General features: G+C 34.5%; 13 protein-coding genes and 1 long non-coding RNA gene across 30 annotated transcripts; 6 read left to right on the top strand and 8 right to left on the bottom strand.

The window, feature by feature from the left end:
• Window positions 1–22048: 22048 nt before the first annotated feature.
• LOC132067889 (uncharacterized) lies at window positions 22049–23138 on the bottom strand. The gene is made up of 2 exons (XR_009417256.1): window positions 23088–23138; window positions 22049–22330 (listed from the first exon to the last, which is right to left on the bottom strand). It is a non-coding gene; the product is annotated as an uncharacterized LOC132067889 (long non-coding RNA).
• Window positions 23139–29944: 6806 nt separating this feature from the next.
• LOC132066813 (xylan glycosyltransferase MUCI21-like) lies at window positions 29945–33248 on the top strand. Its single transcript, XM_059460017.1, has 2 exons — window positions 29945–30238; window positions 31929–33248. Exons 1-2 carry the CDS (start codon window positions 30058–30060, stop codon window positions 33161–33163), a joined length of 1416 nt encoding a protein of 471 aa, XP_059316000.1. The 5' UTR covers window positions 29945–30057; the 3' UTR covers window positions 33164–33248.
• A 9661-nt stretch (window positions 33249–42909) lies between these two features.
• Window positions 42910–43448, top strand: LOC132067888 (uncharacterized). Its single transcript, XM_059461287.1, has one exon. The coding sequence runs from the start codon at window positions 43000–43002 to the stop codon at window positions 43378–43380; it is 381 nt and encodes a 126-aa protein (XP_059317270.1). The 5' UTR covers window positions 42910–42999; the 3' UTR covers window positions 43381–43448.
• A 37-nt stretch (window positions 43449–43485) lies between these two features.
• Window positions 43486–44275, top strand: LOC132067887 (uncharacterized). Its single transcript, XM_059461286.1, has 2 exons — window positions 43486–43710; window positions 43897–44275. Exons 1-2 carry the CDS (start codon window positions 43540–43542, stop codon window positions 44152–44154), a joined length of 429 nt encoding a protein of 142 aa, XP_059317269.1. The 5' UTR covers window positions 43486–43539; the 3' UTR covers window positions 44155–44275.
• A 720-nt stretch (window positions 44276–44995) lies between these two features.
• LOC132067885 (putative late blight resistance protein homolog R1B-12) lies at window positions 44996–48511 on the top strand. The gene is made up of 3 exons (XM_059461284.1): window positions 44996–46683; window positions 46766–47890; window positions 48290–48511. Exons 1-2 carry the CDS (start codon window positions 45548–45550, stop codon window positions 47853–47855), a joined length of 2226 nt encoding a protein of 741 aa, XP_059317267.1. The 5' UTR covers window positions 44996–45547; the 3' UTR covers window positions 47856–47890; window positions 48290–48511.
• On the top strand, window positions 45020–45481 carry LOC132067886 (putative late blight resistance protein homolog R1C-3). The gene has a single exon (XM_059461285.1). The coding sequence runs from the start codon at window positions 45020–45022 to the stop codon at window positions 45479–45481; it is 462 nt and encodes a 153-aa protein (XP_059317268.1).
• Window positions 48512–48747: 236 nt separating the features above from the next.
• Window positions 48748–50795, bottom strand: LOC132066812 (probable beta-1,4-xylosyltransferase IRX10L). Its single transcript, XM_059460016.1, has one exon. The coding sequence runs from the start codon at window positions 50189–50191 to the stop codon at window positions 48944–48946; it is 1248 nt and encodes a 415-aa protein (XP_059315999.1). The 5' UTR covers window positions 50192–50795; the 3' UTR covers window positions 48748–48943.
• Window positions 50796–51862: 1067 nt separating this feature from the next.
• Window positions 51863–58826, bottom strand: LOC132067883 (mitotic checkpoint protein BUB3.3). 7 transcript variants are annotated; one of them, XM_059461277.1, is made up of 10 exons: window positions 58584–58823; window positions 56844–56974; window positions 56451–56533; window positions 55863–56102; window positions 55124–55193; window positions 53175–53255; window positions 53016–53097; window positions 52596–52696; window positions 52355–52489; window positions 51863–52268 (listed from the first exon to the last, which is right to left on the bottom strand). In XM_059461277.1, exons 1-9 carry the CDS (start codon window positions 58686–58688, stop codon window positions 52402–52404), a joined length of 981 nt encoding a protein of 326 aa, XP_059317260.1. In that variant the 5' UTR covers window positions 58689–58823; the 3' UTR covers window positions 51863–52268; window positions 52355–52401. The 7 variants fall into 7 exon arrangements, with proteins under 7 accessions (XP_059317260.1, XP_059317261.1, XP_059317259.1 ...); XM_059461278.1 differs by having other exon boundaries at window positions 51863–52240; XM_059461276.1 differs by having other exon boundaries at window positions 51863–52261; window positions 58584–58822.
• A 4420-nt stretch (window positions 58827–63246) lies between these two features.
• Window positions 63247–66773, bottom strand: LOC132067882 (cell division topological specificity factor homolog, chloroplastic). Its single transcript, XM_059461275.1, has 2 exons — window positions 66617–66773; window positions 63247–64061 (listed from the first exon to the last, which is right to left on the bottom strand). Exons 1-2 carry the CDS (start codon window positions 66701–66703, stop codon window positions 63450–63452), a joined length of 699 nt encoding a protein of 232 aa, XP_059317258.1. The 5' UTR covers window positions 66704–66773; the 3' UTR covers window positions 63247–63449.
• A 4282-nt stretch (window positions 66774–71055) lies between these two features.
• On the bottom strand, window positions 71056–71877 carry LOC132066811 (uncharacterized). The gene is made up of 2 exons (XM_059460014.1): window positions 71756–71877; window positions 71056–71517 (listed from the first exon to the last, which is right to left on the bottom strand). Exons 1-2 carry the CDS (start codon window positions 71811–71813, stop codon window positions 71207–71209), a joined length of 369 nt encoding a protein of 122 aa, XP_059315997.1. The 5' UTR covers window positions 71814–71877; the 3' UTR covers window positions 71056–71206.
• A 1484-nt stretch (window positions 71878–73361) lies between these two features.
• On the bottom strand, window positions 73362–78641 carry LOC132067881 (F-box protein At5g03100-like). 10 transcript variants are annotated; one of them, XR_009417249.1, is made up of 5 exons: window positions 76991–78641; window positions 75410–75858; window positions 75156–75226; window positions 74788–75043; window positions 73362–73668 (listed from the first exon to the last, which is right to left on the bottom strand). XR_009417249.1 is itself a non-coding variant. In XM_059461272.1 (2 exons), the coding sequence occupies exons 1-2, from the start codon at window positions 78481–78483 to the stop codon at window positions 73500–73502; spliced, it is 1662 nt and encodes a 553-aa protein (XP_059317255.1). In that variant the 5' UTR covers window positions 78484–78641; the 3' UTR covers window positions 73364–73499. The 10 variants fall into 10 exon arrangements, 3 of the variants coding, with proteins under 3 accessions (XP_059317255.1, XP_059317257.1, XP_059317256.1); XR_009417250.1 differs by having other exon boundaries at window positions 75451–75858; XR_009417251.1 differs by lacking the exon at window positions 74788–75043 and having other exon boundaries at window positions 73363–73668.
• A 3087-nt stretch (window positions 78642–81728) lies between these two features.
• On the top strand, window positions 81729–88238 carry LOC132067880 (protein RETARDED ROOT GROWTH, mitochondrial). Of its 2 annotated transcripts, none has more exons than XM_059461269.1 (7): window positions 81729–82093; window positions 84674–84785; window positions 85762–85921; window positions 86487–86635; window positions 86781–86932; window positions 87527–87641; window positions 87886–88238. In XM_059461269.1, the coding sequence occupies exons 1-7, from the start codon at window positions 81807–81809 to the stop codon at window positions 88018–88020; spliced, it is 1110 nt and encodes a 369-aa protein (XP_059317252.1). In that variant the 5' UTR covers window positions 81729–81806; the 3' UTR covers window positions 88021–88238. The 2 variants fall into 2 exon arrangements, with proteins under 2 accessions (XP_059317252.1, XP_059317253.1); XM_059461270.1 differs by having other exon boundaries at window positions 81958–82093; window positions 84657–84785.
• A 601-nt stretch (window positions 88239–88839) lies between these two features.
• Window positions 88840–90955, bottom strand: LOC132067879 (uncharacterized protein At5g01610). The gene is made up of 3 exons (XM_059461268.1): window positions 90711–90955; window positions 89828–89882; window positions 88840–89710 (listed from the first exon to the last, which is right to left on the bottom strand). The coding sequence occupies exons 1-3, from the start codon at window positions 90810–90812 to the stop codon at window positions 89331–89333; spliced, it is 537 nt and encodes a 178-aa protein (XP_059317251.1). The 5' UTR covers window positions 90813–90955; the 3' UTR covers window positions 88840–89330.
• Window positions 90956–99448: 8493 nt separating this feature from the next.
• Window positions 99449–103599, bottom strand: LOC132066810 (xylan glycosyltransferase MUCI21). The gene is made up of 2 exons (XM_059460013.1): window positions 103314–103599; window positions 99449–100780 (listed from the first exon to the last, which is right to left on the bottom strand). Exons 1-2 carry the CDS (start codon window positions 103492–103494, stop codon window positions 99546–99548), a joined length of 1416 nt encoding a protein of 471 aa, XP_059315996.1. The 5' UTR covers window positions 103495–103599; the 3' UTR covers window positions 99449–99545.
• Between the last annotated feature and the right edge of the window lie 21153 nt (window positions 103600–124752).

Genomic DNA, 124752 nt, shown 5'->3' with positions numbered 1-124752 from the left:
GGGTTAAATTGCTTATCGAATAGGGGCCCATGATATCTGGGAGAAGTCTTTCATTTTTAATTATATTTCATCAAAAAAATTTTTAAGATCTATAGATTGCCATTTTTGAAAATTTAAAAAAATGTTGGTTAAAATTTCCCTACATTAGAAAGGAAAACATCATAATTTAACAAATGGAAAGCGTAATATTTTTAAGATGGGACATCAATAATTTCCCCGGAAATGGGCAAATTTTAGTAAAAGAACCCAAAGTCCAAAAAGCCCTAAAAATAAGAATCCCAAAAAAAGGCCCGATTTATTGCCATTTGAGGGGATGGGGGCCCCCCCCCCCCCCCTCAAAAGGGCCCACAGAGCCGGAAACCACCTACCGGGGCCCGCCTCCCCGGTGTCTCCCCCGTGTCTTCAGATAGCGTTTTTGGAACCCCGGGAAACCTGCCCGGCGGTGGAAATCGTCCACACCCCAAAGATTCCCCCACCGGCCATCCCCCCCAAACGTAAAGCAGATAATCAACTCCGTGAGGCTCCACTACACCCAATGTATGATGCATCTCATGGCAGCTAACAATAAACTCATACGCATCCTCCCCGAGAGTACCATAGAACCAACGAAGGGAAATCTTGGTGAACCCCTCGAATAATTTTCGCTCCTCATTGGTCAACACTGGCCCATCCATAGGCCGAAGAGAAAAATTGGGCGCCGGGAGTAACATCAATACGGGGAGCCAATACTGCTGCCGGTAATATCCTCAGTGTCTGGAATCCTGGAGCAACCCTAGCATCGGGAGTCTGACCTCCCACTCTAGTATGTGAGCCATATGTAGTAACTGGAATCATACCCGCCTAGGCCAAACTAATCAAAGTACCCCAACACTCGAAACACAACCTCCTGAAAATCAGGAGTAGTAGCGACCCCAGGTTGTGCCTCGGCAGCCCCAATATCCTCCTCCAGAATGTCCTCAAGCTCCGGAGTTAACTCTCTGTCGGGGTCCTGAGCAGGTGTTGGTGCTAGGCCCCTAGCTGTCACAGCTCCTCTTCCCCTGCCACGTCCCTTGTCTCGCCCACGGTGACGCCTACTTCCAGCACCCAGGACAAGGTGTGCCCGGCCTCCAATAGCTACTCTGATACCAATTTGTCACGATCCAATTTCTGGATCACGGTGGCACCTTCTCTATCCCTCTGGTTTAGGCGAACCACTTTCCCAATCTGTAGAAACAAGCTCAATAAGCTAAAAATTAACTAGAAATATCCAACATCCCCAAAATCTTGTCAAAGGGTATAAGAGCGCTAAATGCAATCTGGAAAACAAGTCAGAAAGTGCCTGAAAGCTACATATTGTCTGTCGCATTCAAATACAGAAGTAAAATAAAAGAGGATTCTTCAGGGGCCACGAATGACCAAGTAGAGCTTACCCTAAATGACCGAAGGAAGTCACCCTCGCGTATATATCACGTGGCCTGGAACTGGAGCCTAGATCGTACTCTGCACTCAATAAAAAGTGCAGCAAGAGTAGTATCAGTACAACACTAGTACCGGTAAGTATCATAGGTCGACAATGATTAGATAACTCATGAAGAAGTGGAACCTAACAAGTAGCACATAGAGCAAACATGTATGGTGACGTATCATATATAAGTAAAGTTTAAAGGTATCATGAAATCAACTAAGACAGATATAGTTCACCCAACGATTAGTCAAATATATGAGTGGATGAATATAATGCAATGCAATAGTCACCTCTCTCACTCCACTCTCAAAAACACATGCTAAGGGCAGTGCCTCAAAGCCATGACTCATGAGGGACCTGCAAAGTCCATGTACCACTCGTGCTCTCTGGTAGAAACCTCGGAGGCTATCAATCACTCTCAATCTCCGGCAAAGACCTCAGAGTCTCTATGTCACTCTCAATCTCCGGCAAAGACCTTAGACTCTCTCGATGACTCACCTCACCATTAGGACAACATAAGAGTAATATGGAAAGCATGACATGCATGATGTCAGTCTCAACAATATCACCCATATAAAATCAACAAGTACAAGTCATGTTACTATTCACCTCTTTAATTATCAATATTACACTTCCCTTTCATGCGATGAGTGAGCTAGTATATGACAGAGATACAAGTAGATGATAATCACAGAAAACAACACAAATGGCGGCATGCCCACATAACAGTTGACGAAACCAACCTGATTGGAATTTACCTCCACTTCATGCCCGAAGTTCTATCATGCTATCTCACTTTCTACAACTACATACGATTATCTAATCAGAGTCTAACTAAAGTAAGTCATAACCTACCTTAACGTCGAGCAGGTGCCACGAACGATCAAACCAATGCCTTTCTTTTGAGTAGAGCCTCTGAATGATCGAAGTCTATCAAATATGCGATTACGTCAGAATACGAATCTAAGAACACCCATATTGCTGTACTTATATTCGTAACCAAAAGCAACCCAAAAAGTGACATCGGGCCCACAAAGGCAAAACTAAAATTTTATAGAAAAATCATTTCAACCATAACCTAAGGGTCATATATCCAGAAAATTAGTCAATTTCATCCATAAATTGACTCTCAAATCATTAATTCACATTTCTTAAGACTAGGGCTCGAAACCTTTATTTACCTCGAAATCTTAACTTAAGATTACAATCCCATTTTTCATATCTCAAATACCACGAAGTTAAGACCACAAATATATCTCAAAGAGAAAACATCACAAATTAATTTTAGCAGCTCGTTATTTCCATCCATTATTCCCGAAAGAACCCAACAATAGAACTTGACATTACAACAATTGCTTTTCACGTATGCCGCTGATTCCTTTAAAAATGAATAGTCATGGCTGCCAATTTTCTTGGTTTAAATGCATCTCACTATTAACCATTTTACCGTCATTACTTAATGATCACATCCACAAATTATTGTCTCCTAATTCTAAAAGATTTAAGCACCAACAGATCATTGTAATGCACGTAGAAGTTGACTTCTTTTCCCAACAAACAAGCTATTATAATACTCAAAGCCAAGAGGAACCTCTCAAAGCACCAAATCTAAATCCAAAATTAGATGTTTTACTAAACTTCTTACGTGAAGCAGTGATTGACCCTCTCTCCGTGGATTTTGATGTCCGACGCCGGCACTTTGTTTCAAGGCGCTCTCTCTCTTGATTATAAATTTTGCTATGACCCCCAAATGTCAAACACTACCATTTTAATTTATTCTTACACATGGGCCATATAACATAATGTATTGAATGAATTGTGGTCTTGGCTCATTAACTCATCACAATAGTTCCCACAATTTACTTATTCACTTAACCATTTGAATACTTTAAAATATAGTCATTACGTCAAATACTTTGTTACCAACCAGGCCTAATATGTGTGAAACTCATATTCCTATGAATAAATTATTCACACATTAAATAAATATATTTCAAAAAGTATCCGGCAATTAAATTACTATGCCACCAATTCCTACAAGTCAAGAATAACATTTAAAGCCACTACAAGGGTATTTTAACGAAAAAGAGTCCAAAAGTGCTAGACGATCAAACGGGTCATTACAATTTGTCGATTGAATTTGGATTTAAGTATCAAATATTTTTTTTCCAAGTATTAGCTTGACTTCAATTGTCAATAAAATCATAATAACTTTAGCCTTTAGCTCACTAGCATCTAGATCATCTTGATGTTGAAGCTACATTATATCATATCATTATTTAGAGGGCAAGCAAACAGGTCAACACAAAGAGCAAACTGGAAGCACTATGTGAAGATTGAATTTCTACTTTACATCCTCCTCTATTTTACATAGAGCTAACTTGGTCTATTGGTATTCTGGAAGTATTGCAAATCCTTTTCGTAAAATTGTTCTTTCAATATGAAAATAAAGATGAATAAATCTATTTATGGCACTCTTCTAAATTTCAATTTTTTTTAATTGATCGATGGTTACTTGCTTTTTATAGGTGCTCCAAGACTTCTCCTTAATGTTGTGAATTTAGCAATGGTAATGGTTGGCTGCTAGACTGGTCAAAACAGCTCCTGTTAGGTGTTTGATAAGCCATGCTACCTTGTGTTTTGGTGTTTTGATGATTTGACAAACCTACTCGAGGAATCAGTTACGATGATAGAGAGATCAGGTCTCCTAAAATGTCGTACAGTCAACTCTAGCTGTAAAACTGCTGTCACTATATCAATTGGTATCAGAGAAAATTCTTTCTCAAAAAGGTTAACACCTAGAAAGGATCGTTCACAAGGCTGCTCTACCAAAAAAAGAAGAGAAGAGAAAGAATCTGAATGCTAAGGGAAAAAGTAAGTCAAATGATGATGACGAATTAGAAATCGCATATCTCACTCATAGATTTCAGAAAATCGTTCGGAAAGGTGCTGAATCCCTGAAGAAAAGGAATCACAGTGAAAACCTCAAGGAAAACTTCAACAGAACAGCTACAAGAAATATGGAGCTTGACAAAAGGCTCAAAAGAAAAGAGGCAACTGAAGACTTAATGAGGCAAGCCTTGAATGCATGGAAGGACTCTATGAGGGAATTTGAAGAGGAAACCGACTCAAGTGATACATCCAAGTATAGAGTTAACAATGACTCCTCAACGAGTGTCTCGAATCTCAGAGTTGCAAAAAATTCTAGCTCTAATGATGAAACCTAAGAAAATGAGGTAGATCCCCTTGACGATCAAGCAAGATTCGAAGGTCACTCTTACAAAAGATTAATCTCCCTAGTAAAAAATTGATAAATGAGCTTCATGAACTCATTAAAGAGAAGAAAGAGATAGCCGAGAAACTTGACAGTACAGAACAAGAAAGGAATGACATGGTCGTATGCATCGTAGATCTAAAAGAACAAGTTGAGAAAGTTACTAAAGAAAACATTCTTCTAAGCAACAACGCCAAAGAGCTAATGAATACACCATTTGGAGAGGAGGAGATATCAGACAAAGCTCAGGGTGAGCACGAGAGCAAACTTGAGCAAATCAAAATAATCCCTAAAGCTGAAAAGCATAAGTATAAGAAGCCTCAGGAGAACCTGCGCGACGTGAACATCAAGCTGAAAAAATCTTCGCAGAAGACCTGGTCCTCAACCCCTTCCATAGATATGACTAATATAAAGGACAGACAAGAATGTGGATCTCAAAAGACCATTACCTCTTATCTCATCCCCTTGGAAAAAGCAATCTTAGAGTAGAAGGATCAAAGTGCTCTCATTGCAAACAAGTCAGTTCCCTGGAAGAGAATCATCCTACCAACACAAATGCATCAAGGAGAAATAAAGACACTGTTAAACAAGACAAAAATTGAGGAACCTGATCACCTTCAGAAAAGAGAAGATCTACCTAAATGGAGAAAATGAAGCTTAATTCACCACTCCAAGGAACTCAATTCAGGGAGTATTCCCAAATAGTTAGTAATCCAGCTAGAAGACTTAAGTGAAACAAAGGACAGTCAAAAGATAACATTCAATGCATCGATGCTCAAAATATCTTTTGTAAATTGAAGAATTCCCTCTTACTCAAGGGAGTCTAAGGAAAGCGTGTGCTTTTGGAAGGATGATACGCTAAAATTATACCTTTAATTAGCGTAAAGTGGACGATGTCAAATATAGAAACCCAACAAGGTTGGGGTCGAATTCCACAGAGAATATGGTGTAAAAAGGTTACTAAAATCGTAGAATGCTTAATTTAGGTCTGATGTCTTAATCCGATGATTTTTGTAAAAGTTGATTGTTTATGACTAATAGCTAACTAATTGCTTTGGATTGTAATTTATGATAAAAGAAACTAAGGTTATGTCACCGTTAGATAAAGTGTATGATCATGAATATTGATCTTGATATACTTCTAATGGATCGTTATATGAATGCACTTAACCTCTATATGAATCTCTACTATTTTCAATAAATAAAGATTATTTCTTTCTATGATTTCCCCAAATATAAGAAAGTTGATATGAAAAACGGTTAATTATGCTAAGTAAATTTCTCTTATTCCTAAGTGAATTTATTAAACAAAGTTTAAAACTTTGAGTTCTTGCTACTAGTTCTTACCAAGCCCTAATTATTTTTCCAAATAAATTAAGGTTTATGGCGTTAGTTAATGTTTGCAACCACTAACTATTGATGAATAATGAAGAACAAGTAAACCCTAACAATCCATTATGCATATATCAATCATAATTCCTAATCACAAAACACTCATCTTTGGGTTCACAACCTTAGTAAAGAAATTAGCTACTCATAGAAGAAGAAGAAGAAGAAGAAGAAGAAGAAGAAGAACAATAAAAAGATATAGAAATCATAATGCTTACTTTTGATTGATGGAAATTGGAAAAAAAAATAATTGCAATTGTTTGTAATCCCAAAAGACTTCCAAAACTATAAGTATTCAATGCTAAGGAAACAAAAACTGAAAATCTGGTGAATTGTGTCTTACAAGAAACTTATATCAAGTATTTATATGGGTCCAAGCCGTGAGAAGTAAAAAGACAAAAATGCCCGTCGGGTTCGTTACGCGGACGTAAAAAAACAACACACTCCGTCAAATTCGCCTTCAATCGTCTCTCTTGCACTTTTCTACGCTACCTTTTTGACGGACTGTCAAATATTGTACGGTCCGTATAATTGGTCTGTAGGATTGCTCTTCTGTGAACTGCTTACTATGACAGCTCTGCGATACGTTTGACGTTCCGCAAAAATTTTTGCGGTCCGTCTAATTGCTCCGTCAAGCTGCCTTTTTCAGTGACTTGTTATTTTCTCCATTTCTTTCTGCATTTTCACAAACTTCTCCAACTTTTTCCATCAAAATATATTTAATACCTGAAATACAATAAAAAACACATAAAAACGATACGAACTTGCTTGAAAACAAGTAAAACTCTTCGCCAAAAGCGTCACATGTGCCGAAACTACGCGGCACATCAAGGACACCTTCCCACGACTTTGTAAATGGCTACGTCTGAAGGAGATACAGCAAAGGTGCAGAAGGCTCAGAGTAAAGATGTGGAATCAAAGATGTCGGGTCAGAGCAAACATGAAGAGACCTAATCCCTCCTATTTCTCAAAAGAGAGCGTGATGTTTCTAATTCTGGTTCAAAAGTGTTCCTCTACAATATCTAACATGCACATCTATTGTTACAGGTCTACACGCATAGATGTCTCAGAACAACGCAAGCTTAAAGGGACATGGCATAAGCTAGAATGATTGCCTAGATTTTTTTTTTAAATGACATCAACAAACGGAGTCAAGAAACCTTGTCTCTGCAACTCAGGTTAGTAGTCTCTTCAGCACCTGCATAAAATTGAAACTGTCATTTAAGTGCCATGTCATCAAAACTGCTTCGCTGAAATGCTTAAAACCTTCCTTCGAAGGTTACACCTTTTCTAACCCGACCCAATTGTCACTTTACCCTCTTCAAGTACCCATAATCGCTTCTCTATTTTCTCACTTGAAATCAGAAATTCAAATCACTCTCACTTCTCCTGTCATCACACAAACCTGCTCTCTCTCTCTCTCTCTCTCTCTCTCTCTCTCTCTCTCTCAGAACCTTCTTCATTCTTCTCTAAATTAAAATCTCATAATGGCTAATAAAGATTCACCTTTCAAGCCTCTTCTGAGACAAACCTCACCTCTTCTCCATACAAATCAAAAAATTCACCCTAATTAAATCAGCCTTTGTCTTCCCCAAAACACCAAACTCGCTCAGATCAGAATCCCGTTGTCACTGCACCAGAATCTCCAGTCACTAGTCACTCCCCTAAAGAGTCAGCATTTCCACCAAAAGAGTCAGCATTTCCACCAAAAGCGTCGGACGAGTTGATTCCCTCGACTCGTCGATGAGCCGAACACACCGCAACTGTCTCAAAATATTTTTGAGATACTAATGAGATAGGGGGACAAGAAAATGAAATAGAAGTTACTAGTCAATCCATCGAGAGAACAGAGAAATCTAGTCACAAGAACGAAAACCTGGTCTCTCAAAACATGCATAAGGAAGAAATTGTGTGGAATAAGGATGAGCAAACTGGAGAAATCAACAAGGGAATTGAGGAAGATAATAATATGCAAAAAGGTAACTCTCTTACTTCTGGGTGTCATAGAGAAGTAGATGATTTAATAGAAGAGTCAGTAGAGGAATCGCCTATAAAGGTAGATGGGACCATTTTTGGGATTGGTCAAAATTGATCCAATAAGTTGGATAGTGATGCCGTTCTTATGGCAGGTTTTGTAAAAACCTTAAGTGAAATGGGGAATGTTAGACTTTCAGAAGAAGAAAAGGAGAGACTCGTTCCTTCAATACAAAAAAATATCTAAATATGAGCACAAGACAATTCATATGCGGGATGAGACACCAGGTTCTCCCAACATGAATCAAGACTTGATGTTAAATTCTGAACCCGTATCCCATAATGTTATACCCTTGGCTGAGATTGCACCTGAGGAAGATCATGGTCAAAATGATCATGCAAATGAATCTGATGGAGAGGAAATACCACTTGTCTTCAATTTAAGAAAAGGATCTAGGAGTAAACCTGCATCCAGAGTAAGAACTACTTTTGCTCGAACAACACTCAACTCCTAAGGCCAACAAAGCAAAAGGTACTAAGAAGACCAAAAGCACTCCGGTGAAGAGTCGATTGACTGATGAAATTGAAGTGGTGGATGTGGAAACTGCAACCACAAATGATGGTGATGTAGAAATAGTGGAAGAGAGGAAGCATGTTTCATTTGAGGAGGAAAATTCTGAGAAAAGAAAAGGAGCAGAAAACAAAGAGTCACACCAGTTGGGGAGACAAATCTAAATCTTCAAAGAAAAGGAAAAGTTTAAGCAATGAGGAATCTGGTTCCTCAAACAAACAAAGAGTGGGAAAATCTGTTGCTCAGAGTGAAAATGAAAGAAGGAAAAATCTAAAGAAGTAAAAGGTACTTCTTGGTAGGGTGGTCTACCCAGAAATTGCTGACAAATTTGGAATGAGGGGATTGCTTGAAATTATTGATTTTTAGAAATTGAGCCATCTATTTGCTCCACCAATTCCAAATATTCACGAGGTACATGTAGTTGAGTTCTTTGCAAATCTCTACTACTTTGATGACCATGGCACCCTTATGTTATCAGTCATTGGAACAGATTTTGAGTTAACACAAGAGGTGCTAGGAAAAATTCTGAAGGTTCCTACTGAAGGAATAAGGACCACTATTGGGACTGATTTAAGAAACTTCAAGGTCATGATTACCCAAAATATGGTTGAGAATCCAGGTGCGAGGGAAAGACTTATGAAGAAGGAAATGAAAGCAGAGTATTAATTCAGGTTTGAGTTGGTCAACAAAGCACTACTTCCAAGGGCTGAGGGTCACACCATTAATTCGTCGGAGACCTGGTGCTTATAGAAGCATTAGCCAACTTTCAACCCATCAACCTTCCTGTAATCGTGATTGAGCACATAATCAAGGTGGTGAATGCACCAGAAGGAAAACATGGACTTGACCAAAGTATTTGAGCATTTCAAGGTTAAAACTGACAAAGCTACCAAGGGATTCAAGAAATACATGTTCTCCATGGCAACTCTAGAAGAGTATGATTGTATTCCAAGGAAAGGCAGCGTTGGAAGCACCTCCATAATCTCGACTCTGCTTGAGGAACAGGAAAGGATGACTGCTGAATTACAAAGGGCCAAGGCTGAGAATATGTTTTTTCAGGTTCGATTAACTGAAAGAGTGAAAGAAGTTGGGTCCCAAAATGTCTTGAAGGCTGCAAGAACTGAGATCGAGAGGCTCAAAACAGAAGATGAGAAATTAACTCTGAAAGTTAATGAGCTCAAGAATCAGATGCTTCAGGACCAACGTGTCAACAGTGAACGCATGAACAAAATTCTGAACGCTCTGACCTCCCAAAATCCTTAATCTTCCCATGATTAAAATCCCTCCTTCTATGTTTTCCCATTCTGATCACACGTGTTCGATTGATACTTGGCACCTATGACTTTTTTTTTTGTAATGCACTTTCTGATCTGACTACTATGTTTTGATAATACATTGACTGATTTGGAAATTCATTCTGTTTTGTGTCTGATAAATTGCTTGTCTAACTTCTCTCATGTTGTGTTGACCTTGTGGCTTTGAGTTAGCGATGCTGAACTTCGCTTTACTTACTTTTCGATGATGTCAAAAGGGGGAATAATTGGTAAAATGGGATTGGATATATTTAGTAAAGAGGTGTCACGCCCCGAACCATGGCCTGGGCGTAACACGGCACTCGGTGCCATTTGCGTGTGATTTCGAGCGAACCACATGGCTTGTTGAATCATCATGAGGCATACATGAGCGTGAATATAACGTGAAGTGCATGATAAGCTTTTTATAAAACATAGTAAGTCATAATATTAAACATAAGTACTTGTTTAAGTCATGAATACGGACAATATCATAAATGAGCCAAATGGCTAACCAACTCGGAAGTCTACACATGACACTTGTCCGTCTATGAAACCTCTAACATGAGTACGAAACACGTAACATACTTTGTGGGATAAGGCCCCCAAAGATACCTTTAGATGCAAAAATAAATAAAGAAAGACAATGTGGGATGGGGGGGGGGGGCCGGGTACGTGCGGCATCCTAATGAGCAGAGGCATCGTCGTAAATCCGTGCCCGCATCGTGAAATACAGGGCTCGAGAAATAAAAGGGGACGTCGGACATTGAATGTCTTGGTTTGTAAAGCAAGCGAAAGAAATAACATGGGACATGGAATAATATGATAAGAACTAAAGCGAAACCGGACCTATATATATATATATATATATATATATATATATATATATATATATATATATATATATATAACATAAGTAAAACATGATAAGTAGGGATAGCATTTCATAAACCGATAACATGATATCACCACACAGATACGTGGAGTTTGGTACCTCGCTGGACCAGTAGATCCCCCATACCTTGTCAGGGTATAAGGTGGTAACGTTCCTGATGGATCCATTCAGTGTGAAATTAAGGAATCGTCCTAACTGGGCGGAACGATCCTTGTCCTACGGTGGCTACGTAGTTTCAGGCTACCTGAGCCTTTTCGGTAATTCGTGCAACTCCCAAAAAATAAGAACATGACATAATTGGCTAAGAAGCCTATGATTTTCGTGTATTAACTTGTACTTGTCTTGTAATCATGATTTCACAAAATAACTTGTAAACATGGTTTCATGAAATAACTTGTATTTAGCATGTATGTATCTTGAGTCATGGCATGAAGATAGTTATATAATAAAATTACATGAAAACTTGTAGACATGTAAGATATTTATGAAATAAGCATTTTTATCTAAAAACATGCATATAAGAACCCATGGAATACAAGATATGGGTTTTCATGGATTACGGACGGATTCTCAATAATCATAAAGAAATATTAAGAACTCAATGATGGAATTATAACAATTCATACATAATATAATCATGGACATGGACCTAGGGTTATCATGAGCATGGTATAAAAACCCTAGTTTTAGTAGAGAATCATAATTTATGGATTATAAGGCGTGGGGAAAGAACAATGATGTTCCCACACGTAGATAGTAACTCTACATACCTGGTAATGCCCCAAACTTGAATTAAAGACTCCAACTTTGAAGAGGATTTCCAAAATCATGAATTCTTGAACCTTGAGATGGATTTTCTTGAAAAGCCTAGTTTAGAAATGATGATTTCTTGTTTAGATTACAAGGATATGTATTAGAATTGACTTGGAATAATTAGAGTAGGCTTACCTTAGTGTTCCTGATGATGGAGGAGGGTAGTAGGTCGTGCTAGGGCTTGAAGGAATGAAAAATAATGATTTGAACTGATATGGACGAATATATACTGTTCTGAAAAATTTAATTTTACTCCCAGTTAAATACTGGCCGTATTTTGAAAGACGGGCTGTATTTTGAAATACGGTCCGTATTCCGTATGGACTGCACTGCGTCTCTTCAGTAAAATAGCCATAACTCTTTGCACAAATGTCCGTTTGAACCCCATAATATACCATTGGAAATGTATTTCAAAGCTCTACAACTTTTGTCAAGGAAGTTTTCTCAAATTCCAAATAAGTTTTGAAATACGGGTTGTATTTTAAAATACAGTCCGTATTTAACAATGTAACATCCAAATGCCAAATTCAGAATGCTCGAAATCCTTGTCTTCCGTACCGGTTTACGACTTGAATTACGGCCCGTATATCTTTGAAATACGGTCACTGTTCATGGGCGTAAACCCCCATCTTACAACTGAACAGGGAAATTCCAATTCTCACATCTTTAATCTGATTTTCTAAGTCTAGGATCATGGTCAAAACTTAGGTTAAAGGTACGAGGTGTTACAAGAGGGATTGGATTGATCATTTGTTCGATCATTGCTCTGTGAATCTTCTTTGGTTGCTACTATATCCTGGTTCTCAGGGGGAACAAGTGGGAATCTGGTCTTGAGGGGGAATAAAACTTATGTGTTTGTCATCATCAAAAAGGGAAAATTGATAAGCCATGCTACCTTGTGTTTTGGTGTTTTGATGATTTGACAAACCTACTCCAGGAACCAGTTACGATGATAGAGAAATCAGGTCTCCTGAAGTGTCGTACAATTAACTCTAGCTGTAAAGCTGCTGTCACTGTAGCAATACAACATACAGCAGCAGAGTTTCTTTATAGGTTGTCACTCTCACCCTCCCTCTACATATTCAAACATCATACTAAAGTAAAGATTTAATTCTTGCGAAATCCAGAAATTGTTCAGATTTAAAAATGCAAGTCTCCACCTATCAAGGTGTGTTCAAGGAGTGTTAAGTTTTTGTTCTTTTGTTCTCAAACCTATAAACCTACTCTTCTCAAAAGGAAGTTGTTGTAGGTACTCTGAATTCTCAGTAGTTATGCATAGGTAATTTACCTTCATTCTGTTGAGTGGTACCATTGGCTAGAGTTAGTCAAAGTGTATTAGTGTGCTTGGCTGGAGGTAGTCAAATAGTGTTGAACTCTCAAAGGCTGCTTGTAGGAAGTGCATCTTCACAAGCGTTTAAGTGGTACATTAGGCTAGAGTTAGTCTAGGTGTATTAGTTGGCTTGGCTATAAGTAGTCCAGAGTTCCTTGCAGTAGGGGTACTGTAAGGACGGAGGGATTATGTGAGTTAATTCCTAGATTGCAAGAGTTGTAATTTGAAGTTGCTCGGTGTAGTGGAGTTGAAATGCTACGTGGTAGGTGGTGGTTTTTAATCCCTTGAGCAAGGAGTTTTCTACAGTAATATCCTATGTTATTTACTTACTACACCGCATCAGGGAACTGGTAAATAACCAGGTCCCTCATATAGTGTTTGGTGGGCGCACAACTTATATCAGTGTTAAAAAATGAAATCAAATGTGCATGTTATGTACAGGCAGATGCATACACTTTTTATATTTATTCTTTTTGGATAATGTGTATATATGTTGTAGAAACGTAGGTAAGGTTGCGTATGATAGACCTGGTCTATGTGATTCGATCCTTTTCCAAACCCAGCAGATTCCAGGAGCTTAGTGAACTTGGTTGTCCTTATTGTGTTTATAATATTAGAATGGTTCTTTTAGAAATGTAGTAAGCTCTTCTACACATATACTATAGATAAGACTTAAGAGTATGCTATTAAGTGCTTTGATTAAGCTTTACATGTTTGGCATATGAACAAAAAATTGTCATGTTATTTCATCTTTCTACAAATGTAACAATAAATAGTCAATTGTACTTTCACAATTTTGGATCCGTGCTGGCACGGGCCATTCCCCCCTAGTATAGCTTAGAAATGTGAAATATAAATGCATTTTTCATAGTTTGTTCCCTGTCTGTCACAATCCAAATACATGTGTATGCGACAATCTCTACCCTTTTTTTTTTCAAAGTTCAAGAACACCAAGATGATTCTAATGAAAATGAACCCACGTGGGCAGGGGCGGAGCTACCCTTGCCTGAGGGGTGTCAAGTGACACCCCTTCACCGGAAAATTATATCGTATAGAAAGGTGAGATTTTAATTTTATAGGTATGTATACTAGTATTGACACCTCTTGACACAAGCAAAAGGATTGGTGCAGTGGTTATGGGCTTACAAACTTCCCCTAAGGTCACATGGTTGATCCTGGATAACCACATTTTTTTTATACCCCTTAATATAAATTCTGGCTCCACCACTGCATGTGGGCATCCTTTTAATGAAGACACAAAGGATCAGTAAACCACACCAAATGCCAACAGAGGCCCCTTTAACATAATTGATCTTAGAATTCCGTTGGGCTATAGTTCATTGATTTGAGTTTCAAATGATGGGTCCACTTTTTTAAGTTTAAGATGTCATCTTATTTTCGGATTCAAATTTGTGTCACATGTCAAATAAAAGATCATATCACGTGTTAGATGAATGATATGCCTGGTCAAATTAAAGGCCAAAAAAAAATGTAACACGTGTACATATGGCATGTTCTGATCAATCAAATGCGGTCTTGTCACTGTTTCAATCTAATTTGTCGGTGATTCAAGTCAACCAATCAAATCAAAGGAAAATAGTCTGTCCTTATCACTTCTCTTATCTCCCGGAACTATAAATAGCGGTCTTGGTCCTCCTAACCAATAAAGGGACCAGAATTCATAAAAGAAGTAAGAGAGAGTTGTGGATCAAACACAATAAATTTCTCTACGACCAACAAGTATTCAAGCACTTAAACAATCGAGTTCAAGATCAAGATCAAATATTCAAGTTTAAGATCAAGAATGAAATACAAATCGATGTTCAAACTATTTATTCGTGCTAGTTGAATTTATGACCATCGTTCGTGGTAATAATATAAATTCAAGATCAAGCTCAAACGGCTCTTGAATTTATTTATGAACAAAAATCAGAGAAATTATAGAGATTTGTAATATTAATTGTGTTGAAATAAAATACTACATTTATCACAATATTTTTTATTTCTTGGTGGAAAAGGAAGACCTATTATATTTGAAAATGGTTACTTTTGGGAAATACAGTCAAACCTCTCTATAACAACATCGTTGGGTTCGAATTTTTTTTTATGTTATAGAGAATTGTTGTTATACACCTATAACAACATTTGCCATTTAAATAATAGATGGCTGTTATAGGTAAAAAGATGCATAAAATCAATTTTTTTTATTTTTTAATGTTATAAAAATAACAAAATTATTAAAATTTTAAATCTCAAAGACTTGTATACTTCACTAACTATACATTAAAGAAAGTTGATACAATTTCAATAAATTAAAACTAAATGTATAACGTTTTAAGCTCCAAGGCGCACATTTTGAATCTACTTAAATATTAAATTCTTTCATGATTGATGAAAGAAATTTATAATTGTATCTTGATTCGTAGATTCCAATCTCTTAGTGGTGAATTAAAGCTTGTTTTCCATTTTGAAAAGCATTTATAAATAAAAATTGAAGACAATGATATTTTTAGATTACAAATATGTATTCATATGTAATATTTTGTCATAAATATAGTATATTAAAGTATCAGATGAAACATTTGGTCGAAATCTCTACACTTATTATTGTTATTCATAGATATTCAATTGTTATAAATATAATTAATTATTACATTACCAAAAAAAGAAGAGAGTTGTTATATGGGGTAATTTTACAAAGAGTTTACTGTTATAAAGTTGTTTGTTGCTGTTATAAATAAATATTGTTATAAAAAAATAAAATATAACATAAAAAATTAATTCTAAAAAAACTTAATTGTTATAAAAAGGTGTTGTTATATGCTACTACTATTATAAAAAGGTTCGACTGTTCGAAACCGTTATGGTTGGGAAACAGGTTTAACTCCTAAAACCCTTGTCTATACAAAAAGGGTCTCTTTTCCCTCTGATAGATAGACAATTTTTTTTTAAAAAAAAAAAAACTTGGCCACACGTATTACCCATATTGACCACTTAAACCAATTAGGTATTAATTTTTTTCTTTTCTCTCTTTCAACTTTTTCTAACTTTGTGGGGAATGGGTGCAGTAGCCGCCAACAGGGCCCTTTAACATAATTGATCTTAGAATTCTGGTAGGAGTACCTTTGCCTTTGAGGATTTAAAATTCGGCGTTCACATTATATTTTGATGTACTGATTTCTTAACTCATGGTAGGGTCATCTACGAGTCATTACTAAGTAGTGCTATGATTCAATGAAATGTCTAAGTTTGGTCTCTTAAAGTATATAGTGGATCGTATTAATTAAAGGACGGCTTGGAAACCATCAATTCCTCAAAATTTAAAAACGGTAGAGAAATCCAGACCATTGTTCTGAGAATACTCCTCCGTTTACTTTTCATTTTCTACTATCAACTTTGCACAACCCTTGAAAATAATAAATGAAATGCATAATTTATCTTAATATTCATATTAATTAGTGCATATTTTTAATAAACTTGAAAAATGATTTGAAATGAGTAATTAATACTATGGGTAAAACATAAAAAAAAAAAAAAAAAGTGCTTTTAATATACTAAAAGTCACAAGTAAAAATGTATTTTTAGAATACCAGACGAATAAAAGTCCAAGTTCTGCAAATATGAGAAGAAAGAAAACTCTAAGTACAGTTGTTGTTATCACAAGATTCGAAGAAAGAAGATATATACCGTAGTATATGTCTTCAAACACAAACCGATCCTGAACTATCGCAAGATGTTGAAAAAGAGATTGGTGCCTAGTCGTGCCATCGTAACTCGCGGGAAATTGAAAATGAATACGATTCGTTATATGTGCTTGCAGACAAATATCGTCAAGGATATATTGTTACCTAGACACTGCAGAGGATTGAAGAGGAATATGGTTCATTCCGTGTGTTCTCGAACAACTCTCATCTCGTTGAAACTGCTGAGCGGATTCATCAGGAAGGCATTAGTTCATCCCATGCCAACGATTATCCTTTTTTAGAGGGACCTCCTGATGTTGCTAACACTATGGAGCAGATTATACGTAAATGTCGTTCATCCTATGAGGTTTTAAACGAATGTTATTTTTCAGAGGAATATTATCGCTCTGGCACTCGGTGTCGGATTCGAGAGTATCGGTCAAAGTTATATGATCTGCTCCAAATTCTTCCAGAGGAATTCTATTCATTGATGCAATTCTTATATAGATCAGAAGATGATCTCCTTGGATTTCTGCTGGATATTGAAGAGGAAGAGGTATGATGTTCATGTTAAAAATTACTTCCCTTCTATTTTATGATTTAGTCTAATAATATTCTAGAATATTTATTTATCTACATTCTTTTAGTTTAGCATCTATGAGATAAACTAGCATATTTCCTTTTATGTTATTTCATTTAGTTCTCTATAAATAGTGATGTCGTCTTTTATTTTTCAATGCGTAGATCATTCCGGAAGTATTCGAGAGAATACGATCAAATATATCCAATTTCCTTGAGATCTCGAGCATTGGAGAGGAACGGGATCTATACGTGGGATATATAGACCTAATGGATCGATTGGAGTTCCTTAAAAGGGAATTCAAGCTCCTGTGTATCATTCTCAACTTCCTTAGCTCCAACGATGAACCACATGTCGTAAAAGGAGCCCGAGATCTGTTTCAAGTTGCTGCAAATGATCTCTTTCGCATCTGAGAATATTTTCGTATCTGAAAAATCGTTAAAAAAAAATAATTCCAAATTTAAAAAAACTCCACATGTTTTAATGAAAATCCAATTCTATCTTTTTTTATATATAAAAGGCTTACTACATTTGTTTTTTAAATAAACGGGTGTTGAAAAATTATTTTTCCTTATTCTACAAATAACGGTTTTTCAGATTCCTTTTTAAAAAAAATAAATCAATTTTTCAGTAATAAAATGTCATGTGCAATTTAAATATTTTTTAAAAAAAAATTAGTGTTGTCCGTTAGTCAAGGGGAATAAATGAGCCAAAAAGTTGAATTGAGAGGTAGTTTTAGCAAAATAGATGAATAAAAGGTATTTTTATACCCTTTCTAAAAGTTCAGGGGCATTTTTGTTCTGTCCCGTTAAATTTCTAAAAAATATTTGGGAGTTTGACTAAAAGTGCACCACTTATGCAAACATAATGTACTATTAGTGCTCCATGTGAAAGAATATGTATGATTTTAATCCAAACCCAAACATAATGTATGATTTTGGTCCTTTTCTCGGTAATTTACCTTCATTCTGTTGAGTGGTACCATTGGCTAGAGTTAGTCAAAGTGTATTAATGTGTTTGGCTGGAGGTAGTCAAATAGTGTTGAACTCTCAAAGGCTGCTTGTAGGAAGTGCATCTTCACAAGCGTTTAAGTGGTACATTAGGCTAGAGTTAGTCTAGGTGTATTAGTTGGCTTGGCTATAAGTAGTCAAGAGTTCTTTGCAGTAGGGGTACTGTAAGGACGGAGGGATTATGTGAGTTAATTCCTAGATTGCAAGAGTTGTAATTTGAAGTTGCTCGGTGTAGTGGAGTTGAAATGCTACGTGATAGGTCATGGTTTTTATACCTTGAGCAAGGAGTTTTTCACGGTAATATCATGTGTTATTTACTTACTACACCGCATCAGGGAACTGGTAAATAACCAGGTCCCTCATATAGTGTTTGGTGGACGCACAACTTATATCAGTGTTAAAATATGAAATCAAATGTGCATGTTATGTACAGGCAGATGCATACATTTTTGATATTTATTCTTTTTGGATAATGTGTCTATATGTTGCACAAACGTAGGTAAGGTTGCGTATGATAGACCTGGTCTATGTGATCTGATCCTTTTTCGAACCCAGCAGATTTTGAGAGCTTAGTGAACTTGGTTGTCCTTATTGTGTTTATAATATTAGAATGGTTCTTTTAGAAATGTAGTAAGCTCTTCTACACATATACTATAGATAAGACTTAAGAGTATGCTATTAAGTGCTTTGATTAAGCTTTACATGTTTGGCATATGAACAAAAAATTGTCATGTTATTTCATCTTTCTACAAATGTAACAATAAATAGTCAATTGTACTTTCACAATTTTGGATCCGTCTTTGGCATGGGCCATTCCCCGCTAGTGTAGCTTAGAAATGTGAAATATAAATGCATTTTACATATTTTGTTCCCTGTCTGTCACAATCCAAATACATGCGTATGCGACAATCTCTACCCTCTTTTTTTTTTCAAAGTTCAAGAACACAAGGATGATTCTAATGAAAATGAACCCATGTGGGCAGGGATGGAGGTACCCTTGCCTGAGGGGTGTCAAGCGACACCCCTTCGCCGGAAAATTATATTGTATAGAAAGGTGAAATTTTAATTTTATAGGTATGTATACTGGTATTGACACCTCTTGATACAAGCAAAAGGATTGGTGCAGTGGTTATAGGCTTACAAACTTCCCCTAAGGTCGCGTGATTGATCCTGGATAACCACATTTTTTTTACATTCCTTAATATAAATTCTGGCTCCACCACTGCATGTGGGCATCCTTTTAATGAAGACACAAAGGATCAGTAAACTACACCAAACGCCAACAGGGGCCCCTTTAACATAATTGATCTTAGAATTCCGTTGGGCTATAGTTCATTGATTTTAGTTTCAAATGATAGGTCCACTTTGTTAAGTTTAAGATGTCATCTTATTTTCGGATTCAATAATGGGTCCCTTGTCAAGCAAATCCTTCAACTATACCTTTAGCTCTTTCAATTCTATCGGAGCCATTCGATAAGGGGGAATAGAAATAGGCTCGGTGTCCGGCAATACATCAATAGCGAAATCAATTTCCCTTTCTGGAGGAAGACCTGGAAGTTCATCTGGAAATACATCGAGGAATTCATTCACTACCGGAACAGATTGGAAAGTTGGCGATGTGGCTTCGGTATCATGAACCCGAACTAGATGATAAATATAGCCTTTAGCTATCATCTTTCTTGCCTTAAGGTAGGAAATAAACCTACCTTTTGGGGATACCGTGTTACCCTTCCATTCAAGTACGGGCTCTCCCGGAAATTGAAATCGAACTACTTTTGCTCGGCAATCAACATTAGCATAGCACGAGGCTAACCAATCCATGCCCATAATTACGTCAAAATCTATCATTTCCAGCTCAATTAAGTCAGCTTTAGTTTGGCGATCACATATCACAATGACACAATTTTTATATACTTGCTTCGCTATCACGGAATCATCAACCGGAGTGAATACCTCAAAAGGTTTAATTGGCTCGGGTCTCACCCCAATACAACCGATAACATATGGCGTAATATAAGAGAATGTAGATCCGGGATCAATCAAAGCATATACATCACGGGACAATATAGACAAAGTACCTGTAACGACATTTGGGGAGGACTCAAGATCCTATCGTCCCGCTAAAGCATATACTCGGGGCTGGGTGGCACCTGAAGTAGATCGCCCTCTGCCTCTACCTCGGCCTGCTGTCATCTGGGGAGTCTGTGTTGTCGGGTGTGCTGATAAAGAACCAGCTGCTGAACCTGTGGGCTGAGTCCCAACTCTGCCTCTCATCGAAGGTCAATCTCTCATCATATGGCCAACTTGACCGCAGACATAGCAAGCATCTAAACGCTGACGACATCGTCCGGAATGTAATCTAACGCACTGGCTGCACTGCGGTACCGGGGGTCTTCTCTGACTGTAATCTTCCCTGAATTGGGAGTCTGGGGACCTCAAACTTTGACCCTGTCCTGACCGGAAAGAACGATCGAACCTCCTATCTGGAAATATGGGGGGCGCACTAGTCACTGACTGGCCTGAATATAGGGAGTAGGTCTGCTTCGGTCCCCCTCTATACTCACTGCTTGCTCTCATAGATCTAGCCCTCTTACCTTGCCTTCTATCAATATCACGCTCACTTCTTTGCGGCTGTTGTCATCCCTCAAGATTTTGAGCATGGGCCTGTATACAGGAAATGTCCATCCCGTCTTGCAATGAGGCTGTCAAGCAATCTCTGAATAAATGTGGTCCCAAGCCACTCACAAACCTATGCACCCGATCCCCCATGTCGGCCACCATAGTCGGGGCATACCTGGCCAAAGAATTAAATTGCATACTATACTCCCGAGCACTCATACTTCCTTGCTTCAAATTCAAGAACCTGTCCGCTCTAGCTCGGCGGACCTTGAGTAGCAAATAATGGCGGATAAAAGCATCCACAAACTCTTGCCAAACGGCAGGAGGCGCATTCTCTCTTCTCAACGCTATCCAATTATCATACCACAATACCGCCACATCTCGGAGTCTATACGATGCCAACTCCACTGACTCAGTCTCGTAGGCATGGACAACCCTCAATGTTCTCAGCATCTCATCAACAAAACCTTGCGGGTCTTCATCCGGCTTTGACCCGAAAAATTCCGGAGGCTTCAGACTCATAAAATCACGACCTCTGGTACTAGCTGACTGATCACTTGAAATCACATTCTGCCGCTGTGCCTGGGCGACAACCAACTGTGTCAGTAAATGGATGGCCTCGGTCACTTGTTGACCCGAAGCAACCGGTGGAGGGACCGGATGCCCGGAGCTGGTGGAGACCTCTTCATGCTCTTCACGCCATCGGGAGCAATAGAGGTAGCATGCGAGGAGTAACGTTCTCGAGACTCACTATGTCCTAGCTCAACCGGGGGTTCTCGGCTGGTGCCTTCTCCCGCAGCGCCTAGTATTGTGCTGACTTTCATCTTCTTTCTCAAAGGCATTGCTGAAAATTAAACAGAAAAGATTAGATAGTTGCATCCTTAACTTGGCTCTATCGCACGATCTCTTAAGATGAAAGACGGTCATTTTTCCTAAATGCCCTGTAGCCTCTTGTTTATTAGCGTGGCGCGCTACACACCATAAACAAGACTCTACTAGACACGGCTCGTAGACACTTCCTAGGACCGAATCGGCTTCCGATACCACGGCCAAGACCCGACTAGGGTCGCGACGGGTACCCGGGGCTAACCATCGAGCACCGCTCATTTCCTCACTCGTCATAACCATTTTATATTTCTTTATCATTCATAATCTCATAATCATAAGACAACCATTTTTATTTGACAACACAAATGATTTTATATACATGTGCCCCTTAGGCCATCAAAATAACATATACAAATATAACATAGTAATCTTGTGAGACCATCTAACCCACACTGCGCGTCTACGAGACTCTACTGGCATATTATACATATAGACGGAACAAGACTCCGTCGTGCGCAAAATACATAAAGGAACCAAAAGAATAAACATAAGCACCTCCGAACAATGGAGTTCTCTCAATCAGCTGACAGCTACTAAGAATTTGGATCAAGCTCACCTCCCTATCTACCTGTGGGCATGAACACAGCGTCCAAAGAAAACGGACGTCAGTACGAATATTATACTGAGTATGAGAGAAATAAACAGTAACAATATATCAATAAAATATGAAGGCATCAATAAGATAAGGAGGCATCAAGAAAGAGCAATCTGTATAGGCTATCAAATATAACTGAAATAATGCATGCTGACTTACTCATAATCATTATCACGTCATGTATGTATACATATATAAGCTGCCCGTCCATATAGGTACGGTGAGATAATGTATAAACTGCCCATCCATGTAGAAGCGGTGTAATAATCATAGCCTGCGTCCAAGCCTCCCGCCTCCGGGGTATAAGCTACCCACTATAGTGGTGTGCACACCTATGTGCCTGCCCGGCCGACTATAGCGCGGCGCGGTGTGAGAAAATACATACATATATATATATATAAAGCATGCATAAGAGCCAATCAAAAATCATAACTATATCAGAGTGACGTAAGGTCGGTGGCTTCCGACGTCATTATGGAACATTCATTGACATCCTGCCTCACCTTGAAGGAATTAGCATATAAGGTGAGTGTAAGCAATAAATAGCATCATTAACATCATAGGATCATCACAACATGAGTATTGGGATTTTTATACTTTACTCATTACCTTATGTGGCTAATTATGGACATAGACTCATATTTTCCGGAACTTAAGGGAACTCATGGATAAGAAAGAGAGTCAAGCTATAAGATTCATGCCATAGAAAGAAAGGACTAGCCTCACATACCTTGAACTCTATCTAATGTCCAACGTCTACTTCTCGAGCTCGCAGGTGTCACACCCCGACTTTACCAGGGTGTGATGGGCACCCGACCCTTACCTAGGGCCGAGCGAACCCTCCGACTCTTATTTCATATATATTTTTTTTTGAACCTCTAAACCGAATAAACACGAAATACATAATAAAGCTTTCAAATGTAATACAAGCTGTAACTATGTGGAACTTATATCATGCTACAACTTGGCACATCGGCTGATGGAGCCGCTGACAGACTGACTCCCAATAACCACGACTCTGTCTGCAAAGTCTCTAACATCAATCCAGAAATTCTAGCATACGAGCTCTGACTCGGCAACACTCCAGGACAAGTGGGGCTTGCCAACTCCGCTGGAACATCGTCTATAATAGCTTCAACTCGTCTAGGTGTACTTGCGCGGCATGAAACGCAGCCCCCAAAGAAAAGGGGTCAGTACGAGTAATGTACTGAGTATGTAAGGCATAACTGATAATATAATAAGATAGGCAGAACATGAACAACATTATAGTATGGAACATATGGAAGATGTAAGAAAAGGTACAACTGTAACTGCCTGCCTCTTAAGGCGGAATTATGCATGCTTACCTTTACTTTCCTGTATACATATCCATATAACCTGTCTGAATCACATAACATCATTAGCCCGCGTCCGGGCCTCCCGCGTCCGGGGTAATCATCTCGTGCCGCCCACCAGTGGTGATCATGCCCGCCCTCTGGGCTCGGTGTAAACATAGCGACCGCCTTAGCGGTGACATGCCCGGCCATATAGGCACGGTGTAATCATCCAATAGCTGCCCGCCTTAGCGGTGACATGCCCGGCCATCTAGGCACGGTGTAACTATCACAACTTAAGCATGCATAAGAGCCCAATCAAAAGTTATAACTTTATCGGAGTGACGTAAGGTCGAAAACCTCTGATTACATTATGGAATAATCATGGTCGTCATGTCTCACCTTGAAGGAACTAGTATTATAAGGAGAGACTAACACGAAGAATAGCATTAAGAGAAGACATAGCATAAGATCGTAAACCTCATAATACATCAATTCATGTACTTTGGAGTTTTTAGAAAATAAAGTCATAACAAAGGAATAGAGTTGAAATCAAGAACTAACTCCATATTCTTATATTCATATTAAATCCATAACTTGAGACTTTCAAACATGAAACCATTCTCGTCATATTCATCGTAGTCATATTCTCATTCTTGACAACACCGTGTTAAAACATGTCCGTCGTCGTAGTCATAAAAGTTTACAAAACCATGAACCTTTGTTTTGGAAAAGTATAGACATTTTGAAAAATATTTACGGGTTTTCAAGAATAAGATCATGCTTTAGAATCATAGACTTCTAATTTTAGAAAAAAGGAAAATATGGAAACACTAATGGAATCATAACGTCAAGATCATGCCTTTGAAAGAGAAGGACGAGCCTTAACATACCTGCGCCGCGCCTTACTAGCTACGCTTACTAGCCCGAACTCGCTAATCTACATGCAAGAGAATTGACACAACCATTAGATTCATTATCATTCACTTATCTTAACTTCTCAATAAATTCACTTATATTCGCCGAAATTTCGGCGCGATCATCTCCCCGTAAATACACCACCCCCGAGATCCTTACTCGGCCAATATTTACAACAACAACCCGAGAATGGAACTCGGCCACATTATTAACAACAATACCAACTATCATACTTACAACTTCAATAATCAATACAAAATATATTCTAACCTTAACAATTCTTGTCACACAATTCAACGGCATCTCGTTTATACTCAATTCAATCACATGTAATCAAGCCAATACCAATGATCTTACATTCGAATACTTGCTCAAAACCTTACAAGAAAAATTCAAGCATACTTCAAGCAATTCACATAACATTTCAAACGGTCCACCCAACACATACACTACCCGAATTTTTCCAAATTCAATAAGAACAATTACAACAAATTTTCTTTCTTCGATACTCATGAAATATAACACCACACATTAACAATATCATTCATGCAAATATAAGAAATCATACTAACATCACCTTAACTTCTTCAATAATCCCCAAACAATTTCCACTTTAATTTAAACCATTAAATCTTCATTTAACATCATAGAATCCACAACACAACAACCAAAATACTAAATAAAATTATCTCATCATACCCACCAAAACAGCCCCTATACGGCTACCACATCAACACCAACAAACGAATTTATATCGCTATTTCTTCCGTTCTAATCCGTTAAATCTTTAAATAAACTTGTTAACAATGAAAAAGAACCTTCATATTACCTTAAGTAGGCAGCCACCACGTTATCACTCTCCTCCTTGGTTGATTTTTAGCTCAAATTGAAGACAACGCGACGTACGACACTTTTCTCTTCATGGGCTTCGGAATTCGGGGCTCAGATTTTGGTCAAAAATTGATTTTTTTTCTCTCTAGGATCTCTTCTCTCTTTTCCTCCAGAAATTTCTGGGTGTTTTGGTGTGAAAAATGAGGGGGAAAGGCTGAAATTTTACTTAAATAACCGTGGGTCATGGGCCTAACCGGTTGGGCCGGATTGGGCCTAACCCACGACCCTTACGTCTTAAAACGTCCATAACTCCTTATCCCGACGTCATCTATGGACCCACGACCTATGGTTGGAAAGATAATTCAATTATCTACAACTTATATCTCTTGATATGTTACCAAATTCCAAACTTATAATACCGTTTTTGCCCCTCGAAGTCAGATCATCCGAAAACGTTATTTAAAAATATTTCTTTGGAGGACTTCCACTTTGATTTGGCTCGAGAGTCCTTCCCGAGTTGTGTTTAACTTCACATATGTGCTTCATATAACTTGTCACATGTCCCAAAAAAATTTCGATGTGTGGGCCCCACCTCAGCTTGCAAATAATCCGACGTACGAAAATACGAGATACAACACTATCAACGTGAGTTTAAACTATGTAGCAACAACATGATTGTCAATTTTTCTTGAGGAAGCACGTGTCACGCTCATGCTCTAAAAATGCGGGGTATAACATCAGGTCTAAAATTAAGATAACATAGGCCACAGTTAGATTATCCACATCACTTACTAACCAATTCAAGTACGAATGAAACTTAACAAAATTCGGGCATCATTTCCCCTGTAAACTTAACAAGAGAGAGAAATTCCAACTTAGCCAAACATCAATAAAAATACCAACAACAACAATACCAACAATTTCATATCAAACTAGAATTAAATCCATTCTTAAATTACTCCCAAAAAAACGACCCAATATACATTCGGATGCCAATGCTTGTATACACTTCTTTATTTCCGTGTATCCATAATATAACAGCAACAACTACAGCCAATCCCCCGATATTCCAGCCCACAAAACAGTCCATAACGACCATAAAACAGTCCCCAAAATATCATCGCAAAACAACCAGAAATATTATACCAAACAGCTCCAAAATATAGTCACAAAATAGCCATGAAAATTACATAAAACAGCCCCAAAATATTGTCACAAAACAGCCACGAAAATTACATAAAACAACTCCAAAATATTGTCACAAAACAGCCACGAAAATTACATAAAACAGCCCTAAATATCGGCACAAAACAGCCCGGTATACGCTTTGTATATAATATCTTTATACACTTTATTCTCCCAAATTCAAGAACAACAACTTATCAACAACATCAACAATTATTATACATCATAACTCAGCTAATTCCATCCATTTAATCCACCTAAAACAGCCCCTTAATCCATAAATCCCAACAAAATAATAAACGAGTTTATAATGCTATTTTCTCCGTTCTAATCCGTTAAAACTCTAAATAAACTTGTTAACAATGAAAAATGGACCTCAATCTTAACTTAAGTATGCAGCAACCACCTCCACCCTCTCCTTCTTGGCTGACTTTTAGCTCAAATTGAAGGCAACGCGACATACAACACTTTTCTCTTCATGAGTTTCGCGATTCGGGGCTTAGATTGTGGTCAAAATTTGATTTCTCTCTCTACCTCTCCTCTCTCTCTCTCTCTCTATCTCTGAAAATTCTGGAAATTTTGGTCTGAAAAATGAAGGAGAAAGCTGAAAATTTTCATTAAATATCATGGGTAATGGGCCTGACCCGAGTTGGAATCGGGTTGGGCCGAATTCACTGTTCAGCTCGACCTTTCTGCCTTAAAATGTTCATATCTCCTTATCCCGATGTCACATGCAAACCCACGACCTATGGTTGGAAATCTATTTCAATTATATACAACTTTCGTTCTCGGAGTTTTCCCAAATTCCCAAATGCTGATAGGGTTACGACCTCCCGAAGTCAAATCACCCGAAAACGTATCTTAAAAATATTGTTTTGGAGGGCTTTCACTTTGATTTGGCTCAAGGGTCCTTCTTGGGTTGTGTTTAACTTCGCATATATTATTCATATAACTTGTCATATGTCCTAAAAAAAAATCTCGACATGTGGACCCCACCTCAGCTTATGAATAATCCAACGTACGAAAATACGGGATATAACAGCTGATCCCCTTGAACTACTGCCACAAAAAGTCCTTTTTTTTAAGCGTCTGGGTTGTTGGGCCGGTCAGCCTTGGCATTATTTTTGGCAACCGACCATTTTTTGGCATTATTTTGGGTCGAACGGACACCTAGTGGAATTAAGCCCAAACAGTAATTAAATGTGGATTATTTTGGTTGAGTGGACACACAGTGTCTTTTTCCCTTATTTGTTTGCAGTACGTAAATTTGCATTTCAGCTATAATGGGGTAATAGTAATCAAGAATCTTCAACTCGCGACCCATATTGAAAAAGATATGCATAATTTGCATATAATTTATGTAATGTTTTTGGAAAATAATAATATAAGATGGGACAAACAAAAAAAGTATAAAAGCGTTAAGCGTGGTAGCCATGTCCACTTGTTCCTAGTATATTCTGTATTCTTAAAAAGGAAATTGACCTCCTACAAGAAAAGAGAGGAGACAATAATATTCTGCCTATTCTTTAACATAATGACACATAATGACTTTAGAGTTTACAGTATTTTAAAGTGTGAATAATCATTTAAGAAAAAATTAAAAAAATGGTGCCTATTTACTTTGGGTCATTTGCACTTTTGTCCCTATTTTGTGCCGGTCTTTAATTTTTGTCCCTCGTAATAAATAACTTTTCCACCGTTATAAGATTAAATTTCCGCATCATAGCATCCCACAAGTTTGGCGACTCACGCCCTTAAGAATTTAAAGATGGTGGTCGGCATTGTGACAGCCATAGAAAGGAAAATTAATGTGAAGTTGGTCAGGACTGAAACTCAGGTTCATAGTTATGGTCCTTATGCCATGCCTGGTTCTAATTGGGCCTGAGAAAATAATTAGATTTACATTTCCAAGCCCAAATGTTGTCTTCTTGGGTCATTCACACTTTTGTTCCTCAAATGGGCTGGTCTTTAATTTTTGTCCTTCAAATGGGCTGATCTTTAAGTTTTGTCCTTCAGAGTCGAATTTATGCCAAGAGGGACATAACTTACACATCATAATATCCACAAGTTATGTTGGCGGCCTTAAAAAACTTATGCCCCGCTAGGCATAAGTTCGATTTGAAGGCCATAGATTAAATATCAGTCTTCATGTCAACTTAGGCCATCCAAGCGGATTATTTGGATCGTATGGCCTTTTTTTGAAGTCACTCTTTTGATGACACCAGTCACTATTATGTTAAATCATTAACTCAAAATACTTTTACAATAGTATTATTTGGCTTATTCTTGTCTAGTTATTCCACAAATCGCAATATTGACTTCTATTATTTCCTTCTGGTTATTCTTAAATATGAAAATCTTTTATGATCTATTGTGTCTATTAATAGAATACCACACAAGAGAGACAATTACTATGTGTAAGTTTTAAATAAGGTGTAGTCGACTATCTAAATTCTCACTGATTATTTTTCTTCATTTAAATTCATCTCAAACAACACTATATAAAATAAAAATAAAAATAAAAAGTATTGTTTCTCAATATTTGGTATTTATAGGTCTTTACCTACTCGGAAAATAATTTCATGATTATAAAAAAGACAGTTAAGGGAAAAAAGAAAAAGAAGCATATTTTCTCTTTGGAGTTTAAACTGGGGTAATTAATCCGAAACAGAAATGATTTAAATAATTATGACTTATCTATACTCAAGTGCCATGAGATAATAAGGATGACTTATCTATACTCAAGTGCCATGAGATAATAAGGAAGATGAACATATTATGAAGTAGAGAAATTTCTCTGCTTCATAGTATGTTCATCTTCCGTATTTCCTCCATTAATTTCTCTTCCACACTAGTAGCCAAAAATATATGAAAAAAGGTCTCATTTTCTTTCTACGCACCTTGTAGTGCCAAGTGGATCGGACAAGTTATAACCTATTCAAGGTTTGACTATATTTTTTTTCCCAGCTTAAGTTTTATGCACTTCGTGTAAGAATTTACATAACCTGGTCACTTAAAAAGTAATAATGAATAACTTCATTTATTAATATTCATCGAAATAATACATGGCTACGACTTATTATCTTCTATGACAGATTAAATTACACAATAATATAAAAATTCTTTATAGTACGTATAGCTTAGTCCTTTCTTTTGACATGTGTGACAAAAGGGTTTAACCAAGAAAACAAGAAAAATATTAAACAAATGAAGGAACCCGATTCACTCTAATTTTGGCATATACGAGACAAAAGGGTTTTACGAAGAAAAAAGAAAAGCAAGGAACACACGATTCACTAAATTAATCTTATAAATTCAAAAGGTGTAAAGCACAAGTTAGAAGAAACTTCTCACCTTGTCTCTCCTCTTCTTCAAAAAAATAAACCCCTCCATTTTTCTTCCTCTTGCTAAGCTAAGTATCTTTTTTCTTTTTCAAAACTGAAAGAGCTAATAATGATGAAGATTAATGTGGCGAAGAAAAAAGCTTCAAATCCAACAATGGCGTTGATGGGGCTCACACTCTTCGTCTTGATGATTATAGTGTTGGGGCAAAATCAATATTTCTTCCTCGCAAGTCTTCAATCTTTTATTACCTCAACCTCTCATACAATCAGTCATCATAGTGACCATGGAGGTATATGCTTCTCTTTCTCATTTTTCAAAGAATTCTTTTACCTGAAATTTGACATGTTACATGTGCAAACTTCCTCTCAAGACTTCATTATTCGTACACTGACAATGTCAATAATATTTATTTATACAATTAGATCACCTATGATATTAACTACCATCACAAGAAACTGCATACTGATATATGGTATAAAAGAATTTACACTTCAGGTGTATATATAACAAGTTTAAATTCTTTTTGAAATCATTCATATTTGTTGGAAAATCTAAGAGGATTGTGCAGCTAACCCCAATTTACATTATTATTCATGAGTTCCTCAGGTTTAATGTTTATTTGCAGTTTTTACGCTCGAGGTATTTTCTTGAAATTTTTTTCTTTTTAAATTTGAACTTACATGTTAAAGACTTAAAGTGGTGCATGGTTTGCTGGAAATAATATGTTTGAATATATAGTCTTACTTATATATAAAGAGAGTAAACGTGTCTAGTTGCTCACATCCCAACTAGTCTTACTTTCCGCGATTGCTGCAATTTCCCACCGACTTTCCTTCATGAGTCGTACATCCGTTATAGAAAATTAAAATAGTCTAGTCTTGTTATCTTTTTTGTGTTTATTTTCTAAAAGGTTTTTTTGGGAGGACACTTGTTTCTAACGATTAAGAGGAAATATTGGAGGAAGTGTACATATAGCTGGTTTTGAGACCCAAATTTAAACATTATAAATTTTTGTAAATTTAGCTGGTTCAAAATCAACTTTCAACTAAGGGTGGACATAGTACGGTAGTTGAAACTTCAGTACGGTAATTTCGGTTTCTAAAAATACTATACCATTACCGTACCAAATTAATTCGGTATGGTTTGGTATTTTAAAGTTTGGTTTTGATATTTTACTGTACGGTAAATCGGTACCATCGTTTGTTCGGTTTCGACATATATATGCTCATATCGTGGAGAATTATGACTTCCGCTACTTAAGAAATGTCTCAATTATTATGTACTAAACACCTTACACGTGTAAAAATATTTAAAAGAAAATACAAGCAATCCCCTTCGTAAATCAGTTACACAATAAAGACATTCAAGATAGAGTAGTCAAAGTTTTAAGTTCTAACGTTTAAACAATTAGTTTTCAAATATTACTACTTTATATATTTGTTAATATTATAATACTAAGATATATGAATTATATATGTAATTATATACTTCGGTATGGTATTCGGTATTTCGGTATTTTCTTTATGAATACCGAATACCAAACTTTTTAAAAATACATATCAAATACCGTACCAAATACCATAATACTGAAACCGCGGTATAAAAAAATTCGATTTCGATATGATAATTGGTATCTATCATGCCATGCCCACCCTACTTCTAATATACACGATCAAAGTTGCAAAAAAAAGGTAAAGATGGGATCTCACTCATCTTAATATCCCACTACATGAATTTACTTATGAGTAGATTAATGGAAAGAGCAAGTAGAAGTAGTACTTAATTTGGTACTGTTATACTAGTTTTTCTTGTCCTATTTTATTATGTGATGAACTTAAAAGCTGTTGATGAAATTAAACAAGATACACTTCTCAAAGTTTAAATAAATTTCTCTCTCTCTCTCTCTTCTTTTGTTAAAAAATGTCTAGCCAACACGTTAAAGTTTTTAACAGTGTTTCATTTCTTTTGTTTTTTCAAAGACACTTCAAAACAAAAATCTTTGAGAGCACAGGATCAACCCCTTGAACCATTTTCTAGTGCACCCAAGTCAATAATCAGATGCGACAGGTCTCATTATTTCTATGATATTTGCTCAATCAACGGGCCAACAATTTTTGACCCATTTGAGTCAACATTCTATGACATGGATTCAATCAACAAGAACGAGACAAACATCATAGTTGAAAAGATCAAGCCCTACCCAAGAAAATGGGAGAATTTTACAATGGGCCAAATCAAAGAATTCACTCTTACTACAGGCCCATTAAGCCCACCATGCTTGATCCACCACAAAGCCCAAGCACTGGTGTTTTGTTTGGGTGGGTACACAGGAAATTTTTTCCATGATATCAATGATGGATTCATTCCCCTCTTCATCACTGTTAATTCTTTGTTTCCTAATCAAGATTTCATCTTGGTAATCTCCAAATTGGAAGATTGGTGGGTCCAAAAGTACAAGGATTTATTACAAAGCTTTAGCAACTACCCAATCATAAATATTGACAAGGAAAATGTCACACATTGTTTTCCTAGTGCAACCCTTGGCCTAATGTCACACAGTTTCATGAACATAGACCCAAAATTAACGCCTAGCTCAAAAACCCTAATAGATTTTCATAAATTTCTAGCTACCACATATGGCACCGGTCAGTCTCAGCTTCAGCCTCAGTCTCGGCCTCGACTCATCCTGGCAAGTCTCGATGGCAATGTCGGACATCTGATCTTAAATCAGGACGAATTAAGAGTGGTCACGGAACAAATTGGTTTTGAGGTGATTTTATTAAAGCCAAGAAAAAACACATCATTGCATGAATCATTTGGATTGATACACTCAAGCCATGCAATGATTGGAGTGCATGGAGCAGCACTAACACATGCATTATTCCTACGTCCTAGTTCAATATTTATACAAATTATTCCAATTGGAGCTGAAGGAGTATCAGATCTTTGTTTTGGGAGATTAGCAAGGGGCATGAAGTTGGTTTATGAGGAATACAAAATTGGAGTCGAAGAAAGCAGCTTAATGGAGAAATTTGGAAAAGAAAATAGTTTAGTGCTAAAACATCCAAAGGCTCTTCAAAAAAATGGTTGGTCTAAGGAAATTATGGATATTTACCTTAGAGAACAAAATATAAAGTTGGACTTAAATCGCTTCAGAATATATTTGGCGAAAGCATTTAAAAAAGCACAAGTATATATGGCTATCAAGGGTTAGTAAATAGAGGGCTGGTAAATTTTGTGTTATACTATATATAATATTTTATCTTTGGATCGTATATTATTGAAATTATCCCTACTTTTATTTGGTTATCATTTCTTCCCCTTTAATTTTTTTAGTATGTAATGTTTTATCTCTTTCCACATTTAAAATGATATATTTACCACATATTTTGTCATAATTCACCATATAACATTTGTTTTAGTGCTTACAAAGATCTGAAATTGAGGTAATCTTAGGAGATTAAACAAATTTGAGAGGAACAAATTAATAAACATCAACTTCTAATAGTTTTCCCACATGTCACGTGTACGTGGATAAACAGAAAAGGTCCAAAAAGGCAAATTTGGCTGTTTTCTGCTTAATATATACTCGTGCAGATGAATTGAGATTGAAAATTAATTCTCGTTATAAGGAATAGTGATTCATTTTTAGAGGAGGGAGTTTTATTAAACAGATACCTTTAGATCGTTTGGCTTGTGAGATCGTATATTGGGGTTAAATAATACTATAATTGACGTAGCTGTTTAACTAGGCGTTAGTCGTAGAACATGAATTTGGATCGTGACATTCAAATAATTTAACTAATATATATCTTTTTTAGTAATTTATATTCTTAAATTTTTATAGGGGATCAGGTTATTAGTTTAGCTTGTCCAGAAATAGAAATTGATGAGCTATTCTTGCTGTATATACGTCCGATGTAGTTAACATTTTGGGGATCCACTTGCACCAATTTGCTTTGAAAAAACTGATAGAATACATATATAGTAGGAATTAATAAATCATAGCAAGCCTAATGTGTATTGATGGGCTAGTCATGCTCTGGATTCAAGTGTAATTCAACTCTTCTACATCAACTCGAGGATGAAGACTTTGTTTAAGTTACGTTGGGGAATTGTGGGAGTTCGTTGATGTAGAAGAGTTGAATCCAGAGCAAGAGAGGAGATTTGAAAGATTTAAACTCGGACATTTATGCGTAATAATACATACCTTCTTCTCTATGATCGACGTGTGCTACTACCATTAATTACCGAACGGTTTCTTACAAGATCACTAGTAGAATCTTGTAAATTGTCCACAACTACACCCTAACCTTTAAAGGATTTTTTTCAGCTCAAAATGTTGTGTTTTGAATGAACCTCGAAAACTCCCTTTTATAGTAGTAGTATGTGACTTATAACTCCCACTTTATTTATGAGTTCTATAACTCTTCTCTTAATTAGAGAGTTACAAAAGAGAAGTAACTTCTTCTCTTAATTGGAGAGTTACACAATATTACATTAAACTAAGAGTAAGTTATAGATCTCACTCATCATGGATGTACGTTCCATATTCTAACAAGATTTAAAGAAGTCAGAAAGAAGGATGACAGCGCTTTATTCGCAAGTCACTCATGAGACAATTTTCTCAAGATAATTGCAACAACAACTACCTCAAGAGACGCGCGCTTGGTTAATTTTAAAAATGAAGTTTCAAGGTTCTTCAAAGGCAATCTATATATAATATAAAGTTAGGCATAAACAAGGTGACGTGACACTTCTCTATGGCCTCCATTCTTATTTATCTTTTTTCTCCTTTTTTTGGCTTTTTTCTTATTTTTTATCATTATAATTCAATTAAACTTATTCTATTAATTATAGGCCATAAAGTTCCTCTACTAAAGTGGGGTTAATGTGTGTAGTCGTGGGTTTCATGGTTGTAATCGTGGGATTAATGCAGCCTGTATGCCTTCTCCATTGTCTTCCCTAAATTATAATGTTTGATTTATACACATGTGCAGGTTAAGAATGACTCTTTATCTTCTCTTATTTATTCCATTTAAGTAGGTTACTTAGGTGAAGAAACTAATCATTTAACCTTCTTTATTACATGGAGTACTTATCATACATTAATTTTGGATTTTAAGACTACCCGGAACTCAATAGTATGAATGTATAAAGGCTCCATCTTGCCTATTTCGTATCATGGAACGTTGGGGAGACCTTTGAGTCTCCAGATTTTTGGATACCTCTTTGCTATCATTCCTCTCTTTCCTACGTTTCTTTTTTCCTTCTTTGTTAATTGATTGGTTGTGCTAAGTACTGCTCTTGCACAAGTTTTTGTTGTCCTTTATTAAGAGTTGTTCTTCAATATAAAAAATGAGTTGTGTCAAATTATCACCTTGTGCACTCTCTCTCTCTCTCTCTGATCTTAGAAATGTCTCTTGAATTTTTAAGGTATTGAAGGTTAAAATTTTGGAGCAAACTGCTATTTTAATGGCGATCATTTGTTCATGGAATAGCTATTACTTTCAAGATACACATGATAAGTATTCTTTCCTTTTGATACTCTTCTTTTTGTAATTTATATTTTCTTTACCCGCTTGGAGATAAATTCTGCTGTGGTTATAATATTCACATTAGTAGCATTTTATTTATCTATGTATATATGGTGATTTTTATATGTTTTTTGAATATTCATTATGGTAACATGTTGTGCTATGTTTTTGTTAGTAGTAGTACTGCGACAACAGTATACCCCTTTTAGTATGACATGTTGAATTTATCGTGGCCTTTATTATAGATCGGAGAAATTTTGCAAAGAACTGTTTTCCTATTTATGTTTCAAATCTATTGGAGACAATTTGATGTTCAATTTGTAGGAATATCGAAAGTTGAGCACAAACAAGGTGATGTGGGCATCTCTCTTTGGCTAGAATTCATATTTATCTTCTTCTTTTTTCTCAATTTTTTTGCTCATTTTAGAGACAAATCAACCTAATGAATCCTTCAACCCCTTTAATTTTATAATTTTATATTGCCTTAATTCTTTTCTAAATAAGTCTCATTAATTTCAATTCTTTATTAGTCTCATTAATTTCCTTTTTAATTATTTTAATAATGGTGACATTTTGAAAAAGAAGTGTAACGCAGGAAGGGTAGAGGACCATTCATCTTCCCCTACTGGAGTATATTTCTTTTAATAGAATAACTACAAATATTTAACAACAGACCTCCACCTTCTGACATCTTCTCAAACATGTTCTTCTACTTCTTTTCCTCTTTTATGAACTATCCATAAAGACAACAATCAATAGCAATGATAAAGGATATTTAAGGTAAGTTTTTGTATATATGATTATGATCACATCATTGAGGAGATTCATTAACTTTTGTTCTTCATTTTCAATAAGATGTTCCATGATCTAAAATATAATGCAAAGTGAATTTCATTTCATAGTTTGCATGCCCTTTTATAAGGTGATTTTTTCCATTCTTTATTTAACAGGTTTTTAGAGTAATGTGCTATATTCGTAACGCTCCAAGAATAGTGGTCAAGGGTAAACGACAAGACTCCACGACTGAAAAGAGACGACATTATTGCACTGCTACTTTAATTTCACTTAATTACCAGATAATACCATATATTCGTAATAATTTTCCCCAAAAAATTGCACTGATCATAGAGCTATATAATAGTTGGAAACATTTCCTTCCAATTATATATATATATATATATATATATATATATATATATATATATATAAGTCTCCAGTAAAGGCATTCAACTGATCACCCTTCTTCGGATATAATTTCACCCTTGAATAGTAATATAAGTCTAGCTAGCTTATTGATATGTTTGAGGTAAGTTCATCTCCTTCTATTAAAAATATCTCCAGTCTTCGATTTTCACTGATCCCGTGTCTTAAACCTTGAGATCTTAAAGCCAATAGGAAAATACTTCTTTTTTTTTTTTTATGAAAGTCGGTGCGTGGAAAAAGTAACCTTATCCATTGACATAGGGGATTAAGGTTTCACCATGGTTTCAGTTTGTTCATTTCATTCTGAGATGGCTATGAAACAACTTGGTGGCTGTGTGTCTCAACACTTATTTTGATTGATGGACTTACGAATAATATAGCATTTTACTAGATGTTCTTTCACTTATTTCATGATAATAGTATTTTTGCTTGGGAAAAGGGGGCGACACAAATGTGATCCTTTATTTTCTACAGAGTATTTTGAAACCTATTCCTTCTGAAACAAAATATATAGTATAGATGCATATGAATGTTGGAATATCCAATATTTGGTGACAACAGTCCAAGAAAAGAGGCTTACTACTTTATGTTGTTGTGGTTTTCGTTCACCACTTTATTTTTAAAAATTCAGGAGTCTCTTAAACTACTCAACTTTTCTCATTCTTCTTTTGTTGTTGTTTTCACCACCTTATTTTTAAAAACCCAGGAGTCTCTTAAACTACTCTCAACTTTTCTCATTCTTATGTAATTAGTTATTTATTACTTAATTGAACATCCATTTATGTGCTTTTTTTTTTCGACATCTCACCTTTTGGCTGTCCCTATAGTTATTTATTTATTCTAAATAATTTAACATTTATGTATATGCTCTGTTAAAAAAAATATGGTCTTAAAGAGGTGACATGACACTTCTCTTAAATAAGAAATTGCATTTATTATTATTTTTTAAAATCTACATGCTGTTAAAAATTATTCATGACCGCGCGAAGCGCGATTTAGTTTACTAGTTACTATGAAACTACGATCTCTTCTTCGTGACAATGAAACGATGTTCATGAAAAAAAAATGATTGAAATTATGCAAGACTTTTTATTAAGAGCAACTGGATTGCAAGTCAAATGAAATCATACAATGCACATTAATCAAAATAATTAATGTGCTTTCATTTGATGAACTAATAGACTCTTGGTAATCTCATGAGTAGAGTTGTCAATACGGGCTTGGCCCGCGAGGCCGGTCCAACCCAACCCTTTATTTAAGTAGGGTTGGATTAGGATTTTTTTAGCCCATATAGAAGTGAGGATCAAAAGCCCAGCCTTTCTTGTCCTGCCGGCCTCAAGGATTGGAGGTCGACCACTCGCCCCGGTAAAAGAATGATAAATTAATTTTAAAATATAAGTAAATTAAACAAAACGATAAAAAGTAAATAAGAAAAAAAGAATGTACTTACTACTAAGTAGTAAATTAGAAACTAGAGTAATACTTTTTCGTTTTAAAATTTATATTATGTTTAATTTCTTTTGAACGTGATCTGAATTAGTGATCAAAAATAATAATTTATATTTGTTCTCTTAATTTTTTTCCTCTATGATATGAATTTGCGCAAGAATGGGTTGTAGAGGCTTTATTTCATATTGCAAAAGTTTCATGTTCAAATTGTACCAAAAATCACTCAGAAAATATTATTTCGGAAGATGAAAAAACTTAAAGAAATGCCCGTCTGGCCCTAAATTACTTAGGAAATTTAGGCCGTCGGCCGCCATTTTTAAAGCGTTCTTCAAAGGGCCGTACGTCCTAGCCCATTTGATTCTTTCGTACTTGGTGGGCTGTGTTATTGACACCTCTACTCATGAGTAACAGAGATCAACAAGCCGATAGAGATATGTTACAACTATCATAAGTTTGTATTCATTGTTCTTAAAATTATATTGTATGGTGTTATAAACCCATTGTAATTCCGTGGTTAGGAAAAAGTTCAATTTTTGTAACTACAGATTTGGTGGTTTTTGCGTGGTTACGTATTTCATTTCTCCATTATACCTCCACCATCCACCCGCACGCCCACCCTACCCCTACCCACACCCCAACTACCCCACCCCTTTACCACCCACCTCCCCAACCACCACCCCACGCCACAACCACTCACCCCCACCCTCATCCCACAACCACCTACCTCACACCACCCCCATTCACTACTCCTCATCACCACCTAACCTCACCCCATAACCACTCACCCCCACCCTACCACCCGCTACCCCCAACCTCATCCCGCAACCACCCACTTCACACCACCCACCCCTCCACCACCCCCATCCACTACGCTTCACCACCACCCAACCCCCACCCCCACAACCACTCACCCCCACCTTCATCCCACAATCACCCACCTCACACCACCCACCCCTTCACCACCTCCACCCGCCACCTACTTATTTTTTAAAGTTCTTATTTTATCAATGAGTTTTATTAATATATATATATAAACTAATTTCTAATTAAGAGTTAAAGATATTTTTGTAAACTTACAAGTTATTATATAGTACCTTACAGTCAAATCAAACAATACAAATGTTATTAAATCACAACAAATGATACAGTCTATCCAAACATTGTGTTCATTAATGTAATATAATATAATGCAATACTATACTATAGCATACCATACTATACATTAATGAACTACGGAAACAACCATCCAAACAGAGTGAAAAACTTTTACTACACTTTTAACCGATATAAGTACTTTATATCAATATTCTATTCTTAGAACACAAGATTTGACTTTTGAACCATGTTGTCCGTTGATCTGCGTTTTCAATAGAGCAAAGGACAATTTGGGCCTTGTAGGTCAGTGTCTGTTTTTAAAAAGTTGGAATTAATGTAGTAGATTGGGATACTTTTGTCTAAAAGTGAACCAAGTAATTGCATACTACCATTAAATATGAAGTTATATTAATAGCTGTTCCCATGTGCGTGAACAGACGAGGCAAAAGGCAAGAAGATTCAGCTCCTTTCCACATTCTCCGGATAAAAAAAAGTGTTCACTTAGCTTTTTTTTCTTGAGTAAAAAAAAGTATTCACTTATTAAATCAAGAAAAAATTAACCTTATATTTCCAAATTCACCCCCATTAAGTGTTATATGATCAAATCTCAATGCCTATTTAATTAGGGATAGTTTAGTCAATTTACATATTTTTTTTGGGGATGAGTAGTTTCTTAAGGGGTGTACAAATAGCTAAGTGAACTCTTTTTTTGATCCAGAGGGAGTAGTTTTTTTTCTTTTTAATTAAAGTTCTATCAGCTGTTTGTCATTTAATATTACTCCATCCATTTAAAAAAAAGTGTCTATTTAGCCATTTGAATACCTCTTAAGAACATTTAACTTTTAGGTAAAAATATGTAATTTGCCTAAACTTTATAATTAAATAGACATTGAGATTTGGTCACTTAACACTTAATAAGAACAAATCTAGAAAATAAGGTTAATTCTTTATTGATTTGGTATATGAACACTCTTTTTTAACCAAAAAATAAAGGTCAAGTGGACACTCTTTTTGAACAGGAGAGAGTAGCAAATATATTCAAATTACTATGATTAATATTTTTTTTTATTGATATAGAAAGAATTATAGTACTTTTCGACATAGAACATTGAGTTGATATTATGTAATTCAACTTCGAAATTAGTTAATTGACTTTTCGAAAAGAGAAAAATGAAACTTATTCTGGGACGGTGGAAGTAGTATCCGGGGGGATCTTTGATTCATTCATAGCATAAGCAGAAGCGATTCCATAATTTCAAACCTGTAACATTAATGCAGTAATTCATATTGTTAACCATAATTATGAACTCAAGCTAAACATATAATTTTTAATTATGCTATCTTTATACAATAAAATAAAAAGACAATGAATATGATTGCATTCACTGTCACAACTTGCATTAGTCCATTTCTATATGTAAGAAAATTATTTGAAAGATGCCTGAAGCACAGATGCCTTTGATAGTGCGTTGCACTTTTTTTGCGGTAACTACATAATATTCCAACGTGCATCTACTCTTCTCACAATAGAAATTGAAAGGCAAATTCTTTTTTCTCTTACGTTTTATCTTAAAGTTAACATCATTCTCGTTCTTTAGAGTTGGTTTTTTGGGATTTTGCTGCCTTCAAACCATAAAGATAAAGAAGAAGGAGAAAATAGAAAGAAAACAATTTTTATTATTGTCATACTTATAGTAGGTGAGTTCTTTTTATCTGTTCAAGTATCGGTGAATTAAGTTATTCAGTATCTATATCGATGAAATGCCGCATATATTCCGTGAAATTAATTAGTTGAGGTGAATATAAACTAGCCCGAACACTATAATTATATTTTCCACGGGCATTCTCAAACTTTCTTGATCTCTTCTTTATTTTATTGTTTTGCCCTTGTTTTATTTTTCATTTAGATGTGAAAATCTTATTCTAGAGCTACCTCTTTATTAGAATACTCTATCTGTCTCAAAATAAGTGTCATGTGAAGAAAATAATTATTAAGAAATCAATGAATACAATATGAAATTTACTAAATTACCCCTATTTATTAGATGTTTTTCGAGAATTGAACAATTTTTTAAAACACTTGCCAATTTTTATCTTGAATTTCTAAAGTAATACTCATTTTGAGATAAAAAAATTTTTTAACAAAAATGACACTTATTTTAGAAAAAAAAAATGAGCAGCGCAACATTCAATAATGTTTACACATCTTAAATTTTTAAAGGACCACACACACACAAGGACTACCTCCTCAAGATAGAATAAGAAAGGGTTAAAGTGCTAAATATTCAAACTTCAAGGGCGTTAATATGCCAAATTTAATTTATACTCTGTGTACTTTATTGGTTAAAGTGAAGAGCCATTTTTCAAGTACAGCTGCAACGCACCAACATTATATTTGTCTCATTGACACACACACTCTTTACTAAGCTTAGCTAGTTCTGTTGGAGTGAGCAAAAAGAACAAGAAGAGGGTTTTGTACACAAGAAATAACAATAATGGAGAAAGCATTAACTAAAGTTGGGAGCATTAAAGTTGGAAGCTTTTGGTTAACCAAGAAAGCTAAAGCAGAATTCAATAACATCTCTGAAGACATTAATGTATGTTATGTTACCCCAATTTCTCATTTTCTTGATGCTCATTTGCGGAAGGAAAGATTTCTCTTTTTCTTCATTTGGGGTATTGTTAATTTAGTTTTTGGCTTTTTAAATTGTATCCAGTGTACCCCTTATGCTCATTTTTCTAATTGGACATCAATTCTTGCTCCAAGATGCATAAAGTGTATTTATTAGTTGAAGAAAAATGAGACTTTGCTTGTTATTTCTTCATTTGGGGTTGTTGTTAATTTAGTTCTTGGATTTTTGTACTGTATCCAGTGAACCCCTTATTCTCATTTTCTGGTTGGACATTTAATGCTTCAACTCCTGGTTTCTTTTTCATGATGGGTAGAAATTAAGATGCATAAACAGCATAAGAATTTATTTTCTTCTTTTCCAAATTCTTTTTGTATTGGACAGTCTAGGAATCTCTACTTAGAAGTTGTTTTGTTAGCATTTGTTTGGTTCTTCAGTGCTGGTTTCCTACTTGCTAAATTGGAAATTTGAGTGCATTAAGTTAGGAGCTTTGATGAGTTATCTTCTTTCTAAGATGAGATGCTTTCATCTTAGTTGATCTTATAATTCTGGTAGGAGTAGTGAAGTACCTTTGCCTTTGAGGATTTAAAATTCGGCGTTCACATTATATTTTGATGTACTGATTTCTTAACGCATGGTAGGGTCATCTACGAGTCATTACTAAGTAGTGCTATGATTCAATGAAATGTTTAAGTTTGGTCTCCTAAAGTATATAGTGGATCGTATTAATTAAAGGACAGTTGGAAACCATCAATTCCTCAAAATTTAAAACAAAGAGAAATCCAGGACCATTGTTACAGAATACTCCCTCCGTTTACTTTTCATTTTCTACTATCAACTTTGCACAGCCCTTAAAAATAATAAATGAAATGCATAATTTATCTTAATATTCATATTAATTAGTGCATATTTTTAATACACTTGAAAAATGATTTGAAATGAGTAATTAATACTATGGGTAAAACATAAAAAAAGAAATTGTGCTGTTAATAATACTAAAAGTCACAAGTAAAAATGTATTTTTAGAATACCAGACGAATAAAAGTCCAAGTTCTGCAAACATGAGAAGAAAGAGAACTCGAAGTACAGTTGTTGTTATCACAGTATCTGAAGAAAGAAGATATATACTGTAGTATATGTCTTCAAACACAGCTGATCCCCTTGAACTACTGCAGTATGTTGAAAAGAGCTTGGTGGCTAGTCGTGCCATCGTAACTCCGCGGGAAATTGAAAATGAATACAGTTCGTTATATGTGCTTGCAGACAAAGATCTGTCAAGGATATATCGTTACCTAGACACTCTGCAGAGGATTGAAGAGGAATATGGTTCATTCCGTGTGTTCTCAGACAACTCTCATCTCGTTGAAACTGCTGAGCGGATTCATCAGGAAGGCATTAGTTCATCCCATGCCAACGATTATCCTTTTTTAGAGGGACCTCCTGATGTTGCTAACACTATGGAGCAACAACAACAACAACCCAGTGAAATCCCACATCGTGGGATCTGGGGAGGGTAGAGTGTACGCAGACCTTACTCCTACCAAGGTAGGACGGCTGTTTCCGAAAGACCCTCGGCTCAATAAAAGCATAAAAGTATAAAAAGAAGTCAGATAAGGTTTTAACACTATGGAGCAGATTATACGTAAATGTCGTTCATCCTATGAGGTTTTAAACGAATGTTATTTTTCAGAGGAATATTATCGCTCTGGCACTCGGTGTCGGATTCGAGAGTATCGTTATATGATCTGCTCCAAATTCTTCCAGAGGAATTCTATTCATTGATGCAATTCTTATATAGATCAGAAGATGATCTCCTTGGATTTCTGCTGGATATTGAAGAGGAAGAGGTATGATGTTCATGTTAAAAATTACTTCCCTTCTATTTTATGATTTAGTCTAATAACATTCTAGAATATTTATTTATCTACATTCTTTTAGTTTAGCATCTATGAGATAAACTAGCATATTTCCTTTTATGTTATTTCATTTAGTTCTCTATAAATAGTGATGTCGTCTTTTATTTTTCAATGCAGAGATCATTCCGGAAGTATTCAGAGAGAATACGATCAAATATATCCAATTTCCTTGAGACTGTGCCAAGCATTGGAGAGGAATGGGGATCTATAGACATGGGATATATAGACCTAATGGATCGATTGGAGTTCCTTAAAAGGGAATTCAAGCTCCTGTGTATCATTCTCAACTTCCGTAGCTCCAAAGATGAACCACATGTCGTAAAAGGAGCCCGAGATCTGTTTCAAGTTGCTGCAAATGATCTCTTTCGCATATGAGAATATTTTCGTATCCGTACCTTTGAGTTCATCCAAGAAAGACAAGAATGTCATCGTAGCCGTAAGTTATTGTCCGACTTGCAATATAAGTTTTGGAATACGAAATCAAAAATCAGAAGAACAAGATATTCCTTTGGCGAAGTATCTTTTCGACTTTTAGCCAACAAGGATGGTATTGTTATTCTCAATTTGGTAATGAAATTCATTGATCCAGTGTCAGAGAACCTCAGTGATTTGCTGAAAGTTAAGGATCCAAGATCACCACTTTGTGTTGAGGAACCCTTGAAGGGTCAAATAAAGAAGGCTTTAGAGGAGTTGAATTTCCTTAAAAGCTTTGTCTACTTTGTTTCAGACAGATGGATAGAGCCTCAGAGCCAACTTAATTCTTTCAATCACATTTTAGAGGTGGCATGGCATAAAACAATGCTTGCTTGGTTGTATTTGCCAAGCTTCAAAGAATGTGGTGACTCGCTTGGTGAAGAAATTAACTCTTTGTTTTCAGAACTCCAACGTGAGAGGATTCAGACCGAGCGAAGCGTCTGTAAGATCTATATTGGAGTTCTGCAAGCTGTAAAGTTAGTACAGTTGCAATGGTATCCCGTTTTCCAAATAAAGCATATAGTTGATTGTGATGTTGGATTTGTGGACGCTCTTCTGCACAATTTGGAAGAGCTAACAATTTCTAGTAATTTCATAGAAATTGAGCCGAGGGTCTTTCGGAAACAGCCGTCCTACCTTGGTAGGAGTAAGGTCTGCGTACACTCTACAAGTGTACCCTCCTCAGACCCCACGATGTGGGGATTTCACTGGGTTGTTGTTGTTGTTGTTGTTTTTGTTCATAGCAAGAAAGGAACCCCTTCAGGAGATGCTCAACATCTTGAGAGCCAATCTCATCAATCTACCACTAAAGGTCTTTTTATTTCATCTTCAACATATCAACTCTGCGATTGTTGATGCAGGGATTCTGGTTTGCTCATTAACAGATGTGGGTGAGACATACCAAGCACTAGCTCTTGATTTCTCTGGCAATATTCAGAGTATCCAAGCAGTGATCTACCTCATCACTCGAAAGTCATTTTTCCTACAGACCAACTTAACTAGGACTGATGGATTGGACACTACGGATTTCAGTTTTGACAACCTAAAGGGGCTTCTGAGCTTCTATTCAGATTCAATTGTTTCAGTCCAGAGCCAAATTCGGACAATTCAGAATGAACTCAAGTGCTTCCAAGCTGATGTAGAAAAGCAAGACGAACTTCAACATTTTGCCGCAGATGTAATTGGTTTGGCATATGAGGTAGAACATATATATGATGCTTGTAAATAAAAAAATATTCCAGACTGCTGTCTTTTTGTCTGGATTTTGCACATTGAAGAAGATATTAGATTGCTTATGGCAGAAGTAGCAGAAATTCAAGACGAGAATGTATTGCCAAATACCAAAGATGATCCCCCTGCACATACTTCTTCACAATTTGCTAAGAATCCTGACATGAACGAAGGAACGGTGGGCCTTATGGATGTGATGAATGAACTAAGAGGCAAACTCACTGGAGGATCTTCAAACCTTGATGTGATCTCAATTTTTGGGATGCCTGGAGTGAGAAAGACTACTCTGGCAAACAAACTATACCTTGATCAGTCAGTTGTATCTCATTTTGATATCCGCGCCCAAGTGTGTGTTTCACAAGAATATACACGAAAGGACATGTTATTAACCATTCTAGGTGATCTTATTGGTAAGAATGCTAAACTTGATGAAGAGGCTGAAAATGCATTAGCAGATAAGCTTAAGCAAAAATTGTTACGCAGGAGATACCTTATCTTCATTGATGATATCTGGCATACTAGTGCATGGAAGGATTTATGGTCATGCTTCCAACATGACAACGGCGGTAGTAGAATTATCCTGACATCTCGGCAACGTGATGTTGCATCTGACGCTAAAATTTATAGTGATCCCTTTGAGCTACTACCGTTGTCCAGTGAAAAAAGTTGGACCTTATTAAAGAATAAGGTGTTCAATGAAGAAAGATGCCCCCCTGACTTACAAAATGTTGGCAAAAAAATAGCACAAAAGTGTTGTGGGCTACCTCTTTCAATCATTCTTGTTGCAGGTATTCTTACAAGAATGGAGAAAGAAGAACAGTGTTGGGAGCAAGTGATGACAAATTTAGCTCAACATATTGGGACTCTGTCGGATTACACTATAGATCTTAGTTATCAGAATTTACCAGATCATTTGAAACCATGTTTCCTATATTTTGGATTATTTTCAGAGGACAAAGAGATACAAGTCTCAAAGTTAACATGGTTGTGGATATCCGAAGGTTTTGTTACAACTCGTACGGAAAAGCTTTTGGAGGTTGTGGCAAAAGATTACCTGGAGAATCTTGTTGGGAGAAACCTGGTGATAGTGGCTAAAAAGAGTTTTGATGGTACGATTAAGACATGCCGCGTTGATGATCTGTTGTTTGAATTTTGCACGAAGAAAGCCAAGTTGAACAACTTCTCAGAAAGGATAAAATGGTAATTAAAACCTTTAATATTTTTCTTGCATCGATTCATCTTTTTAAACTTACTCTCATTGTACCAATTTCTCCACTGACAGGGACAAAGGAGTTGATATGTCTCATGTGTTCCCTTCAAAGTACAGGACTCCACGATTATCCCTTCATTCTCAGTGCGATAATCTTCAGAAATGGTGTTCTTCTTTCTCACATGTGAAATCGTTTCAATTCAGGGAGGCTAGAAATTTTGCATTCTCTTCAATGGACCATGCATCATACACTTTTAGAAGGTTCAAGTTTCTGAGGGTGTTAGATATTGAACTCACAATAATTGATTCTTTCCCTCAAGAATTAACTCTTTTAAAGTATCTTGCTTTTCGGACTGCTGAAGATGCAATATCTCTCCCAGCCCATCTTTGGAACCTTGAAATTTTGATAGTTCAAGGAATTAGAGGACGAGTATCATTACCAAATACAATTTGGAAGATGGTTAAATTGCGGCATTTGCACATATATGATCAAGTATTCTTCACTTTGGATAGTGGACAAGAACTCTCAGAAAGCCCCTCGACAATGAATGCTCTGCAAACTATTTCCTCTCCATGTTTTTCTTGTGTGGACAATGCCGACAAGATCTCAGCAAAGACACCAAATCTTCAGAAACTGAGATGTAAAGTTTTGAAATTTGATGGATCGTTCCCTGCATTTGGCAATCTTACAGAGCTTGAAATGCTCAAGATTTCTTCCGGTACTAGATTGACCTTGACCAATCAGTTGAAGTTCCCTTCAAAATTGAAGCAGTTGACAGTGTCCAATTTTCACATAGATCTTACTAAAGTTGCAACTCTTCTAGAACTTGAGGTACTAAAGCTGCTAGGAGTTACTATTAGTTCTAACATATGGAAAGTGAATGATGAGCACTTCCTTCAACTCAAATTCTTGAAACTAGAAGATCCTTCTTTTTCAGAATGGCATGCCTCCGGTGATGCCTTTCCATCCCTTGAACACTTGGTACTTGAAAGATGTCGATATCTTAAGGTGATCCCTTCACGTTTTGTGGATCCCTCCTACTTAAAATCAGTTGAGATAATATCATGCGATAAAGCACTTGCTGTGTCAGCCGAGGCTGTCAAGGGAACATTAATTGATATGTCAGGAACTTCTGGTTTCGAGATCTTTATCCGCAAGTAGAACAATAACATCTCAACCCTCAAATTGATTATCAGGTACACCATTGATTCAGTGCAACTGAAATTAACATGCTTCTTTATACACTAGCTGAAAACTTCTTTTCACTCATTTACTCTTCACTATTAACTTGATGATGCGTGCAGCTTTACTAATCAGATACATTGTTAATAATTTTTAATGTCGACATTCCAAATTAATTAGCTTCATATATTCAATTCAAGGCAAGGCATTGATGGTTGAAAGCTGAAATGCTGATGTTCCATCTTTATAGTCCACTCCTTCAAGAAATCTGAATATACCTTATGATAAAGAATAAGCAACATTATTTCAAACCGAATTGTGATAGTGTCAGTTGTGCCGTGAAGTTAAGCTAAATGATCATATTTTTGTTTTAACTGTTAGTTACAAGACTAATTTATTTATTTCCTTCACAGATATTAAGGAGCTTATCAGCTGAAGCAATTGGGACGACCAAGAAGACTTTAAGTTTTATGATGTATTAGTTGAATAACTGGTGGTATCACTTATGGTTATTCTGCAACTGGTTTTAGTGCTTTCTATACTTTTATGGATTGAGATTGTGTATGGTAATGGATATTGAAAATGCAAGGTGTTTCCATCTGTCAATATCAAGGTCTTTGACATGATTTTGATTATTGTCCATTGTTAACTTTGTTACGTGCTTGATTTCCTCTTTATCATGATGTGACTAGTTTTTGAGTTTCTTCTACCTCGGCTGCTCACTGGTAAAACCAAATCCATATCAAATTAGTATTCTTCCTTTATTGCTCTTAGCTGGCCCTAATAGAGATGGATTAATCTATGAAAACTTAACCCTTGATGAGTAAAACGGTTAGGTCTCAAAATGTGATATGAAAACTGGATAGGAGCCTTGCCTCAAATCTCTTTTTCACATTTCTGTGCCATTGTTTTTCAAATTATCATGTATGTCATAATATCATTTAATGCCCAAAACTATATCTTCATTGTATAAATTTACATAGAATAAATAAATAAACATTATTAGCAGAAAAGGAAGTCAACAAATCAAGGGGAAAAATGAGTAAATCTGGAGGTGCAGCTCGATCCTACCAAGGTTTTAGATCACCAACTGGACCAACAGTCCAGTTTAAAACGTTGTTGTTTCCGTATATGGTCTTATGACGATGGGGTAATTTACGAGCAAGTCCATTCAAGATTTGGTGGAAAGCATCACCTGGTTGAGCAGGTTGTAGAAATAACATTGCCTGTTTCATTGAAGGATTTGCAAGTAATCTCTGCTTCCTCAATATTTCTTGTGGTGGAACAGAAGTAAGAATGTTATCCAAATATGGAACATCCTTCTCCGCTATGAACAATCCAATATCTTCCCATGGAATCGCATCAGCAAATGGCAAGACAATGTCATCTGCTATTATTACGGGGATGCATCCGAATACAACAGCTTCAACCAATCTCGGACTCCATGGAGCCCATCCAAGAGGGCACAAACAAAAGATAGCTCGCTGCATGTCTTCGTAGTAAGTAGTTGGATGATCAGTAGAAATGTCAAAGAGAGGATTGTCCTTAAAGTTCTCCCAAACTGCTGCTCGAGCACCTCTTGCATAGTACCCACCTTCAGGATCATTTCTACTGTCATAAAACAAGCCTCGGAAATAAACAAAGATGGATCTTGGAGTATCAGGAGGGATCAAGTGGGATTGCATTTTCTGTGGAGGAGCATACGGAGGAATAGTTATTGAGCCGTCCTTCAAACAAACATGATTCCGTTGGCCAAAAGTTTGAACCAAGGTAGCACGCTCGAGCAACGGGAGAATTCCTCTTTTAATAGCTTTCTCTTCTTGAAAGTGGAAACATGCACCAAAATCATGTGGTACAATGAAGAAGTGATCAGCGCCTTGTGTCCGGTTCCAGTATGGCCAGCTAGAAGCAATAAGATGAATCGCGCTTCTCATCATACGCGGTGAATTGAAAGGTAAAGGATGACCATGTGGTGTCAAGTACTCACAAGTTGTGTAAACTGGAGTGTAAAACCAATCCGCCTCCTCTGGATTAAGGGTTCGAACAAGGCTGGATAACAGAAAATGATGCATATATATCTCGGCAGCAAACATGTGATTGAGGCATCGCGGGTCTCTCTGCACGGTTTTTTTGTTATATTTGCTGGGAAGCTCATATACAAAAACTTTTAACCTTCCTATAGGGTCATCCTCCAGCACATCACCAGCACTTCCTGATAGTCTTTCAGGGTGTTGATCAGTACTATAAAATTTTGTGGCTTCAATTCTCAAAATGAAAGCAAAGTAAAGAAACCAAAGAAAGTTCCAATTTCTCATCTTCTACTATAGCAAAAAATATTGAATCTGAAAGGACATAAGATGAGTAACTTTGAAAGATGTGTGGTTTATTCATGAACTACAAAAAAAATGTTGAGGAGTCATTATATAGTTGAAATGTGAATAGAAAAGTTAGGAGGAATCAATCAGTTGGAGTGTCAGTAGACAAAGTTAGTAGGAATCAATAGTTGAAGTGTCACTAGACAAGGTAGTTATCCTTATTTTATGAGCCAGCTGTGATTTTTTTTTAAGTGTAAAATCTTTAGCCTTGGGCCTACAAATAGAGAACAAACGAAAAACAAAGATTACAACTCAGGTCAACACATGTAATGCTTGACAATAAATATTGTCCGAAAAGCTATTTTTGGGACAAGTTTAGGTGGCAACTTATGTAATTTTCCCTTAATTTTTTGGTTTCTATCATTCATTAATTTTGTGTTCCAATTTCCTCCATTGTGCTGTGAGAGATTGTAATTTATTTGTTGTCTTTCACTACACTTTTTGAGCTAGCTTTAGTACCCTATGTCCCAAAAGTTTCTTTCACTCTCTTATTATTGATGTTCTTGTTTCCCGTTTCTTCGTAAAAAAGTGCTTCTCAATTTCTTATTATTGTTTATTTTACAAAAAAAAAAAAAAAAGGATAATGGGCCCGCCCCTCTACCCTTCTCCACTTAAACACCAAACTTTTGTCTAGGGTAGGATTCGAACTCATGACGTGCGCCTAACCCACACATCACGTATTGTGCTCTTACCACTAGACCAAAGCCCTGGGGGCAACCTTTCTTGGTAGTATTATTTTTGTGATTGCTTTCTCAGATTTTTCTTCAAAAGTTTTTGGTGATTAATCAGAATTCCTTACAATGTTGTTGTGGTTGGCTTGTACTTAGTACAACAATTAGCTTATCGAAAATCCATTAGCTGTAGAATATGTCTACAAATACCAAACATCGTTACAATTTTACAATCCTCAATGCTGAATTTTCAGGATTACCGATGTCTTCTTACATGTTTCAAAGAATACTCAAAACTGGTTGCTTAATTTTTCTTTTGCTTTGCATTTTCCCACCATAATAAATGTCAAATATAAGATTAATCTTGTCTTCACAATGTTGCTTGACTTCATTGACCTCCAGCTAAAACTGTGATTTTTACCTCTTATTATTAATTCTCTACCAGGTAGTTATGCCTCGAAAGGAAAATTTTGACAAAAAAGCTCCACGATTTACTCCGCAAGGGTGCTGAGTAAAAGTACTAGTATCCAGTGTTTACATCAAACTACATTAGTTTACCATGATTAGTCATGAAAATGGGGCTGGAATGTGCATAATTAACTATGGTTGGTTGATAAAAAAATTCCGTGCAGGTATCCTAGTATTAGGAGTGTCAATATCCAAGTGAAAGAACAAAGGCAAAAAACACCAAATTAAAAACTATGAAGTCAAAAATGTGTCGCATTTTGCGAGATCAGATAACCAACACTCCTATTTCCTCCCTATTTCGTAGGTGATATACTTTTTTTTCTTTTGATTGGTACGCAGGTGAAATAATCTTAAAAAATAATCAAATCACAATACTGACAATTTTGAAGAAAAATAAAAGGAAAAAAAGGCCTCTAATTTAAGAAATATGTCAATCAATCTCTTCAAGGTTTTCCTTTGGATGCATACCTCAAAGAAGGAACCCAACATATGATTCTTGAAGAAAGGAAAATATGGGTTACTCTACCTAGCTAATTTATAAGATCAAAATTTGTATGAGCTAAAACCTATAAAGATCCATCTCAAGTCAATCAATTTGACAGAAGATTTTGGCATGAGCACTTACTTTCTCGGCTGATCAACAATTAAATTCAGAAATACATTCCACTAAGCAAACAATATACTAGACAACGATACATCAGCTGCAGATGACATTACAGAAGTGTGAAGATTCTACATTCTCGCGTCCAATTTTCTGTTGAGTCCTTGCCTTATCTCCGTAAGGGTCACCTAGCCATCAGTGAAGGTGAGAGCAGAAAGCCTCCTTGTGCACAGGTACCAGCGAAATTTGCTGGTTAAGAGTCAGCTTGAACTAGAAACTAATGAGGGAAAGCGAATTTTTTTATCAGCAACCAAATGTTACAAAGGGTTGGTAACTACAACTCTAGTAAACAAGATGACTTACAAAAGGAAAGACGAGCAACAACCAAAACCTGAGTTGTGTATTAGCAGTCATTTTTTGTTTGAGGCTCCAGAAGAAGAAGGTGATGTGAGATCACAGTTCCCCATTTCATGTATAAATATCTGCGATGGCTCTTCTCTGTCAAAGGCAATCGAACATATTAAAGGGGTTATACAAGGGAGGATGAGGAAAAACATACCCAATTTTCACAAAATAAGAAAATGATTAAACAAGTTTTCCTTACATTTCATTAGCTTCTTGGTATGAATAACTGGATGCGACTGCTAAAAGTAATCCATCATGGCTATATGATAGAGAGACGACACTGTTGGGATATCTTGACATCTAAAGAAAGAAACACCGTACAAATTGACTGAGATCCATGAATTTGTTGAAACAAGCAAACAGTGATACAGCAACAGAAGTAGTAGCTAAAGTGGAATGTGTGATAAAAATGGATTTAGGCATCAACTGACAAGTTTTACTTTGCAATGTTACTCATGTAAGGACAAAATATTTGTTCAGAGAACTTCAAAAGCACAAGATTTCTTTCAACACTATGACGTCAACCAAGTGATATCAAATCTGCAATTTTAAGTTCATAAATATATTATCACTTTTGCGGAACTTATGCAATATCTGATTGACAAACAAACAAGAGTACCTCAAATATCCGTTTCCTTCCCCGAGCATCCCACAAGGTGGCATTTCCATCATTGTCACCAGTAACAAATGAACCAATAACGCTGGGAAAGGAAAAGTTACTATGAATATAACTACTATTATAACAATAACAGAAGACTGAAACTGGAAAATCACATACGATGGGTTAAACGCAATGTCGTTAACTGTTACAAGATGACGCCTCCCGTCTTTAACCTTTGGATGACATCTAAATGCATACCTGCAAAAGTAGAACAAATTATTTAAGAGATCTATAAAAGGGAGAGTTTTTAAAATGAGAGGTCCATAGTAACCATGTACTGAGAAATCAGTTGCTCAACATTTTCATTCTTTTATAGAATGTCTGAATTTGTCACTCAAAGAAAAGTCAATAGTTTCACCAACGTACAACCCTACCATAAACCAAAATGGACGAGTGTAAAATAATTCTGGAAATATGAAGGTTTAAACCAAAAGATACAAGGCTCGAGGAAAGACAATTCCTGCTGTTTCTATTAGATTCTATAATTTGCCTTGATTAGTTGTTGATCTTTCTTTTGTTTTTATCAGATTTGATTTTCAACAAGTGCTTCTTTTGATCTAAATTAAAGATAAGAAGCCAGAATCATCTTCCGTTGGCCTGCTGTTCACTAATACAAGGAACTAAAATGAGGCGCTTTCAGACTTTTCCATGTCTTCTAAGTTCTCTACTAATATTCATAATCGCCATCCTTCCTGTACCACTTGTCTTTTCTAGAATGCTAAACAATTTTCCATGGTGGAACTTGGAAGATTAGAAACAGTCGCTCAAACTTAAAAAAGGGCTAAACAATAATGATTTGCTTGGTATAAGCAGCAACATCGAACTTCTACTTACGTCTCTTACATAGTGAATTGCACTTCGGATGAGATCATTCTTAAGCTATGAGGAAATTATTCCTCCCTCCGTCCCAACTTATGTGACACTCTTTCCCTTTTAGTCAGTCCCAAAAAGAATGATACCTTTCTATTTTAGTCAATTTAACTTTAAACTACAGATTTACCCTTAATGAGATAATTTAGAATTTCGATTTATCACAATTCTAATACCAACTCTAATCTCCCTCCGTCCCAACTTATGTGACATTCTTTCCCTTTTAGTCAGTCCCAAAAAGAATGATACCTTTCTATTTTAGTCAATTTAACTTTAAACTACAAATTTACCCTTAATGAGATAATTTATAGCCGCAAAAATATATATGGTTTGTTTTAGAACACAAGCTTCAAAAGTTTTCCTTTCATTCCTAACCTCCGTGCCCAATCGAGCACCATCACATAAATTGTTACGGAGGGAGCAGTTGTTTTACATGCTTAAAGGATATGCTAATCTCAAGAATTCACCAACATTTATTCTGAAAGTGGATGCTATGACAGGGAGATGGAGCAGAGCAAGTCCCTTGCAGGTTCAAGAGGTACCAGTTCATATATACAGGAAAAAAGGTGTTTCCGTGGCATTTGGTGAAACTAAAGCTTTTGTGCTTTTTATGGAAATGTATTGAGCCATTGACAGGTTAAAATGGATTACAACCGTATCTTCTAGCTAGCTGTTACCTTTCTCCAAAAAAAAAAAAAAAAAAAAAAAAGCAGCATCTTATAGTTAGTGCTTTGTCATGTAGTTCTGTTTGTTAATTGAGTATGTGATAGATCCTATATTATGTCCAAAAGATAGATCTTTTACCAGCATTATACCAGCTAGAGACAATTCCCACAGCAAGTGAAAGCACAATATGGAGAATTTGACGGTTTTCTTACAATCATACAAACAAAATAAGCAGAAGTAAATTTGTGATGCTAGGTGAATGCCAGGAATTCTTTGCTCTTTTGCACAGTTTCTTTTACAATAAAGTCAAGGAATCTGTTGTCGTGGCATTTGAAAGCCAACTAGACACCATCTCCTGAAAAATTATCAGCTCACACTAACCTGATACATGAACTCGACTGCTTACGTTTGAACCTAAAATGTGCCTAGAATGGTTTGATTAATCTGGACGGAATCACCATACAGTAGTCTGATATACTACAAACTTCCATCTTTTCAAACAAAAAAACAGTATACAAACTTTTACTGACCCCTCGTTTGAGCTGGATCTGCAGATGTACTCCAGAAGAACTCGCCCATCAATTGATCCAACAACAAATCCTGCACAAAGAGGTTATCCAGAAGGAAGTTTATGAATTAATTGGAATAATGGTAAGATAAAATATAAGCAGGAGATAGAAACATGCTATGGAAAAATATTTTTGCCTGTTTTCTAGCCAATATAAGATGGATAATGCAAAAGACTGAAAACTCAACATAATTATACCCTTCCGGAAACAGCCTCTCTACCCCACGGAGGTAGGGGTAAGGTCTGCGTACATCCTACCCAACCCATACACCACTTGTGGGATTACACTGGATATGTTGTTGTTGTTGCTGCAGTCTTTTATTTTGTTGATGGGTCCCTTCTGCAGTCATGCTTTATTAGCACTTCGAGCTTAAATCCCCAATAGACTTCGGCTTTAATGGAGAAAGGTGCAATTGGAGGGGAAGATAAACATACATACTACACTGGACCGCCGCTTAAGTGGGGTAAAGCGAACAGCCTAGTTTCAAGCTTAACTGCTCCTCAAGCAAGTCATTGACTACTCCATCCATAGTGAAGTACTTACATTACATGCATGATAGAGATATTCAAATAGAACTGGTCTTCAACTTTCAAGAAGAGACTTAAACATTTTGTATTCTTTTCCTTTTTCTTTCAATGGGATGAAGGGGTGTGATGGGGGCCTTGGAAGCACAACATAGTTGATATTAGAAATTTGGTACCTTTAGGATTAAAAATTGGTCGTATACATTTTACTTTGACGCCTTTCGTGTGAACTGATGTCTTAAAACTTCGTAGGTCATATATATTAACTGAGGACCCAGCAGCAACCATCAAATTTAATCCAGATAGTGACATTGACTCCACCTCTGATACTAAGCTGTTCAAGCATCCATGAGGTTGTGCTGAACGAGCATCCCAGAAATTTATCTTTTTATCCCAACCAGCAGTAATTATTTGACCTACAAATAAAGAAAAGAAACTTAAAGAGAGAAACTTGAGCCAATAACTACCGCTTTAGAGCATTAAACTTGTGAGCAAATCAGTGACGTTTTGGTCCTCTCCATTTTGCCACATTATGTTGAACATATATCCAAATAAACCAAATTGTCCAACTAAGAAACTGATTAATAGATCCTCTGCTTTAGGAATATGTATTAATAGAATTCTTGTGCTTGTACGTCAATTAGCTTATGGAAAATCCATTAGCTTTGAATAATAACATGAGTTACGTCTTTCTCCAAGGCAATATTTAATGAACAAGTTAAGAAAGTCACTGTATTGAATTAACAGAGGTATCAATATCTTACATGTTTCGGTAGAATACTCAACACAGGTTGCTAAATCATCATGATTTCCCACAGACACTTTAATACCTGAATCCAAATCATACCTAGGAAGAACAACAAACCAAAAAAAAACCTTCAAGTTGAGATGATAAGACATTCAATGCAACCCCCAGAGAGTGTACCAGGAAACATGAGAAAAAATGTTTGTAACTCTAAGCTCAGCACATAAGCCTCTTCTTTTCCTTTTTCTTTTTCGCTTTCTTTTGTCACACGAAATGTTTTCTGTTTTAGTTCATGCAGTACACAATGCAAGGGCTTAAGCCGTGCACTATGAGCTCTTAGTGCAGGGGGCAGTTGATAAAATAACATTTGCCAAGAGAAAAAACTACCCAAATAGAAACCAGGACCAGAAACCTGTTAACTGAACCATCAGAAGCAGCACTAAAGCACACTCTTTCGTTCTCGAAACAGCAATCAAGGAGTGCAGCTTCCCCGGGAGCTTCCATTCGAAGCTTAGAGCTATCAACATCATATAATCGTAGACTCTGTAGAGAAAATTTTGCATAACATACAAATGAACTTTAATTTAGTAATTTTTCCAACCCCGGGAAATTTTCAAAAATATATAGCCCAACATAAAATACCGCGCCATGTAGCCATATTTTCAATTTATACAACATAACACAATAGTATACAACACTATACCTGGGGGAAAGCATTATACATAATGTATCAACCTTGTATAAAAGGTGTTTATATACAAATATGGGCTAAACCGGTAACAAACTCAAAATATGATCTTGACGTAAATATTTTCTCCCCGTAAGACATAGAGCATAATTTTCCCTACTCCTAAACTCCTAATTTATCTTAATAACAAATTACTGAGTGGTAAACTGAAAAGGTCCAAATTGGAGGAAGAGGAATTGAGGATTATATAGCCGAACACCAACTAGTTTAAGATTGAGGTGAATTTTCTACAGTATCCAAACGAACTTGAATCGATACATACAAAAAATAAACTTTTGCATTACATGTAAATGAGCTAGAATTTAAAGATACCAGAAAATGTAGAAACCCCTAAACTCCTAATTTATCTTAAAAAACAAATAACTGAGTATTAAAATGAAAGGTGCCCAAATTGAACTCAGCAGAGGCGGATTCAGGATTTAAACTTTATAGGTTCAACATTTTAATATTCTTAGCGTTTGAACCTATTGTATTTAAAAGTTATGGGTTCATGTCCATTATTTATTGAAATTTTAATAAATTTTTACACATAAATTTATGCTCTACTTTCAATTGAACCCCCAACTATAATACTACATACACTAGTTTAAAATGAGGTGAATTTACTACTGTATACAAATGAACATTTAACAAAGAGTACACAAAGAAAAGGGTTCTTTTATACTTACAGAAGCCCAAGAAGAAATAAGTAGATTGTTCGAATTGGGGGCGAATCGAATTCTTGAAATTGCGTCTCAAATTTTCAATATTATACGACATTATACAACACTATACCTGGGGGAAAGCATTATACATAATGTATCAACCTTATTATACACAAATATGAGCTAAACCCAGTGGTGGATCCAAGATTTTCACTTAGGGGGTTCGAAAAAAACAACAAATGCTAAATAAAAAAAATAGTGTTGTTGATGGGATCGAACCTAAAATGCTAGAGACAATTTTGAACACCCTGGACCGCTTGAGCTAACTTTTTGCATATGTTCAGAGTGTTCAAAAGTTAATATATGTACATAAACACAGAAAATCTACCCTATATATACACTGTAATTTTTTGCCGAGGGTGTTCGGGTTAACACCCTCACCTCCACTTAAATCCGTCCCTGGCTAAACCGGGTAACAAACTCAAAATGTGAGCTCCGTGGGGTAAATATTTTCTCCCAGTAGACTTAGAGCCTAAATTTTCCCAACCCTAAACTCCTAATTTATCTTAATAACAAATTACTGAGTAGTAAAATGAAAAGATCCAAATATGGGAAATGGGGTTGAGGTTTATACAACCAAAAACCAAACACCAACTAGTTTAAACATTGAGGTGAATTTACTACTATATCCAAATGAACATACAAAAAAGAATACATAGAGAAAGTTTTTGTTGTTGTTTTTTTTTTTTTTAATACTTACAGAATCCCAAGAAGAAACAAGTAGATTGTTTGAACTTGGAGCAAAACGGATTCTTGAAATTGCGTCTTGAATTGGGTTCTCCAAGTTCAGAGAAAAGGTATTCATTTGTGAAGTGAAAACAATGAAACAGCAACTATTTTTGTGTAGTGTAAAATGTGAACCAAATTTGATTTGAAGGAAAAGTAAACGCAGAGTAGAGTGAAATTTTTTTACCGCCTATTTGCTACCAAAATTTCGTTCGGTTTTTTGTTCCCTTTTTTTTTAACTCCTTCAGTCCCAATTTATGTGGCACTTTTCGCTTCCCGAGATTCAAACTGTATGAGTTTTGACTGACATTTTAAGATGTATTTTTTTTTTTCAAATTGATAGGAGAAAAGTTGCAACTTATAGTAGTTCTTATGTAGTTTTCGAATATATAAATTTTAATGTTAAAATATTGAGTAAATCTTATCCAATTTAGCTTCAAAGGTTTAGTCAAATTGACTCTCAAAAAGCGAAAAGTGCCACATAAATTGGGATGGAGGGAGTATTTTTCGCTTTATTTGGAATTTTGAAGTTGGAGTTGAAGATGGAGTTGTGTTTGGTTGTAGTTTTTGCAAAGAATATTTAGTTGTTTGAATGTACTGAAAGTGAAAACAGGTTTTTAGGTGTTTTCCAAATTCTAAAGTTGTATTTGAAATTTTCATGGTCAGACGTTGATTTCCAAATAAAGTGAAAAAGTTTTCCGGAAAAAAGTAAATTCTCATGGCCAAAAGCAGTGGCGTATGCAGGATTTTCATAAGCAGTGTCGATATTTAAGGAAGTAAAAAATAAATTACTATAATGACATCATATCTTAGAAAAAATAAATTAAGTTGCATTACAAATTGAAACATCAATTTAGATAAAACCTCAGATAATGAGTAAGAGCCCGTTTGGATTGGCTTATAGCTTAAAGCTGTTTGCAGCTTATAAGCTGAAAAAAATAAGTTGGGGTAGTTCAACTTATTTTTTTTTTAAGCTGCTTTCAAATTTTATAAATGTTCGCTTTAGATAAACTAAGTTAAATGGGTCAAATTATTTTTTTGAGCTTATTTTAAGCACAAAATGACTTTAAGTTGGCCAGCCAAACACTCAAAAAAGCTGAAAACAGCTTATAAGCCAACTTATAAGCCAATCCAAACGGGCTCTAAGTTGCTTGAGTAATCCAATTTCACAATATTACTAAATTATTCATTGGCAGCTACGATCATTATACTCCTTCTTAGGTAAAGAGTCGCAGGTTCTAACTCGGTTTAGATATTATTTAGGTAAAGAGTCGAAGTTAAGTTAAATATAAGATTGGTAATATTTTACAAAGAATGAAATTGTTCAATCGGATGAGTTACTCTCTTCTATGCAAGTGTTGAGGGTTCAAATCTGTTTGGCTTCTTTTGAGCAAGCCTAAAAAACTTTCAAAAAATGTGGCTACAAAACGGGATCGAACACATGACGTATAGGGTACTATTGAAGCGCCACATCAGCGAGCTACCAAAGTTGTAATGCTAAGCGGTGTCATCTCTTTAGTACTTACCGATACTTCCTTCTGCATAGTATTATTCATATATAAAATTCCCGACCATGACATCCCTTGGATACACGTGGGTCCGCCCACTCAAACTGGTCCTTAGCATTTTCGTCGTAAAGTATTGACCACCTGACATTAATGTACTCCCCCCATTGCAAAATGGTGGCCACATTTCGTTTTTCAAGAGTTAATGACTTATAAGTTAGGAATTCTAATTTATGCTTTTGGTTTTTTATTTTGTTATTTGGCTTAAATACAAATACTTAAAAGTACTTTTTTATGTCACTCAAACAGTATAAAAGTACTTAAAAACTATTTTGGCTTAAAAGCACATAAAATAATTCAATCCAAACAGGCCCTAAATTAGATTACTGTACTATTTTAAATTTAAATATACAAAAACTATACGTAAAATATTAGTATAAGTTATAATTCTTCTCATATTAATATGGTAAAAAATATACTACTTCTTAAAATATCGGTCAAAATTTATGTAATTTTACTTTGAAACACGAAACTTGACAACTATTTTGGGACGGAGAGTACTGATCAATTCGTTAAATAAAATTTAGTTGTGATTAAATTTTTGCTAATAATTATTACTAGTAATACATTTTACACTGTCACTACACAAAAACTTAAACTCGTAATGATAATTAGAACTGTTTTGGGTGCAATTGAGCTATAGACAGTTGTCTTTGACTTGGTTTATACGACTCTATATGCACTCCTCATTGTAAAGATAAAGGAAATGTGTCAAATATGGTACACTTGATATACTTTATGCTACAAAGTACAAAGAGAAAGACAGAAGATTATACTATTTATTTGGTTAGGGGTCGTTTGGTTCAAAACTCATCAAAGGCAAGCTATTCGAGATCAGTACTAAGTGAATTGCTATAGAATGATTGCAATGATGGAATTATTTCTTGTTTAAATTTTTTGTTTTTGTATTGGCGGCTTCTTCCTTCAACAAATGCTTATTCTTCTCTTTCCTTATTTGTCGGTTTGGTTCAATTTTGTGAATTACGATTCGGTTTACCAATTTTCAGTTTGTAAATATGCAACCGATAAGATATTCGTTATCAATTTTTGGTCCTTAACTGTTCAGTTTTCGATTTAACCAATAAGAAAATGCTCCTCTATTTTTTTTTCCCGCTTTGTCTTGTTTACATTTGTTTATATATGCACTACCTTTGATGCATAAAATCTACACAAATTACAAGACAAAAACTATAAAATGTACTGTAACAATCTTTAAACAACAAAACAAGACCAGTTCATATGTTCATAAACAAAGCCAGTTTCTCTATAAAGAAAACACTAGAAGCAAGACAAAAACTATGAAATGCAAAAGAAAGCAGTAAGCAGCAACAGAGAATAAGAGGCATTGCAATCCCTAGTTTCGTATGATTGAAAGAATAAGCTTGTCTCATAGATGTATTTTAGAAGTAAGTTTGTATTTAAAAATAAAAACCACTAATATATAATTAGCGATAAAAATGTAATTTTAATATCAGCTTATTGAGTTATCAGTTTAACTATTAACTAAATCCTTAAAATTGAAAACCGAACCGATAACCCAATTAAAAAAAATTACAAAACCGTTTACAAACTGTTAACACAATAACCAAATATCGATAAACTAATAGCGTTTCTATTGGTTTGATTTATCAATTAAACCAATTTTTCCACACCCTTAACTTCCTTCCCTAAGTTCTGAATAAAATTAGTATACAATGAAACAAAATAACAGGCTAAACAAATAGGAGTATTATTTTGTCATTTTAGTTGTTTTAATCCATGAGTTACCAATATACATATTTTATTCTATATAGTGACCCGCATGAAACACATTGATTTCTCGAATAATCAGGGGCGGAGCTACAGTGTTATAGGGGGGTTCGGCCGAACCCAATAGCTTTTTTGTAGACCCTGTATTTATCCTAGAAAAATTAGTAAATATACATAATATTTACTTGCGAACCCCCATACGTAAATAAGCAGACGATTCAGTGGCTAGGCAGAGCCTAGCGCAGTGCTTTCCCACCAGATATGCGGGTTCAAATCCCACCAACGCCACTGCTTTCTTTTTTGTTTTATTTGGTATAAAGCAAGATTTCTTTTTATAATTCTTTTTTAAAATTAGAAGAAATTAAAACAACTGAACCGTGCATTTTTTTCCATTGGGATTTGGGGCTATGTTTTCCCTTGTAGTTATCTACAGAATATTATACTCCCTTTTTAACACTTTATTTTGTAAAAACAACGCAGTACGCTACCATTCTTTATCATCTTTCTCTTTCACAAAGCCAAATCAAAAATCAATATTCAAAAAAGCAAGGGTTTTTGAACATACTCCGTCCGTTTCAATTTATATGAATCCATTTGACTGGGCACGACATTTAAGAAAGAAGGAAGACTTTTGAAACTTGTGGTTCAGAATAAGCCTTAAAAATTTGTGTGGCAAGAATCATTCATGGTTGAATTTGTTTCCAAATTAGGAAAGAGGTCATTCATTTTGGCACGGACTGAAAAAAAATAGGTTCAAACAAATTGAAACAGAGGGAGTATTAAATACTGATACTTGCTGTTACTTTAACGGTTGTTATACATTAGCTTGAGGTCGTTGTCCTACCTTATGATTCGAACCCGCAGACTTTAAATCCTGACTTCGCCTCTGCGAATAACATATGCAAGTACTATAATTTAGGGGTGGAAAAATAGTGCCAAAAAACGAGCGTTAACAGTGTTTCTCAATTAAATACAGTATCACTGTCTAGCTTCTTTTTTTTTCCCTATATGGTAACCAGGTGAGAAAACCTTGAATACTTTTGCCATTCTCTTATCTCTATTACTTTCTCCAATATGCATTTCTTGCAAACAGAACGACTCCTTTACTAAAATGCATTGAGGAATCACTCTTGCCTGAAAACAATGATACATGGAAGGATAGATTACAAAAGCACTTAGATGGTAACCATTTTTTTTTTTTCTTTTTTTTTTTCCCACCCATTTAGGAGGATTTATAGTGTTTCGTGGCTTTCCTCCAGGTGACTCGAACCCAGGACCTACCGGTCGTGGGTGGAGGTGCTTTACCACTGAGCCATCCCTCACTTGTCTTAGATGGTAACCATATCTAGCAAATTCATCAAACACTTCCAAATGGGATTTTCAGATATTTACAACACTCTTAAGTTGATTGACAGGATATTTGGAGGGCCGCCTACCAGTATGTTTAAAAAAGGAAAAAATTATTAAATGCCAGACAAACACGACATTTCCACCCTCTTCCAGTTAGGCAAAGGCATGACCAGGTTTCACAAACCATATTCATTGAGATTCTCGTTTGGAATATAGAAGTCGAACTTGACATCAACTGAACTATCTCCAGTGTCTCTGTACTCGACATTAGTTATTGTTCCAGTTGGATCCTCTTCCTGGTATTCTGATTTCACCCGTCTGACTGGCACTGTGACAGAGTAAATTGTCCCTAGGTCTGGATCGGTTGAGACGCTCAGCTGTACTTTATCCTGTGATTCTATTTCCACAAAAGTAGAGAGAGCGCTCACGACGTTGCTTACGATCTTCTGTTTGGCCTCATCGCTGACAGCACATCTATCAGAGAAGAGAATCATCTTCAGGCGTTGCTTAGCAACATTAGCAGCAGAATTACTTGCCGAAGGGGATGGTGGAAACATTATCTTCCAAGCTAAGTTTAGGCGCTCGAAAAAACTCATGTTGATAGCATTGAGGAGTAAATTATCAAATTCCTGGCTGATGGAACTTGCTGATACTTTATAATCTCCAAGGATCCCAAAAGGCTTTCTTGAATGGCATCGCAAGCTATGGCTATCAGATGCTACACGAGACCATTTGGGTAACACCTCAGTCGAACTAGATCCACCATTAAGGAAGGCACTAAAATCTACCTGCGACGTGCAAGAAATTATCTTTAAGGGGTCATTTGATAGGAGGTATTAGAGAAAATAATATTGGTATTATCTTTAGTATTATTTAATCCCTTGTATTAGTTATACTCCCTATTCAGTACTATTCTTATACATAGTAAACCATGCCATTAACAATATCATCCTATTCTAAAACAATTCAGTACTATTTAGAAATTATGCAAAACATCCTATTCAGTACTATTTAGAAATTATGCAATCCATGTTACTTTTTTATCAACAAAAAGATTTGAAGTAAAACAAACCAGCATTACTTTTTTTTTTTTTTTTTGATGAAGTAAGATGTTGTCATTGATATAGGGCAACTGGAAGGTGCCACAATACAGAAGCAAAAGCCTGAGGGATTTTGAAGCAAAAAACATGTTAGTCTCCATTACATTAAAGCTATACTAGTACCATGGAGTAAAAACAAACCAGCACTACTGATACACCCTATTCAGTACTATTCTGATACACCCTACCAAACGACCCCTAATTGTGGTCATGATACAAATAATGGGAGAACACACCACAAAAATTTAGGTACATTTTATGAAATTGTTTATAAGATGCTTAGGACGCATACGCTTTCCTACATGTTGCACTTCACAGCTTGTAAGAACCATTATTTCCCAATGCTTACAAATTTTCTGGACAAAATTGAAGTAAAAACAGAAGTAGAGATGCAGAAGTTAAATTACACAACATGCATAGTTTACCTATAAGCCAATTTTTGAAAGAGGTACCATTCAAAATATAAAGATATAGAGAATGCACTTAAAAGGATATCATAAGATTTTAGTTGGAGAAATAAGTAAACATAACCATCTTCTTCTCTCATCTATCAAGAAAATAAGGTTCTACCTTCGAAGCAAACATTAAATTCAGGTAAATCAATGAATAAGCATATCCAATAACGAGATGGTGTTCAAAGCACTTTGTAAACGCACATGTGGACGCAATTGGTACAAACATAGGAACATGTTAATTTTTAAGGGATGCAACAACTAAACAAAATTGCTAATAGCGCAAGCTCAAATGAATCAATTCATTGAGGTAATTTTGAAACTTTCCTGCGTCCTAATAGAAAAGTCATCATCTCAAGAAACCAGCCTGACTATATGTATCAATTTCACCTCTACTAAACAACTAGTGCAAGGAGATAGATTCAAAGCAAGAGAACACATAAACAATAGAAGGTTAGCTCAAACAGATGTGTTCTTCCAACTCTGCCAAGAAAATTTTTTGAAGGAGCATTTTTTATTCTTCCAAGTACTAAGAATGACAATAGTACACAAAATAAGAAGGAAATTAAGTGTAGCGGATGTCCAGGCAATTTTAGTGGAAAGCACGCTCTGCCTCATGAATTAACTTTTCATGTTGGGTTAAGCCCAAGGTTCATTTTCTTACATGGTCTCCAGAGCCAAACTCATCTCCATTCTTGGCTTACCCAATAGACCCCCATGTTATGTTGTCCGCACGCCAAATATCCGGCTCGGAGTGTGTGTACTGTGTCCCATATTGGTTGAGGGAATGGGTTGTTATCTCTGTATACGGTCTGGGACGATCCTCATCTCATGAGCTAGCTTTTGAGGTCGTTTAGGCCCAGGGTCATTTTCTTAACATGATGTATGAAGTAAAATAGAAGAAAATGGGTGATAAAGCTAATGTTTATCAACTCTATTTTGAAATGGGAAAAACAAAATAAAATAATTTAGTCATCAATAACCATACTGGAACTATTACTTTCCTAATACTCACACACCAATAACATGGGACCAGCAGAACCAGGATTATTAGCCAGTGGTGTGGACTACCTCTAAGAGCCCGTTGGGCTTAGATTAAAAAAAGTGGCTTATAAGCTGGTTTGACCAAAAACAACTTATGGGCCACCCCAACTTATTTTTTTGGCTTATTCTAAGCACACTTTTTTAGCTCATAAGCTGCTTTACCAAACACCTGAAAAACCAAAAAACAGCTTATAAGCTGGTTTGATCACTTATAAGCCAATCCAAACGGGCTCTAAAGCTCACTACTTATTTTTGTAACAAAATGTTCAATTGAATACAAGTTACATACTTCTAAAAAAGTTTCAACTATGCGTGTGTGCACACGCGCATATACATCTAGACCTCGAGCGAAGGCAGTGGGTGCTCCCATGATCCCTGCCTTCACTGTAGATCCACACATGCTCATGCATGCCATAAGGGAATTAGTAAGAATAACTTTTAAATAACACGTCCAAACGCATCCTAAAATAGAGCCCCCCAATTCCATCAAGAAAACTAACCTAGTTACTCTTCCCAGTTCTGCTTAGTACATTTTACTTGCTAATTAAGCCAGGCACACACCAACAGCAATTCCATTAAAAAAACACAGATTTGGGAAATGATAGGATAAAGATAACCCATGAAGTTAGCCAAGAACCCAATTTGACAAATACCCATCAAACAATTCACTAAAAATTGCCAAAAAAAAAAAAAATGAAAATTTTAAGCTATAAATGAGGTGAAAAAAGGGGTTAAAAAAAGACAAACCTTAGAAGGAGGTAGAGAGGTACGAAGTGGATTTTTAGGGTATGGAAGTAATGTTGCGGAGACCCTTAAATCTCCTGATATTGCCATTGATTGTTACTAATATTCTCTCTTTATGGCTGTTTTCTACAGATATATTAGGGTTTGAAAATGGGCAATTTCAGGTGTTTGGACCATAAAGTTGAGCTACACTTCATTACGACGTCGTTCTTGCTACATGTGAATTTTCTTTTTCCTATTTTTTCTTGGGATATTTATTAAAAAAGAAAGGACAATCTGGTGCACTAAGCTCCCGAAGGACAGTCTGATGCACTAAGCTCCCGCTATGTGTAGGGTCGGGGGAAGGGCCAAACCATAAGGTTTGTTGTACGCAGCTTTACCGTACATTTCTGCAAGAGGTTGTTTCCACGATTCGAACTCGTACCAGTTATATTGGGATATTTATTAAAAAAGAAAGAGCAGCTCGGTGCACTAACCTCCCGCTATGTGGAGGGTCGGGGGAAGGGCCAAACCACAAGGTTTGTTGTACGCAATTTTACTCCATATTTTTAGGGTGTTTCCACGGCTCGAACCCTTGACCTCCCTTTCTTGGGATATTCATTGAGTAGAGAAATTGGAAAAATCTTTTGAGGAGATAAAAAGTGTTCTGTTCTTAGGGGTCGTTAAGTTGATGTATTACAATGATTGATTTCTGCATAAGATTTTGCTTGAAATATAGTGTTTGTTTGGTTGTATTAAGAAAGCAATAATTGTTTTATAGTTGTAATATAGTGTTTGATTGGTGGTATTAAATAATACTCATACTCCATTAAAGTACTCGTACTCCATTAAATTACGCGAGAATGTATCTATTATTGTATAGTACAAAATAGAATACGAAATGTGTATTAACAGAGCTGGATTAATTATTCAAAGACAAAAAATGCCCGTTAAAAGTATGTAATTCATGTATAAAAATCTCCTCATTATTAATCACAGGCAGTGATTATGTATATTTGTGTTGAGAATTCCGATTTGTTTCAATATATGTACTACATGATCAAATAATATTAAACTACCTTCTCTTATTTTATCTGTATGCAACTTATACCTATTTTTGGGATACAAGAAGTATAGTTTTATAAAAAAATATACTCAATGTTATCGTAACAACTTTAAATAAATCATAGGAAACATTTAACTCAACATGCTTACACCATATAAACTTAAAAAGACAAACAAAAATAAACCAATTTTGTAATCCTTCAACTAAATATAATATTTCCTTTACAGTATAAAACTGTAGAAATCAAGAGAAATTGTAGTCCTTCATGTATGTTCATGAACAATTCTGTCATTAAAATCAATACTCATGTGTAGTCATTTATTATAACATCGAGACTTTTTTCCAGAAAAGATACATGAAAAAGACAATTCTAATTTGAATAAATTGGTTGACCTCCATTAACATCGTAGAGATATCATCATGGGACTTGGAGATGATGGTAGTATTGATTTTAATGACAGAATTGAAATTGGGAATGCTCAATTTCATCAAGTAGAGTACAAGCACATGTATTTGTCAGAGTCGCATTCCAAACTTGTTGTCCTTTAATGACTCTAATTTTGCTTGGTTGATTATAATGTCAGAACCACATCCCAAACTCTCAATGCCTGAATAGAAAGAATACAAAATTATTTAATAATTCATTTCTTGTAATGTTGCAATTAAGGTGAATTGGATTCAAATGTTCATTCATATATAACCAAACATAATCTAAAGTATCACAAAAAATAGTATAAAGAAACGACAAAATCAATTTTTTGCTTTTAGTAATTGAAATAGAGAGAGCGAGGGAGAATGAATAAAAGGAAAAGAAGAAAAAGAAAAAGGATTGAGGTTAAGTAGTACCGTCACACATCAGAGCAACACAAAGAACTAAACCAAAGACTTTGATGAATGTTGCCATTAAAATTTTTGTGTTAGCAACTCTTACGTGAGCTATTGATTTGCCTGAATTATCTTGTTTACTGCCTAGCAACTTCTAATTTATAGATATTTCAAAGGAGGATGATTCAGGTAAACTAATGAAAGGGAGGTTCTGTGATAGGTAAGATTAGATTTGGTTTCCTAAAAAGACAAATTATAGAATGTGTATTTATCATCCAATTTTGCAAATTAATGTTTTATCTAAAACTGCAAAAAGACTAAGATTTGGTCAAAGATTAGGAAAAATTATTACGGGATTTCTAACATTAATATAATTACTTTTTTTGTATTGAGATGGAATAAAAAGTAGAACACGAATGATTTGTCTTGGGGGGGCAAATGGGGTTACTAGACTTTCAAATTTCGTCTCAAATTTACACCTACATTTTTGTTACACGAATAAAAATGTCACATTTTTATTTAGACAAACTAATAGATCAAGAGATTACAATTCAACTGCGGTAGTTCAAATTTTTTGTGTTAGCCTAAGGACTGATCTTTAAAACTTCATCAAGTATTCCAACAATTAAAGTTATTATCATGGAGAGATATACAAACTCAGAGAGTACTTGGCTAAGCTTATAAGTTTTGCAAACTACCTTACAAGTACTTCTTGACTTATTTACGCATTTGGTAAACATCAAAAGTGCTTATTTAAGTCAAAATTATCATAATCCATAAGTTGGTCAGCCCCAACACATGATGGATTTTTTTTTAGCTATTTTAGTCTTACCAAACCTTTTATAATTTATTTTAATATCTTTCCTAATCTCCAGACTACTCGTCTTGAAACATATCTTTAATCATTTCTTTACTTTATTTCTATCACTTATCATTTTTATGTAAAAATAATTTTATATATATAGTTTTTGGAAATATTTTTGAGGATATGTGTAAAATTCAACCCTTGAGTTGGCTAACTTATAGGTCCTTCTGTGATTTGTCCATAGACCATATGTGATTTTTTTTCTTTTCTTAGTTTTTTTCCTGTTTTATTTTACCTGCAAGAATTGTGAGGAAAGAGGTTGATCATGAAGGTAATGTTCATTAATATATTTAACATATTATCTTTTGGACTATTAAATTGTATGAATATTTTTTACTCCTCAAGTCATTATTAGCGTTTTATAAATGTAATTATAAATGCATAATACATTGTACGTATGAATAATTTTCGAGTACAACATGATAAATGGTTCATTCAATTGGAGTTTAAAGCATCGATTGTTTGGTCACGCGCTCACTCACTTCAAGGCGTGGCAGTAGATCTTTTGAGACAATTAATTTCATTCATTATAGGTATACCTAATTTCCTTTTAATTACTTTCAATCATCACACTTATGGGAGATTCGTAGTCTGTAGAAGCTCAGTTGGTTGGCTAACTGAACTGAGGAGTATAAAGTTAGGCAAATAACCTAATTTGACGAATACCCACCAAACAATTCACTAAAAATTTGGAAAAATATGAAATTCTTAACCTATAAATAAGGGCAAAAAGGGGGTTAAAAAATACAAACCTTGGAAGGAGAAAGAGAGTTATGAAGTGGGTTTTTAGGGTATGTAACCAATGTTGCAGAGACCCTTAAATCACCTGATATTGCCATTGATTGTAACTTATTCTCTCTTTATCGCTCTTTTCTACTAATATTAGGGTTTGGAAATGGGCAATTTCAGGTGTTTGGACCATACAGTTAAGCTAGAGCTCATACGACGTCGTTGTTGCTACATCTGAATTTTCTTTTCCTTTTTTTTTTTTGGGATATTTATTAAAAAAGAAAGGCTGGTCAGCCCGGTGCACTAAGCCTCTGCTATGCGTAGGGTCCGAGGAAGGGTCAAACCACAAGGTTTGTTGTACGCAGCCTTATCCTGCATTTCTAGGGTGTTTCTACGGCTCAAACCCGTGACCTCCTGATCTTGAATATTTATTGAGTAGAGAAATTGGAAAAATCTTTTGAGGAGATAAAAAGTGTTCTGTTCTTAGGGGTCGTTTAGTTGATGTAATAGAATAATTGATTTCCGCATAAGATTTCGCTGAAAATATAGTGTTTGGTTGGTTGTATTAAGGAAACAATAATTGTATTATAGTTGTAACAGAGTGTTTGGTTGGTGGTATTAAATAATACTCGTACTCCATTAAATTATGCGAGAATGTATCTATTATTTTATAGTACAAAATAGAATACGAAATGTGTATTAACAGAGCTCAATTAATTATTCAAAGACAAAAAAATGCCCGTTAAAAGTATGTAATTCATGTATAAAAATCTCCTCGTTATTAATCACAGGCAGTGATTATGTATATTTGTGTTGAGAATTCCGATTTGTTTCAATATATGTACTACATGATCAAATAATATTAAACTACCTTCTCTTATTTTATCTGTATGCAACTTATACCTATTTTTGAGATATAAGAAGTATAGTTTATAAAAAATATACTCAACGTTATCGTAACAACTTTAAATAAATCATAGGAAACATTTAACTCAACATGTTTACTCCATATAAACTTAAAAAGACAAACAAAAATAAACCAATTTTGTAATCCTTCAACTAAATATAATATTTCCTTTACAGTATAAAACTGTAGAAATCAAGAGAAATTGTATTCCTTTATGTATGTTCATGAACAAGCCTCTGTGTAGTCATTTATTATAACATCGAGACTTTTTCCAGCATAAGTGAAAAAGACACCAGAATTTGAATAAATTGGTTGACCTCCATTAACATCGTAGATATCATCATGGGACTTGGAGATGATGGTAGTATTGATTTTAATGACAGATTCAAAATTGGGAATGCTCAATTTCACATCAAGTAGAGTACAAGCACATGTATTTGTCAGAGTCGCATTCCAAACTTGTTGTCCTTTAATGACTCCTAATTTTGCTTGGTTGATTATAATGTCAGAACCACATCCCAAACTCTCAGTGCCTGAATAGAAAGAATACAAAATTATTTAATAATTCATTTCTTGTAATGTTGCAATTAAGGTGAATTGGATTCAAATGTTCATTCATATATAACCAAACATAATCTAAAGTATCACAAAAAATAGTATAAAGAAACGACAAAATCAATTTTTTGCTTTTAGTAATTGAAATAGAGAGAGCGAGGGAGAATGAATAAAAGGAAAAGAAGAAAAAGAAAAAGGATTGAGGTTAAGTAGTACCGTCACACATCAGAGCAAGACAAAGAACTAAACCAAGGACTTTGATGAATGTTGCCATTAAAATTTTTGTGTTAGCAACTCTTACGTGAGCTATTGATTTGCCTGAATTATCTTGTTTACTGCCTAGCAACTTCTAATTTATAGATATTTCAAAGGAGGATGATTCAGGTAAACTAATGAAAGGGAGGTTCTGTGATAGGTAAGATTAGATTCGGTTTTCTAAAAAGACAAATTATAGAATGTGTATTTATCATCCAATTTTGCAAATTAATGTTTTATCTAAAACTGCAAAAAGACTAAGATTTGGTCAAAGATTAGGAAAAATTATTACGGGATTTCTAACACTAATATGATTACTTTTTTTGTATTGAGATGGAATAAAAAGTAGAACACGAATGATTGTCTTGGCTGGGGCAAACAGTTACTAGACTTTCAAATTTCTTCTCAAATTTACACCTACATTTTTGTTACACGAATAAAAATGTCACATTTTTATTTAGACAAACTAATAGATCAAGAGATTACAATTCAACTGCAGTAGTTCAAATTTTTGGTGTTAGCCTAAGGACTGATCTTTAAAACTTCATCAAGTATTCCAACAATTAAAATTATTATCATGGAGAGATATACAAACTCAGAGAGTATTTGGCTAAGCTTATAAGTTTTGCAAACTACCTTACAAGTACTTCTTGACTTATTTACGCATTTGGTAAACATCAAAAGCGATTATTTAAGTCAAAATTATCATAATCCATAAGTTGGTCAGCCCCAACACATGATGGCTTTTTTTTAGCTATTTTAGTCTTACCAAACCTTTTATAATTAATTTTAATATCTTTCCTAATCTCCAGACTACTCGTCTTGAAACATATCTTTAATCATTTCTTTACTCTAATTCTATCACTTATCATTTTTATGTAAAAATAATTTTATATATATAGTTTTTGGAAATATTTTTGAGGATATGTGTAAAATTCAACCCTTGAGTTGGCTAACTTATAGGTCCTTCTGTGATTTGTCCGTAGACCGTATGTGATTTTTTTTTCTTAGTTTTTTAAAGGGTTTTTTCCTGTTTTATTTTACCTGCAAATATTGTGAGGAAAGAGGTTGATCATGAAGGTAATGTTCATTAATTTACTTAACATATTATCTTTTGGACTATTAAATTGTATGAATATTTTTTACTCATCAAGTCATTATTAAGATTTTATAAATGTAATTTGAAATGCATAATACATTGTATGTATGAATTATTTTCGAGTACAACATGATAAATGGTTCATTCAATTGGAGTTTAAAGCATCGATTGTTTGGTCACGCGCTCACTCATTTCAAGGCGTGGCAGTAGATCCTTTGATGCAATTAATTTCATTCATTATGGGTATACCTAATTTCCTTTTAATTACTTTCAATCATCATGATTTCACACTTACGGGGGATTCATAGTCTGTAGAAGCTCAGTTGATTGGCTAACTGAATTTTCACCTTGTTCTTTGAGGGTTTGATTCCCCACTTGTCACGACGCAACTCGATGGGTTGAGCGGGCACCCACGCTAACCCCCCCTAGTGGGCGAACCCTTCCCTTAACTTCAATCATAATTTAGAAATACGAAATTTAAGCAATGATAATTCAAGTCTCAATCGAAGCATAATGATAAAAGTGCGGAGTAAGCAACATTACAACCCAAGAGATCTAGTCTGAAACAGTACAAGAGCAACTAATCCTAATAACAATGTGTGAAAACTAGAATAGTCTCGTAACAACATGAAATAATTGTCTCAAGAAAGCAAAGGACAGATATGTAAGAGAAGGAGGCTCTGGGCTGCGGATGTGGCATGGCTCACCCTGAAGTCTCCGGTACGGAGGCCTCGGGATTACTCGCGAGGTTGTGACAAGGAAGCTGTAGCGAATTCTACACTCAGAAAATAGTACAGCAAGGTAGTTTTAGTACACCACAGTACTAGTAAGCATCATAGACCGACAACAGTTAGTTCACATATATAAAAGACAATAATCCACAAGTAAGCACATAAGCAATCAAGCACACTTCAAGAACAGTCTCAATATAAAGTCGGACATGAGTAAGATTAGTCGAAATATAGAATCAAACAAAATACAAATATCAGTCAAGACACAGAATCAATCAATGCAAATGAGTGTATGAATATGTGATGCACTGGCCAACCGTTATGTACCGTACACCCATGCTCAAGATCAAATCTCATGACCCATGGGGGACCCGCGAGTCCATGTACACCTCATCCTGACAAGACACCTCGGGCATCGAGCACTCTCTCGCTACGGTAAATGACCTCGGATCACGAGCACACATTCCGCTCCTTAACAATCTCGTATCACGAGCACACATTCCGCTCCTATAACAATCTCGTATCACAGACTCTCATCACTCTTTTACTCTTCTAAGCTCTCTGGCAGAAACCTCGGAGGCTACACTCTCTCACTTATCATCATATCCAATAATTCACAGCATAACAATCTTCATTGTTAATAACCACATAAACAATCCCGCATTATAATCCATCTATGACTAGTATATCAACTAAACAACTCTTTATGGTATCTACTTTAAACGGTTAGATATCATTGTCCAATTTTGAAATCATGCGAACTTATGATTCACGTTTATCGTTTGAGTTTTTAGTTTTATTCTTTTGAATAATGTTCCATCTTAGCTCAAGAAACAGCAAATAAGTTATATAAATAAATAACATAAAATGGAAGAAATAATGAAACATATATAAGTAGCACATTTGCTATTGTAATATCACACTAATTAACGAAAGAGAATATACAGCCCAAGACAGAAAATAAGCAACGTCTTCAAAAATAATAAAGACAAATGTATCTTAAGCTTTCATAAAACCTTTGAATTAGCTGCAACACTTATGCTAAACTGAAAACTCTTCAACAGAGATCACCTTATAACCAAACTATGAAATTTAACATCATTAGATATCACAGTGGACTATAACGTAGTTATCATAGTAATAATCATAGAAGAAAGTATTACCTCATTGATGGTTTCAGCAGACAGGAAGCGGAGCTAGGGGCGCAAGGGGTTCATCTGAATCCCCTATTCTTTGGAAAGTTTCACTGTATATACAAAGTTAAATTTACTTTTTATGTATATAAATTAAATGTTGAATCCGCTTAGCTTCAACATGTATTTGTCTTTTTATGTTTTGTATCCCCTTATTGAAAATCGGACTCTGCAACAGGTTTCGGGTTGCTCTTGTTCCAACTAGGCAGCCTTGACGTAAATCACACTTGCATAGAAGGAAATCGGGTTGAGAATATTTTAGACACTAAATATGGAAGATCAAGAAAATTTATCACACGAGTACAACGAAACACCCTACTTCATAAAATTAGGCTAACGTTATTGCCAAAAAAGAACATTGAGTTCTACTAGCAATTCAACATTGAGAAGCTCCTAAAATTGCGAAGCCCTGCAGCCAACCATTATTAGTGGAGAAATACAGACGATAGTTCAGAATAACGTCCAATATTTGTATATTCTACAGCTGCTATCACCAGAGGAACACTGAAGTAATGTAGAAATGTCACAGGCTCGAAATTTAGATAATTGCAACAACATACATATGTTTACTGGGAAAATAAGGGTATCAAACCATTAGATAGACCGATTTGGAAGTAATGTAAGAGCCTATACTTTGGGTTTGCCAAAGTACTCTATTTGGCAGATCCGATAGCCTTGACAAACCAGCAATTTCCTCCCATCGCGACCCTTCATGAAAGCTGGAAAACTCAATATCCTTACACGTATACCCATCTTTCATGAACAAAGAAACTTATAGAACTCTTTTTCACTTTGTTCGCCAGAAATTTTGGATGATATATCTTTCTTACATCCTTCTATTCAGCTCGTGGATACCCTTAACGAACTCTTTTCTGGCCGTTCTCTTCCTCTTTTGAGGCCATGATCTCAGCCCTCAGGCCCATGATCGCGATTTTACAAGCTAAGAGTAGTGCCTCAGCCGACCCATATGGCGTGATTGCATCACCATGACGCAAACAAGATTTTAGATTCTGAGGTTACTGACTCCCATACCACCCTTTGCTGCGATTGAGATTGCAGGCATTAGGCATTAAACTGGTCAGCTACCAAAAGAGAAGTCATCTTTAAGCAGTACATTGAGAACATAGATGTCTGAGCTAGAAAACATTACATGTTCATGAACACTATCTTATGATCTTGTAAATTGATTAACAAATTCATATGAAACCATCAGTACCCTCTGATCTTGCTTCTACTTCTACTGTGAATGGGATTATCAAAAATTGAGAACTGAAATGCCCTCAAAGAAGGACGGAAACTGCTGAGTTTACTAGTCTGATTGGATCTAGGACTGTCCAGGCAAAACAAGGGAATGATCAAGCCTAGTCATTTACAGCCACAACGCGGAACACTTGAGAGCATCTCAAAAGAAGGAAAACTGAAGTTCCTTGGTTAATTATTAGAGTGTGAATAGTATCTCAAGGAAAGTCGATCATTGGTTAAAGACAAACTTTTTCATCCACTTTATAAAAGTCTAGTGTGCTAATAAAGAGCTCGTAAGAGGGGTTGGACTCACGCTCACGAGAATTGAGCCTAAAGGCAAAAAAGAGATGGATTTGCTTCCCTGAGCGCGAGATAAACATGAGCCTTAGTCCAAGCCACCTTTTGCAAATGAGCATATGCTTTCTAAAACAATGCAGATAAGATTTGAAAATTTTCTAGAAGTTTACAAGAGTAGATCAGAAGTTAGCCCTCTGTTAGAACTTGCTTTACTTTAGCAGGATCTGCCCTGTTTCTTTCAAAATACTACTCCCTATTTCAGCAGAACCACAGAAGACATTACTTCCAAAATTTGTAAAACAAATAGTTACCATATGGGAAAAAGAAGTGCTAAATAGTTTTATATTCCTATAAGAACCGGAATGAGAAGTGTAAAACAGAACCAGATGTAGCATAAATTTTCCTCTACTGCAGTACACATAATTGAGGCCACAAGCTGAAATTTTGAATAGAAAAGCACCAAACACAGTGTATCAAGTCATGTGCTGAACAACTTCCATTAATCAAAGAATTGATATTTACTGGAACTCAAATGGGACTCAAATCTGAGTATCTAGAATTTATTCTGGAAATATATAAAGTAGTAAGCTTATTACAGAATATGTGCATTCAATTTGCAATAGAGAGAAACTACCTCCAATCTAATGAAAAACAAATTCTCCTCTTCTCGTTATGTTCCACAGGCTGCCCGCTCAAGTCTTCTCTATGGACTCGCACATCTACTAATTGACTTTGCCAAGGCTTGCTTCCATGAGAACTAGAAAGACTTGAACTCTTCGTACGCATTAAATGATTGTTGAAACATGTAATCATTTGTATAGTCGAGAATAAGTTGAGTCTCCTAGGATGACAGCTCCATAATAAAGCATCCATAAAAACTGGACACTCCATTGACCAAGCTAAATGCACATTTAACACGTCCACTTGGGGGATAGTAAATAATCCACGATAAGGATCCCAATGTCCCATGTCGATTTTAATGCATTTGGGGAAGTGAAGGGTAATTTGAAACAAAGAGTTCGAGTTGAATAGAAATTTCCTCAATTTACAGAACCATAAAGCATTTAAATTGCTGCAGTGATATAATTCCATACGTGAGTGCTTCAATGGGCCAAATGTTTTCCCAGTTTTAAGCACAGGAATATGGCATCCAACATACTCGAGTGATTCCAAATTTGGAGCTTCATCAATCACCGCTATGGCATCACAACCACGAATCTCCAATTTCTTAAGAGATTGACTCCCGCAAACTTTAAACTTTTTACTCCCTTTACTAACGACGTTATCTAACATCAAACTCTCAAGGGATTGACATTCAAAAGTAACTTTCTCGAGAAATCGATCAGATATCTTCACACATGATAGCTTTAAAGATTTCAGATTAAGACATGCAACAATATCCAACTTAAGGCTCTTTTCCGCAAGACCACAATAAAACAAGTGTTCAAGAGTTGGTGCTTGAATTTCGACAGGCTGTTTTCTATCGATATGAATGAAAACCATCTTGATCTTCTGGAGATTCCGCAACTCAATCTTTTCCAACCCAATACAATGTTTAATGGTGAAACTGACAATCATAGGACAAGTAGTTAACAGAGTCTGAAGCATGTTATCGTCTAAACGAACACCTATTAGAGAAAGGTCTCTCAAAGAATCGCAATAATTGGCCACACCACTAGATAATAACGGAAGTTGCATGAGATCACAGTCCTTGAGAACCAATTTTCTTAAAGATTTTGCTGCCAAGATAGTGAAAACAGGCAAGGGGTACAATAATATATGTTGGAAATGACAACCATAATCAGTATATCCAAATTCAAGATACTTAACACCATTTTGGAGAGCAATTCGAAACCACTTATCAATCAGGGGAAAAACTTCACCAGAAACATAGAAACTAAGCTTTTCTATAGGGATATTTTCTTCCCTATATCTTTCCAAGATTTCATCTATTGTTTTTATGCATTTGAAATCATAAATTCTGAATTCTAAATTTGGATGTGTTAACCAGGCACGTAACCATGTTTTGGAGATAATACTCATCCGGGCTGCTTCTTTAAAGCCAAGGTGAGACAGAACAATATGAGTGACACAATCAGGCAACATGTCAATTCTTGTTGTCCCCATGGTTAACAAAATTCTTCAAAGTTAGATTTGATACCTTAAAGATCTGCACAAAATCAATCGTTTTATGAGTCTTAGATTTGAGGTTTTCAAGAACCCTATTGTTCTAGGAAGATTTACTGCACACGATTCTGTAACCTACTGTTTTATACTCTTATCTCATCAAAATGGTATCGAATTCTTTTTAATTACAGTGGGATGGGTCCTAAAAATAACTCCTCCCGTCCCATAATAAGTGTCATCTTAATTAAAAACACATATATTAAAAAATTAATAATATAATATGAAATTTATCAAATTACCTCTATATAATAAAAATAAATTATTTTCACCTTTTGATTAGAGCATGCATAAGAAGTAAATTTTTTGACATTGAGAATCTAATAATATCAAGTTATTATATGACTTTTCTAATCATTATTTAGATGTTACTTTATTGTCTAAGGGTAGAATTGAAAAAAACTAGTCAATTTATGTCTTAATTTTCTAAAGTGACACTTATTAGGGAATTAAAATTTTTAGCTAAGATGACACTTATTATGTGACGGAAAGAGTATAATAGAGTTATCAAATTCTCGGTTAACACGTGAACCTCACGTGTCTAACAAAAATAACAAAAAAAAGGGAAAGCTCTCGTCGATCATGAAAAAATGAAAAAAAAATAAAAAATCCTCGCAATCATTCCAACTTTCGTTCCTTCCCTAAATAAAAAACGAAAATATTTTATTGTTTTAGAAAACTACATTATATTATCTTGATGTCTATGAGTTGTTTTTATTCATCTGAGTTAAAGATCTACAACTTCAAATGTGTTACTGCAATGAATGTTTTTTTTTTTAGCCTGAAGGTCATATGACCTGAATATTATGAGTAGATTTTCATTGAAGTAAGATTTTTATATGACATATAGTTATCGTAAGCTGGTTAATTACTATCAACGGAAAAGGCTTAAATATGCCAACGAATTATAAAAAAAGCTTATTCATGCCGCTCGTTAATAATTGGGCTCAAAAATGCCCCGCCGTTAACATTTTGGGTCATATATGCCATTACTCACTAACAATATTCTACTACTACCAGATTTTGCCACGTGATATTATCTAAACCCTTAAATTTATGAATGACATATATGTGTCATTTTAAATTCAATGGCATATTTGAGCCTTTTCCCAATTCCTATATAAACCTCAATCTTTTCTAATTTTATGTAACAAGCTTATAAGAACAAGTTTGTCCCTTATATTAATAACATTATTATTTTACATGAAAAAATTACACTCTCTTAATTAATTGGATTATGAATCTAATCTTATTCTACATTATTACACAAGTAATTTTTACGTATTTTATGACTCTCTAAAAAAGATTTAAAACACACATAAAACCTGTTTAATAAAAAAGAAAGGCGTGTATAAAAGAGAGTACACTAATGAGGTTTAGATGAGTAAGAAAAGTATATATGAGTGTGACATATTTGAGTCTTCTCCCGACCACTATTAGCACCCCAAATTTTATTCATATGTAACTTTTCATGCCCATCTACTCTTCATTAGTGTGCTCTCTTTTATACCCGTCTCTTTTTTTTCTTAAATAAGTTTTATGTGTTTTTTTTTTTTAAAGAGCCACAAAGTACGTAAAAATTGTGAAGGATGTAGAATAAGATTAGAGTCATAATCTAATTAAATAAGAGAGCATGATTTTTCCATGTCAAATAATAATGTTATTAATATTAGGGAGAAAACTTATTACATAAAATTAGAAAAGATTGAGGTTTATATAGTAATTGGGAAAAGGCTCAAATATGCTACTGAACTACAAAATAACTCATATACGCCACTCGAAAAATTGAGGGTTTAGATAATGCCACGTGATAAAATCTGGTAGTAGTAAAGTTCTGTTAGTATGTAATGGGATATATGACCCAAAATGGTAACGGCGATGGCATTTTTGAGCCCAACTATTAACGAGTGGCATGAATGTGTCTTTTCTGATAGTCTGATGACATATTTGAGTCTTTTTCCGTACTATCAATGGGTTTTGATTCAAAAATAAAAAAGGTTTAAAGCTCAGAACTTCATATTTTTGCTTCTCATACTATTTGGCCTCTTTTTTTCATTTTTAAAGTTCATTTACAACAACTTACCCAGTGTCCCTATCTTGTGAGGGTAGAGAGGGTGTTTCCGATAAATCATTAAAAACTATAACACAGTAAAAATAAAAATAAATCTTGAGTAACAAGTTAGGTGAAAAGATCAGAGAGAAGTTAAAATTTGGAATTTAAAATTTAGCTAAGCGTTGAAAATTAAACAAAAGCTAGGCAGGGGACTATTAATGCTCTAATATTTTCAAATATAGAGGACTATTAATGTTCCATGTTAAAAACAAAGGATGAGTTTGATTCTTAAAGTAAACAAAATAAGGGATCTTTTTGGTCTTTTTGTCACTTTCTATCCAACAGTATTGGTTTTAGCCCAATGGGACTTCATTGAAACAAACACAAACACATTAGAATTTTCAGGTCAATCCCATACCCAGTTCATGGGGGTTTTAGTTTACACTTTTGGTAGACGTAATATTTAACAATTAATGTTCGTTAAGTTTGACCGAAATTTAAAAAGAAGATTTAACCTTAAATATCAATAAAGTCTCATCAAATCTTTAATAATGGAATACAAAAAACTTCACTAGACATCAAAACAATAAAAAAATTAGCAGAAATTAACCCTTAAAAAGATGCACCAAACTATAGAAATAAATCAAAAATACCAGAAACTCTAATAATTATACCTTTCAATGTGAGTTTTCGCTAATTTTCCTATTTCTTCACAGTTCCCATCAAATCTAACCGACATAATTCGATAAATATTTGATTGAGACAGTATTAACTTATCACAAACTTAAAAGTCCAAAACTGATTACTCCCTCTGTCCCAATTTGTATGACACACTTTCTTTTTTATTCAGTCCTAAAACGAATAATACATTTCCTTATTTGACAATAATTTAACTTTAAACTTTATTTTTTACGCTTAATGAGATGATTTATAACCAAACACATATCTTTGACTTATTTCAAACCTTCAAAAGTCTTTCTTTATTTCTTACACACAATCTTTCAGATAAACTACATCACATAAATTGGGACGGAAGGAGTAGTTCATACTTAAGGGACTACTTTGAACATACCTCAAATATGTGGACTATTTTTGTCATTTTATCAGCTAATTTTGGCTCATCAGTATTGGTTTAGCACACTGAGCCTTAAATTGAAACAAACACAAAGCACATACATCGAAGAAGCAAGCAAACACACCCTATTCCCAGTTAATGGGGAGATGGAAAGCTGTTAACTTTGTAGCTCATATTATTATTACAAAATCTAGATCAATACCACATATCAACAAAACCCCACTTCACAAAATCTGTAATTTTTCATCAAGTTTAGCACCCAAGATTCAATTCTTGAATTTCAGGTCACTTTCTGCAGCTCCACAATATGTGGATGATTTTGAATATAACCAACATAATAAGCTTGATAATACTTACTCTTTGGAGTCTAAAGATGATGAGGAAATTGGAAAAATTCCCATCAAAGCTTATTTCCTTTGCACAAGGTAATTGATATGTGATTTATTTTGTTTGTTTCTTTTTATAGTAATGTTTAAAAAAAGGGGTTTTAAGAGGAAGGTGTTTGTTGTTTAGGTGTGTGTTATTGGAGAATGAATCAGAAACCTTTTTTATTTGTTTGTTTTGTTTTATTAGTTATGTTATGTTTAAAAGAGGGGTTTTTGAGAGGAGGGTGTTTGTTGTTTAGGTGTGTGATATTGCTGAATGAATCAAGAAACCTTTTTTATTTGTTTGTTTCGTGTTTTAGTTATATGATGCTTAAAAAGAGGGGTTTTTGAGAGGAGGGTGTTTGTTGTTTAGGTGTTTGTTATTGGCGAATGAATCAAGAACCGGTTTTTGTTTAATACCTCTTAGTGATTTGCTGTTTTGGTATGCTTAGTAAAGATTTTAAGCAGTGGTATGTAAATTGTGTGAAAAAGCTATCGGTGCATATAGGAGTGCAAATGGGCAGGTTGACTACAGCTTAAACAAAAAACGGATAAAATATCCTACCCGCTGATATTTAACATGAAAAAAGGGTTAGCAACAATAACAACAACAACATACCCAGTATAATCCCACAAGTGGGGTCTTATGAGGGTAGAGTGTCCTCAGACCTTATCCCTACGTCATAGATATAGAGAGGCGGATAAAAAATGGACAAACCGGCGGATATCCATATTATCCATGATTCATGAATAGTCAGGTGAGAACAAAAGCTAACAGCCAAATTAAGCTAAGACTTTCAAAAAGCAAGAACTCATGAAAACTCCCACAAGTGGGGTTTTGATATTGGTATTGATAATATGGATATCCATTTTTTAGTGGATATTTGATCCATTTTGAAATGGTCAGTTATCCAACCCATATTTAATGGGTCGGGTTAGATGGTTACTTGTTTTTTAACCATTTTGCCAGCCCTAGGTGCATACAATAGCTTTGGTTTAGACTATGTATATTTGTACCAACAGAATAAGTACAAATAATAGGTTTTGAACCTTGTAGATTAGATGGATTGTGGTATAATTCCAAATCTAAACCCATAAAAGTTTAAATATTGGATCCCCCTTTGCTTGGAATGGGGTATTCAAGCTTAAGTATTGCTGGCTTAATTGCATTGGTTTTCCTGCTTTACAAATGACTGCAAGAGGCCACTTGATGGTAGTTAGCGTCCTTGGTGACTTGGGCATATGTTAATATGTTATGCTTTTTCCATATATCGGCAGGGTGCATAGACCATTTTTCACGTGGGGGAAGTAATACCGTGCATTGGGAAAAAGACTTGAGATCTTATGTGGTTTTTCAGTTGACCTCTGAGCAAATATTATTGCCAGTCCACTATAGAAGCCAGCGCATGTCTGTTTGTTTTTTCTTTTGATTAGGTAGAAGTCAGAGCCTTCTTTCTTATAAAAAGCCAGAGCATTTCTTTCGATATGTTAGATAGTACGATACACTATTTGGACTCTCTAAGGCTATGGTGGAGGCATTGTAATTCTCCCTTTTTGTTTTTAATAAGATTATATCACCTTGTCAGAGAAGGGGCAAAATTCAAAGGTATAAATCCGTAAATAATTGTTAAAAGCTTTTGTTTCCCATAAATAGATGTCCAAATTAAATGGCATATCTCACTCACGATCTATCAGTCTAAGTTTCATGTTGCACTTCGTATATTTGGTGGTTTTGCAACAATGAGTATATATATGTTCCATTTCTAGATGCTGAATTATATATTGTCCCGCATCAGGCATAAAAAGGCATCCAAAAAGGTTAGGAAGAGCTTGGACCGCTTCATCTGTTTCATTAAGATTTTGAGTTAGATGTTCAGATCCTTTGCATGGTATCAAAACATGCAGATGAGTCTTGGGTCATGGGTCAGTCTCATCGTCACCTATAAACAAAAACAAAAAATCCCCGTACTTATCAAGCCGCACCCAAGGGTGTGTCCTAGTGGTCAATAAAGTGGGAGGAGAACTATGAGGTCTCAGGTTCAAACCCAAGCGGAGCCAAAAACACCAAGTGATTCTTCCCATCTGTCTAAGCCTTGGTGGGCAGAGTTACCTGTTGCTGGTGAGAGGTAGCAGGTATCCCGTGGAATTAGTTGAGGTCCGTGCAAGCTGACCCGAACACCATAGTTATTCAAAAGAAAAAACAGCATCAAGCCTGCAAGTGCTGGTGGAAAGAGAGGGGGGGGGCGGGGGGGGGGGGGAGACTCGGACACCGGTGCTTAATCAAAAAAAAAAAAAAAAGAGAGGGGGGGGGGGTTGTAGAACTAATAGAAATATATAAAAATGTGCCTACTGTAGCAGCGTTAGCTTTTAGTGCGCGAGGATGTAGAACTATATAGTGTCCCGGGGGCATAAAAGCATCCAAAAAAATTCCACTCAAATTCGCCTTACATTTTTGGGTTGAATGCTAAAATTCCTCTACAGAAAATTACTGAAAATTTGCTGCCTTGCTAGTTCTTAGTCACTAAAAGATGGCCTCGTCCTGTATATTTTGTGTTTTGGGATTCACTACTTCTTTCACTATTTTCAATCAATGCATTTGGTTCTTTATTTTATGCTTTCTCAGATTCATCGTTTTGGCAGTATTGATTTGAAGCGCATGCAAGCTGAAAATACAAGAGACGTTCTTCCGTCATCCTCCCGTTCACCCAATCATATTGCCCTTAGATTTTTCAATCTTCTACCAACAAATACTGTAAGAAGATACACCATGCAATTTTGTTGTTATGTCCAGAAGTAATGAATCCATGTCTCTATATATTATGCGTGCACATGTGTTGTCTCAAGAAATAATGATATTACTGTCATCAGGTATTTTGGTAGGGTCCCATTGCTTTTATGGATGATAAAGAGCCTTGTCATTTAGATTAACATGATAGTAGAGTAGATTAATCGTATTCATGAATCTCTCATTTGCTTTCCAACTCGTATTGGAGAAAAGATCTGTGTACTCTTGAATTTGAGAAGCAAATTCCATACGTCATACTAACGTCACTAGATGATTATTAAGAGGAGAACCATTCAGTCTAAGTACTATCGAGAAACAGTTGGAATTCTTCAAACTTCAAATACAACCAAAGATTACATTCATATTTAATGACAAGTTTTTTCTTTTCAGCTAATTTATACTTTCCGAAAATGTTTCCTTGGTGATAAATATGGGTTATGCTTTCACACAATAACAAACCAATAACAACTATTCACTACCCTTAAATTGCACTGAGATTTCAGAGTCTACATTCATATCGATTTTGGTTGATCTTTTGTTCATTCATTTGAATTGATAAATATTTAGTCTATGTTAACCCATTTTATGCTTTTGGTTAGCCAGTTGAGCTTAATGTCCTTTTAACTTCTTCACTGAACAGTTTGTAGTGTTCATTTTTCTTTTTTTAGAAAAATAACAGTTTGCTATCTTTGTTATGTTTAAACCATCAGTTGTCTTTGGCACAATACTTGTTTAAGTTTCTCTCTTGTAGCCATTTCTATGCACATAATTAATATCAGAGAGGATTATATTTTTTCTGGCTTTTGTTCTGTTCTTTGGAGGTGTGTTTAATTTGGCATTGGCATGATGGCACCGTATATTTATATCATACATGAAACTCTTGTGCCTGAGTGGACTATCAATGCACTGGGCCTTTTATCATAGTGTAACCTTTAATTTGCAGGCCCTTAGATTTGGAGAAAATACAAATGTTTGCAGTTGTATGGTTGTATTCCAGTATGGTGCAGTTATCCTGTTCAATGTGGAGGACGATGAATCTGAGTACTACTTGCAAATTGTGAGAAGATATTCATCTGGGTTGCTTCGTGAGATGAAAAAAGATGGTTAGTTTTTTTCTGTGAAATGGCATCATTTCGTTTTCTGTTCTGCAATTGTTATATGAGAGAAGTAGATATCATTTTTGATGAACTATCATAATATAGATGTATACACATTAAAGCGCGCGCGCTCACACACACACATATATAAGGGTGCTCCTTTCCAAATCAAATACATATACATATAGAGGAGAAAGTGGGGGAAAGGTGCAAAATAAGTTTGAGTTGACTAATTAAGCAGTGGAAGAACTTAATTTGTTCTATGTGTAAAATAAACACGGTTGGTTTAGCAACTAACAATTTTGGCCAGCTAATTAAAGTCAATTATGTGATACTGGGAGCTAGCTTGGACTGAAGAGAATGAAAGCCAAATGATTTCATTGTGGTATTTCGAGCAGTGCCTAAGCCAAGATGCTGTTTAAATATTGTCTGGTCATTTACTTTCACTTAATACAGATATACATGCCAAATGCTGCATCTTTACTGCGCACTTGTAATCTGCTCTTTCAAACATTCTTTCGACCGACCACAATATTTCTCTAATTATGAAGGCCTCTTCACTTTCTATCAGATTATGCTGTAAAAGAGAAGCCATTGCTGGTTGAGGATATGCAGGGAGGTGCAGATCACATAGTTCTGAAAAATTTGGACACAGATAGTATTCGTATAATTAGCAGTGTGCTTGGCCAAAGTATTGCCCTTGATTACTTTGTCTCACAGGTAGGTATTCCAGAACTTGTTTATGCTTGAACCAGCTAACAAGTGTGCTTCAATAAAACAGAAAGCACAGAATTGTACTGATAAGTAAAAAGATATTCGCTAGTAAATCTAACTTCAGTGAAATTGGATACTATCCTGCTTGCAGGTTGATGGTATGGTTGAAGAGTTTGCTGGGATAAATCGTGAAATGGAGAAAACGGGCACTTTCACAATGAAGAGGAAGAAATTGTTTCAACTTGTGGGCAAGGCTAATTCAAATATAGCTGATGTAATTTTGAAAGTAGGTATCTTTGAGAGGTAATGCTTTAAACCTCCTAACTTTCTCGGCTTCATTTGGTGTCCCAGACTTACATAGTTTTCACTTTATAGTTTCCTATTTTTTTGGGTATACTTCTTGTATTAGAGTTTTTCATGCTCAACCTTGTTAATAAAATTATTACCTTGTCAAAAAAGTGTACACCAGTTCCAGTCGGGTGGAGGTACTGTTAGGGTAAACTGTATCTTGGCTCCTAAACGTTTGGTTTAGTGCCAGACATATCCTTCGTGCTAGTGAAATTAATCCACTAGCTGTTTTTTCAAATTATTGGCCATTAGCATTGATCCATTGGACAAAAAGGTTATCAAGTTATGTTTCTTTTTCCTATTTGTATTGACAACTATATATTTTATGCCAAAGGAAATGAAGAAGAAAGCTAATTAGGGACAATAATTCATGTACTATACATACTTATGTGAAAGAGTAACTGTGTTTCACTTGTTACCTTTCTAAAATCAACTATTGCTTCAAATTTGATTGTCTTTTCTTTGTTTTTATTGAGTTGGTGTAGTGAGGGTTGTTGTCATTGATGATCGTTCTAGATATCTTACCTTGTTTTGCAACTCATTGTTAAGATCTGAAATTGCTTGGAGAGATGCAAAATATGCTCAGATACTCGAGTATATGAGGGAGGAATACGAGGTCTCACAACGTTTTGGGAACCTCAACTTCAAACTAAAGTTTGTCGAGGTATTGATCTCCTGTTTGACCTATGTTATTTTATATATACACCTTAGTAGATCCATCTGTCTGTCTCATTACTATGTTGTGACGGCTATGCATTTCAACTCTCATTCACTGAATGCTGATGTGAATGTAATTATAAGCAAGCTCTATGTATTTCATAACATTATGTGCAATTGCACTTATATGATCTCTTTTAACCGACTTCCACTTTCACTACTATTTCTGAACGAAATTTTCCTTGTTGCAGCATAACATTCATTTTCTTCAGGAAGTTCTTCAAAACAGAAAGTCGGATCTACTAGAATGGTGCATCATCGTTTTGTTAGCTGTAGAGAATGTGGTATGCCTATATGAGATTATTAGGGAGTCAGGTACAATGTGAACAACAACACAACCATATTCAATTGCTCAGTAGCAGTAAAGAGTGACAATGAAACATGATAGGATCAACATAGCGGATGTCAAAGAAAGAAACCACATTTCTGGTCATTCATATTTCAGTTTTAATTTTTATACATCATTGTGAATTAGTGATGATCTATTCTTTTTTGTTACAAAATTAAATTATTCACATTATATAAGATTTTTTTTCGTTGATAACTGAGCAAATCTTCGAGTATCAATTCAGTTGATAAAACTGCCCCTTATCTCTCCACTTAATTATCAATTTTTTTGGTAACGCGACAGGGTTTGAACTCGTGATGTCCACTTAATCTAACATATCAGGGCTTGTGCTTTTAACACTGAACCAAAGCCCTCGTGGGCATTATCAGATATGAAAGGATTAAGAACACCTGAAAAGGAAGTGTGACGTTTCATCTAAGCTTTGGTCCTAATTGTTTCCTGAAGTATTTAAGAATTTCCTCAATGGCCTAATAATGATCATTAGTTCTAAACTTTGAACAAACACTTAAAAGCATGATATTACCACTTTCTTTACCATCCTAAGAGATATGGTAAAAATGAATGCAGCTACTATACAACCCAAGAATCAAAGAAGATATAGCTACAAGTACCTCAACACAAACTTCAGTCACATATAAGTTAAACATCTCTATTACCTTGTTAAAGTACTTCAACACCTCTTTTTCTTGTATTTTCTGATGGAAACTTCTATCACAAAGTAGAATTTCAGATGGATGTTGCAATTAGATACATTGAAGGTCAAGTGCAATACTTTCTGGAAGTTAAGTCCATCAACTAGAAATGTAAATATCAGCACTGAGTCTGAGTGCATGTAAATATCTAACCTGAAATGTTCATATTTGAAGTCTAAAATATGCTAAAGAATTACGGTACAAACTGTCTTAGCAGCACCTTGTTTGAAGTTCTCCATTAAACCAAAGACAATAGTTAGAGAACATCTTAGGATTGATACATTCAACAACTCCCTAACATGATGCGACTGAATAATTTTCTTCAAATAGAAGACATAATAAATAGCATCTCAAAATTCCAGAAAATATATTAGATGACTAGCCATACAACTGCAGTTAAAATCTAGCTGAGTTTGCTAAATTGCTAGACACCATTTTGAATGACTTGTAAATGAAATATACTTCTTTCCTGAAGTGTGCCTTGGAACAATTTTGCTACGATGAGAAATGACTGACCGACCAAGAAAGCCATCAAACCACCTACTCAAAAATCTTTGATTGTTGAGGACTCATTCTTGTATGAATAATCCAACTCTCAAAACTCTTTTACTCTAACTGCATCGTGAGGAATTTCATAAGCTTCCCTTGGCCTCGATTTCTTTACACCAGCAGTAAACCAAACCTTCTCCGACCTGTATCCTTCAACACACACATTTGTGACCTTCACCCATACTAAGACTTTGGTCTTCATTCCTTCTATGCCAATAAGCTTGTCTCTTAGTAAAATGCATTTCACCCTCGTAGCATACCTAATCACAGAGCCGTCCTTGAAGGTTATCTCGCATGGGGAGGGAAGGTAAACAGTCAGCTTTGTTTTGGACTCGTCTAATTCAAAACTCGTTATGTTCTGGGGGAAAAGGCCTGGTGGGAGATTATGTTCTCGAAGAAGATCTGTCAAACTCTTCATAGGCGTTCCTGATAAGGGAAAAAGATTTTTTCTCAGAATTCATTGTGCTGTTAAACATGAACTATACCTACAATGTAATTGACCAAACAAATATGTGATTAAAAGACTGTAAAATGAATATGCACCTTTTAGCTTGTTAAAGATCCATTTCGCCTTCTCTTCAACAGTATTTGAGATGCTCTACAACAATAAATTGAAAATCGAGTGAGTGCACTTTGTTGAAGTTAAATGAGATCAGAGTTTATTGTTCACTGTTTGGAAAATCAGATAAGAGCACAATCTCCATTGATGATACAAGCAATAAATAATTGAGGGCCGATTGTCAAGCTGAAATCCAGGGAATAATCAAGAAAATTTGATTCTGGTTTTAACATGTCAAGTGCATAGATTTTTCTTTCAGAAGCAATGCCTATATCTAAGAACAGAAAGGGAACTGAAGTTAGAAGTTACAACTAAGATGAAAGCATCTCATCTTAGAAAGAAGATAACTAACACATCAAAGCTCCTAACTTAATGCACTCAAATTTCCAATTTAGCAAGTAGGAAACCAGCACTGAAGAACCAAACAAAATGCTAACAAAACAACTTCTAAGTAGAGATTCCTAGACTGTCCAATACAAAAAGAATTTGGAAAAGAAGAAAATAAATGCTTATGCTGTTTATGCATCTTAATTTCTACCCATCATGAAAAAGAAACCAGGAGTTGAAGAATTAAATGTCCAACTAGAAAATGAGAATAAGGGGGTTCACTGGATACAGTACAAAAATCCAAGAACTAAATTAACAATAACCCCAAATGAAGAAATACAAGCATAGTCTCATTTTTCTTCAACTAATAAATACACTTTATGCATCTTGGAGCAAGAATTGATGTCCAATTAGAAAAATGAGCATAAGGGGTTCACTGGATACAATTTAAAAAGCCAAAAACTAAATTAACAATACCCCAAATGAAGAAAAAGAGAAATCTTGATCAAGAAAATGAGAAATTGGGGTAACATAACATACATTAATGTCTTCAGAGATGTTATTGAATTCTGCTTTAGCTTTCTTGGTTAACCAAAAGCTTCCAACTTTAATGCTCCCAACTTTAGTTAATGCTTTCTCCATTATTGTTATTTCTTGTGTACAAAACCCTCTTCTTGTTCTTTTTGCTCACTCCAACAGAGCTAGCTAAGCTCAGTAAAGAGTGTGTGTCAATGAGACAAATATAATGTTGGTGTGTTGCAGCTGTACTTGAAAAATGGCTCTTCACTTTAACCAATAAAGTACACAAAGTATAAATTAAATTTGGCATGTTAACCCCCTTGAAGTTTGAATATTTAGCACTTTAACCCTTTCTTATTCTACTTCATAGTCCAATCTTGAGGAGGTAATGTGTGCTTGTGTCATTGTGTGTGTGTGGTCCTTTAAAAATTTATGATGTGTAAACATTATTGAATGTTGCGCTTCTCATTTATTTTTTTCGTCTCAAATAAGTGTCACCTTTGTAAAAAAAAAAAAAATTTATCTCAAAATGAGTGTTACTTTAGAAATTCAAGATAAAAATTGGCAAGTGTTTTAAAAAATTGTTCAATTCTCGAAAAACATCTAATAAATAGGGGTAATTTAGTAAATTTCATATTGTATTCATTGATTTCTTAATAGCCCCGATTTTTGCTAAGGTGACACTTATTTTGAGACAGAGAGAGTATTCTAATAAAGAGGCAGCTCTAGAATAAGATTTCCACATCTAAATGAAAAATAAAACAAGGGCAAAACAATAAAATAAAGAAGAGATCAAGAAAGTTTGAGAATTCCTGTGGAAAATATAACCTGTGGAAAATATAATTATAGTGTTCGGGCTAGTTTATATTCACCTCAACTAATTAATTTCACGGAATATATGCGGCATTCCATCGATATAGATACTGAATAACTTAATTCACCGATACTTGAAACCGATAATTGAACAGATAAAAAGAACTCACCTACTATAAGTATGACAATAATAAAAATTGTTTTCTTTCTATTTTCTCCTTCTTCTTTATCTTTATGGTTTGAAGGCAGCAAAATCACAAAAAACCAACTCTAAAGAACGAGAATGATGTTAACTTTAAGATAAAACGTAAGAGAAAAAAGAATTTGCTTTTCAATTTCTATTGTGAGAAGAGTAGATGCACATTGGAATATTATGTAGTTACCGCAAAAAAAGTGCAACGCACTATCAAAGGCATCTGTGCTTCAGGCATTTTTCAAATAATTTTCTTAGATATAGAAATGGACTAATGCAAGTTGTGACAGTGAATGCAATCATATTCATTGTCTTTTTATTTTATTGTATAAAGATTTATATAATAGCATAATTAAAAATTATATGTTTAGCTTGAGTTCATAATCATGGTTAACAATATGAATTACTGCATTAATGTTACAGGTTTGAAATTATGGAATCGCTTTTGCTTATGCTATGAATGAATCAAAGATCCCCGTATGCTACTTCCACCGTCCCAGAATAAGTTTCATTTTTCTCTTTTCGAAAAGTCAATTAACTAATTTCGAAGTTGAATTAGATAAGACCAACTCAATGTTCAATATCGAAAAGTACTATAAGTTGTAATTTTTCCTATATTAATAAAAAAAATATTAATCATAGTAATTTGAATATATTAGGTGTGGGCGTTCGGTTTTTCGGTTCGGTTCTATTAAACTTCGGTTTGGCTATTTCGGGTTCGGTTTTTTGAAAGTGGACACCGAACACCGAACCAAACTAGTTCGGTTCGGTTTCGATTTTTTCAATTCGATTTTTTTGATATAATATTAGAAGCGATTCCATTGACACTAATTCATATTCTCAAAAGCATAAAACATAAAACTGATAAATTGAAATCAAAATCAAACAAACAGGATACACAAGAACAGAAAACTATAATCATGATATAGGATTACTAGGTGTTATATACATACCGTAAGAATAATTAAGAAAACACATAAAGGACATACATTAATCCTAAAGACACATCCTAGTTACCTTTCTTTGTTAAGGATATTTGATTATCTCAATTGAAGTGAAAAATTAGGGATACAAATGCAAAAGAGGACTTATTACAATTGGGTTTTTTTTGCTTTAAACTTAATGGGCCTGGACTATTTTAATTTTTTTTGGGTAATATATTAAATTTTGGTGCGCGTTCGATTTTTCGGTTCGGTTTTATCAAACTTCAGTTCGGCTATTTCGGTTTCAATTTTTTTACGGTGGACACCAAACACCGAACCAAACAAGTTCAATTCGGTTCGGTTTGTTGAAGTTTCAGTTCGGTTCGGTTCGATTTTTTGGTTTTCAGTATTTATGCCCAGCCCTAGAATATATTTGCTACTCTCTCCTGTTCAAAAAGAGTGTCCACTTGATCTTTATTTTTTGGTTCAAAAAGAGTGCCCATATACCAAATCAACAAAGAATTAACCTTATTTTTCTAGATTTGTTCTTATTAAGTGTTAAGTGACCAAATCTCAATACCTATTTAATTAGGAAGTTTAGGCAAATTACATATTTTTACCTAAAAGTTAAATGTTCTTAAGAGGTATGTAAATGGCTAAATAGACACTTTTTTTGAAACGGAGGGAGTAATATTAAATGAGAAACAGCTTATAGAACTTTAATTAAAAAGAAAAAAAAAATACTCCCTCCGGAATAAAAAAAGAGTCCACTTAGTCATTTGTACATCCTTTAAGAAACTACTCACTCCAAGAAAAAATATGTAAATTGACTAAATTATCTCTAATTAAATAAGCATTGGGATTTGACCATATAACACTTAATGGAGGCAAATTTGAAAAGATAAGGTTAATTATTTCTTGATTTAATAAGTGGACACTTTTTTTATCTAAAAAAAGGTTAAGTGAACACTTTTTTTTATCCGGAGGAAGTGGAAAGCAGCTGAATCTTCTTGCTTTTTTCCTCGTCTGTTCACGCACATGGGAACAGCTATTAATATAACTTCATATTTAATGGTCGTATGCAATTACTTTGTTCACTTTTAGACAAAAGCATCCCAATCTACTACATTAATTCCAACTTTTTAAAACAGACACTGACCTACAAGGCCCAAATTGTCCTTTGCTCTATTGAAAACGCAGATCAACGGACAACATGGTTCAAAAGTCAAATCTTGTGTTCTAAGAATAGAATATTGATATAAAGTACTTATATCGGTTAAAAGTGTGGTAAAAGTTTTACACTCTGTTTGGATGGTTGTTTCCGTAGTTCATTAATGTATTTTATGGTATGCTACAGTATGGTGTTATATTATATTATATTAATGAACACAATGTTTGAATAGACTGTATCATTTGTTGTGGTTTAATAACATTTGTATTGTTTGATTTGACTGTACGGTACTGTATAATAATTTATAAGTTTATAAAAATATCTTTAACTCTTAATTAGAAATTAGTTTATATATATATTAATAAAATTCATTGATAAAATAGGAACTTTAAAAAATAAGTAAGTGGCGGGTGGGGGTGGTGGAGGGGTGGGTGGTGTGAGGTGGGTGGTTGTGGGATGAGGGTGGGGGTAGTGGGTGGTAGGGTGGGGTAAGTGGTTATGGGGTGAGGTTGGGTGGTCTTTGAGGAGTAGTGAATGGGGGTGGTGTGAGGTAGGTGGTTGTGGGATAAGGGTGGGGGTAGTGGGTGGTAGGGTGGGGGTGAGTAGTTGTGGCGTGGGGTGGGGTGGTGGTTGGGGTGGTGGGTGGTAGAGGGGTGGGGTAATTGGGGTGTGGGTAGGGGTAGGGTGGGCGTGCGGGTGGATGGTGGAGGTATAATGGAGAAATGAAATACGTAACCACGCAAAAACCATCAAATCCATGGTTACAAAAATTGAACTTTTTCCTAACAACGGAATTACAACGAGTGTATAACACCATACAACATAATTTTAAAAACAATGAATACAAATATGATTCCATAGAAAACCATACATTAATGCACCACGGGAAACAACCATTATCCCCAAAATTTAATAGTTAAAACTTTTTGCCTTTCATTAAAGAAAAGATGCTCAAAATTGGTTCGTAATATTCGAAATTAAGCAATTTTATCATCTGTTTGACCTTTGATCTAATGTTACTCCCTTCCCCCTCCCTCCTCCCTCCATCGTTTTAGGAAAAAGAATTTCTCATTTTTGCCCTTGACTCGAATTGGTCTCCAATTTTAGGCTATTTAAATCATATATAGCAAAAAATTGAAGGAAAATTTTTTGGACTTTTTTTCCTCAAAGAATTTAGATATATGGAGTCCATCCATTTCGAGCTAGAGCTTGTTATAGTGGCAAGAGAAAATACCATATGATTTGCTTATAACAAGGGTATAAATGGATCAAAAAATTAACGGAGGACAAAATTGAGCAATTTCGAATAGGTTAAGGACAAATTTGGACATTCTCTTCACTATATATGCATAAATTCAAAACCAAGCTTTATAAGGTAAAATTTCAATCCTTAGGTGGAGTTATTCTGTACTTACAAGAATGTGTAAAAGAAAAAGGGGATATAGAGGAGAGTAACAATAATCATATTAAGTTGTATACGTCGTAATTTTTTTTACACTATAAACTTGGTTTAGAAGTGTCAACTTACTGTTCAATAGATACAACAATTTTGACAGACATGAAATGTCCAATAGGTTGAACCCCTAGTTTTAAGTGTCTAAGCACAAAATTCGAACTATGTGGCCAAACTAATGACAGTTGTAACATATCTCTATCGGCTTGTTGATCTCTGTTACTCATGAGATTACAAAGAGTCTATTAGTTCATCAAATGAAAGCACATTAATTATTTTGATTCCTCAATAGATGCAATCACATGATCAATTAAACTTTGGAGGTAAACTTCTTTAAAATTAAACTTTTTGCAACTATAGCTTCATCACTTACCTCTGCATTGTATGATTTCATTTGACTTGCAATCCAGTTGCTCTTAATAAAAATTCTTGCATAATTTCATCATTTGTTTTTTTCATGAACATCGTTTCATTGTCACGAAGAAGAGATCGTAGTTTCATAGTAATTGCCTTTGAAGAACCTTGAAACTTCATTTTTAAAATTAACCAAGCGTCTCTTGAGGTAGTTGTTGTTGTTGCAATTATCTTGAGAAAATTGTCTCATGAGTGACTTGCGAATAAAGCGCTGTCATCCTTCTTTCTGACCTCTTTAAATCTTGTTAGAATATGGAACATACATCCATGATAAGTGAGATCTATAACTTACTCTTAGTTTAATGTAATATTGTGTAACTCTCCAATTAAGAGAAGAAGTTACTTCTCTTTTGTAACTCTCTAATTAAGAGAAGAGTTATAGAACTCATAAATAAAGTGGGAGTTGTAAGTCACATACTACTACTATAAAAGGGAGTTTTTGAGGTCATTCAAAACACAACATTTTGAGCTGAAAAAAAATCCTTTTAAGATTAGGGTGTAGTTGTGGACAATTTACAAGATTCTACTAGTGATCTTGTAAGAAACCGTTCGGTAATTAATGGTAGTAGCACACGTCGATCATAGAGAAAAAGGTATGTATTATTACGCATAAATCTCCGAGTTTAAATCTTTCAAATCTCCTCTCTTGCTCTGGATTCAACTCTTCTACATCAAACGAACTCCCACAATTCCCCAACTTAAACAAAGTCTTCATCCTCGAGTTGATGCAGAAGAGTTGAATTACACTTGAATCCAGAGCATGACTAGCTCATCAATACATATTAGGCTTGCTATGATTTATTAATTCCTACTATATATGTATTCTATCAGTTTTTTCAAAGCAAATTGGTGCAACTGGATCCCCAAAATGTTAACTACATCGGACGTATATACAGCAAGAATAGCTCATCAATTTCTATTTCTGGACAAGCTAAACTAATAACTTGATCCCCTATAAAAATTTAAGAATATAAATTACTAAAAAAGATATATATTAGTTAAATTATTTGAATGTCACGATCCAAATTCATGTTCTACGACTGACTCCTAGTTAAACAGCTACGTCAATTATAGTATTATTTAACCCCAATATACGATCTCACAAGCCAAACGATCTAAAGGTATCTGTTTAATAAAACTCCCTCCTCTAAAAATGAATCACCATTCCTTATAACGAGAATTAATTTTCAATCTCAATTCATCTGCACGAGTATATATTAAGCAGAAAACAGCCAAATTTTCCTTTTTGGACCTATCTGTTTATCCACGTACGCGTGACATGTGGGAAAACTATTAGAAGTTGATGTTTATTAATTTGTTTGTAACACCTCGTATCTTTGACCTAAGCTTTGACCATGATCCTAGACTTAGAAAATCAGATAAAGGATGTGAGAATTGAAATTTCCCTGTTCAGTTGTAAGATGGGGGTTTACGCCCATGAACAGTGACCATATTTCAATTTACGGGTCGTAAATCAAGTCGTAAACCGTTACCAAGGATTTCTGAACATTCTGGAATTTGGCATTTGGACGTTACATTGTTAAATACGGACCGTATTTCAGTATACGGCCCGTATTTCAAAACGTAAACTAGTATCAAGGATTTCTGAGCATTCTGGAATTTGACACTTGGATGTTACATTGTTAAATACGGACCGTATTTCAAAATACGGCCCGTATTTCAAAACGTATTTGGAATTTGGGAAAACTTCCTTGATGAAAGTTGTAGAGCTTTGAAATACCTTTCCAACGGTATATTATGGGGTCAAACGAACATCCGTACAAAGAGTTATGGCCATTTCTTGAAGAGACGCGGTGTAGTCCTTTCGGAATACGGACCGTATTTCAAAATACGACGATATTTCAAAATACGCCCGATCTTGTCTTTGGACGTAAACTACAATTTCCCGAACAGTATATATTCGTCCATATCAGTTCAAATCATTATTTTTCATTCCTTCAAGCCCTAGAACGACCTCTACCCTCTCCCATCATCAAGAACACCAAGGTAAGCCTACTCTAATTATTCCAACTCAATTCTAACGTGTACTCTAATGATCTAAACAAGAAATCATCATTCCTAAAACTAGGATTTTCAAGAAAACCATCTCAAGGTTCAAGAATTCAAGATTTTGGAAATCTTCTTCAAAGCTCAAGTCTTTAATTCAAGTTTTGGAGTGACTAAGGTATGTAGAGTTACTATCTACGTGTGGGAACATCATTGTTTCTTCCCCACGCCTCATAATCCATAAATTATGATTCTCTACTAAAACTAGGGTTTCTTTACCATGCTCATAATAACCCTAGGTCCATGTCCATGATTATATTATGTATGAATTGTTATAATTCCATCATTGAGTTCTTAATATTTCTTTATGATTATTGAGAATCCGTCCGTAATCCATGAAAACCCATATCTTGTATTCCATGGGTTCTTGCATGCATGTTTTTAAATAAAAATGCTTATTTCATGAATATCCTACATGTCTACAAGTTTTCATGCAATTGTATTTTATAACTATGTTCATGTCATGACTCGAGATACATACATGCTAAATACAAGTTATTTCATGAAACCATGTTTACAAGTTATTTCATGAAACTATGTTTACAAGTTATTTCGTGAAATCATGATTACAAGACAAGTACAAGTTGATTCACGAAAATCATGGGCTTCTTAGCCAACTATATTATGTTCATGTTTTTGGGAGTTGCACGAATTCGAGAAGGCTCGGATAACTTTGAAACTACGTAGCCACCGTAGGACAAGGATCGCTCCACCCGGATTAGGACGATACCTTAATTTTACCCGAATGGATCCATCGGCACGTTACCACCTCATACCACGGCAAGGTATGGGGGCTCTGCTGGTCCGGCGAGGTACCAGACTCCACGTACCCACGTGGTGATATCACATGGTCGGTTTATGAAATGCTCTCCCTACTTATCATGTTTTACGTATGCTATATATATATATATATATATATATATATATATATATATATATAAATCTCATGCTCATGCTCATGCTCATGTTCATGTCCAGGTTTTCAGTTTCAGTTCTTATCATGTTATTCCATGTCCCATGTTATTTCTTTCAGTTGCTTTACATACAAGACATTGATGTCTTTCGACATCCCCTTTATTGCCGGGGTCCTGCATTTCACGATGCGGTACGGATTTGACAGACGACGCCTCGCTCGGTAGGATGCACGTACCGGACTTATTAGTGAGCCCCATCCCATTCGGGGTTTAGACATTGTCATTCTTTAATTAGTTTTGCATCTAAAGGTATGCTGGGGGCCTTGTCCCAGCAAGTATGTTTTCCAGTCAGGATTCACGATTAGAGGTTTCATAGACTAGTCAGCTTAGTTATGTTAGACATGCAAGGTGTTTAGTCATCTTTGGCTCAACCCATGTTATTTCCGCATTTGTGATTTAAACAAGTATTTTCATTAAATTATTATGACATCTCATGTTTATGAAAGCTCGTCACGTTCATGCTATATTTCCGCTCATGTATGCCTCATGGTGATTCAGCAAGCCATGTGGTTCGCTCGGTCACATGCCGTAAGGCACCGAGTGTCGTGTTTCACCCAGGCCATGGTTCGGGGCGTGACATTGTTCCTCTCAAATTTGTTTAATCTCCTAAGATTACCTCAATTTCAGATCTTTGTAAGCACTAAAACAAATGTTATATGGTGAATTATGACAAAATATGTGGTAAATATATCATTTTAAATGTGGAAAGAGATAAAACATTACATACTAAAAAAAATTAAAGGGGGAGAAATGATAACCAAATAAAAGTAGGGATAATTTCAATAATATACAATCCAGCATAAAATATTATATACAGTATAACACAAAATTTACCCGCCCTCTATTTACTAACCCTTGATAGCCGTATATACTTGTGCTTTTTTAAATGCTTTCTCCAAATATATTCTGAAGCGATTTAAGTCCAACTTAATATTTTGTTCTCTGAGGTAAATATCCATAATTTCCTTAGACCAACCATTTTTTTGAAGAGCCTTTGGATTTTTTAGCACTAAACTATTTTCTTTTCCAAATTTCTCCATTAAGCTGCTTTCTTCGACTCCAATTTTGTATTCCTCATAAACCAACTTCATGCCCCTTGCTAATCTCCCAAAACAAAGATCTGATACTCCTTCAGCTCCAATTGGAATAATTTGTATAAATATTGAACTAGGACGTAGGAATAGTGCATGTGTTAGTGCTGCTCCATGCACTCCAATCATTGCATGGCTTGAGTGTATCAATCCAAATGATTCATGCAGTGATGTGTTTTTTCTTGGCTTTAATAAAATCACCTCAAAACCAATTTGTTCCGCGACCACTCTTAATTCGTCCTGGTTCAAGATCAGACGTCCGACACTGCCACCGCGACTTGCCAGGACGAGTCGAGGCCGAGACTGACGCTGAAGCTGAGACTGACCGGTGCCATATGTGGTAGCTAGAAATTTATGAAAATCTATTAGGGTTTTTGAGCTAGGTGTTAATTTTGGGTCTATGTTCATGAAACCGTGTGACATTAGGCCAAGGGTTGCACTAGGAAAACAATGTGTGACATTTTCCTTGTCAATATTTATGATTGGGTAGTTGCTAAAGCTTTGTAATAAATCCTTGTACTTTTGGACCCACCAATCTTCCAATTTGGAGATTACCAAGATGAAATCTTGATTAGGAAACAAAGAATTAACAGTGATGAAGAGGGGAATGAATCCATCATTGATATCATGGAAAAAATTTCCTGTGTACCCACCCAAACTAAACACTAGTGCTTGGGCTTTGTGGTGGATCAAGCATGGTGGGCTTAATGGGCCTGTAGTAAGAGTGAATTCTTTGATTTGGCCCATTGTAAAATTCTCCCATTTTCTTGGGTAGGGCTTGATCTTTTCAACTATGATGTTTGTCTCATTCTTGTTGATTGAATCCATGTCATAGAATGTTGACTCAAATGGGTCAAAAATTGTTGGCCCGTTGATTGAGCAAATATCATAGAAATAATGAGACCTGTCGCATCTGATTATTGACTTGGGTGCCCTAGAAAATGGTTCAAGGGGTTGATCCTGTGCTCTCAAAGATTTTTGTTTTGAAGTGCCTTTGAAAAAACAAAAGAAACGAAACACTGTTAAAAACTTTAACATGTTGGCTAGACATTTTTTAACAGAAGAAAAGAGAGAGAGAGAGAAATTTATTTAAACTTTGAGAAGTGTATCTTGTTTAATTTCATCAACAGCTTTTAAGTTCATCACATAATAAAATAGGACAAGAAAAACTAGTATAACAGTACCAAATTAAGTACTACTTCTACTTGCTCTTTCCATTAATCTACTCATAAGTAACTTCATGTAGTCAGGGGCGGAGCCAAAACATTTAATAAGGGGGTTCAAGAAAAAGGGACTGGATGAAAAAGGGTTAAAAAGTGTTGTTACAAAGAATCAAACCCGCAACCATGGGCTAAATAGTAGGCGCCTCAGCCGCTGAGCTGAGTTCTTCATTATGTTAAGGGGATGCAACATAAATATTTATACATGAATCAAAAAATTGACCCCATATATATAGTGCAATTTTCCGACGAAAGGGGTTCGATTGACACCCCTTGCATCCCTGTAGTTCCGCCCCTGCATGTAGTGGGATATTAAGATGAGTGAGATCCCATCTTTACCTTTTTTTTTTTTGCAACTTTGATCGTGTATGTTAGAAGTAGGGGTGGGCATGGCATGACAGATACCAATTACCATATCGAAATCGAATTTTTTTATACCGCGGTTTCAGTATTATGGTATTTGGTATGTATTTTTAAAAAGTTTGGTATTCGGTATTCATAAAGAAAATACCGAATACCATACCCAAGTATATAATTACATATACAATTCATATATCTTAGTATTATAATATTAACAAATATATAAACTAGTATTATTAGAAAACTAATTGTTTAAACGTTAGAACTTAGAACTTTGACTACTCTATCTTGAATGTCTTTTTTGTGTAATTGATTTACGAAGGGAATTGCTTGTATTTTCTTTTGAATATTTTTACACGTGTAAGGTGTTTAGTATATAATAATTGAGACGTTTCTTAAGTAGCTGAAGTCATAATTCTCCACGATACAACAACAACAACAACAACCCAGTGAAATCCCACAACGTGAGGTCTGGGGAGGGTAGAGTGTACGCAGACCTGACTCCTACCAAGGTAGGACGCCGTTTCCGAAAGACCCTCGCCTCGATAGAAAGCATAAAAGCATAAAAACATAAAAGGAGGTCGAGATAAGGCCAAGAGATTCAAAGCGATATGGAAACGCAAATAACTAAAGCGACTAAGCCATGATGAAACGGCGTTTGTAAAGGAGCGTAGCTATCACGATAAAATAAGATAATCAAAATACGAATAACAAATAGTAGCGCTAAATCAAAGCACAAGAACTTATATCGCGATAAAGTGATCACTAATATGAAAGGATAAACGTTACTATCTACTAGCCTTCTACCGTAATCCGAGTCCTCCATACCCTCCTATCTAAGGTCATGTCCTCGGTAAGTTGTAACTGCGCTATATCCTATCTAATCACCTCTCCCCAATACTTCTTCGGCCTACCCCTACCTCTTCTGAAACCATCCATGGCCAACCTCTCACACCTCCGCACTGGGGCATCTGTGTCTCTCCTCTTCACATGTCCAAACTATGAGCATATATATGTCGAAACTGAACAAACTATGGTACCGATTTACAGTACAGTAAAATACCAAAACCAAACTTTAAAATACCAAACCATACTGAATTAATTTGGTACGGTAATGGTATAGTATTTTTAGAAACCGAAATTACCGTACCGAAGTTTCAAATACCGTACTATGTCCACCCCTAGTTGGAAGTTGATTTTGAACCAGCTAAATTTACAAAAATTTATAATGTTTAAATTTGGGTCTCAAAACCAGCTATATGTACACTTCCTCCAATATTTCCTCTTAATCGTTAGAAACAAGTGTCCTCCCAAAAAAACCTTTTAGAAAAATAAACACAAAAAAGATAACAAGACTAGACTATTTTAATTTTCTATAACGGATGTACGACTCATGAAGGAAAGTCGGTGGGAAATTGCAGCAATCGCGGAAAGTAAGACTAGTTGGGATGTGAGCAACTAGACACGTTTACTCTCTTTATATATAAGTAAGACTATATATTCAAACATATTATTTCCAGCAAACCATGCACCACTTTAAGTCTTTAACATGTAAGTTCAAATTTAAAAAGAAAAAAATTTCAAGAAAATACCTCGAGCGTAAAAACTGCAAATAAACATTAAACCTGAGGAACTCATGAATAATAACGTAAATTGGGATTAGCTGCACAATCCTCTTAGATTTTCCAACAAATATGAATGATTTCAAAAAGGATTTAAACTTGTTATATATACACCTGAAGTGTAAATTCTTTTATACCATTTTTCAGTATGCAGTTTCTTGTGATGGTAGGTTAATATTATAGGTGATCTAATTGTATAAATAAATATTATTGACATTGTCAGTGTACGAATAATGAAGTCTTGAGAGGAAGTTTGCACAAGTAATATGTCAAATTTCAGGTGAAAAAAAATACTTTGAAAAATGAGAAAGAGAAGCATATACCTCCATGGTTACTATGATGACTGATTGTATGAGGGGTTGAGGTAATAAAAGATTGAAAACTTGCGAGGAAGAAATATTGATTTTGCCCCAACACTATAATCATCAAGACGAAGAGTGTGAGTCCAATCAACGCCATTGTTGGATTTGAAGCTTTTTTCTTCGCCACATTAATCTTCATCATTATTAGCTCTTTCAGTTTTGAAAAAGAAAAAAGATACTTAGCTTAGCAAGAGGAAGAAAAATGGAGGGGTTTATTTTTTTGAAGAAGAGGAGAGACAAGGTGAGAAGTTTCTTCTAACTTGTGCTTTACACCTTTTGAATTTATAAGATTTAGTGAATCGTGTTCCTTGCTTTTCTTTTTTCTTCGTAAAACCCTTTTGTCTCGTATATGCCAAAATTAGAGTGAATCGGGTTCCTTCATTTGTTTAATATTTTTCTTGTTTTCTGTTAAACCCTTTTGTCACACATGTCAAAAGAAAGGACTAAGCTATACGTACTATAAAGAATTTTTATATTATTGTGTAATTTAATCTGTCATAGAAGATAACAAGTCGTAGTCATGTATTATTTCGATGAATATTAATAAATGAAGTTATTCATTATTACTTTTTAAGTGACCAGGTTATGCATATTCTTACACGAAGTGCATGAAACTTAAGCTGGGAAAAAAAAATATAGTCAAACCTTGAATAGGTTAACTTGTCCGATCCACTTGGCACTACAAGGTGCGTAGAAAGAAAATGAGACCTTTTTTCATATATTTTTGGCTACTAGTGTGGAAGAGAAATTAATGGAGGAAAACTTGGAAGAAAACCTGGATATATCACTTTCAAGATGTTGATAAAACTTAAAATAAATGAATTGGGTGTAACTTCATCCTCACCAACGCTCATCACGCTCAAATATACTTTTGGCATCTTTCAATAATTCATAGCTTATATTTCCATACATCAATTTTCATCTTTATTCTTTCCTCTTTTTTCCCCCTTCTAATTGGTCAATTTACCGTAGGTTCTATCGGAAATAATCTCTCTACCTCCTAAGGTAGGGGTAACGTCTGCTTACACTCTATTTTCTCCAAACTCCACTTGTGAATTACACTGGATATGTTATTGTTGTTGTAATTGGTCAATTCAACGTCACTATATTGTTTTTTTGATTTAAAGGTTCTTCATTTCAAGTTTATAATAACTCAAGTTACTAACATGGGTTGTGGTGAGATATATAATATACGTATACCTTTAATCAGAGGTTTCAGATTCTAGTCCTGAAAACAAAAACAAAAAAGATTATGTTAAGAAGCGTTTTTCCCTTGAATGAACCTTACGCGACAAAAATATTGATTAGTCGAGAGTCCTGAACAACAGGTAGGAAACCAAAAAAGAAACTCTATGTTTGTTAGTTACAAACTGATAAGAACATTACTGTTTCTTTTCTTCTTTTTATTCTCTACTTCATAGTATGTTCATCTTCCGAATTATCTCATGGCACTTGAGTATAGATAAGTCATAATTATTTAAATCATTTCCGTTTCGGATTATTTACCCCAGTTTAAACTCCGAAGAGAAAATATGCTTCTTTTTCTTTTTTCCCTTAACTGTCTTCTTTATAATCATGAAATTATTTTCCGAGTAGGTAAAGACCTATAAATACCAAATATTGAGAAACAATACTTTTTATTCTTAATTTTATTTTATATAGTGTTGTTTGAGATAAATTTAAATGAAGAAAAATGATCAATGAGAATTTATATAGTCAACTACACCTTATTTAAAACATACACATAGTAACTGTCTCTCTTGTGTGGTATTCTATTAATAGACACAATAGATCATAAAAGATTTTCATATTTAAGAATAACCAGAAGGAAATAGTAAAAGTCAATATTGCGATTTGTGGAATAACTGGACAAGAATAAGCCAATTAATACTAATATTGTAAAAGTATTTTGAGTTAATGATTTAACATAATAGTGACTAGTGTCATCAAAGAGTGACTTCAAAAAAGGGCCATCCGATCCAATTAATCCGCTTGGATGGCCTAAGTTGAAATGAAGACTGAAGTAATTGCACGGTTTGTCCCTCAAATGGGCTGGTCTTTAATTTTTGTCCTTCAAATCGAACTTATGCCTAGCTGACATAATTTCTTTAAGGGCGCTAACATAACTTGTGGTTATTATGATGTGTAACTTATACCCCTCTAGGCATAAATATGACTTTGAAGGACAAAATTATTGAAGGACAAAAATTAAAGACCAGCCCATTTGAGGGGCAAAAGTGTGAATGACCCAAGAAGACAACATTTGGGCTTGGAAATGTAAATCTAATTTTTTTATCAGGCCCAATTAGAACCAGGCAGGGCATAAGGACCATAACTATGAACCTGAGTTTCAGACCCGACCAACTTCACATTAATTTTCCTTTCTATGGCTGTCACAATGCCGACCACCATCTTTAAATTCTTAAGGGCGCGAGTCATAACTTGTGGGATATATGATATAAAAATTTAAATTTATATCAGTGAAAAAGTTATTTATTATGAGGCAAAAATTAAAGACCAGCACAAATAGCGACAAAAGTGGAAATGACCTAAAGTAGAGAGGCACCATTTTTTTTAATTTTTTCTTAAATGATTATTCACACTTTAAAATACTGTAAAGTCATTATGTTAAAGAATATGCAGATATTATTGTCTCCTCTCTCTTTTCTTCTAGGGAGTCAATTTCCTTTTTAAGAGTACAGAATCTATTAGGAACAGGTGGACATGGCTAGCACGCTATACTTTTTTTGTATGTCCCATCTTATATTATTATTGTTATTTTCCAAAAACATTACATAAATTATATACAAATTATGCATATTTTTTTCTTTATGGGACGCAATTTGAAGTAAGATTCTTGATTACTATACTACCCCATTATAGTTGAAATGCAAATTTACGTACTGCAAACAAATAAATAACAAAATTCAGCGAGACGCATTTTGTTATTGTTGGACTTGAACACAAGGCCTCTTAATTAATATCAGATCTCAATTGTAACTTATTATACTAAACCCTAGTACTTGCCGTCTATCAAGTTACCAACATAACCAACGAAAATGCTTCACAGAGTGTACCCAATATTTTAAGTCAACTGGATGTAATTAAATTATTAATAGAATGTTGGGCGGCTACAGGCCAACATATTCACAAGTTGGATGTGGTAGACATGCGGGTACTAAGATGAATGTGTGATCATACAAGATCATTAGATAAGATAAAAATAACTACATTCGTCAAAAATAGAAGCAAGATGTACAGAGGATAAAATACGAGGTCACCTGAGTGGTTTGGATATGTCTTGGGTCAACCTATAAATGTACATGTCCGTAAGTGTGAAACTATGATAAATGAAGGTGTTAAACGGAGACGGAATACACCTAAAATTACATGAAAAGGACCTGTTCTCAAAAGACCCACAAATCCTTGATATCAATGCAGACTTAACTAACGATAGACACAGTGGAAGAAAAAAAAAAGATTCATATAGGTGACATCTATTAGTTGAGAATAATTAACTTATTTTTCACTTTTTCAAGACACATCTAGTCACATTATAAGCGTCTATATGGTCAGTTGGTCAGTGGTCACTATGCCTATCTTACAAATTATGCTATAAGTGCCTATCTAGATATTTAGCCATTATAATATTAATGAGCTTAAATGAAGAAGTGATGACTCATATGGCATAAGGCATATTATTATTATTATTATTATTATTATTATTATTGTTGTTGTTTAAAAGGACTAATTCCACCAAAGTATTAAAAAAAAAGGTGCTGGTATTTATTTTTTATTTGGCTAGGATATTTCCTCCTAATAGTATTATTTAACTCAAAATTTACTTAAATATTGTTTTTTCCACCTAAAGAGACAAACCTTGTAATTCTAACACTTCTGAGCAAACATTGGTTATTGTGACATAAAGGATGAGATTTGAGAGAGAAATACTCTCTACCACGTGGCATTATTATAAGGTGGGGGACCACATGTGACAATTCAGTCAGAATATTTATTTGTAAGGACATTTTAGTAATTGAGTAAGGAAAAGCCCAAGATTCGTGGACGGGAATCTACCTCGGGATTTGAAAAGGAAAGTGAGAAGGAAGACTTTGAGATTTGCAAAGAATTTTTCGCCGCAATTAAGACTTTCTGTTTTCTCGTACGGAAAAACCTAACCCTTTTAGATCCTCTGGTGTTAGTTGATACTCCACTCTTTTACATTTTTGCCCTTTTCGTTTAAATTAATATCTTTTGGAACTCCAACAATTACTAAGAAGTTTTTTTATTTTATAAAAGGGAACTAGCATCTATTACCACATGTTGTTATATTGTGTTTCGGTTATCGCACTATTTCCCAATTGTTACTGCATTTTTTCTGAATGTCATGTGTTGCTACCTTATTGCTCCCTCCGTTTCAATTTTAATGTTTTAGTTTAACTAAGCACAAAGTTTAAGTAATAAAAAGAGATTTTTTATTTTTGTGGTACTATATTAAAGATGCGCGTAATGTGCTAAAATGTCCATTGAATTTTATGGTATTAAACTTATCATGTAAGATGTTTGAATTATCAACTTACTAAATAAAAAGAGGTATTCTTTTGGGACAGCTAAAAAAGAAAGTAAGACACTTAAATTGAGACGGAGAGAGTAATATCTTTTGAAGCTCCAACAAAGAAGTTAAAAAAAATGGAAGGGAAACGAATATTTGTTACCATATGTTGTTTATAATTGTGTTTCGATCATCGCACTATTTTGTTGTTGTTACTGTTCTTTTTATAAATGATTTGTATTGTTTGTTAGTTGTCATGTTTTCTTCACTGCTGTATTTCCTTTTCATAAGAACTACTTAATTTGATGCACTTGATTGATCGAGGGTCTTCTAGAAACAACCTCTCTATCTCCATGAGTAGGGGTAAGGTGTTGAGTTCCCACATCGATTGGGGATGAGGTGTCCTTAGACTCTTTATATGACTTAGGCAATCCTTCTTCATTTGAGCTAGCTTTTTTGGGGTTGAGTTATGCTCAAGATCCATTTTTAATCAAAACAGTGAATATGTTGTTGTTGTTGTTATTTGAAATTGAAGTTAAAAAATAATATTTGTAAGTTAAAGTTGTATTTGGGCGTGTATTTATTTAAAAAGAATTGAAATTTTATAAGTGAGAGAAAAGATTCACTTGAAAAAAGGGTGAAAAACCAAACTCCAAAAGTTAACCAAAAAAATCGTTCTAAGATATAACCAAACATTATTTTGAAAAAGGAAAAAAGAAATCATATCCAAACGGGTCCTAAAAAGTCCTCATTCGAGTTGCTGAGTAAAAATTATTTCTTCAATTATGTGGTTGGTTCAGTGGTGTAAGGTAACAAAAATTAATTAAGAAAAATCTTACTTCATATATTTCCAATTCCTTATGATTTCATATTTTTCATTCGTTAATCTATCGGTTTATAAATGCTCCTAGTATTATTTTTTGTTTCAAATATACCCTCGAAAATTATAAAGGTGCAAATATTCCCTTTCACTAATGGTGGAAGCCACATAGAAGTATATTGGACCTTTTTAATCGTTGAGAGGTATTATTCTCCACTTACTTAATATCAATTTGTGGGATCACACTGGTTTTGTTGTCGTTGTTACTTAATATTAATTTGATTAGTGTGATTGTATTAGCCTTAGGTATATTCTAACAATAGCAACTTAGCCTAAAGCTTGTTAGACAACCGAGTCCAAATATGCCCCTTCACAACCCTATTGTAAGTTGTTGGGTCAGTGGATAGACTCAAATTGTTATAAGTATCATATATCAGGAGTATAGTTAGGAAATATAAGTACATTTCTCAAAAAAAAAATATGTATATATAATTAATAGACTAACATTTTTGAAAATAATGTCGAAATATCAATTCATCAGGATGAGAAGTAAAGTGTTGGAACTTCTAGAGCTCCAAATCTACACCCACATACAAATCGAGTTGTAATAAAACAAACATCATTTGCAAAATTTACGTACACAAATGTACATAGAACTCTACTGGTAGAATTGTGTCAAATTAGTGATTACAAATTCATAAAACAAGTAGAAATCCAATGTTCCACAAATTTGGCTTCATTTCGAGGAAAAAACAAAAGACTACTTCAGTTTTGTTTGCTCGTATTAGCTCTTATTGCAATAAAGTTCTAAATTGGGTAGTACATAAGTTCTCCAGAAATTGTTCAAAATTTTCCAAATCATACATTTAGACTTTATCCGTAATATAGTACCAGCTTCCCTATATTTGTGCAAAGTGTATCCGGGGGCGGAGCTAGCATGGTAATCGGGGGTGCGGCCGAACCCAGTAACTTTGATCTAAACCCTGTATTTATCTTGAAAAATTCATTGAATATATATAAATTGTTAATTTAGAACCCTGTAACTTAAATGAATTAGAATCCCGAACCCATGAGCTTAAAATCCTGACTCCGCCTCTGAGTGTATCTCTAATACCATTCTGATAATAACATTATCAGATAAGCACATTGGAGTGTTATGCACGCACCTATAAAAATAAAAAAAGATACAGAAAAATCAAGGAAAGAACGTTCATGTGGAAAATGTTGGAGAGTAGTAGTTTGAAAGGGTCAGAAGCACTTTGAAACGCGTTATACCTTCAATCTTAGAGAATGAAATGTACGTCAAGAAAATGAAAAATGATGGAGAGAGAACAAAATAAAATTGTTTTCAATTTTTGGTGGGTTGTGAAAAAAAAATCCAATTTTGTTCATCATTTTTCAAGTTTAAGAGCAAAGTACGAAATCGATTTGTTTTTTTTCAATACTTTTTGTGCATCTTTAATTGACAGAATAAGACACTCTACAAGCCACATATGTGGCAACTCAGGATGGTATGATGCATATTGAAGTTTAAACAAGTGTACAAATACTTGATCTTTGTAGTTATAGAGTTTATGTATAGCTGAAAATTTGAGATAAGTTAAATTCTCCTAAATTTGAACTTGCTTCTGTCCAGAAGAGGCGGATTTACCATGTAAGTTTTGATTTGACGTAAATTCAGTAGTTGTTATCCAGATTTTTATATTTATATTAAGAAATTTATTAAATATTTAATTGTGAAATTCATTCATTATTATATATTAGCTTGAATACATTACGATAATTTATAAATTGTAAATTTTTGATCCGTCTATGATTTGTCGTGACTCATTACCATCAATATTGAGCAGATTAGCATTAAATAATGACAGCTATAACTAGGCATACCTAATTGTTGATTACGACTTATCAATGTTTAAGTTTTTTGGATTATTCCTTTTTACCTTAGTCTACAGTCTAATCAAATAGAGATAGTATGTGTTACAGAAACTTACACGTATGCTATTACATTTCTACATGTGACTATAATGTGACTCTGGGGTGTGTGGGTGTTTGGGAAATAATTTGTAATCATAAAACTTCTCAAAAAATTGATTAGTAATTTATATAAAAAAACTTTGGGCCGAGAAGTGTTTTGAGGCAAATACGGATTCAGAATTTGAAGTTTATGAGTTATGAAATATATTATATGTACGTATGTAGTGAATTTCTCAACAAATGTACAAGATTTGAACCAAAATTTATGAATTTTTATCTCCTATTTTAACGTATTACTTTGAACAGCTGCCTCTTTTTCCTCCATTCAGAAAATACTACAAAGTTTTCAAGAAAGTTAAAACTATTTGAGCATGTCACTATTATGTTGAATTATTGACTATTCGAGGATGTATTCTCACATCACATCGTATAATATACCTGAATTTACAATGACTTGTGAAACAGAAAGAGTCAAAAGTGAATTTAAGTGCTAACTATTAGAGTCTACGCTTTCGAATCCATTCAAGCATAAAGCATACTTTAGGCTTTTTTCAAGAGTAAAGTGAATTGAATTTTGTCTAATAATATTTTGACCAGTATTTTGGTGTGCGCAAAAGAAAGAGACTTACTCGTCTTATATTAATAAATTTCGGTAGTAATAGGCCACTCAACTTTATGGTAGAAAGAATAGATTAGGATTCTCTTTAATTTGGGACTTTAATTCAATGTATATTTGAATGTTATGGTGGCCTAATTACAGATGATAGCCGTATTACAGATGAAAAAGTTTTATTAGGTAATAAAACAAATTATATAAGAAACAAAATAAATAAAACTTAAGAAGAATTTGGGTGGGTTAGATTATGACTCGCTTTTTAGCTCATTTCAGCTCAAGAAACCACATGTCCATCTATTAACTCAGTTCATTTTGATCAATCAAATTTAGCCAAACGGGCGCATTTAACTTCCCTATTTGATCTTGTACCTGAAACTTACAAGTCGTATCTAAAAAATGTTAGGCTTTAAAGATGACGTGTGGTGTAAATTGAGAAATGATTGGGAATAAAATGGAGGAAAATGAAATTTGAGTGGAACTTTGCCCCTCATTGGATGGGCAAAGTAAGATTGTTATGCTTATATATAGAAGCAATTCTATAACTCTTAAAGAGTTGAGAAGAGAGTCTTCCCTCGCACTGTCGTTGTTGTTCGGCTCGACTTTGACTTCGGTCAAATGATCTGATTGATTAATAAATTCCCAAACAATAAATAAATTTCCAAACAGTCACAACCTTTCAGACATCGAAAATCTAAGAAATTTATTCCCTTTTTCGGTGCATAGATTTCAAACAAAAAGCTAGTAAGTGTCTGTGTGATTTGCTCCGCGATTTGAGTTCGCCGAAATTATGTAATTCGCATTGCCGCTATTACAGAAACATTTTTCTGTTCTATATATATCTTGGGAGGAAGCAACTCAAATCCTTGGCAACAATGAGAGTGTTATAATTCCTTAAAGACACACAAGCAACTTGTGTGCTCGAAATAATTTTCTACTTCTTCTAAATTACCATTTGAATATTTTTTTTCTTTCTGTTTTCCTGATTAAAAAACAGAAACTGATTTATTAAATTACTGTTCGGAACACAGAGAGTAACAAATACATATTATTTTTTAAAAATAATTAAAAAATATTATCACATAAATTGAGAGCATGAAATTGGGAATAAACTTTTTTTTCCCCAAAGGAGGAGAATATGGTTGGGAAGAGTGACGAAGTAGATTTTGTCTATATTATAAATTACTAACAAACAGATGGCTGAAGTTGCCACGTGAAGTGCACAAGTTTGAGCAATTTCTACTGGACTGAGTGAAAAGAAAGCGATAGGTGAAGTGAAAGTATTTATATTCATATTCATATTCATATTCTAAGTATGATAACGACTTTCCCTTTAACCAATTTTTCCCTTATTAGTCTAAACAAAAGTACAACTAGGTATGCACAATGAGCAAATTATTAACAGTTTCGTCTGTCATCTTCCCCAGTTGTCCTTCAGTCATTAAATAAGAACAAAAATGTACTTATCTGCACCTAGTTTTGCACCAACTCAATTATTTTAATAATTTAAATAGAATGAATATTACTTAATTATGAATAAGAAATAGATGTTGTATGCAAGATACCTCATACGTATATTGCGCTAATGACATAAACATACGGCGCAATTAGTAAATAAATATATTAGTAGTATAGGGGCAAAATTGAGTCATATGCGGTGTAAGGTAAATCTGGTCCACTTTGATTTAACTTTGATATGTGGTATACAATTTAGATTAAAAATGCTAATTTTTTTTTTTAAATAAACAAAATGAGGTAGAGTATGTTTGTTCAAAAGGGCAATTTTGAGCCACTTTAGCAATGATAGATTTGAATTTTGAGACCATTTTTTAAGGGAAATTCTATTTCGTACAGTTCAGAAATAGTTATTACTATTTTTTGTTTTAAAAGATTTGATTAAAATTTTGAGGTTTTTCACGAGTTAAATTTTTTCTTTTTTACATTTGTGTTTGCTCTAAAGTTGGATATGTGCATTAATTAAAAGAAGGATTTTGACATGTACTATTCAGAGAAAAAGAAAGGAAATTTTCAAAATTATGTCAAATAAATTTTTTTCTTTTTCACATTTGTGTTTGCTCTAAAGTTGGATATGTGCATTAATTAAAAGAAGGATTTTGACATGTACTATTCAGAGAAAAAGAAAGGAAATTTTCAAAATTATGTCAAACTAATCAAGAAATAAATGCAATTTCTCTTGCTTATTCAACGCACTAGCGTCATATACTTACCTATATTACTCCATCCGTTAAATATCCATGATTAATTTTAGATCACACGTTTTAAAAGTTTTGTTTTCTTTTTTAAATTTATGGTCAATCAAAATGCATAACATAAATAGTATTAGAGGGAGTATAAAAAGTAAATTACTTCAAAAACATTCTTGAAATTTTAGTTACAGTAAATTAATAAAATGATCCAAGGAAGTCAGACATCAAATTGAAGCTTTCTTGAATTGTTTATTAGTACTACTACTATTTATCAATGTGGCTCAATAATTTTATAGGATAAGACTGTATGCTCATGACAAATTGTGTGGTTGGAGTTAAAAGACAATAAAAAGAGAGAAAGCACGTGTAGAACCTAGCCAAACATACGTTTCAATTTAGAAACTGAAAATAATGAAGGGTATTGTTTTTATTGGGCTTGGACTGATAATTAATGAACAAAGGATGTCCAGAGTATTCATTTCCACAGCAAAATTTTAAAAAATAAACAGAGGAAAATTTCACAAAAACACACTAAAACGTCAGACTGTAGAGGTGGCAAATTGACGAGTTAGGTCAACTTTGGAGTAGCTCATTAGTAATCGTTAAGTAGATGTGACAAATAGATGGATTAGTCAAATTTGAACGAGTCAAAATAGATCAAATAATGAGTAAGACGCCGCCTAATATGTCCATACCCTCCTCTTTTTAATTTTCCTGTTTTGTTAAACAAAAATGTGACACTAGTAATATTTTTCTTAAATTATTAGTTTAGGTTCTTCCAAATTAATTTTGCATGTTCAAGTTGGGCTGCATTTTGACACACCAAGTGACTATTTGACCCAATAGTTTGATGAGTCATTTCAAGATCAACTTGTTAGGTCAAATCAATAAACGAGTTATAAAGCAACCGCTTAAACTTGAGAAATCTACATGCTATAGCTTACAAAAATGTCAGTTAACACATTATAACATTTGATTGGTTAATTTTCACCTATTACCCACAATTACGTTTTAGGGATCGATATTTAAGCGTTTAATATATCATAGGATACCACCATATCAAATATATATCTTCAATTATCATACAATCCTATTTTTAATTTGAATTTAGCGGTGAAATCAAATGATTTATAGATATTTAAGCTTAGAAAATTTAGGGGATGGTACCTGAAAATGACTTGCAACTTACTTTCTAGTAAGACCACTAGGCATATTTGTTAACTCAAAAATATCTTTTAGGTAATTGGTGTTCTCTAATTTTGTGGAGGTAAAGAAGCAGAAGAAAGAGAAAAAGAAAATGAATAGGTGTTTTGAATTGTGGCAGAGATGTGAGTAAAATGTTGCGTAGACTAGCTAATTTTTTTAGGCGAAAATCAAAGTTTACGCTTAAATATAACTGAAAAGTAACCACTCTTTAATGTAAAAATAAAATGTGTACAAAAGTATTTTTAGCTAAAAGACGGAATCAACACATGATGCTGGTGACTGGAGCTTGAAACTTTAACAGGTGAAATTCCACCAAATTTGTTGGAGTTTCAAAATCTATAAATGATTCATAGAGTTCTTATCTGTTCAAATTTCATAAACAATTTATGATTTTCAAATTTTCACAATCTAAGTGCGACAATTTATTGAATTTTAATTTTTTATTTTATGAATATTAAACTTCAGACCTTTATCCATTCAAACTCTAACAATAATTTATGGAATTTGAACTTCAAAAAATATTCTTGAAGTTCTTAGTTGCAAATACTGACGCCTAATCTTATTTGGACGAAAGAAGTAGGGGCAAGTTTATTAGGTTGTCGTTGTCCTTTGACCAGGCTGTTCTGATGTACAGGGTAACTAATTGATGGATATTATATGTAATTTTATAAGTTAGGCTAAATTATGTTAAGAAGTCTTTCGAAGAAAATTTAGTCTGGATGGCTAATTTTTGGATCTTTTATTAATATATAGGTTCTATACCGTTTAAAATGAAGTTGAAAAATATTTACTTTTTAAGGCGAAATAAAATTTGAAAACTAAATTACTCTTAGCTAAATATGAAAAAATTCTAGCACAAGGTATTGGTGTTCGGAATTTTTACAAGTGAAACTTTAATACAATTACTGATTTCTTGGAGTTTCAAATGTGCAGTTCAAATTCAATGAAAAAACCATCGGTTTGAGCCTTCGTCAGTTTATATAAGTATCCCTCATAAATAGCCTCATACTACCCATGAATTTCCTAATCATAGTTTTATGTACCGTCCATGAAATTATCCATATTTTTTCGTGTACTACTCATGAAATTTTCCTTGAGTTCACACCAAACCAAAGTATTTACACAATTAACACATACTTCAAATGATCATATTTTTCTTGTAATTAAGCCAAAAATCGATTTGAAAATATAGCAACTCGTGATTTTCATTCATAATATTTTCAAGATGCTGAATGTAATATTAATTTTAGAGTTTTAGACAATAATCTTTCAATATTATGACAAGGAAAATTAGTGAAAATGTCAATTTCTTATTTTAGGCAAATTATAAGGTGGTGGTCGGCAATCGAATTGGTTTGATAGTGACACAATAGAAAAAGTCCCCATGTATTATGCACCAAATGTTAAAGAAACTACAATGAAAATTCAAAATCTAAAAGAATAATAAAAGAAAATTAGAAAGTAAGTACTAAAACCATCAAAGCGTTTGGCCATAGGTTCCCAATTTTTTTAAAAAAAAAAAAAAATTGATTTGGGTGAAGTTTTTCAAGTTTTAAAAACGTATTCGGCCATAGTTTTTCAAAACATATTTCACTTTTTGTTTTGAAAAACATGAAATATTACTAATACTCATAGGTTCTTAAAACTGTCAAGAATACCCAACCATACAAACATACATACTTGCTAATTCCAAATCATGCCGAACATGATATTTTAATAACAACTGCTAATAACACACTTTCTTGCTACTACAATTCAAATTACAATACAAAGATCCATTTTTATTTTCACAATGGATTTCTACATTTGGCAGAGCAATTTTTCCAAGGATTCCTTCTTCTACTGTTTGGGCACAACTTAGCTCGTTTACTTTATAGAAGAGACTTCTTTAATTGTGAAAACATGATAGATACGGCTTTAATGGAGGAATATGGTAGATAGAATTAGTTGAGTCATAAATTGATGGGGCTTTTTTATAAAATGTAAAAACTTGGGGTAATTTTTAAAAAAATTGAAAAGGCCAAAACATAGATCTTGGCCCAAAAACAGGTTTGAGCTAGAATTTGAGATTTGAAGATTTGTTTTTAAAATCTGTTAAAATTTTATGATCAAACAAATATTTGAAAATAAATCTTATGCTCCCAAAATCTATAATCAAACGGATGTGGCTCCCCAGTTTCCAGGTGTTCCTATGGGTATTGCTATTCGTCCCATATGAGATAGAGAGGGACCCTTAGCATCAATTCAAGCAAAATCTTGTACTAGTTGTAAAGTGTCACACATTTTCCATGAAAGCGACCATGGCATGTCTTCAAGGGACCACTTTCTTGTTTATAGGATCACAACAACTATACTATTACTATACTATAATTTATGTACCACCAAATCGATATTTATATCATCAACTTTGCTAGGATCCAATCACAATATAGAGAAATTAATAAAGGGATTACTTTCACAAATGCTCACTAAGTTTACTCGTTATGTCAATAATAATAATAAGATAATAATAATGTTATTTTTTCTTTCATTAAAGTTACTAAATTGTGTGTTAATTTCTCAAAGTAAAACTCGTCGGAAAGTCAAATTCCAGTACCATATGACACACACGGACGTAATTAGCTCGGAGAAGGGGATTCACTTGAATCTTCTTTGTGTAAAAATGATAGTGTAATAGAAAAAATAAAAATGATAATAGAGAAAATAAAAATGATCTTACAAGGTTTAAAAAGGTTCAATACTAATATGTTTACGGGCAATTCGCAGTAATGCCCTTATTTTGGGGCGGTCTTTAATTTTTTCGCATCAAAATGAAAGTATTTAACTTTTTCCTTTCGCCTAAAACTAAGGTTAGATCAATTAATTTAGCAAAAAAAAAAAAAAAAAAAAAAATCGCTTATAGCAAAGGTTGCCTATAAACTGTTCCATCTAGCATAAGTTTGTCTGCGCAAAACTCTCCTAAGACGAGTTCATAAAGAAACTATGTTTTGTAAAGTAGAGTTTCATAAAACTATACCTTAGCAAACTCTACCAAACTTTGCCTTAACCAAACTGCCTTTTTTTTTTTTTTTTTTTTACCTGAAATGGTTTGAAAAACGTGTAACCTCGAGGTAGATTAAAGCGAAGGACAAAAATTAAAAATCACCAATTTGAGGGGCAAAAATTAAAGACCATCCCAAAAGAAGGACAATCTGCGCAAAAAAATGTACGTTTACGTCCTTGGAGTCCATTAATTTTGTGGCCTATTAGTCTATTATAATTTACTTTTTTCAAAAAAAAATAAAAAATACAGAAGATATTTATTTTTATGGTAACATGTCTTCACCGGATCTTTTTATTCAATTCAAATTTAAAGAATTAAGTAGAACCATTTCCTCTCACGCTTCCTATCCTCCAATATCATGTTTTTTTTTTTCAAATTCGCTTTTGGCTTAAATTGTTTCGCATTTTCTAAATTTTCTATTTTTCATCTCTTTATTTTTAATTTCCAAACACTCAAAACAAGTTAGGGTTGTCCTATCCTAGTATATATTCTCAAAGAATCTTGTCTGGTCAAAAAGGAAATAATTAACAAAACTTGTGGTAATATAAGTCTGTACCAATCCGGTAGCAATGGGCAATTTCACAGCGACCACTTGTCAATTATAATTGGGAATGGGTTTAATTTTGTTTTGTATATCCGAACTCATTCAATTTTACCTATCGTTATGTTATGGATCCATTTATATCCTAGCTATTAGCAAATTATCTTCTATTTACTCTTGCGATTAATGGAGCTACAACTTAAAATGAGTCAACTTCACGTGCAGTGGCGGAGTCGAGTGATTTTCGATGAGAGTTTAAAATCTAAAAATAAACACACAGCGCAAGGTTTAGCATTGATTAATATCCACTATATATACATAAAAAAAATAATTTTAAACATATATAAATAGTGTAATTTTTCCTAAAGAGGGGGTTAATGAATCACTGTTAAGTAGAGCTTTGGTCGCTTACTGTCCACACATGTTCAAATACTTCAAGAAAGAAGGTTTTAATTTACTTGTCAATTTTTTTATAATGATTTAAAAAATTTCTCAGGTCTGAGCTTCACTGGGGTCCTAACTGCATGTACAATTAAAGTAAAAAATTATCTACACCGGATACTTATATCAGGCTAATGAATGCAAGATACGTGTCTTTCATAAACACATCAGCTCAACTATAGTTACATAATTTGTTATTTCACTTTAACTTTTAACAAGAGAATGTTTTTTATTTAATATAAACGCCATACGGGTAAATATTTACTGTAAAATTAGAACGAAAGTACAATTTAGGACAAAATCACTCAATCTTAGAAAGTATAAGGGAAAATTCGGCCTTTCGTTGTTGAATTTGCTGACATGCACTATAAAAAAATCTAAGAATTATTAAACTTAATTGACCTGCGGCCTATCCCATGTACTGAAAGTTCACAAGGGTTTCTTGATTAACAAGCTGATAATGACAGCCCCCTCTATCTATCATCTCACCAATAACAAAGAGCCATGACATATATGGATCGAATTTATTTACTACTATTTTTAGTATTTTTTTTCCTCATTCAACACTTGTATTGGGTCTGGTTCTGATTAATCCAAATTTGTGACCGCGTGTAATGTACATTTAAGAAAGAAAGCGCTTTTTTTCCTGGTTAATTTTTATCAAGGCTCCTAACCTCAGTATCTTCTTATTAATCTAATCATATTCATCGTATTACAATTTTTTGGTGGTACTATTTTTAATAATTATTATTGACTTAACAGTGTGAAATTGCAAACTTTTTCTCCAATATTATTAAGGTAGATTTGGCTTGACTATGATAATTTGTTTTCTATTAGCATCAATTACGTCTTTGTGCATTAATTTTGAGAACGACCGTTACCAAATATAAGTGATTTGCGGCCACTTTTGAAAGTAAATAGTTTTTTTTGTGTCAAAAAGTAGCCCTCTAGTAACATTATTGTACAACCATAAAGGTCCTATAAATATGGTTAGTAGGGTGTCAATTTTGATACAATGAAAATGTAACCCGTCCCTTTAACAGGTTATACTGCATCAGTGATATATATGTTAATTTAAAGGTTAAAACAGGTGTAGCATGACGCAACTCATCCAAAGATTGGGTAAAGCTTAAGCTAATTAAATTCCTAACCAAGATCAGCTCATAAGAGTGTTTTCTTAGAAGGTAAATGGAAAAATTTGACAATGAAATGATTTTAATTGTTGGATACTATGTTAATGTATCGCACTGCGCAATTAAGTTGGACAAATTAAATTATGATGTGCTTGGACAGATTAGATTATAATGTGCTGCTTATTTCTTCTTGATCAAATCACACTATGAATAGGTTCAACTATCATAAATTCACTTAAGCAATATGGTTTTACCCGTTAAATTAAAATTGATGCATCGCATATATTTGACACCTCTAATAATGATTCCTTCAACGATTTTTAAAGTTGTAATATCACCCATCAAGAACTTTATTTTAGAATCAAGAGATAGAATAAGGGTAATATTCTATATAGAAAGCAGCTAGGAGTATGGTCTAGCGGTCAATAAAATGGTATGAGAACTAAAGATTTGCCCAAGAGATCAAGAAGTAAAATAATACAATTTTTTCTTGCGATGTCTCTTATATTTTAGGAGATAACAATCTTAAAAAATTTCGAGTGTCTGTGGTAGACACACCACCATTATAAATGATTTCCATAGTAGGAAGTATACTTCATGCAATGAACTAAAACCAAGTTTATGGTATATTTTAGACTAATCAGGATATTGTTTGCTAGAGATGAGTGACAAAAGAAAAAGGGCATGTGAAACTTTTATTGAATTGTGGAAAACTTCAAGGGCCATCAAGTTACATCAGACATTAATGGAGTGGGGAATAATAAAGATGTGCTTGACAACAAAACAGTGGAGAATGAGATCAGAAAGGTAATCTCGACTATAACTTTAATTACCAGTGCTAAAATCAAATGTAATTATTATGGGGTTTGTTCCAAGCGTAACTCAGTCAAGTGGTTACCTTAATTATTTATATTTGGATATACTTTAGAAGGAAGTTAATATATCAACTTATTAGCATAAAATTTGAGAGAGAAAAAAGAGTGTCTTTTTGTTTTGTTAATTAAAAACTCCTCTAGTTAAAATTATTGACCCTCTAAACTTTGTTAATACTTAATACATCGATGCAGTTTCAGCTCGATGAAATTTGTTACATTCACTGCACTCTATTCAATTCGTTAAGAAAAAAGAAAGTATTACTCCTACTTAAGGTGGATAACTTCGACATGAATAGTCTTGATCAAGTTTTCTTTTTCTTTTTCCATTTCAGTTACCCCAAAAAAAATAAAAAATTGCTTGTCCTTTCCCCTTAATTATGATACAACTTGTGGATGAGAGCCACCCAGTACGCCCTGCCTCTATAAATTGTTTTTAATCCCCTATTCCTAGCATGTCCTTAGTTAACCATAAATTATTATTCTTTTTAAAATCCACTTGTAGAGAATCGAGCGAACACACATTTTGGAACTTCTTATCGATAATGTCAGACAATATTGATGTACCTAAAATATGTTTAATCTACAGAGAGGCATAGTCAATTTGACTTACATAAAACTCAATGGATTTTGATCCATCAATTGAAAAAAGTTGTTACTTTAATAACTATGTAAAATAATTTTCTGTTAATTAATTGTAATAAGCGAACAAACATAAAGTAAATAGGACCAATAACTTTATCGGATGTTCCTTAATCAGAAATCACTTGTCGGGAGTTATCTTTGTTAGGTAGCATTTATCTTTTAATGTGAAATTTTTCGGGGTGAATCAAATTTAATCGAACATCAATAAGAATACCGAACACCCAGGGGCGGAGCTAGCATGGTAATCGAGCGGTTTAACTTAATAACTTTGATCTAATACTGTATTTGTCTTGAAAAATTCATTGAATATGTATAAATTGTTAATTTAGAGCATTGTAACTTTAATTAGAATCACGACACTTAATCTTCAAATTTGCCTCTCGCAGTACACGCATGGTAAACCACAAAATTAATGAGAAATCAACATTTGACTGTGACCACCTAGCTTTAGGTTGGTAAAAGTTTTGTAACAATGCTAAAAAAGAAGGGTAATTTAGGAATGTACGCAGTTCCTTTTCATCAAAGTGTATCCTACCAACTTTATATCGTTTTCATGATTGTGGAATCTTATTACTGAATGAATAGAAGAGAAAAGGAAAAAAAAAACTTATGGCCGGTGGAGTTAGTTGCATATGCAAAACACCAAAAAATAAATAAAAATAACTTCATTAATTTCTTCGACTTTCCTTTTGTAAGCTACAAAAGAAAAACAAAATGCCGAAAAAGAATTACAAGAAGCATTAAAAACTAATTTATCCACATTTAATGTTTTACCAACCTAATGAATATAACACATCTATATATTTATATATCACTACAACATAGTTAATTAAAACGCATTCTCATCTTAATTTATAACTTAATAATACTAAATTAGCATTGTTTGGTGTGTGAATAAAGTTTACATTGATAACTGAAAAGAAAAGAAAGTTATATATAAGATGTAGGTTTTAGTACTCTTAATGAAATGAAATCTTTTGGAGAAAATCATGTGTGTAAGTGTGGCTACAATGACAATATCTGTATGTTAGAAAGTATCTTTGATTTAAACACTTGCTTAAAAGCGCATCGAGAGCCAATGAATCGGCGAGACTAGTACGGAGATGACAAAGTGATGGCGTGAGGCTCGACTTATTCCTTTACCCATTTACGTTTCGGTTTATATATAATTATCTTTACTAGTAGCTTGGAGACGCACACACAAAAGAAAAATGTGGGCTTTGGTGCGCAAAAATACTCAGATCTTTGCGGGTGACACATAATGAATATCTAGATTAGCCCGTGAATATAATATTGGTGATGGGCATGTGGAGCTAAGTTCGAGTGAGATCATTAGGTGTCTGAAATAAAGTCTCACATTGCTAGCTGAGAAGAAAAAGAAAGCTACATATAAGATGTAGGAATACTTTTAATCACTGGGGACCTTTAGAAGAAAATCGTGCGAGTTTGACTCAAAAAGGACGATATCATGCAATATTACTGAGTATTTTTAGGCTCTTTTAGTCCAATAGTAACATGATAAATAAGGTAGACAACTAGTTTTAACAAGTTAAGACTAAATTGATTGTTTAAAGATTGTCCCTGTTAAACATCTAATTATATATCTAAAAGTATGATCGAAGGCTTTTATGTGTGTTAGTTTGAATTTTCTTTAATTTTTTAAATGGAAAATAATTGAGGAAAGACATGTTACTTTCTACTTTGGGAAAAAGAAACAAACTTACCTTTGACCACCATCAACAACAATGTAATTTTGTTACCTAGTAAGTAGTACCTGTAAAATGTGAACCAACCAGCAACCAGGCTTAATTATTTATTCTTTTTATTCTATGATAATCTTTTTTATCTTCATCTTTCAGTTTAGGTCAAAAGTCACCATCTAAATAGTTATTAAGAGAAAACTTTGCACACCAACTAAGCGAGAGTAAATGAAAAATTAATCAAATAATGATCAAGTACAATCTAAAATTTCAACTATAGTAAAATCCAATCACTTAATTCCAACAGAGACTAGTTCTTTTCTCAACTTGACGACAAAAATAAAAAATCAAGTCAATTGGTCTATTTTAGCTAAGTAAACTATTTGTTCAATGCAATCCACAACTAATAAGCTTTCATTAAGATAAAGTTCAAGATTATTAATTCAGAATATTAATATGGCAATTAAAGTTACAGCAGTATTGAATGCAAATATTCTTACTAAATCCATGTCACAAATTCTACACCACGTGTCAAGAAAATTCTATTGGGAAACTAGACATCGATATCTTTACTTTTTGGAATTGATAAGTTATATATTTAAAAGATACACAAAATTACTATAAAAATTACGCACGAAACTACTGAAAACATTACAAGAGTTAACAACTAATAAGCTCATTAAAGGAATATTCAACAAAAACATACAAAAATAAAATAAAATGATTTGAATGTTGAAATAGCAATACAGTTAGTATATCAAAATGGGTCCATTGGTAGTACCATTTTGCCAAATTAATAATTTCATTGAACTGTTTTTATTTTTGGCTTAATGCATATACGGCCCCTAAACTTGCCCTTTTTTTCCATTTTGGCACCTCAATTAAGTGTTGTTAATTTATTGAATCGCAATTTTAGCGTCAAAATTGTGTCATGAAACAATCGAAACACATAATATGTTGTGTGATTTTCAATTTTGTTTAGCCTTGCACGTGAATGTCGATCAGTTACATAAGTGAAAAAATTCAGCTAATTAAAAACACCCACCCATTTAATTTATACACAAAAAGGCTGCACATACATAAGGAGGAATTAGATATACAAGATTTAGCCTACTATAATTTCTCCATCACAAGAAAATATACCGATCGGATGCTAGAATGTTTACTTAATATATTAGAGTTTCAGATCACATAAGAAAATTGAACATGCTCACATGAATAGGCTTCCGATATACACATCAGATGTATAATTAAAATGGGTGAGATGTTTTAATTGGTCGAAATTTTCACGTAGAATGCGAGTGACATTCATGCGCAAGGTTAAAAAAAAATTAAAACTCACCATAAATATTATGTAAGTCGGTTGTGTTTGACAGACACATTTGAGACCAAGTTCAGGGGTTCAATACGAACAACACTTAGTGGGCGTTTGGCCATAAAAGATATTCACTTTTTTCAGGAAATTTTTTTCACTTTTTTTACTTTTAGCGTTTGGCCATAAAAATTATTCACTTTTTTCCAGAGTTGTATTCCGGAATACTAAAAACAAAAAAAACTTATTTTTCAAAAAAATTTCACTTTTTTACACTACATTTCACTAAAAACTACAATTTCAAAACTATGGACATGACTCGACTCCAACTCCAACTC

The sequence above is a fragment of the Lycium ferocissimum genome, chromosome 8 (genome assembly GCF_029784015.1).
Source record: "Lycium ferocissimum isolate CSIRO_LF1 chromosome 8, AGI_CSIRO_Lferr_CH_V1, whole genome shotgun sequence".
In the NCBI taxonomy this organism is placed as follows: domain Eukaryota; kingdom Viridiplantae; phylum Streptophyta; class Magnoliopsida; order Solanales; family Solanaceae; genus Lycium; species Lycium ferocissimum.
This window is presented reverse-complemented; position numbering and strand designations above follow the sequence as displayed.

Coding starts and splice junctions, on each gene's coding strand:
- LOC132067888 (XM_059461287.1), top strand. CDS start 43,000: ATGTCTTCAAACACAGCTGATCCCCTTGAACTACTGCAGTATGTTGAA.
- LOC132066810 (XM_059460013.1), bottom strand. CDS start 103,494: ATGATGAAGATTAATGTGGCGAAGAAAAAAGCTTCAAATCCAACAATG. Junction 100,781..103,313: donor TCATCATAGTAACCATGGAG/GTATATGCTTCT, acceptor GTTTTTTCAAAG/GCACTTCAAAACAAAAATCT.
- LOC132067886 (XM_059461285.1), top strand. CDS start 45,020: ATGCTCAACATCTTGAGAGCCAATCTCATCAATCTACCACTAAAGGTC.
- LOC132067885 (XM_059461284.1), top strand. CDS start 45,548: ATGGCAGAAGTAGCAGAAATTCAAGACGAGAATGTATTGCCAAATACC. Junction 46,684..46,765: donor TTCTCAGAAAGGATAAAATG/GTAATTAAAACC, acceptor CTCCACTGACAG/GGACAAAGGAGTTGATATGT.
- LOC132067887 (XM_059461286.1), top strand. CDS start 43,540: ATGTTATTTTTCAGAGGAATATTATCGCTCTGGCACTCGGTGTCGGAT. Junction 43,711..43,896: donor TGGATATTGAAGAGGAAGAG/GTATGATGTTCA, acceptor TTTTCAATGCAG/AGATCATTCCGGAAGTATTC.
- LOC132067880 (XM_059461269.1), top strand. CDS start 81,807: ATGGGGAGATGGAAAGCTGTTAACTTTGTAGCTCATATTATTATTACA. Junction 84,786..85,761: donor ATCTTCTACCAACAAATACT/GTAAGAAGATAC, acceptor TTTAATTTGCAG/GCCCTTAGATTTGGAGAAAA. Junction 85,922..86,486: donor TCGTGAGATGAAAAAAGATG/GTTAGTTTTTTT, acceptor ACTTTCTATCAG/ATTATGCTGTAAAAGAGAAG.
- LOC132066811 (XM_059460014.1), bottom strand. CDS start 71,813: ATGGCAACATTCATCAAAGTCCTTGGTTTAGTTCTTTGTCTTGCTCTG. Junction 71,518..71,755: donor TCTTGCTCTGATGTGTGACG/GTACTACTTAAC, acceptor CTTTCTATTCAG/GCACTGAGAGTTTGGGATGT.
- LOC132067879 (XM_059461268.1), bottom strand. CDS start 90,812: ATGGAGAAAGCATTAACTAAAGTTGGGAGCATTAAAGTTGGAAGCTTT. Junction 89,883..90,710: donor ACATCTCTGAAGACATTAAT/GTATGTTATGTT, acceptor TTATTGTTGTAG/AGCATCTCAAATACTGTTGA. Junction 89,711..89,827: donor GATCTTTAACAAGCTAAAAG/GTGCATATTCAT, acceptor TTCCCTTATCAG/GAACGCCTATGAAGAGTTTG.
- LOC132066813 (XM_059460017.1), top strand. CDS start 30,058: ATGATGAAGATTAATGTGGCGAAGAAAAAAGCTTCAAATCCAACAATG. Junction 30,239..31,928: donor TCATCATAGTGACCATGGAG/GTATATGCTTCT, acceptor GTTTTTTCAAAG/ACACTTCAAAACAAAAATCT.
- LOC132067881 (XM_059461272.1), bottom strand. CDS start 78,483: ATGGGGACAACAAGAATTGACATGTTGCCTGATTGTGTCACTCATATT. Junction 73,669..76,990: donor TGTTTTTCATTAGATTGGAG/GTAGTTTCTCTC, acceptor TTCTGAGTGTAG/AATTCGCTACAGCTTCCTTG.
- LOC132066812 (XM_059460016.1), bottom strand. CDS start 50,191: ATGAGAAATTGGAACTTTCTTTGGTTTCTTTACTTTGCTTTCATTTTG.
- LOC132067882 (XM_059461275.1), bottom strand. CDS start 66,703: ATGGCAATATCAGGAGATTTAAGGGTCTCCGCAACATTACTTCCATAC. Junction 64,062..66,616: donor CCTCTCTACCTCCTTCTAAG/GTTTGTCTTTTT, acceptor TGCACGTCGCAG/GTAGATTTTAGTGCCTTCCT.
- LOC132067883 (XM_059461277.1), bottom strand. CDS start 58,688: ATGAATACCTTTTCTCTGAACTTGGAGAACCCAATTCAAGACGCAATT. Junction 56,534..56,843: donor TCTGATGGTTCAGTTAACAG/GTTTCTGGTCCT, acceptor TGTTCTTCCTAG/GTATGATTTGGATTCAGGTA. Junction 55,194..55,862: donor ACCAATTTTTAATCCTAAAG/GTACCAAATTTC, acceptor CTCTTTGTGCAG/GATTTGTTGTTGGATCAATT.